The 144179-nt window shown below is 44.5% G+C and overlaps 2 protein-coding genes and 1 long non-coding RNA gene across 6 annotated transcripts in view; 1 reads left to right on the top strand and 2 right to left on the bottom strand.

Annotated features, from left to right (window-relative positions):
• Positions 1-35159: 35159 nt before the first annotated feature.
• On the bottom strand, positions 35160-45437 carry LOC307220937. Of its 2 annotated transcripts, none has more exons than XR_013841161.1 (3): positions 44973-45437; positions 44635-44887; positions 35160-35345 (listed from the first exon to the last, which is right to left on the bottom strand). It is a non-coding gene; the product is annotated as an uncharacterized lncRNA (long non-coding RNA). The 2 variants fall into 2 exon arrangements; XR_013841162.1 differs by having other exon boundaries at positions 44667-44887; positions 44973-45433.
• Positions 45438-46043: 606 nt separating this feature from the next.
• On the top strand, positions 46044-125138 carry NEDD9 (neural precursor cell expressed, developmentally down-regulated 9). 3 transcript variants are annotated; one of them, XM_079984941.1, is made up of 7 exons: positions 46044-46213; positions 89332-89778; positions 115227-115328; positions 118730-118831; positions 120680-121894; positions 123655-123744; positions 124162-125138. In XM_079984941.1, exons 2-7 carry the CDS (start codon positions 89338-89340, stop codon positions 124669-124671), a joined length of 2460 nt encoding a protein of 819 aa, XP_079841067.1. In that variant the 5' UTR covers positions 46044-46213; positions 89332-89337; the 3' UTR covers positions 124672-125138. The 3 variants fall into 3 exon arrangements, with proteins under 3 accessions (XP_079841067.1, XP_079841066.1, XP_079841068.1); XM_079984940.1 differs by lacking the exon at positions 46044-46213 and adding an exon at positions 64312-64501; XM_079984942.1 differs by lacking the exon at positions 46044-46213 and adding an exon at positions 65080-65097.
• Positions 125139-142850: 17712 nt separating this feature from the next.
• The window catches only part of SMIM13 (small integral membrane protein 13), an 11076-nt gene continuing 9747 nt past the window's right edge, over positions 142851-144179 (bottom strand). The window contains exon 2 of the mRNA XM_079985128.1: positions 142851-144179. This exon is cut by the window's right edge and continues 3593 nt beyond it. The gene's annotated coding sequence lies outside the window, so the exon portion shown is untranslated.

Below are 144179 nucleotides of genomic sequence, written 5' to 3'. Positions count from 1 at the left end.
AGTATGTCTCTGACTGGATTTGGTAGGGCTAAGTCCCATGGGTAGAATGATCCATGTGCTGTCATTTCAGTAGGAATACATAGGATGCTGCAGAAATCATATTTAGGTGTTTAGAATACTTATATCCCTCTTCATAGCCCCAAGAAACTCTCAAAGTGGCTTACGAAAGACAGTTATAATAAATATATTCAAGTCTGGTATCCAGAACAGAAATAACAAGGTGTCCCTAGGGTGCCAGGATTATCCGAGTTGACTGGCATCTCCTGTCTTCATCTTTGGTCTTCCATGTCATTGCCCTCTGGGTACTACTGCTGAGTGGGAGGAACTCTGGGGCCAGAGAGTGGGTCTGAATAGCTGGAACTCCCTCAGCCCATGATGGAGGTGAATCTTCCATAGCTGGCAGCTGCCAAGCAACAGCTCTCACTGAGAAACAAATCAGAATACTTCAGAAGTGCTGCTCAAGCAATGCAAAGCAAAATAGCTGGAGATGTTAAGATTAGGCCAGTGGCACAGCTGGTGCAACAACATCTTCTCACAGTGGTCAACCAGATGCCTGTTTTGTTTTGTTTTGTACATGGCTCAGTTTTTTGTGATATATAGTTGTGTTTTGGTTTTATCTGTTTTTTATCCATGTTTTGTAAAATTTTATTGAATGTTGCTGTGTTTTCTCATTTTCGTGTAAGCTGCTTGGATATTTTTATTTTCTCAAGCAGTACATTTAAGAAAGAAAGAAAGAAAGAAAGAAAGAAAGAAAGAAAGAAAGAAAGAAAAGACCAGCCCGTTGTCACCTTCTCCCAGCTCTTTGCAAAGATCTGTGGGACTGGACCCTGGTCAGAAGATTCCCTACCCAAAACATCCAATCAGCGGTTGAGGTGGAACACAAGTTCTGGAATGAACTCTTGGAGGAAGATCAGAAATGTCCCTCTTTCTCTTTCTTAATCTTTTGATAGCTATGGAAAAAGTCTCCCGTTTAGGAATGCCTTGGGAAGCAAATGCTGGCTTGCTATGTGGGTTCCCTTTTTGCAGCTGTCTTGCAATTCTTTTCTAAGTGGATTGGTTTTTATTAGGGTTCGAATGTGAGGAACTACAGATTCCATTATAATCTGCCAGCTCCCTTAAGTGGTGGAGAAGCAGACTAAAAAAAAACTTATAATGCAAGTAAATAAACAAGTGCTGAATAGCCTGTTCCAGTTATATTAAAAAACAGCATTTGGGAGACAAGGTTTCAATGTGCTTGTTAATTCCACCTGCATTTAAGGTTTGGTGCTGTTTTACAAACACAGGGTTTGGGGTTCATTTAGCTAACCTAGGAATCCTTGGGTCTGTAAAAAGCACATAGATACAGTACAAACTGTATGGAGGCACACTCATTTCACCCCTCTAGCTCAGTATTGCCTATACTGGTTTCTGACAAGGAGCATTTCCAGCTCCACTGAGAAATGCCGAGGATTGAAGTTCGGACCTTCTGCCAGTGCGCTTTGTCCATTCCCCATAGATTTTCTCCATTCTGCAGTTCTGCATTCCCGTGTATAAAAAATAGCAGAGCAAAGCAAGAGCTCCTGCTCCAGCTGTGCATTACAACCAGGTTGTCTACAGGAAGTGGCAACTTCTCCAGCTAAGAAGGATGTTGGCAGCTGCTTCCTGTTTTCAGACACATGTTTAATAACTTGACAAAGTCATCCATAAACAAGGCGAAATGATCAGGGATGATCTGATGCAAAATACTTTCTCCTCCTTCTCTGGTCTTCTGGACCCTCCCTCTTTCTCAGCTCCTATAATTTATTTACTATTATGTAGTGCACATGGGACGCGGATGGTGCTGTGTTTCCGTGCGCTGCTCTGGTTCGCCAGAAGCGGCTTAGTCATGCTGGCCACATGACCTGCAAGCTGTACGCCGGCTCCCTCGGCCAATAAAACAAGATGAGCGCCGCAACCCCAGAGTCAGCCATGACTGGACCTAATGGTCAGGGGTCCCTTTACCTTTACCTTTATGTAGTTCACACTGGAGACTTAATGGAAAGCACAGAGTCTATGTTGATCTTCAAAGGAGGCTTCAGAGAGATGTTGCCTTGATGGGAGAACCTTTTTGTCAATAAATGCCTTTGAGGAAGGTTGTCTTCAGGTGAAACACATGGCGCTGCTTTAGATGTTCACAAGAACTACCATATATTTGGTGAAGACTGATTTCGTAGCACCATTCTGAGTTCCCATCTCTCCCTTCCTGTCCTTCTAACCCATTTGTAGCACATTTGTGGTTTTTCTCAGTCTGGAATTGCTCATCCTAAGCATTCTAGATCAGGGGTCAGCAACCTTTTTCAGCTGTGGGCCAGTCCACCATTCCTCAAACCTTGTGGGGGGGGGGACTATATTTTTTTTTGGGGGGGGGAGGGAATGAATGAATTCCTATGCCCCACAAATAACCCAGAGACGCACTTTAAATAAAAGCACACATTCTACTCATGTAAAAACACCAGACAGGCCCCACAAATAACCCAGAGATGCATTTTAAATAAAAGCACACATTCTGCTCGTGTAAAAACACCAGGCAAACCCCACAAATAACCCAGAGATGCATTTTAAATAAAAGCACACATTCTGCTCATGTAAAAACACCAGGCAGGCCCCACAAATAACCCAGAGATGCATTTTAAATAAAAAGCACATTCTACCCATGTAAAAACACGCTTGCTGGATTGAGAAGGCAACTGGGGTGCATCCTTAGGTTGCCTACCCCTGTTCTAGATCCAGCCATCCACAAGGTTATGGTGTGGTTATTTGGCATGCATTTGAAAACCAACCTCTTGGTTAGGTTATCCATGCCTTTTCCTCCCTGTACAGGTGAATGAAGAAGGAAGTGGTGACTGATCTTGGTATACACCCACCCATATCACTGGGCAGGTGTGAATATAGCCCTCATTGCCAGGACCAACTACATGTGTTTTCAAATGGACATCCTGCAGGGTAATGCAGAATCGACCTGCATTGATTATTTCTGGAATGAAACCAGTTTCTCAAAAAGTTTTTTTTAGGAGCAAAAAATATGCAGAAATATTGTGCGTGGACTACGTAGAAAAAACAAGTATTTCTAGAAGTAATGTATGCAGCCCAAATCCCCATTTTGTTGGGATAACTAGGTGAGAATTTCTTTTCTTTCTTTTTTGGATGAGGGAGAAAATAAAGATGGGTATTCAATACCAGCCAAACAGGATGTTGTAGATTACTATGCTATGAACTTGGATCCTTTCTAGTACAGAGAGGGATTTTTTTAAAGCTATGGTCTGTTTGGAATGTTGAAATTCAGGCAAATGCTAAGGATGCCAGATAGATTCCTGAACTCCCTGAGCACTAAGGCTAGCTTAATTGTTTATGAATGTGTGTGCCCCTCAAGATGCTTGATGGTGGATTTGCTCAGCGCTAGTTTATTCTATATTCTGGCAGATGTCTTTTTTTGGTGGAGGTAGGAATCACTGAAGATGAAATATAATTCTATAATCTTGGATTAAGAATTAGCATTGCAGCAGAAAGCATTTTTTAAAAATGGAAAGAACACAACACAGTATATTGCATGTTGACTACAGCCTGGAAACAAAGAAGCAATATGCAAAAACCACATTCATGTATAAATGTGCATATGCACACACATGTTCATTACAGGACTGCCCTGAAACAGTTGCAGCAACAGAAATGTTTTGCGGGTGGCACCTAAGGTGCAAGGTGGATTTCTAGTGAATTGTGCCCCACATGTTAAAATATCTGAAAAAATATAGTATATAATAATGACAGGGGTCCAGCAATTGGGGGGGGGGGCAGAGAGGGGATCCTTGTTTGCCCCCTGCCCTTCCCTCTGGTGCCACCCATTTCCTGAAATCTAAAAACAGAAATAAGGCTTTTGACTTCAAATCTATATTTAAACATTTGCCGCAACAGCGTCAAACAGACAGAACAGAAACACCCAAACATATTGAGAAGATGGCTCAATTGGTAGAGCATGAGATTCTTAATCCCAGGGCCATGAGTTCGAGCCCCATGTTGGGCAAAAAGATTCCTGCATTGCAGGGCATTGGACTAGATGACCCTCATGGTCTCTTCCAACTTTACAAGTCTATGATCCTTCCATCTGTGCAAGCATTTCTGCATGCCAGATGGGAAGATCCCCACTCCTCGCCTTGTGTGATGTTCTGGGGGTGCTCCTGAACTTGGGCCTTTCCCACCAATATTCTCCACTCCTGTTTCACGTTAGCCAGGATAACAAAATAGAACCTCCATCAACACTCCAATGCACTTCTGAATATCAGGTGCTGGGGAGAGACGAAAGGGCAACATGTTCAGGACCTGCTTGTGCAGGTCTTCATGATCTGCTTGCAAGCATCTAGCTTAGATCTCAGGTGAGCTGGTGAAAAAGAGGGCAGGGCTTCAAGAACTGTGTAGAAGAGGGGACTTCAGTAGGTTTGTACCTTCTCATGCAAGCCAAACCTTCTGAAATCCCCTTTTGCACATGACTGTTAAAGCTGTTACAGCCATCCTTTTTACCTGCCCACTCTAGGTGGGACTTTTGGAAGCAGTCCAGCCTGCAACAAAAGTGAAATGTTCCTGTTCAGGGTTCCAGCTAGCTAACCACACACTTTTCCAGGATACTCCATGACATTCTCCCTTTCTGCTCAGGCTTCTGCTCCCTTTTCCCTGCAACACTCTGTGGTCTGTGGCCACTTGCTTGCTTGCTTTAGCGATCACTTGTAGCTGAGTAAGATTGTCTTCCATGAATATGTTCTTAAAAGAGGCCACTAAGGTTGCTATGGGTCCACCCCACCCACTTTTAGGGTGTTTTACCCCTTAATTGTGCTTCCACAAACTCAAGCTTTGAGTTTACCCTAAACTTGGTAATGTGGCTCCCTGCTTGGGCACAAATGCTGCTGCTTTGGCTAAGAAACATGATGGACTGATTTAGCAACCAGGGTTTGGAATGAGTGAACAAATGTCAAAGCACAAGATCCTGCTGAGGACTTTGGCGCCATCCGGCTTCCCCTTTGACTGTCCTGGTTTTTTTCCTTTTCTTCCCACGGGGAGACAACGGAGGGGCATTGATACTGTTGGGCAATCATACAACGTTAGTGTAGTTCCCCTATGATGGAAGGTGAAAGTTCTAAGAAGGAGACCCTGGCAGATTTCCGACAAGCCACTCATTGTGGGAACTGGGATCTGATCTGGAAATAATTAGATGCCCTAGTCAAAGGTTAAACTGTGGAGGTTAAGTTGCTGTACTGCTGAAACAGAGTGCCATTTGCAGATACATTTGGAAGATAGTTGGGATAGTAAATAGTGATTCCAAGCAGGTAGGTTGTCCATGGTTTAAAACCAGCTTCCTGAATTTTAAATAGCACATTCTCATTTATTTTTTAATTCATTTTATTGCAGATATCACTGGGTACCAGCAGCATCCCTAGGGAGGGGTTAGAGTGCTGGACTTTGGTACCGGGTGAGCCATTTGGGGGCACAGCTGAGGAAGGCAGCATTAACCCTTCTCCACAACACACCCACAATGCAATTAGGCTTGGGTGGGGAAATCCCTATTAGATCCAATAGTATTTTCTAAAAGCTTAGACGCAGCATAGGAGGCTGTCTTTCAGAGGCTGTTACAGACCCTGGGGCTGGGAAGAAACCCCATTTGGCCATGCCTACTTTTGTTATGGCCAATCAGTTTGGGGCCCCTAGAAGATTTGTGGGAATGTAGCCCTTGGCTTGAACAAGGTTCCCCAACCTCAGCCATAGAGAATCTACTGGAAGTGTTGCGCTGGAGGCTGATTTGTCTGCATGGGAAAGAATAGAGACAGGTACCTTCAGGTTTCCTAGACTCTCTTTCTGACCTAAAATGTGCTAACTCACCTTTCCTCAGTTGCTACATACACTTAGGGCTGCTGACCTCATTTCCTATTTCCTCCTTCATCCACACCTCAAGAGAGGAGACGTCTTTGGGTCTCACCTACTAAGATGCTTCAAGACATCCCTGCCGTTTGAAAGAACTGGGGATCTTTCCTATCCAACTTGCATTTCCTGTATTAATCATAATTTTCTCTCTCTCCCCCCCCCACTAAATTCAGTCTCTCTGTGATTATATCCAGGGTGAGATGTGCTCCTCCAACATGAATTCAATACAGTGGTACCTCGGGTTAAGAACTTAATTCGTTCTGGAGGTCCGTTCTTAACCTGAAACTGTTTTTAACCTGAGGTACCACTTTAGCTAATGGGGCTTCCCACTGCCGCCACGCTGTCATCATATGATTTCTGTTCTCATCCTGAAGCAAAGTTCTTAACCCAAGGTACTACTTCTGGGTTAGCGGAGTCTGTAACTGAAGTGTCTGTAACCTGAAGCGTCTGTAACCCGAGGTACCACTGCTGAGGTACATCTGCTGAGTGTTTTAACACCAACAGGTTGGGCATCCATTTTATTTTATTAGCCTCAAAGACCTTCATTACACTATTTTCTTTATGTCTTTACCTCTTCAGAATCTTTTAAAACTGCTGGAACAGTTTGGCCTCCTGTCACTCCAAATGCAGACAAATGGGACTTTGAGGAGGGTGGGGAATTACTCAAGCAGAGGAAAACTTAACTTGTTCAGTTTTATTATTGTTGATTGTCAAAGTATGTTTAGGGGCATTGCAGCCCATTGCCAGCGATCCCAGATATACCACACTGCCACATGACTGAGGATCTATCATTATCCTGGAATCTTGAATAATGACAAATCCTCAGTCATGTGGCAGTGTGGTATATGTGGCATTGCTGGCAGTGGACTGCACTGTTCCTAAACATACTTGGACCTAGAAGACAGTAATTGTTCAGTAGCTACCCTCTTGTAAGCTAATGACAAATTATCCCCCTACATGTTCACCAAGGTATCCATCTTCTGGTTTTGTTTTATTTCAAATCTCAACATGGTAGCGGTTATATTTTTAGGATTTGTTTTTATGCTTGGTGGTTTGATTTAGGATCACATACCCATGACATTTGAATTGGCGGTATTAAATGTACAAATTGCTTCCCCAAATCTACATGCTTCAGAGGGGTGGTTGGCTGTTGTTTCTAAAAAAATGACAAGCATAGGAGTCCTAAATTGTTTGTGACGACTAATCCTGCATATTGAATGCTTTGAATTAAAATATGGGCTCTCTAGCAGTTTATCACTTTTGTGATTGAAGAGTGCCATTTAGGTTAAATGTTTGCATGAAGCAACCTTATTAAGCAATCCAGTGTGGTGTAGTGGTTAGATGTTGGCGTTTGACATAGGAGGCCACGGTTCAAATCCACACTCAGCCATGAAGCTCACTGGTGACCCTGGGCCAGTCACTGCCTTTATGCCTAATCTAATTTACAGGCATAGCTGTCAACCTTCCCTTTTTTGCAGGAAATTCCCTTATTCCAGTGCCATCTCCCGCTGATTCCCGCTGCTATCCCGGATTGTTAGATATCCCGTAGACTGTCTCCGGGACAGGTGAGACTGCTGATCCCTTATTTTCAAATCTGAAAGTTAACAGCTATGCTTACAGGATTGTTGTGTAGATTAAATGAGGAGAGGAAGACCCATGTATGCCACGGTGAGCTCCTTAGAGCAAAAAGTGGGATAAAAATTCAAATAATAATAATATTTCCCAGAAGGGGTGACAGAGGCATGGTTAGCATCTTGCAACAAAGGAGTCTTGTGGTGTCATAAAGCTTGCAACATTAATTTATCATCTATAAAACCAGTGCATGTAGCTTATGCACATATAAAATGCACTAGCATCTTATAAGAAGACTATAGTAATAATATTTATTTTTTATTGAATTCCTCCCCATGGAGCCTGGGGCAGCAGAAAAATAGACACTTTAAAAACAGAAACATTCTAAAACAGATTAAAAATTTCTAAAAACAATGACAATTAAAAATATTTTAAAGCAGTTAGTTACCATTAGAAACATACTTCCACCCAACTATCTGGAGGTTGCCAGGAACAGTATTCTTCAGCCAATAAATGCCTGGGTAAACAGAAATGAATAAATAATAAATACAATAGAAATTATAGTAGTAGTAGTAGTACTTCTTCATTATTTGTTTATTGCATTCATATACCACCCTTTTTTCCAAGAAGCTCAAAGTAGTGACTGTGGTTCTCCCCGCTCTTCATTTAATCCCTACAACAACTCTGTGAGGTAGGTTAGGATGAGAGTGAGTGACTGGTCCAGTAAACTTAATGGCTGATTGGGGATTTCAACTCTGGTCTCCCGGGTCCTAGTGCAACACTCTGACCACACTGACTATCTGTTTACCTACTTACCTGCCTATCTTATTTTTTAGGTTTTTCAATATAGCAGCATTCATGGCATAATAAGCCTTTTCTATTCACTAGACAGCTTCAGAAGGTTCTTTCTTAAAATCATTCCATAAAAAGCATCACATTTTTTCCTAAACAAAGACCCCCCTGTCCAGTAATTGTTAGTCAATTCTCTTACATAATCTTGCTTGATGTTGCAAGCTCCTTTGAGTACAGTTCACCAAGGGCAAACAGCATACAAATAGATTTTAACACCCGCCCACACACTTCTCCGTCTTCCATCTAAGAAAGCAGGAGGCTCACAGCTCAAGGACACTTTCCTGTTAGGCAAAATGTCTTGAGGAGGGTGCAGAGCAGAGCTGGTCAAGGATGAGGCTTGGGGAGAGTCCTAAGGGCCAGATAGAAATCCCTTGAGGGCTGAGGGCTGCATCTGGCCACTGAGATACTCCACCTCAGTTTAGAGGTAGGATCTGAGAGATAGTCATCAGTGGTGTACTTATGTGTCCGCATTTGATGGTTTTACTGCAGGCTCTCTCTCTAGATACCACGTGCATTATTTCACCTGCTTCAAAATGCAGCAAGTCATCCCTGCTGTGCCCTGCTGCCCCTGCCCCAGCTTGTTGCTCATTCTGATGACCCAAAGCCCTGAGAGCACCACCATAATCCATTGATATACAGTGGTACCTCGGTTTTCAAATGTCTCCATTGACAAATATTCCAGAATTCAAACGCTATAAACCCAGAAGTAAATTCTTCAGTTTTCAAATGCGCCTCTGAAGTCGAACTGGAAACGTGGCTTCCATATTGAGTTTTCCATATTGATATTTCTGTTTTGATATTTCTGTTTTGAGTTTTGAGTTTTTGAACATTTCGGAACTCGAAAGAGTCTTCTGGAACTGATTACGTTCGAAAACCGAGGTACCACTGTAGATGCTCCTAAAACATAATTCTATGTGGTCTCAAACTCAATGTGTGGGTCAATCCATCTCCCCTTCCAGCTCTCCTAGGTGGTCAGCTAGCAACTATGGCCTCACCCAGAAGTCTAGTCTGACTAGAAGTAACTGTTGATTTGGCCTCCCTGGGTAGAAACATCTCCTTAAACTTTAGTTGTCCATGGTAGAAGATCTCTCTCCATCACCCCTGCCCACCAGCCACATTTAAGTCCATTGATGGTAGAGCCCTAGTAGAGCCATCAGAGGACTTGTGTTCTATCTGGTAGTTTCTGGGCAGTAATAATAATTTATTACAGTTAAGGTGTTTGCCACTGGTTGCTAGGATCAAATGACAGTAGGGTCAGTAACTGATCTCCAGGCAGATTTGTGGGGCGGATTTGGCCTTTGAAAGAATGGCTTCAGCGTACAACAGAAGAAATTACGGGCTTCCCAGCTTTACAGTGAATATAATACTTTATCTATGGATGCAGTTGCACATGGGTTAATCCCTCTGGGCTATTAAAGGCTAAGCGGTCGTTTGAAGGCAATCAGGTCTCAAGCACACGATGAATTCATGGAAAGCTGCTAGATTCCAGGTGGCTGGTTATTTGATGGGGGAGGGGTGCATTTAAAGGATTACCAAGGGTTGCTAGTGGAAAATGTACACTCAGTGGAGTTTTGGAGTTAACAGGGATGTTTATATACACATACCTTCAACTGTTAAGACCCTTCCTATTTGCTTTGAAGAGTTCCTCTCTTGCTGTTTAGAACAGGGGTCTCCAACATGGTGCATGTGGGCACACAGGTACTCACAGAAGCCTTCCTTGGAACCCACAGGGCCCCCTTTACCACCACCAAAACATTCTGTTGTAGGAATAGGCTGTGGCATGTGCTTGGCTGCAGGGTGTCTGTGTGCTGCCCCTTTTTCAAGTATGCTCACTGGCCCCCAAAAGGTTGGCAATGTCCCTGGTTTAGAAGCAAAGCAATTTTGTGGAATATGGCACAGAAATGTTTGGGTGAAACCATGGCATTGTAGGCTGGATACTGGGAATCATTAAGTCACATACACAAAGAAGGGGGGGGGGAGGGAGGGAGTTCTAACAGAATCACCTTCATAGGATGGGTAATAAATACTATAAATCAATATAATAAATAAAATACTCCACTTCTTCAAAAAAGCGGAAGTGTAGCACTAAGGACAGCTACACCTGTGGTGACTGCACCACTTTGCTTTTTCAAACAAACAAAACCAGATTTTCTACAGGCTGAGAAAATATGGAGGAAACACAGGGAAAGCCCAGGAAGGTGGCAGTCGATTGACAGGGCACCCCCTCCTCAGGGTATTGCTATTTTCTGGATGGATTAATTCCCATAGCAGCAAATTCTGGTGGCACAAGTAAAGTTGATTTGATGCTCTGGGGCAGTAAATCTGCTTTCCTCGAAAGGGTGCTTTTTTGCTATAATGGAAAAATTATGGGGAAATGCAACGGAAAGTATGGGATAACAATTGCACCATATAAAACGTCCCTACAAACAAATCAGAATGAATGCCCACTGAATAGACGAGGCCATCTAAGCCCCCTGAAAACTTTGTGCAAACAAATCGGGGGAATGGTCAATAAACTGGCCCTCTGCAAGTGACCTATGTAGGTGCCCCATAAGAAGTGAATGAATGAAGCATAGCAAATCCAAACTAGATGCTTAATGTGCAAGCACAGTCAGTGAAATTAGCCACTGTTTCCCCCCCCCACCTACCCGCTGACAATCAACACAACTACCTGCAACTTTCATGCCGGTGACAGGAAATGCAAGTAGCAGAACATCATCTCAACATCTAAAAGCAGGAGGAAATAAAACGTCTGTGGTTTCCCTTTTACATTTTTTAAAAAATAAATGCAAGAATCCATTGGCCTCTGAAAATGAAGTGTAAACATTGGTAGATTGAAAGGCTAGATCCCGCTCTGCTTCCACTACTACCCTTATAGTCTCTGTGCAATCCCTGAGGATCAGTTGTTGGTTGGGGCTTATAAAGAACTGCTCACTGAACAAAGGATGAACAAGTTAAATCTGTTATGATTGATTGGGCAAGAGATGTGGGTCACAATATAATGGTGGAAGATTGGGAGAGGTTATGGAAGAAAGGGGTTAAGTTCATGGCATGTACTGTATTAAAAGAAAATATTATGAAGATGATGTATAGATGGTACTTAACCCCGGTGAAACTAGCAAAAATCTACCACATCTATGCTGGAAATGTAAAGAGAAAAAAGGCACTTTTTATCATATGTGGTGGACGTGTCCCAAGGTGAAAGACTTCTGGGAAAAGATTTATAACAAATTAATAAATGTATTTTTCAACATTCTTTTTAAGAAACCAGAAGCCTTTCTACTTGGAATAACAGGACTGGAATTCCCCAAGAAGGATGTCAGAATGTTTTTGTATGCCACTACAGCAGCAAGACTTTTATTAGCCAAAAATTGGAAATTGCAAGAAATACTGACAATAGAAGAATGGCAGATGAAGATGATGGACTTTTCAGAGCTGGCTGACCTGACTGGAAGAATCCACGACCAGAAAGAGGAGGAAACACAAGAAGATTGGAAGAAATTTAAAGAATATTTAGTGAGATATTGTAATATAAGATAATTAAGAAATTCCTAGAAGTAACAGATTAGGCTAAGGGATAGAAAAAGATAAATAATAATGATTATTATGGATTACAATTGGAAGTAAGGAGAAGAAGTCTGTAATGAAAGAGAATATTGACGCTATAAATATGAAATTGGGAACTGCTAAATATGTGTTATGATGAAATTCAGATTGGAAGGTGTCGAGGAAGTCTTTTAGCAATGTAAATATACCAGGGAATAAGAAGAAAAAATTCTCCTTTTATTTTTTGTGTTTTTATTGTTGTTAAGTTTGTATGTTGTGTCAAATGTAATGTTTGTGTGTGTGTGTTTATGTCTGTGTGCTATAAGAGAAAACCAATAATTTTTTTTTTTTGGGGGGGGAGTAAAGGACTGTTCACTGTGCTATGCTAACCGAAATAACCATTTGATTGTCACTTGCAAAAAGTCTTTGCAGTGCTTTTAAGCCCCCTTTGGCTCAACTGTAGCTCCCCCACACCTGACATCACATATGGCTTGGCCAAGATGGCCTAGCAGGCCAGATGGGGAGGGTTGGCAAGTCTAATATCAGGAACTGGAGTCAGGTGTAGGTCAGCAATAAACAAACGTGATATCAGTGAAGTTAACTCTTCATAGAAACCCAAACAGTGCAGGCCAAGTGATCCCAGCAACACTTCCCAGTAGGACTTGCCCCACGAAGGCAGTTGTGACGACTGAAGGTCCCCGCCTTCCCACAGCTGCCTAAGTCCCCTCCTCTTCATGGTTCCCCCCCAAGCATTCAGAGACTGTGTCTGCATGCAGCCAATCTCTTCTCTGCTCTTTTCATTTATTTGCATGTTCTGGGAGTCTGATTGTGACATGAAGGGGAGATTCCCTTCAGCAGCCTGCCTCCACTTAGCCTCTTGCCCCCCCCCCCCCGCTTCGGCCTCTGAATCAGAACTGCGCTCTGCTACAGCCTCTTTCTGCTCATTAAACCCTGTTGCCTCTGCAGCTTGCGACACCTCCTTCTCTCAGTCCTCTCCTTCTTCTCCCTCTGACCACTCATCGTCATCCCACCACCAGTTCCCTGGCTCTGAGGCTTTTTCCCTTGGGGGGTTCCCCAGCTGATGCATCCCACCACTCCTCTCCATCCAGCCAGTCTATGACATCTAATCAGGTTAGCAGGCAAAGGTTCTCCACCGCTGTAGAGTTTGTGAACTGATGACTTAAAGCAGCCAAAGTGAGCACATGGCTAGGAAGGAAAGAAATTAATTGGTGAACAATTAACCCCAGCATAAGGGGAGTCTTATCTGTTTTGTTGGTTAATGGTGCAATAGTGAGGTTTGTGAGAGCTTTCGTTTCCTCTCCTTGCAGATCTGCATGTGCAATGACATTGGGAGCAATCTCTCTTCCCCCCTCCCCTCTCTCACACACCGGCTATTGCCCTGATCCTGCAACCAAGATCAGTGCATATGAGCCGAATGTAATGGTCACTGGCAATGTGAATACAGTACACACACCTATCTCCATAGGGATGCTGATTTTTGTTTAACTGTCTGGATACATCTGTTGATTGATAACAATTTGGATGTGCCTCTACATTCAGGGCCAAGAGTTATTACATGTGACTAGTTGCTCATGGTTATAGCTAGATCAGGGCCCCAGGAATTTTAAAAAAATAATTACGTTGTTATGAAAATGCATAGATAGACTGTTTAGTGGAAGAAAATCTGAAAAAGTAAAGCAAGCCAGGGTTAAGTTTAAGACTCTGTAATTATTTTCTCCAGGCTGGTAAAATGTCATCCACTTCTTCCACAACCAAATGCCCTCCAGATGTTTTGCACTCCAGCTCCCATCAGTCTCAGCCAACAGAGCCAATGCTCAGGGGTGATGAAATTGTAGCCCAAAACATCTGCATGAGCACCAGGTTAGGAAAGGCTGCATTTGACCTTTGGGGCGCACCACCAACCCCTTCCCCTTCTTCATGTCACAACAGTACATAAATTACTTGTATTTCTGCTGTCCTTTGTAAGATTGGGGTGCAGGGCAGCAGGGTGCAGGAAGAGACAGAGATTAAACCACATAATAACATTTGCAGGCACATTGTCCACGGCTGCCAACATCTGAACTGTTGCCTTGATGTGGGATGATCACAATGGAAGGGAATGCAAATCATAACAGTTAATAAGGTGGGGGGTTGGACTTCTTTAGTCCACAAAACTAAATCAATGTTACGTTTTGTTCCCTGCAACTAAACATATATGATAAATGTGCAGCTCACATAAATGGAATGCATGGAATCATTGACAGCAGGAAGAGTATAAATCGTTTATACAATATTCCCCGTGATTCATTGTTCTAACAATATACATTCAGCGAGCATTATGAAGAAAACTCAGAAGTCTCAAAGATGTATTTACAATTCCAATGATTTTTCAAAATATGATTTGTTTTGTATTTGCTGTTACCTAAGAAAAACTCATTAATGGTGAATTGTTGTTTTTCTTTTTGATAGCAGTACATAGAAAGTGTGGCTAGTTTTTTAAAAACTAGAACATGTGGCTAGATTGTCACCCCCCCCCCCCCAAATCACACTTTATTTTTGGTGGTTATTGGTTTCTATCCCCCAGTGAATTGTGCAACTCTCTAGATCAAATTGAAATGAAACATTACTGTGGCATAAGTTGAGGGTTATTCACTTTCAGTTATTTTTATTACGAAATGTCATTGCTATTTTTAATTATATATGTTGTTGTTCTCATTGCTAGTGACTTTCAGCAATTTCTCATGGCATGGTAACATACAAATAAACCTGATGATGATTGTGATGACTAGGGAGTTTCATGATGTCAGAGACACCATCGCATCCTGACTTCCCCTTCAATGCATATTGAAGTTAGAAACAAGTTTCTAACTTATTTCTCCAGTAACTGTTTAAAAAGAAAACCGAGAAGAAAAGTGTAATGGTTCTAGGGGTTGCTCGTGCGTAAGCCGGTAAGCTTTTCTGTCCGGACAGCCACTCACTCGTGGCTGTCTCAATCGCTGGCAGAATCTGTCAGTGGGTGTTTCTTAAACTTCTTCCAGCAAAGAAGCTCTTTGACGCCTAGTCTCCTCCTACTCTCTCTGCACGAAAGCCTTCTGCGCAAGGAGGGCGTAGGCAGTGGAGGACCCCTACTCTCCCCGCTGGTCCCCGACAAGGAGTCATGGGACCGCCTCGCCGCTTCCCCCATCTGTCCCCCTTCTCCACTGGTGCTACGCTGATTCTCTTCCCCAGAAGAGGGGCTGCCTCTCCCAATCCCGGGACGCTCTCTGGAATCCCTCTTGATTTTGCTCTCTCCCTCCGGCACTGATGGCAGTTCCCTGACAAAGAGCCTTGGGCCACTCAAAAGTGTCTTAGGAACTGAAGCAATCCTTGGCCCGCTCTTGTAGCATTATTCACAGAAGGTGGTTATAGTGGTTGAAGTTAAGCTATGCAGTACTTGAGTTACAAGACAGCTAGAGAGGCCCTGTCCCCATTCCTTTCGTGAAACTTTCATTAGCTACTGCTTTTAGAAGGCATGAATTTGCTAAAATTGTGGGGAGTTTGAGATGGGGTTTGTGGCTACCATTAAAAGTTCTCCTCTGCCCCCCCCAAAAAAATAACTCAAAGCACTGGCATCACGTGAGAAAATGCCTTCTCTCGGACTCTGCACTTTGTGGTGAAAGCTTCCTGTTGACTTCTCCTAAACAGGCTGTTCTAAAAGCCCACCCACCCATTTTCTCTTATACATTCTGGGCAAAGACTAACATACATTTCTGAGTAGCATGTGTAGCTTTGGGAAAGATTATAGTTTTGGACCCAGCCTTTCTCTCACACAAAAACCAGAGACTGTAAAAAATAAAAAAATAAAAAGGGCTATTATTAAGCTTCTGAAGAGGGTAGTTTCAATATATTCAAGCAGCTGGCAGGACATTCTGAGGCAAAGTCCGAAGGAGCCAGCCTTACTGTGGTTATATGGCTTTCTAACTGTTACATAACAATTTAAGTACCTATTTCTTAAACAGATCTCATGGCTGAGTGACCACATTCGAACCAGTGTATTGTTGACGGAGAGAAAGCCAGTAAGCTGCAGTTCTGAGAGAATAATACAGGACGATTTTACTTAGAATGCTGATGTATGCTGCTAATATTTATATCAAGTCATTAATCATATAGGCCTATAATTGTGTGTGTGTGTGTGTGTGTGTGTGTGTGTGTGTGTGTGTCTTTGTGGAAATTGCATCTGCTGAGAATACACTCAGCAGATTCTTCCTTGGAAAATGAAAGAGCCATTATGAATATAAGGGGAGGGAAACATGTTGAGAGATTTTTTAGAAAGGCTAATTTCCTATGCCAAACCAGAGGCTCTGTTAAAATATACCCCAGGCTGCTTCCATATGAGGTGGCCACAAGTGGTCTATTTCTGCATGTGGCAACCACAGATCCATTTCCTACGTTGGTAGATTTTTTGATTTCCTAGCCTGTGCTTCCTACTCATCACTGTTATGTACTGAAGTTCTCACCCTGGGCCAGCAGGGGGATACTGTAGATAGTTCAGGTCCACATATGCAAATAAGGGATCAAAAGTGACATTCAGTGATTGGATAGTTACAGAAAGTTGTTACAGTTACGTTGTACTGGAGCTCTGTATGAGCAGGCTGGCTGAACCCTTCAGTTCAGTTCTGTTCTGACCTGTGAATAAACAAGAGCTCTTTGGAGAATTGCTGTGTCGTCTGATATGTTCACCCACAACTTAACAATCACAACTGGTATACTTGCTATATCAGAGCAGCAGTTACATAGGAGAAACACAAGTTGATGCCTGAATAGGAAAGCTGATCAATGTACAGTGGTACCTCAGGTTAAGAACTTAATTCGTTCCCGAGGTCCGTTCTTAACCTGAAACTGTTCTTAACCTGAGGTACCACTTTAGCTAGTGGGACCTCCTGCTGCCGCTGTGCTATTTCTGTTCTCATCCTGAAGCAAAGTTCTTAACCCAAGGTACTATTTCTGGGTTAGCGGAGTCTGTAACCTGAAGCGTCTGTAACTCGAGGTACCACTGTACTTGGTAAAGCTTTTGTTATTTTAAGGTAGGCAGGGAGTCTATCTGAAATATGGAGGTTAAGGCGAGACAAATGGCTAAACCAGCATATGATTCACTGGTAGTATCTAACCTGCCATTCAAATTTTGCACCACGGAGGAAGCCGGAGGAACTCACTGTAGGTCTTCTTCTTTATGTCTGTTTTCACCCTGACTTCTACAAGGGGAACAAATGCACTCTATGTGAGGATGGCCAAACCAAGGTCACCGAGAATCATACTTCTAAATCCCTAAATACTCCTAAATTGCCTTAACTACTCTCCCAGTTACTCACATCTCTTTCATAAGGCAGGTTTGGGAGGAGACACTCATTTCTACACACAGTAGCCATTGCTATTATTTAACTGGGGAAACATCCAAGGGGAGATTTGGAACGAAAACGTGGCCATGAAAGGCAATAGTGAGGGAAAGCTGAGTGCTCTTTTGGCAAGAAAGTCAGATTTGTACAAGGGTTTTTGCTTTGCTTTGTTGAGCAACACTCGTTTCAGTACATTTAAACCCTCTATTTTGAGAATGGTGGAAAGGCAGTGACTCAACAATGGCATCTCCAATTGGTTCTGCGAAAATCATGCTCAAACGAGTTATGGTATTCCCTCTTTAATCTACTTATTTGATGGCTTCCCTTCTCTGTACCGAGTGCCTGTATTAGACTAATTCCTTGCTAAATGGAAGCAAAATGAACTCAAGTGACCCCTTTAAATCCAGACGGAGTATTTTAAGAAACTGAATTATTGCTCCTGTGCCACGGGAAGGTAACTGATACATCGTTCAAGCATCCTGAATGTAATGTATTTTGTCTAACCTTTTGTCTGGCCCAAAGTGGATCCAATTCATCATTTTGGATATAACTCATTTGGAGAGAAGGAATAAACTCTCAGGAGATAGGTGAAACGAGATCGCAAGCAAGCCAAGATTTACCAAAAGGATGTTAAAAATAACTCTCATACTGTGTTATGAGCACCTGCATTTAGCACCCCTCCCATATTAGGTTTAAATTATACTAAGTTAAAACCAGATCACAAAGAAATGATAGCCAAAAAAAATCTGCCTACTGATTTAATGGGAAATGCTGAAGGCCTCTGTGCTTAATATGGTTTTGTTGTTAAGTTAAATTGGCACAAGGCCAACAGACAGTACTGTATAGTGTGTAAGGAATAACTTCCTGGAAAGGAAAATGTAGATACAGTTTATCTGAGCACCAGCCCTGCCGTTAGGTAGACTTAGGTGGCTGCCGCAAGCAGCTGATTTTGAGAGTTATTAATGGATAGCAAATAGTTAAGTTACTTGATTGATTTACTTAGGCTGCAATCCAAACTCCCCTTGTGCCAGGCTGAAGGGGCTTTGGACTGGGTGGAGATGCCAGTATATGTGACAGTATTGTTGTTATTGATTTTATTCTTACACACCACCCCAATCTCTTAGTGGTGTGAGATTACAGAGGACCAGGCGTTTACCCAGGGTTTATGTTACCTTTGGAAATGAGACACAGCAGAAACTGTGCTGTCTTGATTATATATTGTTTATTTGCACAGTTTGGACTGTCCTGTTATTTTATTAATAACAGACAGTGAGGAGGAGAGAAGCATGTGGGCTTTTCTGCTTGGGTGCCAAAATAACTTGGCCAGCCTTGGGTGCTATGCAACTTGATTTGGGGTTTGTATGTGTGTGGCATTCACCATTCTGTCTCAGGAAACAAAATGTCCTGGGAACCTCTGAGCAGTGCCAGGAAAATGTAAAGAGCAAGGATGGTCCATCATACAGTTTGTACTATTCACAGGGAAAAGGACAAGGAGGCTGGGTGGCCGGCCGCGCTGGTGCGGCTTCAGATTGGCCTCAGGAAGCTCCTGCAGCCAATCTGAAGCCGCGGGTGCCTATGGGCGACACCCCTTCCTTCCTGCTGAGGCGGCCACGTATGGCCAAGAGCTGAGTGGGAGGAAGCGGCAGCAGCGGGGAGGCTGCCTCCGCCGCCCAGGCCAGCGGCATGTGCTCTGTGCCCTGTGGACCCCTGGCTGAGGCAGAGGACAGCGACAATGCTGCCGAAGACGAGGTGGCGGGGGGGTCCTTTCGGGAGAGGGTGGATCCAACCCCCCACATGGTCTGAAGGACAGTGGACTGGCCCCCTACTGAAAAAGTTTGCTGACCCCTTCTTTAGGCTTCTGAATACCTCTGACACTCTGGCCAACATCAAGGACCTTGCTCCTCGTTTGAATAATGGGAGGTCAGGATTTGTGGTGGTAGTGATAGCATCACTGTCAACATAAAATCAGGTGGTCTCATTTGGTTAGGAGGCATCTAACATTGGCAGGTTGCTAGCTTTCTTTCTAACATATCCTACATGGTTTCTAGGAAGATAAAATGAAGAAAATCCCATGGGTTTGTTTGTTTGAAATCCTTAGTGCAGGGGTGTGGAACATAATATCCAGGAGCCAAATGCATTTTCTCCCCCAAGCCTCACTATCTGGCCCTTGGGACTGTCCCTAAGCCACACTCCCTCCACCACCATATTCTCAACTGGCTTGGTTCAAACCTCCATTTAAGTATTTTTGCCTGACTGGAATGTATTACTGAACTCTGATGATGCCTCTTGCTTGCATGTATGATGGCCAGAGAGGGGAGAATGAGTGATCACCATATAAATTCATTACACCAGTTATTCTCCCTTTGTCATTACAATAGACGTAATGGAAAAATTGCTAATCCATTCCCTTGTATTGTGGGCACACGTTCATGAATGAGTCTGCTTACATAGCTCAGGAAATCAAGCAAGCGGTTTTCACTACTTTGCCATTTCCGAACACATTCATCTTTCTGAACTTCCTTTCAAGTGAATTTGAGCAAACTTGCTTGCAGCTAACCTTAGCCTACAGTGCACACAAAGCTTTTGCCTCAGCTCACCACCTCCTGTTGCAGAGACTTTTATTGATCACAGAGTTTTCTCCCCTGATCTAGTTCCTTCAGTGGAGACAGGACATTTTAGAGAGGACAGAAAAAGACCTCCCAAGTCAGATAGGTGCCGTGGCAGAGTGGTATAATGGTTAGGTTGATTGAATCTGCATTCTCCAATGAAGTTTACTGGGAAAGATTGTACCTCAGCCTACTATACATCAGTGGCTTGGATCCTGCAAACAGAAGGTGTCCTTTAATTTACAGGGGAAACACAATGGAGGCTTATCCATTAGAGCAAATGGGGCAGTGCCCCACCAACCTCAGTCTTCCTTCAGCTAACCTTCTCCTGCCTGTATGATATCATGGACTGGCTGGATGCAGAGAAGTGGTGGAAGGTACCATCTGGGGAACCCCCCAAGGGAAGAAGGCTCAGAGCCAGGGGATTGGTGGTAGAACGAAGATGAATGGTCAGAGGGAGAAGAGGGAGCAGACTGGGAGGAGGAGATGACAGAAGCTGAAGAGGTAACAGGGTTTAGGGAGCAGGAAGAGTATGTGGCAGATAGCAGTCCAGAATCAGAGGCAGAAGTGGAGGCTGGAGAGAAGGGGGTCCAAGAGGAAAGATGAGTCCAGCTAGTAAAGAAACCAGGGTATCTCCCCCCTCTGTTGTGACTAGCTCCCTTTCCCCCTGGTCTCCCAGGACCCGAAAAGGTATGAAGAGGGCAGAACAGAGACAGATAAGGCAACAGAGTCTCAGATTGCTTGGGAAGGACCCGGATAGTGGAGGAAGAGACTTAGGGAACTGTGGGAAGGTGGGGACCTTCAGTCCCCACAACTTCCTTATAGGGGCAAGAGCTACTGGGACAAGTTGCAGTGCTTTCTAGGCCTAGCCTCCTGTCTTGTTCGTTTGAATCGAGTTAATTTCATAGATGTCATTTGAGTTATTGCTGGCCTGCCCCTGACACCCATGCCTGACATCTTCCTGCTAACAACCAGTCCAGGGGTGGGCGTGGCTTGTCAGCTTCATCTTCCTTAGTCTTAGCATTGCCTCTGTTTAACTCAGAAGGGAGGAGGATGAGCATTAGTTGGCCCTATCTCTTACTGGCTCCAGCTCCACCTTTCCCATTGGAGAGGGGAAGTGTGCATTCACTTTAAACCAGAGTTTAGTTCAGACATCCCAAATAGGCTTAAATCCAGATCCAGTGCCATGAGCTGTGATTCTGCAACAGCCTTTGAAAAGACTGATCCCTGCATTTGCAGAGAGAGGCATTATGTGGATTTGAATGGTTTCTTGAGTGGGGGTGGGGGGAGAATCTAGGTTTCAGCCAAAACAGACAGATGTTCCTTTACCTTCAGTAGGATAATTTCCAAGTTTCAAAAACAGTGATTCCCAGTAATCTACAAATTTGTGGATGCATGTGTGTGTGTGTAGTAGTCGTAGTAAATGGCATTTAAATGTGTAAATATTTAAGTCTGGAAAGGAGATAGGAAATTTTGTTCAAGCAGCTACATTTCCCCCCTCAGTTTTTGGAAGTCAGATGAAAAGAAAGGAGGTAGTTGGCTCCTTCCTCCAAATACCAGTCCATTTATCTCTCATGGGAAGTGCAGATTTAGTCTTTTGCATCCAAACAGATGGGCAAAACCTTTGCCAAGCAAACAGTTTTCCTCATTTGCTGGGAACAAGAAAATCAGACACTTTTGTGTGTGTCTGTATGAGTTTTACTATCTATAAAAGAATCTACAAATGTCCCAATGCATTTAACGGCATCAACTATAGATGCAAAGAAATGGACAAACTTGGAAATGATTCATGTTTATATGTAGGCTGACAAAAAACAACAACCCTGAATTTCATTTGCTTCAAATGTAGCAATTCTAGAACAATTGTTTTCATGTTCTCTATGTCTCGGGTTTTAATTCATCATTGTTAGGTCTGCAATGTTTAATTCATTAATTGGTTAGATTAATGCACTGAGCATTTTATGTAGGTAGAATTATGTGTTGAATCAAAAGGCAACCAACAACATCTTCCTTTGATGGGGGGACGGGGACGACTTCTGCAGGCTATCAACATAAGGACATAAGAAGAGCCTGCTGCATCCGCCCAATGTCTCATCAGTGGCAAATCAGATGTCTGTGGGAAACCCACAAACAACATTCGAGCACAAGAGCACTCTCCCTTCCTGTGTTTTCCAGGAACTGATATTCAAAAGAATTACTGGCTCCAAATGTGAAAGCGTAGCATGGCAATAATGGCTAGTAGCCATTGATAGCCAAATTCCTTCATGAATTTGTTGGATCCTCTTTTAAAGTCATCTAGGCTGGTGGCCATCACTGCCTCCTGTGGAAATGAGTTCCATAGTTTAACTCTGCACTGCATGAAGAAGTGCTCTCTTTTATCTACCCTGAATCTTCCAACATTCAGCTTCATTGGAGGTCCACGAGGTCTTGTGTTACGAAAGAGGGAAGAAAACTTTTCTCTATCCACATTCTCCATGCCATGCATAATTTTATAAACTATCATATCCAAGAATAACAGTAGTATTTGGGGGGCGGGGGAAGGGAAAGGTAGACCTAACTTCTAAAAGCTAAGCTGTTTTATAGACATCTACTGTGTTCTTCTATTAGTCATTCCCATTGAGGAAAAAATGGAAATTACTGGACAAACTAATAATGAGCAGTAGTGACCACTGGTGAGCTTTTCTCCAGTTCCATACATAATAAATAAACTTATGTAACTATATTACTGCTTGCAATCTGGGCACTGTAGATTCCACCTAAACATTAGGAAGAACTTCCTGACAGTAAGAGCTGTTCGACAGTGGAATTTGCTGCCAAGGAGTGTGGTGGAGTCTCCTTCTTTGGAGGTCTTTAAGCAGAGGCTTGACAACCATATGTCAGGAGTGCTCTGGTGGTGTTTCCTGCTTGGCAGGGGGTTGGACTCGATGGCCCTTGTGGTCTCTTCCAACTCTATGATTCTATGATTCTATGATTCTACTGTTGATGCAAATTAGAATTGCATTGACTTTTTAATCTGCTGGTTTATGTTTATTTTATGGCCTGATTCTTCCTACCTAAATACAGAACTTGACATTATCAACTTTGAATCCCCCCCCCCCCCCAGTTTGGGTTCAATTCTCCATCCTATCAGGGAGCTGTAGTAGTGAGTTTCCTGCATTGTCAGGGTTAGATTAGATGACTCTGAAGTTTCCTTCCAGCTCTATAATTCTTTATAAACATGATTATTCTGTGGTCATTATAAACTGCTTGATGTGCTGCTCAGCTTCCCCATTGATACATTAAATGGCTATTTGGCTCATAATTTGGCAGGCTTTAAGATGTTAGCGAAGTTTGAGCTAGGATATCATCTGAAGGTGGGAATAAGGAAGCCCCCTCTATAGATTCAACACAAGTTGGTGACTGAGATGACTTGCAACTGGCAGAGAAGTTCAGCAGTGAAGTTGGCCGTTGGCTGTGGCAAGAGCAACAGAGCAACAAAGGCAGAGCAAAAGATGTCCATCAGCCATCCCAAGGTCTCAGGCTACAAGAAGATGAAAAGACATAAAGAATTCTGTTTCTGTGATATCTGAGCCAAGGAACCCACCCGTGGGAAATCATATTGGACTGACCAGCAAGAAGAGCTAGCATGATCCCATGCAGAAATGAGACAGCTGTCTGAGGATTCTGTATCCAGAAATATTAGGTACTGGGAAAGTTTAAGCCTCTCTTTCAAAAGCTACTGAATGATTTCAGGTCTCTGCAAACCAATTTATGTGGTTTTACTTTCTTCTTCTTAAAGAAAGTTTTTTTTAAAAATTTTTTATTGAGTTTTACATAACCAGTTTGAATTCAAACATTGTACATCAACATCATCATTCAGGATTCCCTGAATCCCTTGACTCTCCTCCGCTCTTCCATGGTTACCATTATCAATCTTTTTTTCCCAACTGCCTCCCTTATTTTCTCTATTTTTAAAAACAAATAATCTATTTTACCGTAGTTCTTCATATATTACAAGCATTACTCAAATCCTGCCATCTTAAAGAAAGTTTAATTAGGCTAACTGACAATAATACACAGCATAGGCACCAACTCCAGGGGGCTGAGGACACCTCAGCGCCCCCAAGTTTGTGGGGACGGGGCTGAGCCTCCCCAATATTGAGGGGCCAGGTCTCACCAGGCCACCCCACTGCAGGCCTCCTCCCGAATTGCATGATGAGCCCCCTCAATTTCAGGCAGAACTCAGCACCTCTGATACACAGCTTTAGATCAAGTCCCGCCCCCCCAAAAAAAACTCCAAGGCTGGCTTCAGGTGCATTCACACAGGTGTTTTGTTTGATTCAGGGAGATTTCAACATGTGGGTAGGATTTGGGCTAGTTTTGAAATGAAAGAAACAGCAACATTTCCCAGCTTTACACCTACAGAAGACCGGACAGAGCCTCCCAGACAAAATTAGGACCCTGCCAGGTCAAGTAGGGCCATAAGCCAGAGGTTGTCCATCATTTTTATAAATTATAAGATTTCAAGAACTAGCAAAGTTGTTTGCCATTTCAGTCTTTGAGCTCATAGAGCAGAGTGCTGTCTTCTTTTCAACATTCTCATTCCTGTACTGACGGATGGCAAACAAAAAATGAGTGCGATAATGGTTTGTTTCTAGGCTCAGCGTAAGTCACACATTGTCACAATATGTAGGGGTAACATTCCCTTGAATTGGCAGCCACACTAGCTGAAGGGAGAAGCCCTTCTTTTAAGATCTTCCCTGCATCTCTGCAAGAATGTTCAGAGAATTTAATCTGAGTTTTGAATGCTTAATTGGCCATAAGAAGCTTTTCCTTCTCTGAGTTAACAACTGTGTTCCTCTGAACCTTTTGTTTCAGAGGCCAAAGGAACATTCAGAACAAGGAAATCCTGAATAGGAAACTAAATGTCACCATAGGAAAGAGCAGAAAAATCTGCCAAGAAGTCTAAACTGGATTTACTATCATGACTGATAATCGTCAAGAAGATACAACACTGCAATGCTTACTGCATATTGACGAATTGTAAGTAGGACACCTCGCTTTCAGAGAGCTGGATAAACTATATTTTGTTTAATTTTAATTAATCCCATCAAGGAAATATTCTGTCCCCAAATTACATGCAAAACAAGTTGAAATGCCAGTTAACCTAATCAGGGATTCTGCTTATGGTACTGAATAAAGTAGTGAAACAGCAATGAAGCAGGCAAAGGCGCCAATACTGAGCCATTTCTAACTCATAGTTTGGCCACTGCAGGAACACATGATTTGTATTGTACATTCATAATTATTTGGTCTCCGTTGCCATTATAAGAGAACAAGGGAGGCGTTCATAGCACCTCGTTTTCTAGAAAAATAGCCCTGGTTGGACCCACTATTGGTCTCATCTGCTCAATCTGCTGGAGCCTGTCTTCACATGCAGGGGAAGTCCCAAACTCACTGAGCATTTGAGACCCATCGGCTACTGTAATGAATGTATGGGGGTTGCTCGTGTGTAAGTTGCCACCACGCCTGGATAGGTAGCCTGGTTAAACCTTTCCTGACTAGACAGCCCTTCACTTCGTGGCTGTTCAGTCGCTAGCAGAATCCGTCAGTGGGCGTTTCTTAAACTTCTTCCAGCACAAAAGCTCTTTGACGCCAAGTCTACGCCTACTTTCCCTGCGTGGAAGTCTTCTGCGCAGGGTGGGTGTGGGCAGAGGAGGATCTGTGCTCTCCCTGCTGGTCTCCAGCGAAGAGTCCTGGAGACCCCTCTCCGATTCCCCCAACCGCCCCCCTTTATCCCTGGTGTTACGCTGATTTCCTTCCCCAGCCGATGAGTTCCCTCTCTCCCTGCTTGGCCCTTCTCCGGCATCGCTTGGGAGCCCTGCCTCCACTTCTGGCTCCGATGTCAGTTCCCTGACAGCTACCCTCACCTGGTTTAGCCAGCCAGTCAAATTCATTCCTGGGGTATGACCGCTGTCACATGCTGACAGCTTCTAGGAGCCACAGATAAGAGCTAGGTGCAAGGTGGGGACCAAAGGTGAACAAACTACCCCAAAAGGAGCACAATGTGTCCCCCCACTCAAGGTACTACCCCTCCCCTAACACCCCATACACCCCAGAAGAAACAATATTGTCTGTTTTAAAGACTGATCACCTTTTTCATCTCCTTTTCTCAAAATCCAGCCCAATAGCTAACTGGTTAGGTTGCTTGAAAGTGGGCCAAAGAATAATACTATTATAATTGCCTGGGCCTTCTCCATAGAAGGGTTTCTAGCAGTAATTATCCTGAGGCCTCCTTGTTTTTATTTAAGCATTGCTGCTGTTTCAATGCTTGGAAATAGTTACTGACCAAAAAACATTGACAGAGCTGCATTCCTGGCTCCAGCACAAACCCCCTTGACTTAGCTGTGGGATTTTGTGTGAATACGACTGGCGTACGTGAGCATTTCTAAGCCTCATAATTATATGTCATCAGTATTGCATAACATTTGCCCAAATGAGATCATTTCACCAATTAGGACATCACTGGGGAATGTCTCAGCTAAACTTTTTTGCTCAGCCAACCTTCAGATGAGAGTCAGGTACAACTGGTCCCTTTCAAAGATGTTTGGGAGGGAAAGAGACAGAAATAAAATGCAGTGGCATAGATAGATAGATAGATAGATAGATAGATAGATAGACAGACAGACAGACAGACAGATAGATAGATAGATAGATAGATAGATAGATGATAGATGATAGATGATAGATGATAGATGATAGATAGATAGATATGTTGCATTGATGCATCCCTAAGATTTTTCGTGATGTGGACAAAGTTAGCAAATACTAACCATATATCTGTCTTCTTATGGAAGCAATTCAGAGTGCATGTCTGACCTACAAGATTCATAGAATCATAGAACTGTAGAGTTGGAAGGGATCCTCAGGGTCATCTAGTCCAACCCCCTGAAATGCAGGAATCTCTTGCCCAACGTAGGCCTCATATCCACGACCCTGAGATTAAGAGTCTCATGCTGTACTGACTGAGCTATCATGATTTGGAACAAACATTTTAAGAGACTGTCTATATAAAAAAGCTGAGGTGTGAATTATATAATCTGTGGCTTTTTTCCAACTTGAGAAACATTTATGCTGCTGCTGCTATTATTATTTTATAATAACAAATTACACAGCACAATAAAGATAAAATCAATGGTTATGAGAGGGAGAGTTTTAAAAACCAAATGGGAGTCTGCCCAAAAATAAAATAAAAGCAAAAGCAAAATAAATTGCATTCAGTATAATTTGAATAATCAAAAAATAATTTAACTAATCTGACCAATTTGTAATCTTGAACACTTGGATGTGGCCATTGACAACCTCTTCATTATGCTGGAACAGGAATGGATAGACAAGGCTTTGTTATACTTCATAACATTCATAGAATCAAAATTGTAGAGCTGAAAGGGATCAGAAATTGTTTTTTGGACGTGGACTCATGATAGGATTCCACTGCAGTTCTAGGAAATGAGAAAGTTGTAGATTCCTCATACAATATTTGGTTCAACTAGTGAATTTGGAACCACATGCTGGAGAAGCAGTGGAGCTAGAAGAAAGCAGCAGAGTCCAACTCTTACCTTGTGAGTGAAATGATCTGGTTTCTGGATCACCTTACATGATAAGGGAGTATAGTATTGGATACTATCCAAGAGATTTTGTCGTCTCTTTCCAAAGAAAAAAAGAGAGGCCTCTGCGCACACTTTTTGAGCCTGAAAACCTGATCTGAAAAGCTGAAAGATGTGATATAAAGTATAGCTTAAACACGGCTTGCCTTAAGTTATGTCATTTACATGATGAAAACATACTCTTCTGATGTTATTGGTTTTTGTGTTTTTTAAAAGAAAATATCTTTTATTGATGTAAAGCAAAAACAAAAAAAAATGCAGCAAGAGGCAATTTAATGGAGCCAGGAATTTTATTGAAAGATGCAGATCCCCTGGGCTTGTCTGGAAAATAAGAAACATGTTCAGAGATGATGCGTCCTGCAGGCCTTTGAGGTTCACAAGAGAAGGTCTACCAGGAGGTTTGTCTAGACTGAGAGTTAACCTTCTCGTTTGAAAGGAGGAAAATAGCACCAACATTTTGCTTATGAAAGCATAAAGTGTTCTGTGTTTGATTAAGGATGTTGGGCGGGTGGGTGTTTTTAGCTCAGCGACACCACAGAGTGTTGTACTGTCAAAGAGGAGTACTGTCAAATATGTACAGAAAATAAACAGGAGATGTAATGCAGCAAATGACCTCTAAACATATGAGAGGGTTTAACAACCCTTGGCGTCTTCTTTCCAGGATCCAAGAAACTTTGATTTTTTTAAAATAAAAAATACAGTTACAAAGGTTGCACGCCACCCCCGATCTCCGCCGAGTGGTAGCAACCTTCCAGGAGGTTCCAGATACTTACTCGGGGTCTTGTTTCCATTGGGAATCAAGGTGTGGCGAAGACTGTTAGGTCTTTAAGAAATATCATTTATTAACACATATTTACACTGGAAGTTTTCAGTGGAGGGAGTGCAGAGTTTACTGCATTTACATTCACATCTCAAGAGGGGCTTGGTCTCCACAGCTGTGCAGCATCAGATTCCAACACTGGGACTCTGTACCTCTGTCCCAGGCTGACTTCAGGCTGACTTCTGACCCTCAGTCCCTGCATGGAGCCTTGGCTCCACCCTTCTCCATCCCAAGAACCTTTGCAGAAAACAACTTTCCCCCCTCTGTCTGCTGGCACCCCTTATCAAGACCACTGTTTTTTCAAAAGGGCCCATTTTTTCCTGTGTGACATCACACCTCTTGTATCCTCCCTCTCAGTGGCAGAGAATCTCTTGCCCTGATGATGGCTTTCACTGATGTGTTAATGCAGTGGTTCTCAATAAACTTTCTCTGGGGCACACGTTTCAGAGTAAAAATTTGCTCACACCTAATTTAAATTGATAAGAAATACGTTGGAAAACAAAAAGAAACAGCTCCTAGCAGTGCTTGATTTATGACACATAACACAACTACTTTGTAATAAAATCATGGGACATCTAGAAAGTATCAAACAATGCAGCTACATAGGAACATGAGTCATTCCCAAAATATAATATTGATTGTCCTTGAATCTTCCTGGCACACTTGCCATCCTCTCCTGCCACAGCCTCTGAGAACCACTGTGCTAATGACTTGCTTCCAGCACCTTTTGTCATTTTTAGTACCGCTGCAGCAGGAAGGTAAATGGTGTGCTGTTGCACCAGAAGCGGTTTCGTCATGCTGGTCACATGAACTGGAAAGCTGTCTGTGGACAAACGCCGGCTCCCTCAGCCTGAAAGCGACATGAGCACTGCACCACATAGTTGCCTTTGACTGGACTTAAGCATCCAGGGGTCCTTTATCTTTACCTTTACCTATCCCAGCTGAGGCCCTGGCCTGGCATCTTCCCTTCAATACTCCAAATACCAGCTAAATTCTACCCCTTTACTAATTTCTAATATTCACTATGTCCAGCAGTTATGGGTGCTCTTGCACCCCTAAACTCTGTTACTCTAGATCTGTAACAATATTATTGGAAGATTTTTTTCCTCTCCCTTGGTTCCCAGATATACTCACTGATCTGGCTTGCATGACTTAGTAAGCCAAACTATGGTTTCCTGGGATTTGGCTTAGCACAGGGAAGAGGTGGGAATAAGATTTCCTAGTTCAGTATATATTTAGGCTTAGTTTCAGTAGCAGCTGAGGGCTAGAGGGTTTTCAGAGCAACTGCCCTCCATTACTGTACAATCTCTTGAATAATAAGCATTCCATCTGAATCCAACTTTAGGCAAAGTTTCACCAGCTTTTGGTTTCATTGTTTGCAATATGAACCTCTTTTGCACAGATCACATACCCTCCAGCATTTCTCCAATGAAAATAGGGACGTCCTATTTAATGCTGATGGTGGGGGTGGTAATTTTATTATTTATTCCACTTACCTTATACCCTTTATAGCCTTACTAAAATCAAGATACACTATGTCCACAGCATTTCCCTGATCCACCAAGTTTGCAATTCCATTAAAAAAACAACCAGATTGGTCTGGCATGACTTATTTTTGAGAAACCCATGCTGGGTCTTAGTAATCACAGCATCCTTTTCTAAATGCTCACAGACTGACTGTTAAATACCAGGACTTTCCCTGGTATTGATGTCAAGTTCATTGGTTGGTAGTTACCTGAGTCTCTCCCCCCCCCTCCTTTTGAAGATGGGGCCAACATTTGCCCTCCTCCAGTCAGTAGTGATCTCAGCTGTTCTTTAAAATAATGCATTTAAAGAAAACAAGAGAGGGTCAGCCAAACAATTTTATTTTTGTGCTCCTTTGTTCAGCACTTCTTTGTTTACATGGCTCTGTATGTAATTGTGTGAGTCTTGATAAACTCATACAAACATTTAGCAGGACCACACCTTGCTCGCCTGGTCCCGGAGTCGTTGCTAGCAGCTCCCCCAAACTCTTTCTTCTGCACTTTGGCCTAAATGCCAGGAAACAAACCCAATAGGCAATAAAACACAATGGCAATTATCATTTTTGCAACCTGTTTCTCCCCAAACAAATGCTCTGTAGAAGAAAAGAACCGCTGAAGCCTTTTAATGAACTGTTTGAACAAACAATGGCTGGGGCCCAGGTGCTTGATCTAACGGGGATGCAAACTCACCAGGCAGCCTTTGCTGGGTGTTTGTTTCCTCTTGCAATTTGTACAGCTGCACAGGGAGCAAGGGAGAAAAACAGGCTCCATCAGGAAGCCCTGGCTGTGGGGTGGAGGAATGCTACTGTATGTAGCATCTGGGCCAGAGGTACGGCATCCAAAGCAGCTGCTCAAAAATCCAAATGGTCCCACAAACTTTAAAAGGTTGGTGACCCTCACCCTGTTCATTTCAATGGGATTTCTACTGACCAGGTGCATTGCTAGGTTCTTAAAGGACACAGGGCACAGTTCACACACATTTGTGTAAAATCTCTGTGTGCTATTATCTATGTATCGATGACTTTGGGAAATTTTGCCGGCGGATGCTGAGGTCTCACCGTGCCCATCTGTCCAATAAGCAAGTCCAGAAGAATTAAATGGAGGAAGGAGCATGTCTGCTTCAGAAGACCAAGGGCTCAGGCCCCATAAGCCAACACCTAACAATTCCAGCTATCAGTGCAGAAAGAATGGGGCTGGTTTGCTCTGTTTCATATCATGAGCATTGTTTTTATTTTGTAAAGTGTTGGAACAAGTTTATAAGTTGAAATAAAATATAAGTGTTAGCAACAGGCCTCTTCATTTTTCTTTTCTCCCTCCCTCTTTTCTCTTCTTGTCAGTAGTACTTCAAAAGAATGTAAGATCTGGTGCTCTGAAACATTCTCTTGTATGTGTGTTTTATGGATTTTCCACTCTCTGATACTTCTCAGCTGAGATCAGGCCACCTAATAGGTTTTGGGAATTGACAGCATTTTGAGGCAAGAAACAGACAGAATAAAGTTCAAAGGAGAAATATGCTTCTTTGCTGCTTATTCATGTGTTTTTAAAAATAGGATGTCTGCATTGTATAGCATCAGCATGAATAGGATGACCCCGCCTGCTTAATGAATCAGAATGGTGCAAGGTCTTTTTGGATGAAGTAGGGGGAAAAAGGCTACTTTTTTGCATTAAAAATATCCATTAGAATACCAGGACCACACACACTCTCTTCAAAATATCTCAACTTCAAATCAATCAGTAATCAGAACATGGAAACCTCCTGCTTGCATCCCATTCTGGTACTCAGAAGCAAGGCATGCCTTTCTCTATATATGTAACTATATGATTAAGAGAGTCATGGAATCGTGATCTGGCTTTAGGTGATACTTGGTTTTCAGGCAGTAGTGGCTACTCCACTGCAGATGTGCCTGGAGGAAGCAGATTATCTAGATCCTGTTTCTGGTTTCAGGCCCTGGAACAGTTTTAACCCTAGAACAGCCTTGGTCGCCCTGATTGGTCACCTTTATGGGGAGAGAAACAGGAGGAATGTCACGCCAGAATGTCTCAGCAGCTTTTGATACCATTTACCATGGCATCTTTCTGGAACAACTGGGAGTTGGAGGAACTGTATTGCAGTGGCTCCACTTCTACCTGCAGGATGGCTATCACAAAGTAGCACTAGGGAATGGTTGCTAAGCCCCATGGCTTTGGGGCTGTGAAGTCCTACAGGGGACTGTTCTGTCTCCCAAGCTATTCAACTTCTATATGAAACTATTGGGAGCTGTCATCCGGGGATGTAGAGCACAATGCCATCAGTGTATTGATGATGCACAGCTCTGTCTCTCCATTCCTTCTGAATCATGAGAGGCCGTGAAGATGTTGGACTGGATGGAAGCAGTCAACAAACTGACGCCAAAAAGATGGAGGAGGCATTGTAAGTGTGTGGTGTTGTATCTGGAAAGTAGGTGGATTACCTGCTCTGGGAGAAGTTGTGCTACCCCTGCCGCTGGAGTCCCAAGTGGCTTCTGTGGCTAGAAGTGTTTATGCCCAGCTTAGGCTGTTTTGCCAGCCATGACCACCCCTGGAATGGGGTAGCCCATACTCCAGTGAATCTGGTGAGAGGGTCTGCCCAATGGGCCATGTAGGTTTCCCTTATGTCCTTACATTCTAGATTGGGGCAACAGTGCAGAAGTTGGGCATACTGTAGATATTGGAATAGTTAGCAGCACCAGCCTACACAAGTGTATACCTTCTTCCCCTGATGTTGGCTGGATACAAAGGGCACAATTGTGCACTGAGCCTCTGTATGGGAATGTGCAGATTCTGTTCAGCCCTTCAAGTTTGTTTTGAGTGGCTAAGTTAAGCATCCATTCATGGGTGGGTAGGAAAAGCCTGAGGCTACAGATTATCCTGATGTTTTCTAATTGGGACCAAGTTAAAATAGATCTAAATCCCTAGCGCAGACAAAATATGCTCTCATACTTAGTGTTGGATAATAATTATGGTTTCTCATAAAAGCTGCTAATGACAGCTTGCTGTTTTGTGACCCAAGGGAGCATCTACTTTGAGTTGTTTCATGCACACTGCCTAAACAGCTCCAAAGAGACCACCACAATGTTGGGCTGTCTCCTGGCACAGGGAAGTTCTTTTGCTCCATCTGCCTACTAGCATTAAAAAAGAAAGAGGAAAGCATGCAATACGAATGGACAGCCTCCCACCTGCTTTCGGCCAGCCTTCCTCCCTCTCCCTCAACCTCTTCCTCTAGTAATGTTTCTCACTTCCTTCAAATCCTTCTTTGGGACAAGTTGTGTGTTACTGGGATAATGTAGCACCCATTTCTGCCCTGGCATGGCTGGATGGCACTCAGTTCAGTTTGGTAATGTCTTTAGGAATGAATGGTGTCAATTAGCAACTGATCTGAATGCTGCTCAATCCAAACATGTCATTCCACTTAAGGCTTGGCAACAGTGAGATCAAAGCATGCCATCACTTATTTAAGGGAGTGGGTGGTGCTGTGGTCTAAACCACTGAGCCTCTTGGGCTTTCTGATTGGAAGGTTGGCGGTTCGAATCTGCACGACGGGGTGAGCTCCCGTTGCTCTGTTCCAGCTTCTGTCAACCTAGCAGTTCGAAAGCACACCAGTGCAAGTAGATAAATAGATACCACTGTGGCAGGAAGGTAAACGGCGTTTCCATGCACTCTGGCTTCTGTCACGGTGTTCCGTTGCACCAGGAGCGATTTAGTCATGCTGGTCACATGACCCGGAAAGCGAACAAACGCTGGCTTCCTCAACCTTAAAGGCAAGATGAGCTCCACACCCCATAGTCACCTTTGACCTGACTTAACCATCCAGAGTTCTTTTACCTTTACCTTTTACTTATTTAATAGTATATGCTGCCATCTGATAAAATATCAGGGTGTGATCGATGATAAAACAGCATTAAAAACAATACAAATAATAATTTTAGTGATTATTTCACCCAGTCTTTGTGGCTCCTTTCTCCAAATTCTACGGGAGCCCCTAAAAGGTGGTTTCCATGTGTTTCTGGTATCATATTGCTCAGCTTTCTCCACTTCCCCAAGAAATCAAATGTCTAGGGGCATTGCTACAGTTTTTCACTTCCTTAGGTTGGGAGTGCAATGGAGATGTCATATCTTTTAAATATCTGTTTTATGAGCATATAAGCAGAACAAAGTGATCTTTTGCAGCAGGCAGCAAAAAACACTGAGCCTGAGTCAGATCCCCGAAGCAATGGTGTGGACTTCCACAAATCTCTGGCTTCCAGGCCAGTTAAACTCCTTTCTTTATCTCTCTCTTTCTCTTTCCCTCCCTCCCTCCCTCCCTCCCTCCCTCTCCCCTCCCTCCCTTTCTCTCTTTGCCCAGGCGGGGGCGTGGCTGGCGCACATCCCGGGGGCATGGCACGCCGCCCACGGGGGCGTGGTGTGCACCCAGGGGGCATGGCATGCCACCCGCAGGGGTGTGGTGCACAGGGGGGGTGCGTGGCGCGTGGCCAGGGGCAGCCGCAATGCTACCCCCCTCTCTGATGGTGCCAGGGGTGGTGCGCTCCCCCCGCCCCTCTGTTCCTCCGCCAGTGCTGACATGAAATAGCATTTCATATTTGGCTGTTGACAGCCTCTGTGAATTTTTGTTTATTACCACCTGTCAAAATTTGCTAATAAACCTAAAGTGTTTGAATTCCTAATTTCCAACTACTTGTAGCAGCTGAATTCACAATGCTGAGCCAGTATATTTCACATTCCACCATTTTACAAAATGTGATTTCAGCTCTGTCCTGGTGGAAGTGGCCCATCCCTGGAGTACAGGTGTGTGAAAGCTTTGGCCCATCAAGTGTTACTGAACTACAACTCCCACCAGCCCCAGCCAGCATGACCAATGGCTAGGGATGACAGAAGTTGTAGTTCAGCAGTGTCTGGAAGTCCCAAGGTTGCCCATACCTGCTGTAGTATTTATTAACAAATGTGAATGTGTTGCAGATTTCCAATGCTTCTCCAGTGCCTGATTCAAGTGTTCATGAAACACATGGCCTCTGCCCCAGAAGCCATTTCCCCATGTTAGAGATGCATAGGGTTGCCAACAGTAATTATTATTATTATTATTATTATTATTATTATTATTATTATTATTTCTATATCCCGCCCATGTGTTTTAGGACCAGCTTTTTCTGGGTGTAGTCATATGGTACAATCACTGTACATAAAAAAAAGGTTGTAGGAACTAAATTTATGACTGCAATATCACATGCTTTCCTTGCCTTTCTGTTGATTTATTTTCAACTCTATCATTCCAGGAAGCTGTGTGGTGCAATAACCCCTATGTCTGTTGGTGGGGAACCCATAAAATAATTCACCACTACCGTATTTCCATTCTCGAATGGGTGGAGGGTGTTACTATAAATAGGTGGGGGAAAGCAACTTCTCTTATTTCTTACGTCCGTAGGTTTTATTGTCAAGCGATGAGGGGAAAACAGTGATGGATGTGGAGGACTTTCCTGTGAATAAAATGGAGAGAAAGATGGGGAGAAAGACAAATATAGAGAGAGATTGAACTCTTGAATTAAAACCATGTGATTTCGGCCTTACTTGAATCCACCATTATGAGAAAGCGTTCCAGGCCTATGTGACAGCAAATATATTCAAGAGGGAGCCTTTTAATCCCCTGAAAATATTTGCTCCAACTGCTATGATGGCCTTGGAAAGGCTGCAGTGGAAGCATCTCCTATGGCATGGGAGACTGATGGGGAATGAATAGAGTGTGCATGTATGCATGTATGCCCCACCCACTGCTGGCTCTAGCCACGCCCACTGGCATGTGACTCCTGCCTGCCCTTCCATCACTGCATGTGACCCTCGGGGGGGGGGGATTGTTGCTCACCCCCTCCTATGCAATTCTTCTGATCCCCTGTGGTTTCTCCCACAAATAAACCCTATAGAGTGGGTGGTGACTGTAGTTCAGACTTCGCCACAAGCATCATCAACATTACAAAGAGATAAAAGAACTTTATTATTACTATTACTATTATTTATTAAATTTGTATACCACCCTTCATCCACAGATCTTAGGGTGGTTCACAACATAAAATTACTATATAAAACCCACAAAATGCATAGTACCATTAAGAACAACAAACCAATAACCCCCCCTCCCACAACACATTTAAAAGGGTATCAGATGATAACCAGCCAAAGGTCTAGCTGAAGAGGAACATTTTTGTCTGGCACCTAAAGGCGCCAGGTGAACCTCCCTGGGGAAAGCATTCCACAAATGGGGGGCCACTGCAGAAAAGGCCTGCTCTCATGCCCTCCAACATTTCACCGATGAAAATAGAGACGTCCCATTCTATAATGATAATTTTACTATTTATACCCCACACATCTTATTAGGTTGCCCCAGTATTCTGGGCAGCTTCCAAAGTATATAAAAACATAATAAAACATTAAACATTTAAAAAACTGGTTTGCCTTCAGACTGCTCAGGGTTTGGATAACTCCATACCCTCCAACATTTCTCCAATGAAAATAGGGACATTCTAAGGAAATGCATCTTAAGACAGCATCTTAAAAAGCAGAGACATCACCTTGCCAACAAAGGTCCATATAGTGAAAGCTATGGTTTTCCCAGTAGTGATATATGGAAGTGAGATCTGGACCATAAAGAAGGCTGATCGCCAAAGAATTGATGCTTTTGAATTATGGTGCTGGAGGAGACTCTTGAGAGTCCCATGGACTGCAAGAAGATCAAACCTATCCATTCTTAAGGAAATCAGCCCTGAATGCTCACTGGAAGGACAGATCTTGAAGCTGAGGCTCCAATACTTTGGCCACGTCATGAGAAAAGATGACTCCCTGGAAAAGACCCTGATGTTGGGAAAGATTGAGGGCACAAGGAGAAGGGGACAACAGAGGATGAGATGGTTGGATAGTGTTCTTGAAGCTACCAGCATGAGTTTGAGCAAACTGTGGGAGGCAGTGTAAGACAGGAGTGCCTGGCGTGTTCTGGTCTATGGGGTCATGAAGAGTCGGACATGACTAAACAACAACAACAAGGAAATGCGGGACATTCTGGGATCAAATCAGAAACTGGGATGGCTTCTGTAAATTAGGGATGTCCCTGAAAAATAGGGATGCTTGGAGGGTCTGTATTCTTTGTTGCCACCCTCCAGACCTCTCAATGAGGAGGCACACGAGAAAGGGCTTCAGAGAATGATCTCAGGGTCTGCGTAGGTTCACTTTTCTGCTCTGTAATATAAGGAGGGGCATTCTAAAATCCCTAGCAGGTTTCCTATATTCTTTTGCAAAATCCTAGATCAATATTCTTTTCTATGGTGTTTGAAACAAGAATATCAGAACTAAGCAGCCAAGCCTCAGCAGAGAGTCAGAATGGTGTGACCGTGTTTGAGCACCAGAAAGGTCATGCTTTCATAGCATCGGTCACTTCCTTTCACAGTACAATATGATTGTGAATGTGGAGGAAAATGTTTATTATCCTGTTGTATATTCCCACCTCTTCCTCCCTCTTTTTCTCTTTGTGTGCTTTTTGAATATAGCATAAAGTAGCAAGGTAGAAAAGCCATAAATTAAAAAAAAGAGAGAGGAAGGGATCTGTTTCCTGCATTGTTAACTTTGAACTATGTGTCTGCTTCATAAAATGAATGTGCATTTCAGAAGCCCTGGGAAAAGGTCAGCAGATACTTCAGGGGTTGAAATGCTTATTTGCACTGAATCACTTTTTGCCGTATGTCGCTGCCTTTCGCTGAAGGGAGAGACAGGAAACTGTCTATATGGAAGATAAGAAAGTGGGAATAGGATGGAGCAGGTTACAGAGATTTTAGGGTGCAGAGATTCTGGAGCTTAAATATTACAGAACGTATTGAGGAAATATTTATAAGCAGGCTTGGAAGGTCAGAAGGTTTAGACTGAAGCTGCAATTTTATACACTCAATGGGGAGCAAGTTCCATTGCATTCTGTGCGACTACCTTTTGAAGTGAACAGGGATAGGATTGCACTGTTTATTTAGAACTTAAAACAATCCACTAAAGCACACTAAGCACTATTTAAAAAAAAGTTACCACCTACCACATCTAATGAGGCTAAGGAAGGCCTGAGTAGAAATTTACAACATACATAGAAAAGAACTATACACAAATAAAGACACTCGTGAGACTGAAATAGACCTCATAATCATTCGTTTTGGATTTAAGAATATTGAACAAATATATTACAACAATTGAAGGATGTATATTTAATGAAATTTTGAATAGTATTATTTCATAGTATTAGGTACACATAGAATGCAAACATGACAAATGCGTAAATATAAAGAAAATATAGAGAAACCAGAAGGAGGAGGGAGGGAAGTACAAACTTGTTTAGAATTAAAGTATTAAGGTTAAAAGGAATAAGGTATGTATTATGTATTATGATGGTGAGATTTGTAAAATCTGTAAAAACCAATAAAGATGACGCGGCAGCTAAAAAAGCCAATGCAATTCTGGGCTGCATCAATAGGAGTATAGCATCTAGATCAAGGGAAGTAATAGTGCCACTGTATTCTGCTCTGGTCAGACCTCACCTGGAGTACTGTGTCCAGTTCTGGGCACCACAGTTCAAGAAGGACACTGACAAACTGGAACGTGTCCAGAGGAGGGCAACCAAAATGGTCAAAGGCCTGGAAACGATGCCTTATGAGGAACGGCTAAGGGAGCTGGGCATGTTTAGCCTGGAGAAGAGGAGGTTAAGGGGTGATATGATAGCCATGTTCAAATATATAAAAGGATGTTACATAGAGGAGGGAGAAAGGTTGTTTTCTGCTGCTCCAGAGAAGCGGACACGGAGCAATGGCTCCAAACTACAAGAAAGAAGATTCCACCGAAACATTAGGAAGAACTTCCTGACAGTAAGAGCTGTTTGACAGTGGAATTTGCTGCCAAGGAGTGTGGTGGAGTCTCCTTCTTTGGAGGTCTTTAAGCAGAGGCTTGACAACCATATGTCAGGAGTGCTCTGATGGTGTTTCCTGCTTGGCAGGGGGTTGGACTCGATGGCCCTTGTGGTCTCTTCCAACTCTATGATTCTATGATTCTATTAATAATAATAAAAAGGAAGGCCTGAGTAAGCAGGTACGTTTTTAAAAATTGATGACATATCAGTTCTGTCAGCACCTACTGGATTTCCAGGAGGGGACTGTACCACAAGGTAGGTGCTGCCACATAGAGAGTAAGATCTGTGCTTTTACTATGTATGCTTTTATATAAGAATTTGTGGAATTTGGAAGTACAAGATGCTGGTCAGCAACATATTTTGTTTTATATTATGGCTTACTATATATTCATAATATTGTTCTTTATATTTTCTTATTGATGTTGATTTATCATAGATTAATTTGGTGTGGTAATAAATGCTGTCATGTAAATATTAATAACTCCACAATTTGTTGAACATAAGTATGCACTTTATCATTACCTATTAATGTAATTTTGAAAAAAATGATTATTATTATTTTTAAAAGAATCATAGAAAGGCAGCCTGGATAGTTATCATGACAATTTTATCTTCCTACCTTAATGTTGCGGCCATTTTTGAGAATACTGTATAAGATAACCTATTTAACAAACAAAAGTTGCCATATATTTGGAGGGGGGGGAGGTGATCCATAATAGTATTTTTTTCTCCATTACAGTAACACAGTAGAGAAAAGGTGGGATATAAATGTAATAAAAATAATATGTAATTAAACAACCTGCAGCTAACACTACTATTACTCCTATTATAACTTTCTTCTCATACTGATCAACTTTTTTTTTACTTAAATGGGAGTAAGAGAATTTCATTCTAATAATGACAGTCTCTCTCTCTCTCCCTCTCCACACACACACACACACTTCATGCAAAAAATTGCAGAATAAGAATTTTTTTAAAGTCCAAAAGTTGCTAGGAAAATAATTGCCTCGATGCCGTGAGTCGTGTTCTTGTGCCATGAAAAGAGCTGCAAGGTTCAGCCATTTCGATCCCCTTCTTATTTACTGCAGTTGTTTTCAACCAGTGTGCCGTGGCACCCTGGGGTGCCTTGAGTGATGGTCAGGGGTGCCACACTGGCCTCTGTCCCTCTTTCCTTCCCTCCCTCCTCTGATGCCCTCTTGCATCTCTGCCTCCCAAAGGCTTGCACAGCTGTTTGTTGCAACAGCCCTGGCTACAAGCTCCCCAGGCAAATGCTGCCTCTGGGGCTGGATAGGGGGTGCTTGCCAGGCCCCTGTGGGGCAATGTGAGGAGGCACCTCTCTTTGGGGCAAGGGGGGGGCAGCTCAGAGACCAGGGTGTTCAAAAAAGGGTGAGAGGCTGCCAGCTCTGTAGGCAAGGGGTGACATAACTAGGCTCCTGAGTGCCACAGAAAGAATGCAGTTGGTCAAGGGAGCCATGGACTCAAAAAGGTTGAAAACCTCTGATTTACTGAAACACTTCGGTGAAGCTGTTATTATGATAAATAGTACCACTAGATTGCACGATTGCCTTCTATTGGGGCAGTTCCCAAGGGGCTCTGCCATTAGAGAATGAGAATGAAAAGTCTGCAATGGTGGCATTGTCAAGCATGAAAGCTAAATGAGGTCAGCCAATGAAGCAGCAACAGGGATCTTTGGGAGGATGAGTGATCATCACTAACCATATGAATGGGAAGCAGATAGAAAACGACAAGCCTGACCTTTCTGTCATACCCCGAAACAGCCATACACATAGAAAAGCATGGTCACCAGAGGAGAAAAAAGTTATACACCATTGTAACTCCAAGGTCATTAAACACAGACAAACACAAAACAAAAGTGCTTATAAGTATCTCTTCTCTACCAAATGGAGAGTAAAGCAAAGATTTACTCAGGGCTGGTCCAAGACATTTTGCTGCCTGAAGTGAAGAAAAAGATAGAAGATGGTGCCTCCCCCCCCCCCCCCCGCAGTTCTCATGTACAAAAGCCTGCCAGGCTACAGTTGAATTTTGCTTTGACACTGACAATGAGATTATATCCTCCGCCCAGCTTAGGAGGCACAGGCCAGGTGCATGGCACACACAACTCGGTCAGCTCCTTGCACCTCAGTATCTGCTGCCTGAGACAGCTGCTTCACCCTGACTCATGATAGGACTGGCCAGATGCACCTTCCCCTTCAGGGAGTTTTGGAATCTGAAAGATGTCCTAAATGACATTGCTGTTGCTGTGAAAATGGACCGATACTCGTGGCCACCTATCACATGGAAATAATAGGAGGTGACATCCCTGAGTGGTCTCTATCTGCTAGCACAGAGCTGTGTTATTGTCATACCATATTAAGTTAAATTTGCAACTCTTGAACCTTCACATATGACACACCATTATCTGCCTTCCATTGGGCAAAATACTCCTGCAACTCTACAAATCTATGATTCTAACAAAAATAAATGTTTATAACATTTCTGTGATTCTGACCCAAAGTCACAAGTAGCAATCAAATACTCATATCAGAGTTAACTGCACTTTTTCAACCTTTGTGACTTCTTTCCTTTTCTCTCTCCTTATTTACTAAATCTTCAGCTTGCATGTATTCTTGGTTGAAGAAATTTGGGATACAGTTTTCAAGTGGTATTCTCAGGTACAGTGATACCTCGGGTTAAGTACTTAATTATTCCAGAGGTCCGTTCTTAACCTGAAACTGTACTTAACCTGAAGCACCACTTTAGCTAATGGGGTCTCCTGCTGCTGCCGGAGCACGATTTCTGTTCTCATCCTGAAGCAAAGTTCTTAACCTGAGGTACTATTTCTGGGTTAGCGGAGTCTGTAACCTGAAGCATCTGTAACCTGAAGCGTACGTAACCCAAGGTACCACTGTATAGTAATCCCTCATTTTACTGGGGGTGGTAGCTCCAAGGGTTATGCATATACATGGAAATTGTGTATAGTCAGACCCTTGGAGTCGTCCCACAGGTAGCAGGTGAGTGCCAAAAGCTTAAAACAGGTATAGGCAAACTCGGCCCTCCAGATGTTTTGAGACAACAATTCCCATCATCCTTGACCACTGGCCCTGTTAGCTAGGGATGATAGGAGTTGTAGTCCCATAACATCTAGAAGGCCAAGTTTGCCCATGCCTGGCTTAAAAGCTCTTTTCATGCTACGTCCACTTGGCTTGCCTTCTGGGCAAGGCTTCCTCACTGCATCGGCTCTGGAAGGCTAGGGGTGATTGCACAGGGTCTCAAAGGAACTTGGATTGTTCCATTATGAGATCTCACAAGAGTATCCCAGAGCCTTCCAGAGCTGGTGCTTGCCCGGCAAGCAAGTGGGAGATCTTGAAAGTTCTTTTCACACTGAGTAACCCCAAGAGGACTCTGCACAAAAACAGCTTTTAAGCTCTTCTCTCCACCTTGCTTGGGATTTGACTTGAGCCATTTCAGCTCACCTTAAACTGCATATGGTTGGAATCATGCAAGTCAAATGTGCTTAAGATGAGGGATTACTGTACAGTGAATATTTACGGTGGATATTTTCTCAGTCAATCTCCTTACAGTGTAAGGCTTACATTAGGCGTAATAACCTAATCTGGATCAGGAGAACAGTGCTAGGTCAGGGCCTTGTGGCTGCTTTTTCTTCCAAATAATAGTGATAGTGTTAGTTACCACTCTTTTAAAAGTGTGATTAACGTAACATGTAGTTTGGACCTGAGGATTCTCTGTTCAAACCAGAGCCGGGCCTTCCAGAGAGATGACCACTTCAGGTAGCAGATACTGAGGGATGTGGAGTGGACAAGGCTCTGTGTGCTATATGACCAGCCCATCTCTGCACTCCCTAAGCTAGCCTGCTGCCCTCAGGTGCAGTGGAGGACACAACTCCATTGTCAGTGTTGAAATAAGACTCAGTTGCTAGTCTGGTCAGCATTTGTGTGTGGAATGTGAAGAAGTGCCACCTTGTCCTTTGCCTCAGGCAACAAAATGTCTTGAACTGGCCCAGTGGTGGCTGGAGTCCAATGAGACTGGTAGGGTGGCATGCAGGGAGCTGAAACAGTAGATGGAACCAGAGCCAATAACAGGCAGAACCAACTAATTCTGGTTTTGTCACCATCCTCCTGCCTGCTGAGTTCTACAAGGGCAACATCAAGACTAAGGAGGAGGACACTAGCAGACGGTGTTGCCCCTTGTCTGGTTGTAAGAAAGATAGTGGGCAGGTGGGGGCTGGCTGAGGGCAGACCAAGGTTGGTGGGGCAGTGCCCTGTTTGCTCTAATGGACCACCCTCCAAGAAGAGTTCCCCAGCCCCTCTTGAAGAACTACAGTTCCCAGGGCTCCCTGTGGCCGAAGTGAACCTGTTTTCAGTGATTTTATTCTAAAGAAAATATGCAGAAAGTAGACAGAGCTCCAAGGACAATTAGCTCCCATAGTAGCAGGGGCAGATGGGAGTTGGAGTCCAACAACACTTGGAGGGGCCCCAGCTTGGGGAAAGCATGGAATTAAAAAAAAAATAACATTTGTCTGTGACTTTTAGAAAGCGAGATGTGACTGAGTGAGAGACAGATGGTGACATCTTTAAGAGTAAGCTACGTTTCTGCTGTTGCCAATGCAGGAATGGGGGGCCTTTTTATGCACCATCTCCAGTGAATCTAGATGGTTGAAAATGTTTCAGTGATACTGAAGCTGCAACTTTGACCTGAGGCATTAAAAAAACAAACAAACAGCAGATGGAAACAACCCACAATCTTCTCAGAAAGGCATATTCCAATTAATCCACAGTCATCACACATACAAATGTTTCTCAGAAAACTCCCCCCCCCCCCAGTTTCTGATTCTATTTTGGGTTTCAGAAACTCTTTTGGGTTTCTTTTGTGCCTTTTCCCCAAAGTCTGAACTCCTCCACTTTTTCATGCTGTCATTTTACAAAATGCTTAAATCCTTTCTGGGATGGAAAGCTAGAGTCTGGCTCCAGCAGATGTTTTGTTTCCAGATCCATTTAAAACACACACACACACACACACACACACACACACCCCTACCTCTTTGGGATTCTGATTTTAGCGACTTTTAATGGAATTGTTTCTGTGCTTCTTCCCCTTTGTGATGTCGGATTTTCAGTGTGTGTGTGTGTGTGTGTGTGTGTGTTTCTCTGTGTTACAATCAGTGATACATAATAGCAAGGCTGCCCCTTAAATATTTGCCTGCAAAAATGTGGCCTGTGCTTGAAAAAGTGGTTTGGCACCAAGCAGACATTTCTCAATATCCATTTACCAGATGGATCAACTTGTTCAATGCAACAGAAAAAGTTAGTAAACTGTGTGGAATGCTCTTAAAATACATTGCATTGTTTACTAGATTCCTCGTTAACCGTATGTCTTATGGCATTTTATAATAAAGTATTCTTTAAAATATTTTTGTTTTAGTCTGTAATATTTCCTAACAATAACAAAAAGAGCTGCAAATGCATTTCTACAATATCACTATGGAAAAATGTGCTCAAGTGTTTCCATAAATCAAATGTAGCACTTTGGCATTAGCTCTGAGGCAGTAAATTTAGAAAATTAGGACCAGATGAGTTTAAAATAGAAACTTACATAACTTTTCACCGAGATACATTTTTATATATTTGTGTGTGTGTGTGTGTGTGTGAGAGAGAGAGAGAGAGAGAGAGAGAATGTGTGTGCTTAGAATTAATCATATTTTACTTTCACTAAAATATTTTGGAAACTATCTGAATCCTATTTGATCATTAAGGAGAATCTTCTAGGATTTCTTTGGCCCACCAGGTAACGGGCACCAACACAAAGATCAAATTGTTCAAACTTACATTAAATCGTTTTATAAGCAAATAATGCATACATTGCCCATCTTTTTCTCGAAGAAAACAAAACAAAGTTCCAGTTGAAAAATAGACTGGTGTTTTGTGGTTTGCAACAGTGGGAGATGGATCTCTGCTACTGACGTACAGTCCATCTGGAAGTTTGAATCTGAAGCTTTTGAACTTGACTCTGTGGAGTTACACTGCTGTCTCCCTTTCACCTCCATTTTCCTGGAAGCAGCAGCAGAAAGTGCAGACCTAACTGGTTCCCAGAAGAAACAAAACAATCATCCATTTCCTTTCCAGCACACCAGAGCCCACCTATGAAGCAAGGTGAGGTGACCAACCTCAGGCAGCAGAATCCACAAGGACAGCAGATCCCAAACTAGATCTTTATTCCTCCCTTGTTCTTGATGTTCCTCCCAACATTCCTCTGTTTCCAACTAGTCTCTGACACCAACTGCCTCTCTCTTCTGGAATCCTTCCCACAGTTCTATCTAGAGATCTCAGGAATTGAAACTAGGACCTTTGGCACGCAAGGCCTTGTCCTCTGCTACTGAGCTATTGTCCTTCTCGGTGAGCTACGGTGAGCATTGAAGGACAATTCTATCAAATGGTATTAGCCATGAGACTTCCTTGTTCCCAGGTAGAGCTCCTCTGAGTACCAGGTGCTGGAGGCAACCACAGGGATGGCCATCACCATTATCCTCTCCCCATAAACTTCCAGAGGGACTTGGCTGGCAGATATTGGAAGCTTGAATGTGGACTTTGACTGTCTCCCACAAGGCAGGTCTTCTATTCCCATTCTAATTCATTCCTGGTTGTGGGCGTTCACCATTTCTACTTCTTTTTTAACCGTGGGTGTTTCAAAAAAAAACGCCTCCACCCAAAAGTAGTCAAACAGAGCATGAATCGAGTCTTTTCATGCATTGTTCCACAAGGACTGTATCACAGTAGCCCCATTGTTCTGCCCTTTTAGAAGTCAGATTTCCCAATGATTTGGATGGTGATGGAGGAAATTAGGATGCTCTCCCCAGGGTGGACAAGGGGGAGAGAGGGAAGCCTGGGGAAGGGGCAAGGAAAATAATACATTGGGGGCTGCATCAAAGGTACACGCGACTAAAGAGACACTAAAAAATGCTACATGTTTTTGAGACTATTGCTCCGCTTCTGTTGTGGGCACAAATATCACTCTTTCTTTTCCTCTGGCACAAGTGGGAGGTTTGGCATTCTCAGTTTGACTGCTGGAGCACATCTACAAGGAAGAAGCATTCAGCACAGAAGTCGACAGCAAGTTGGCTTTGTTTCAGAAATGAAAGAATCTTTTAAAGTGTCATTAGAAGCAATAAGCTCCAGCACACCACATCCTCCCATTCCATTCCTCCTGCTCTCTTCCCCACATAGCTCAGATTCCTCCTTGACTCCCAACAACAACGGCTTGTGCCCAAGTGGGCCCAGCAGAGACACTGGACCCTGCAGTTTAGGAGACATCTATCTTCTTGGTTCTGACTGTTCAACTCATACAATAATCTGGAAGAAAGAGGTGCAGGAGAGAATGTACTTTCCACAATGTTGACTGGAAACCACTGTATGTAACATGATCACCCATCTTTCTTATTGTTGTTGAATGTTAGGAATTTGCTTATTTATCCATCTAGAATTAGAGCAGGGAACTATGTGTCACACAACAGCACAAAATAGGAAATTGGGTTTCTTCCACTAGAGCTGATGGTCATTTGGGACATCTATTTAAATTGTTCTGAGTGGGGAGGGTCACACTCTCTCCTCTGCTTCTCTCTCCCACTGCCACTTTCTCTTGGCACAGAGTCAATGGGGGGGGGGGGAGTGTGTATGATCATAGCATTTAAACAGATATGGGACTCAGCTAAAGGTAAAGGGACCCCTGACCATTAGGTCCAGTCATGACCGACTCTGGGGTTGCAGCGCTCATCTCACTTTATTGGCCGAGGGAGCCAGCGTACAGCTTCCGGGTCATGTGGCCAGCATGACTAAGCCGCTTCTGGCGAACCAGAGCAGCGCACGGAAACGCCGTATACCTTCCCGCCACAACGGTACCTGTTTATCTACTTGCACTTTGACGTGCTTTCGAACTGCTAGGTTGGCAGGAGCAGGGGGAAAAGCTACGGGAGCTCACCCCGTTGCGGGGATTCAAACTGCCGACCTTCTGATTGGCAAGTCCTAGGCTCTGTGGTTTAACCCACAGCGCCACCCACGTCCTGAGACTCAGCTACACAGCTGCAAATAAAGTGTTTTAAATGTGTTGTAAAGTGCAATATACAAATATGACTCTAGATGGTAAAGTGAGCTATGCAAAATTCAATGTATTTTTCAAAACAGTTTTTTAAAAAGTATTTTTGCAGCGTTTTTTTATATGTGTGTAGATTCCACCATGAACTGTCATATTCAAAAGGTTTGTTTTCTGGATCTTAAAACCCTATGGTGTTTAATGAGGCTTATTCCCTAGTAAATGACTTTAGGATTGCAGTGTCAACACACTTTTACCACTTCAGAAGAAAGCCAATATGGCCCCCATCTTGGTTAAAGATTGACCTTAAAATCATGTTTATTGCCATCTACATTCTATGAAGAATATGGTGAGCTGGGTTTTAAATTGCTGCTTTTATGTTTCTGTAATTGTTCTATTTGTTTCTTACCTAATTGTTTCTGCTATATTTGTTTTTTAAAGATATCTCTGTGGCTTTAATTATATTTTGTAAGTCACCTTGGGATAGAAGTCAGCATGTAAGAACTCTGAATAAATAAATAAAGGACTGGAAAAATCTCAGATCTCACTATTTGTTAAAGCAGAGATTAGTGGGCATTTCACTTCATTGACCTGACCTCTGAAAACTGTAATCAGTATGCTTAAGCTCTCCCCCTTAAAAATACCCCAACACAAACCAGGCCTGCTAGCTACACACTTTCCAGTACTTTCCCCTTCCATATATCCTTTTCTATATATAGTTTTACTAAATCAGAGAGTCTAAATTTTCCAAAAGGGACCTGTAACATAATATTGGGCTGTAAACCCATTAACATCTACAAGATTGTTAAGAAAACCTAAGTAGTTGTATTAGCCACAAATATGCCCTTTATAGAGGTTTGTTTTATTTTGTCATTAATGTGCAAGGATAGTAGTTTCACATTCTCTAATGTCCCTTTCAAACTGTATCCAGTTTCTGACATTTTTAAAGTCTCAGGAAACACTGTAGATCAAAATGACTGTGTTAAGCTGGAGTCCTTTAGCCCAGAGGAAAACAAAAATAATTCCAAAGCAACCCCTGAGAGCAATTTGATATTTTCAGCATTGTTGTATTTGACATTGTTGTATGTTGAGCTTTAAATACCGTGAAGTCCCACATTTTAAACACTCTACTTATTATTCAAATTACTTATGTGTTTTGTTGCTAAATGCATAGCTGCAGGTCTGCTGTGACAGCCTTAGAAAAGCTTGGAATAATATAGGATATGAATCCAAATACATAAATGGCAGAGCATTCCAAACCCCCTGATCTATTGTGCTGGAGGGGGCTTGGATGGAATAAATATGTCCCCCTGCCCAGTCTTGCCCAGCTCTGCTGGTCTCTGTAAGTGAGAATTTTCCTCTCTTCCTTAAACAAGGACAGAGTAGTATACCCTCCAAGTGTCCCAATTTTCCTGGGACAGTCCTGGAATTACAGAAACCATCCTGGTTTCTGATTTGATCCTGAAATATCCTGGTTTTCCTTTTCCTCCCCTCCTCATTTTTGAAACAAGTGTTTGCTCTATCTGTGTGTGTGAAGGTGCAAAAACGGATTCCTGTTTATACTGAATATAATGCACCAAATGAAGGAAACTGAAGCTGGCATACGAAGCCTGAAATATACTCAGAGTCGCAAAGTGATTTCATGCTCTTTATTCAGCTCATAGTGGTGAGGAGGAATGAATGAAAGTCCCCTCAAGGTATCTGCTTTATATACATTATTTACACAATGGGCTGCACATGATTGGCTAATTCCGGAATTCTACTGTAAGCCAATCAGGTTGTGGATTCACTTCTATCTGGAGCATGATTGGGTAGTTCCTGCCAACCAATCATACTGCTGCATTGTTCTAGGACCAATCAGACTGCTGCATTCTGAATCCTATTGTTCTAGGACCAATCAGGCTGCTGCCTTTTGGATCCTATTGTTCTAGGGCCAATCAGACTGCTGCAGTTTGGATCCTATTCAACCCAGTACATAACACCCCTCCCCTCTAAGTTCCAGTCCTGCCCGGGAGGTCGCATTCATAGTCCTCGAGGTACGCCGGCGGCCTACGTGTGCGTTGCGGCCTGGGGTGTTCCCTGGTCCGGGGTTCAGGTTCTGGCTCGTGTTCCAAGGATGCTGGCTGTGATGGGGCTGTTTGGTCTGGCGCAACCGGCTCACTCAGTCGTGGTTCTGGTTCCAGTGTCCTTTTGGCCTCGCAGGTCCTCTCTGTATTTAATGATTCTGCCTCTCCTGCTGGCCCCTCGTGCTCTATGGGCCTCACTGCCCCTCTGTTTCCTTGGGACTCCTCTGCCCTTTCCTCTTCCTGGTTTTCTCCTGGGAATCGTCGCCGTATCTGGTCGCAGTGGCGGCGCCAGCATTGCCCCCCATCCGTTAGTACCTCATACGACACGGGGCCAGTGACCCTGGTGACTGTGGCGGGTACCCATGCTGGGCCTGCCCCAAAATTCTTTGCGTACACTGGGTCCTGAGCCTCGAAGGTCCGGGGGTTCTTGCCTTCCCCCACCACTGCCTCATCCTGAGCTCTATCGGGGTGAAGGCGGTCCAATCTGATTGCAAGGCGCCGACCCATTAGTAGTTCAGCGGGGCTCCGGCCAGTCGTTGAGCTGGGGGTGCTGTGCTGTGCTAGAAGGAATGTGGCAAGGCGGTACTCCCAATCCCCTTGTGTCATACGGCGAAGGGTGTCCTTGGTGGTCCGCACCATGCGTTCTGCTTGGCCGTTGGTGGCAGGGTGGAATGGCGCCGAACGGATGTGGCGGATGGCGTTCTGCGTTGTGAAGGTTTGGAATTCTCCTGACGTAAATGCAGTCCCGTTGTCTGAGACAAGAGTGTCAGGGAGCCCGTGGGTTGCAAACAGCCTGCGTAGTACCCGGATGGCTGCGGACGTAGAAGTGGACGGTACCAGTGCGACTTCCAGCCATTTGGTGTAGGAGTCCACCACTATGAAGAATGTTTTCCCCTGAAAGGGGCCAGCGAAGTCCACATGCAGGCGTGACCATGGTGCTCGGGCGGACTCCCAGGACTGGACTGGGGCCCTTGGGGGATCTGGGCGGGATTCTTGGCAGGCCTGGCAGTGTTTGACCCAGGCCTCTATCTCTCCATCGATCCCTGGCCACCACACATAACTCCTGGCAAGGGCCTTCATTCTTACTACCCCTGGGTGTGTCTCGTGTAGGGCTGTGAGGACCCTTTTGCGGAGGGGCTGGGGAACAACGACCCTGCTTCCCCATAACAGGCACCCCTTGTGGGCCGACAGTTCATGTTTGCGGGTTGTGTAGCCGGCGAATTCTGGCCCGGGGCTGCTGCTGGGCCATCCCCTCCACACCCAGTCCAGGACCCGGGAGATGACCCTATCTTTCTTGGAATGGTGTGCAACTTCTTGTGCCTGAATGGGGCGGTCAGGAAGCAGCTCCAGGCTCATAACCTCTTGTGCAGGTGCTGGGTCGGGGCCTGTTTCCGGTAGTGGTAGCCTGCTGAGGGCGTCCGCATGGCCCATCGCCTTCCCCGGACGGTGAATCAGTGCATACTGGTAGCTGGCAAGGAAAATTGACCACCTGAGGACACGAGGAGACAGCACTTGGGGGGTCTGCTTTTCAGGGGCAAACAAGCCAAGCAACGGCTTGTGGTCAGTCACCACGGTGAAGGGCCGCCCGTACAAGAAATCATGGAATTTTTTTACTCCCTTCACGATTGCCAGACCCTCCTTGTCGATTTGCGAGTAGTTCCGCTCGGTTGCGTTGAGTGTCTGGGAAAAGTATGCCACTGGTACCTCTCTTCCATCCGGGAGTTGGTGTCCCAGGACAGCGCCAATTCCATAGGGCGAGGCGTCGCATGCTAGCACCACCGGCAGCCTCTCGTCGAAGTGTGCCAAGACCGAGTTTGAGACAAGCAAGTCCTTGACTGCCTGGAATGCGGCCTCCTGGCGCTGGCCCCACACCCAAGGGGCCCGCTTGTCCAGGAGTCTGTGTAGGGGCTCCGCTACCGCCGCCTTGTGGGGAAGGAAGGAATGGTAAAAGTTCAATAGTCCCAAGAAGGCCTGAAGTTCAGTCTTGTTCTTGGGTGCTGGGGCATCACAAATGGCCCGTACCTTGTCCCCAGTCGGGTGGACCCCTTCTGCGTCCACCATAAATCCCAGAAAGTCCACCTGAGGCACTCCTAGTAGACATTTTTCCCGCTTCACCTTGAGACCCGCCGTCTGGAAACGGTGCAGAACGGTGCGGAGGCGGTCCTCAAACTCCTCTGGTGTGGGCCCGGCAATCAACACATCATCGAAGAAGGGGGTGACGCCAGGAATCCCTTTAAGTAGAGAGTCCATTAGATTCTGGAATATGCCTGGTGCCACGCTGATACCGAATTGCAGCCGCTTTACCCTGAATGCTCCTCTGTGCGTCACAATCGTCTGTGCCTCTGCTGTGGCCTCATCTACTGGCAGCTGTTGATATGCTTGGGCCAAATCCAGCTTGCCAAAAATTTTCGACCCAGCCAGGGTGGCAAGAACATGGCTGACCACTGGCACTGGGTATGCATGGGCCGTAAGGGCCTTGTTTATGGTACATTTGTAGTCTGCGCAGATGCGGACCGAACCATTAGGCTTGACGGGTGTGACAATTGGGGTTTCCCAGGGGGCATTAGGCACCGGCTCCAGCACTCCTTGCTCCACAAGCCGGTCCAATTCCTCGTCTATACGGGGTTTCAGGGCGAACGGGACCCGGCGGGCCTTGAGCCTGACCGGTCGTACTGTGGGGTCAAGCTGTAGAGCAATGGGGGGCCCCGTATACTGTCCCAATTTCCCATCAAAAACCCCCGGAAATTCCTTGCATATGGCGTCCACGTCCACTTGTAAGCTAGTGTGGTTCACCCCGGTGACGGCTAGCCCCAGTGGTCCAAACCATGCCAATCCCAGTAAGCTAATGTAGGGGCCCTTGACCACCAGCAATTCCAGTTGCCGCGTCCGCCCTCGGTATTGCACCCTGAAGGTCCCCACCCCCATTGTGGGGACCTTACGTTTCTGGAAGTCCCGGAGGGTGAATGGGGCCGGCCTGAGTTTGGGACCCCCAGTAGGACAGAGTTTCCTTAAGGTCCTTGCCGAGATTATGGATAGAGTTGAACCCGTGTCAAGCTCCATGCGGCATGGGGCCCCCTCTATCTGTACGTCAACATAAATTTTCTCTACGTTGGGGTGGGGCAACTGGTATACCTGGAAGTCCGTGAGCTCAGTCGAGTTGCCTTGGTGCATTGGGCCCCGGGACCTGGGGCTCTTGGATTGGTCATCTGATGCCTGGCGTCGGGTGAGCCGAGCCCGACACACCCGGGCGATGTGTCCCGATTTTCTGCACTGCCTGCACTCTGCGTTGCGGAAACGGCAGGTCCTCCTCTCGTGACTTTCTCCGCAGCTTGCGCAGTTCCCTCCTTCTCGTCGAGGCAGCTGTGGTATGTGGGCTGCTTGAGTGCGCTGCTGTACTCGGTGCACCTCCTCCCTGTTGGATCCTGAGTCGTCGGTGAGGTCTTCATGGTGGACCCTCGGTTGGGATGGCTGGCTCGGCCGTGCCTCTTGCGTCGACCTCTCGGCAGCTTCCGTTGCCAGGGCCTCCTCCAGAGCGACCTGGAACGTTAGGTCCTTCTTAGCGTAGAGGCGTCGTTGCAGCTTCTCATCCCTCAGGCCACCGACGAGGCGGTCACGAAGCATGTTCTCCAGTTCTGAGAAGTTGCAGAACCGGGCGGCTTGGCGGAGAGAGGTCACAAACCCAGTTATGGTTTCCCCAGGGGCTTGCCGCTTTGCGTAGAAGGCATTTCGACGAGCCACCACTGAGGGCTGCGGCGAAAAGTGCCCCTTCAGCTGTTCCATTATTGTTTTGTATGGAACAGTAGCGACGTCTTCAGGTGCAAGGAGAGCCCGGGCGATTTCAAACGTCTCCTCTCCGCAGACGCTGAAGAATATTGCCCTCTTCTTGGCGTCTTCTTCATCGGTGACCCCTTTGGCTTCTAGGAGGAAGGTGAAACGGGAGGCGTATGCTTCCCAGTCTCCAGATGCTGGGTTGAACGGCGAAAAGCTGCTGTTGGTTGCCATTCTGAGTTCCTTGTGTCCCGGAGCTGAAGCCTGGATACACGGTGCGAGGCAGCGATGCGGCAGGTGGCGGTGCTGCGGTGCTATGTGTGGCAGTCAGCTCAGCGGCATCCCACCTTCGTCGCCAGTGAAATATACTCAGAGTCGCAAAGTGATTTCATGCTCTTTATTCAGCTCATAGTGGTGAGGAGGAATGAATGAAAGTCCCCTCAAGGTATCTGCTTTATATACATTATTTACACAATGGGCTGCACATGATTGGCTAATTCCGGAATTCTACTGTAAGCCAATCAGGTTGTGGATTCACTTCTATCTGGAGCATGATTGGGTAGTTCCTGCCAACCAATCATACTGCTGCATTGTTCTAGGACCAATCAGACTGCTGCATTCTGAATCCTATTGTTCTAGGACCAATCAGGCTGCTGCCTTTTGGATCCTATTGTTCTAGGGCCAATCAGACTGCTGCAGTTTGGATCCTATTCAACCCAGTACATAACAAAGCCCTTCCTAAAATTTTGAAGGAAAATGTAACCAATCCACTTTAAATTCTTTAATTGCAATGCTTCAGCAGCCAGCCTTTTTTTTAAAGGAAATGCCTGGAGTGTTTATTCCTTTTTTGTAAATGGAGACTTACACTGTCTACTCATAAGTAAGCCCCACTGCATTCATTGGAGCTTACTCCCAGGTGACTGGGTAAGGACTGTGCAGTCTTACACTGCAATCCTCAGCATTTTTTTTTACTCAGAAGTAAATCCCACTGAATTCAATAGTATTTATTATCAGGTATGTTCCTGATCATTCTCACAGTTTCTGTTGTTGTTGTTTCCTGCCTTTCTCCTTGACAGAGACACAAGGCAGTTTACAACTAAAATTTTATTTCATTCCATTTATCTGTGGACGTTGTTCTACATTATCCTTTCATTCCCAATTTTTTTATTTACAACAGTCTTGTGAGGTGGGTTCAGCAGAGAGGTTGTAATTGTCTCAAGTAACATTATATCTATCTATCTATCTATCTATCTATCTATCTATCTATCTATCTATCTATGATGATGCATATGTGTGCAGCAAGATCAAGCATGGGAGTATTTTCCTGATGCAGAATAGAATGTTCCTATTTTCATCTGAGAAATGTTGGAGGGTATGAGAGCAGTCATAGGAAACTCCCATAATAGCCTAAGTCCATTGCCAACTAGTCACTGAACCATATAAGGACAGTATCCACACAACCACATCACACAGTCTACTTTCTGTAACTTGGAAAGGCTGTCTATTCCAGATTTATCCTAGACCAAGAGAAGTATATGAAGGAGATTTGAACACGAATGGTAAATCTCCCTTGAAGAAAAGCTCTGGAAGGAAGTAGGAATCAGAGTGTAGTGTCCAAAGTGCAGAATGGTTTAATTCTGGTTTGTGAATACATTGATATGGTACCTATTTATCTGATATCTCCACATAAAATGCTTGGCCAAACAAGTCTGTAATATGGTGTCCAAAGGAAAGCAGACCCTCCAAGTTTCCCTATGTTCCAGTGACAGTCCCAGATTTACATAAGCCGTCCTGGTTTCTGATTTGATCCTAGAATGCCCTGCTTTTCCTTAGGTCGTCCCTATTTTCATCAGAGAAATGTTGGAGGGCATGGAAAAGGACAGAGCATGCCTAGATCAAGATAAATAGCTGGTCTTCTCTAGAGCCTCTGGAGCTGCCTTTGCCAACCTGATGCCCTCCCAAAGTTTTGGACTACAATTCCTTTCAGCCGCAGCACCCAGCTGTGGTGCGAAGCATTTGGCGGTCACGAGGTTAGCAAAGCCTGCTCTGAAGGCCCAGCCATGTCTGCTGAAATACTTGTACAGCAGGGATGGAGAAACTGTGTCCATGCTGGCTGAATAGCCACTGAAGGGCCACTGGCCCCCCATCCCTGGTGCATAGTAATCGGGTAACACAATACAGCTTACTGTTCGTTTTTATATCACTGGAAGCAATCCCAGTCCATCTGCAGCACTTAGAAATACTGGTGCAGGTCCAAGTTGGTCAGAATAAAAGAAATAAACGTGGAGCTCTCTCACCAGAGGAATGCTTTGAGACTCAGACTGGAGGCTTTTCAGTCCAAATCATTTTGTCTGGCTGGAGTTCCTCCAGTCAAGATAGTGAATGTCTGGCCAGGAATCATCTAAACCTAATAAAGAGGCCCAGTTAAAAAGAACGGCAACAGCGTTTCACTTTTGACTCATCTCTCTCCTGCCCCCACGTGAACCCAGCGGGCTTTTCCGATTTGGCCATGGTTTTATACCACCAGGCATTGGGGTCACTTTAAACCAGTTTGCCTTCCAACACCTAAGCAGCATGTAAATAAGACGTTTTCCCCACGCAAAACAAACCTTTGGCCTTTTTATTTTTGGACTGAGGAGACAATGAGTGGGTGTTATGGGAGCATCTTATAAGGATAAAAGGGGAACAATTAAGGTGTTAAAGGGAGAAGAGATCTCGCAACTGAACAGGAAGACTTGCAAGATGCACTTCTGTCCCTCAAAATTATAGTCAAAGTTTGTCTGATTTTTAAAACAAATACTCCATCTTTATTTCAGGCTCTCACCAGTAGACGCAATGTAATGGGCGATACTTTCCGTGTATTTAAATGGTACAGGGTTCTAATGAATATTCCTATATCTCTGCAGCGCCCTCTGCTTTTGCTGTCTCAGTGAAACACTTTAGATATATTGTCTTTAACGTTAATAGGATACACCCATAGCTGAAAGCCTTCCATGAAGAGAATGTGCATTCTATACACCATATAGTAGCACCATGTTGGTGCAAAATAAAAAAAAGCTTTTGGGGGGGGGAACACAGAAGGCTACTTCATACGGGGTTAGCCTGTTTGTCCAACGAACCCAGCCTTGTCTACTCTGAGTGGAAGCAGCACTTCAGGGAAAGGGTCTTTCACATCATCTGCCACTGGATCCTGGAATAGCATGAGACTTTTAATCTCAGGCTCATGGGTTCAAGCCCCATATTGGGCAAAATATTTCTGCATTGCAGGGGGTTAGACTTGATGACCCTTTGTGGACCCTTTCAACTCTACATACTAAGTACATAAAAAGCAAAATTATATGGAATGGGATGTTCCCATTTTAATCGGAGAAATGTTGGAGGGTATGGTACAGCATGGGTGGTGGTGGGGGCAGTGTGGCAAAGCACAGTGGCAACTTCCCTAACACCTAGTAGATTGTCAGAAATGTATACATAAATCAAAAATATGTGTTGGAAATGTAGAAATAAAGAAGACACCTTTTTCCATATGGGACCGCCTCTCCTGGTATGCCCCACAGAGGAACTTACGGTCTTCAAATAAAAACATCTTGAAGGTCCCAGGCTACAGAGAGGTTAGGCTGGCCTCAACTAGAGCCAGGGCTTTTTTGGCTGCGGCTCCAACCTGGTGGAACGCTCTGTCACAAGAGACTAGGGCCCTGCAGGACTTGACATCTTTCTGCAGGGCCTGCAAGACAGAGCTGTTCCACCAGGCCTTTGGTCAGGGCGCAGCCTGACTCCTTCCTTTGGCAATCTTTACAAAACTTTAGTTTATGGTTGCCATCAATTTTGATTTTAATTAATTTTTATAATGTTTTTATAATGTTGCACTGTTTTAGTGCTGTTAGCCGCCCTGAGCCCGGCTTCGGCTGGGGAGGGCGGGATATAAATAAAATTTATTATTATTTATTATTCCATATGTGGTGGCCTTGTAACAAGGTTACAGCTGACTGGGAAATGATATATAATGAACTGAAAAAGATATTTAAGTTAACATTTGTAAGTGAGTGTCCCATGGGTGGTGGTGGTATGGTAGTGTGGCTGAGCACGGTGGCACTTCCTGTTTTACCTCAAGTGGTGAAATGAGACGTACCACCGCTGACCTCATGATCCGAGAACTTAAACCTGTCAGTTCTGATGAAAGGCAGGCAAGGACCTACAGCCCAGGTGGAGCTCACTAGCTTGGGGAGGAGTTGTCTGATTTCTCAGCTGGAGTAGACTCAAGACAGGTGGAGGTCGCATGCTTCGTCAGTCTCAGAAGGTATAGCAGGAAAGCTGTCCTGGCCGACGAAAGACGAACAAGTGAAATCTTCCATGATATGTTGGGCAATAGATATTGGCCACAATATAGAAATGGAGGCATTGGGACAATTGTGGAATAGGGATGTAAGATTTACAGCATGCTATGAAAGAAGAGAAAATCATATGAAAATGTTGTATAGATGGTGCCTAATACCAGCAGATTGGCAAAAATGTATAAATCAAAATCAATTAAATGTTGGAAATGTAAAGAGAAAGAAGGTGCCTTTTACAGTAACCTTGCAATAAGGTTAAAGCTTACTGGGGAAAAGATGTGCCGGAAATCACCACAAACACCTCCCTGGTTCTCTTAGTATGGCAATGGTGCCCACCTGAGATGTGCCGGAACTGAGTTTCTGTGGGGGGGGGGGGAGCCCTGCTTGTGGCATTGTTTTGCTGGGTGATGCCTCCCTCCATGATCCCTCGTTCCATTTTGTTTCTGCCAGACCAAAGGAAAGGTTGTAGTCTGCCTTTTCCCACCACCAGCTGCTGAAGGCACATTTATGGTATTTTTATTTTTACGATTAAAACATCTGTTTTGCATAGAAATGAATTCGCACAAAAGAGCAGTATTAAAAAGAAAAAGTTTCCCTTGCAGGTACAAGCATGGGCGTAGCCAGGATTTTGGTTATTGGGGGGGGGGGGACAGCCAAAGTTGTTGAGGTTTTCTTGGGAAATCATGGGTAAAAATATCCTGTAAATGGGATATTGTAGGGGGCAGGCTTCTGCTGCGGGTGAATGACAGAACCTCATATAAATGAGTATTTCCAATGCTTTTCTATAATTTTTGTGGATTGGGGGGGGCTGCCCCCCCTGCCCCCCTTGGCTATCCTCATGGATGGCAACACTTTCTGAATGCTCAAAGCCCTTCACGTCCATTATCTCCACAATCCCTGCAACAGTAATGTGCTGAAGGAGACTAATGCCGCAAGAGACCTGCTAGTCTGCAGTGAGAAGTGAATTCATTAAAAAGATGTATGGCAGCTCTGGGCCCCTGTGAGTCCAGCACATCCCATCTGTAGAGGTGCTGCCCGCTGTGTGATTTACCGTCTGGCCTTGCAGTCTTCTGATCAGCCTCCACTGGGAGAGGCAGTTCTGCTGTTTACACAAATGATAATTCCTGAGCCAGAAACATAGAGGTATTCAACACAGTGCCCCCATTCCAAAGTTGCTGAACCCCAGTTCCCACCAGCCTCAGCCACCAAGGCCAATGATCAGGGATGATGGGAGCTGTCATCTACAGCAACATCCGGAGGGCCACAGGTTCCAGAGAAGACGATGTCCTGCCTATTAGAATGACTCCACCAACCCAGGCAGGCCTGGTCTGCAGATATGAAGGGCAACATGCATCACCCAGGGACCCAAGGGTGAGATGGAGGTCACACGCCCTGCCTTCAAGGAAGAATTGTGTGGCAAAGGCAGAGCAACCCACCCCCTTCTACTGACCATAGTAGAAGCAAAAATAGGAAACTGGGCAGAGGGAACCAGGCAGAGGGCCTTCTCGGTAGTGGCACCCGCCCTGTGGAAAGCCCTCCCACCAGATGTCAAAGAGAACAACAACTACCAGCCTTTTAGAAGACATCTGAAGGCAGCCCTGTTTAGGGAAGCTGTTAATGTTTGATGCGTTACTGTGTTTTGATATTTTGTTGGGGGCCGCCCAGAGTGGCTGGGGAGGCCCAACCAGATGTGCGGGGTATATATAATAAATTATTATTATTATATTAAAATAACTTGGTGTCATGGACTGGTTGGATGCAGAGGAATGGTGGGAGGCACCAGCTGGGGAACCACCAAGGGATTTACCACTGGCTGGTTTACTGCTGACACTTAGTGGCAAAGAACTACTGTAGTTTCCTAGGTTTCCTTCCCCCGCCCCCTCTTCTTCCCAATCCCAGTTCCTTTTGTGTCATAACTTTTAGATTGTAAGCTTGAGGGCAGAGACCATTGTATAATAATGTATTGCTAATTGAAAGCTACCCCGGAAGCTTCACATCCGAAGAGCAGGGTATTTTTATTTTTTTAATAAACAGATAAAGAAGGCTTCCTGGTCAGGCTGGAATTTTTATGTGGGCAAAGAGGATAGATAGTCTTTCATGCCATGGGACCTGTCTTAGTGACCGCAGAGCTGAGCTCTGTCACTCCTGCAAGAGGCTGGCCTTTTTCTTTCTTCCAATCAGGAGGCAGGGTCAGGAGGGCATGTAAAAAGGTAAAAGGGTATTGGGAAATGATTTATAATAAATGGAAAAAAATGTTTAATATTACACCCCCCAAAAATACCCCCCAGAGTTCTTTTGTTGGGGATAACCCAGACTAAAATTCCCAGGTGTCAGAAAAGGTTATTTATGTATGCAACAACTGCGGCCCATGTTTTGTTAGCCCCAAAATGGAAAGTGAGGGAGGTCCCAACTAAAGAGGATTGGCAAATTAAGTTGACAGAATATGCACAACTTGCAGATTTAACAGATAGAATAAGAGAGCAAGAAGATTGGAAAGCATTTATTGAATATCTGGAAAATAACTGTATACAGTTGAAAACACTGGCAGTATTAAGATAAATGCAGCAGAGTAAATAATTTTTGATGGATGTAAAAGTGGAAAATGGATTTAAATGGTTATAGTAAAATATGCAGGGATGCACATGATATGTAAAATGAACCATGGTAAGAGGAGAAGGGAAGTCACTGGTTATTTTAAGGTTTGTAAAATGTTTATTTGAAATTGTAAAACAGAAAATTTAATAAAAATTATTACATAATGAAGAAAGAAAAAAAGGATGCAGGGTCAGGAGAGAGATTTACACAGGGAACATTGGATGGGCTTCTCAGAAGAATGTCAAAGCTATCTTGTATTTTAAATTTCAGAGGTTCAGTGGGAGCACTCCCTTTGCACCAACCCTGGCTGGCAGACCAGACTACTTAGCCCAGTTTGTGGTGGTGGACTCCACCGAAGCAGAGAAAGTGTGCAAGAGAGGGAGTCTGACTTGAAGAATCCATATGTTGCTGGACTTCAACTCCCATCACCCACAGCCAGGGATGATGGGAATTGTAGTCCAACAAGACAGCTATGATTCTTCAATTTACATGTTTTACTTGGTTGTAGATACAGGAAGAAGGGATGCGGCTGGCGCTGTGTGTTAAACCACAGAGCCTTGGACTTGCCGATCAGAAGGTCGGCGGTTCGAATACCTGTGACGGGGTGAGCTCCTGTTGCTCGATCCCTGCTCCTGCCAACCTAGCAGTTTGAAAGCATGTCAAAGTGCAAGTAGATAAATAGGTACTGCTCAGGCGGGAAGGTAAACGGCGTTTCCGTGCGCTGCTCTGGTTCACCAGAAGCGGCTTAGTCATGCTGGCCACATGACCCGGAAGTTGTACGCAGTGAGATGAGCGCCGCAACCCCAGAGTCGGTCACGACTGGACCTAATGGTCAGGGGTCCCTTTACCTTTAGCTACATTCAGAGAAACACCACAAAAGTTGCAAATAAAGAGACAAAATCTCATAGGGAACAACAGAAGCAGCAAATAACAGAAGAACCCCTTTTCGTCCTAAATGCCGATTTCACGCAGGGCCTATGGGGGGTCGTGAGAAGTTTTTAGTGAATCCGGTGTCGGACCTCACTTGGGCTCCAATCTCTTATATTTGAGACATTGGTGTAGCCAGGACTTTGGGGGGGGCAGGACTTTGGGGGGGCAGAACCGACGTGATTGGTCAGTTAAGTATGTGTATTGTTTCACTCCCCTTCATGGATCACTGCCTTGCCGTGGCGAAGGGGCTTGAAGAACTCAGAGAAGCTATGATCTATGCCGAGCAGGGCACCCAAGATGAACAGGACATAGTGGAGAATTTTGACCAAACGTGATCCACCTGGAGGAGGAACCGGCAAGCCACTCCAGTATCCCTGCCAAGAAAACTCCATGGACAAAGACAACAGGCATATAAAAGTTATGACGCTGGAAGATGAGCCCCTCAGGTCGGAAGGCGTCCAACATGCTACTGGGGAAGAGCGGAGGGCAAGTACAAGTAGATCCAGAGCTGATGAAGCGGCTGGGCCAAAGCCGAAAGGACGCTCAGTTGCGGATATGCCTGGAAGCGAAAGGAAAGTCCAATGCTGTAAAGAAAAATATTGCATAGGAACCTGGAATGTAAGAACCATGAACATGGGTAAGTTGGAGGTGGTCAAAAATGAGATGGCAAGAATAAATATTGACATCCTGGGCATCAGTGAACTAAAATGGACGGGAATGGGTGAATTCAGTTCGGATGACCATCATATCTACTACTGTGGGCAAGAAACCCGTAAAAGAAATGGAGTGGCCCTCATAGTCAACAAAAGAGTGGCAAAAGCTGTACTGGGATGCAATCTCAAAAATGATAGAATGATCTCAATACGAATCCAAGGCAGACCTTTTAACATCACAGTAATCCAAGTTTATGCACCAACTACTGGTGCTGAAGAAACTGAAATTGACCAATTCTATGAAGACTTACAACACCTTATAGAAATGACACCAAAGAAGGATGTTCTTCTCATTATAGGGGATTGGAATGCTAAAGTAGGGAGTCAAGAGATAAAAGGAACAACTGGCAAGTTTGGCCTTGGAGATCAAAACGAAGCAGGGCAAAGGCTAATAGAGTTCTGTCAAGAGAACAAGCTGGTCATCACAAACACGCTTTTCCAACAACACAAGAGACGACTCTACACATGGACATCACCAGATGGGCAGCATCGAAATCAGATTGATTATATTCTCTGCAGCCAAAGATGGAGAAGCTCTATACAGTCAGCAAAAACAAGACCTGGAGCTGACTGTGGCTCAGATCATCAGCTTCTTATAGCAAAATTCAAGCTTAAACTGAAGAAAGTAGGAAAAACCACTGGGCCGGTAAGATACAATCTAAGTCAAATCCCTTATGAATACACAGTGGAAGTGAGGAACAGGTTTAAGGATTTAGATTTGGTGGACAGAGTGCCTGAAGAACTATGGATGGAGGCTCGTAACATTATACAGGAGGCAGTAACGAAAACCATCCCAATGAAAAAGAAATGCAAGAAAGCAAAGTGGCTGTCCAATGAGGCCTTACAAATAGCGGGGGAGAGAAGGCAAGCAAAATGCAAGGGAGATCGTGAAACATACAGGAAATTGAATGCAGATTTCCAAAGAATAGCAAGGAGAGACAAGAAGACCTTCTTAAACAAGCAATGCAAAGAAATAGAGGAAAGCAATAGAATGGGAAGAACCAGAGATCTGTTCAAGAAAATTGGAGATATGAAAGGAACATTTCATACAAAGATTTCCATAATAAAGGACAAAAGTGGAAAGGACCTAACAGAAGCAGAAGACATCAAGAAGAGGTGGCAAGAATACACAGAGGAATTATACCAGAAAGAAACGGATGTCTCATATACCCCAGGTAGTGTGGTTGCTGACCTTGAGCCAGACATCCTGGAGAGTGAAGTCAAATGGGCCTTAGAAAGCACTGCAAATAACAAGGCCAGTGGAAGTGATGGTATTCCAGCTGAACTATTTAAAATTTTAAAAGATGATGCTGTTAAGGTGCTACACTCAATATGCCAGCAGGTTTGGAAAACTCAGCAGTGGCCAGAAGATTGGAGAAGATCAGTCTACATCCCAATCCCAAAGAAGGGCAGTGCCAAAGAATGCTCCAACTATCGCACAATTGCACTAATTTCTCACGCTAGCAAGGTTATGCTTAAAATTCTACAAGGAAGGCTCAAGCAGTATGTGGACCGAGAACTCCCAGAAGTGCAAGCTGGATTTAGAAGAGGCAGAGGAACCAGAGACCAAATTGCAAACATGCGCTGGATTATGGAGAAAGCTAGAGAGTTCCAGAAAGACATTTACTTCTGCTTCATTGACTATGCAAAAGCCTTTGACTGTGTCGACCATGGCAAACTATGGCAAGTTCTTAAAGAAATGGGAGTGCCTGATCACCTCATCTATCTCCTGAGAAATCTCTATGTGGGACAAGAAGCTACAGTTAGAACTGGATATGGAACAACTGACTGGTTCAAAATTGGGAAAGGAGTACGACAAGGCTGCATTTTGTCTCCCTGTTTATTTAACTTATATGCAGAATTCATCATGCGAAAGGCTGGGCTGGATGAATCCCTAGCCGGAATTAAGATTGCCGGAAGAAATATCAACAACCTCAGATATGCAGATGACACAACCTTGATGGCAGAAAGTGAGGAGGAATTAAAGAACCTTTTATTGAGGGTGAAAGAGGAGAGTGCAAAATATGGTCTGAAGCTCAACATCAAAAAAACGAAGATCATGGCCACTGGGCCCATCACCTCCTGGCAAATAGAAGGGGAAGAAAAGGAGGCAGTGAGAGATTTTACTTTCTTGGGCTCCATGATCACTGCAGATGTTGACAGCAGTCACAAAATTAGAAGACACCTGCTTCTTGGAAGGAAAGTAATGACGAACCTAGACAGCATCTTAAAAAGCAGAGACATCACCTTGCCAACAAAGGTACGTATAGTTAAAGCTATGGTTTTCCCAGTAGTGTTGTATGGAAATGAGAGCTGGACCATAAAGAAGGTTGATCGCCAAAGAATTGATGCTTTTGAATTATGGTGCTGGAGGAGACTCTTGAGAGTCCCATGGACTGCAAGAAGATCAAACCTCTCCATTCTGAAGGAAATCAGCCCTGAGTGCTCACTGGAAGGACAGATTGTGAAGCTGAGGCTCCAGTACTTTGGCCACCTCATGAGAAGAGAAGACTCCCTGGAGAAGACCCTGATGTTGGGAAAGATGGAGGGCACAAGGAGAAGGGGGCGACAGAGGACGAGATGGTTGGATAGTGTTTTCGAGGTTACCAGCATGAGTCTGACCAAGCTGTGGGGGGCAGTGGAGGACAGGAGTGCCTGGCATTCTCTGGTCCATGGGGTCACGAAGAGTTGGACACGACTAAACGACTAAACAACAACAACAACAACAATTGTTTCACTTGATTAAGGGGAGAGGGAACAGCTGTCGCAGCTGCTCCCCCCCTCTTAGCTACGCCCAGGATGCGAGACTAGTTTACAAGAAGAACGTTCAGCGCCTTCCCCACGTTTTACTCCAGGCGGGAGCAACGCGTGTTAATTGAAGATTTCATTCAGAAGGCGGCGCGTAGGGGGCGTTGCCCTCCTCCGCAGCGCGTCTGGCTCTCTAGCCTATAGCGGGACGCTATGCAAATGAGCGCCGCGGTTAGCCTGCGAGCGAGCAAAGCAGCGAGCTCAGAGTCGCTGGCGAAACGCAGCTCAGCAGCAGCGTCGCCGCGGCCGGAGCTTGCAGGCGGCCGTTTTCGTTTTCGATTGCAAGCGGCGGTCAATGGAGTATAAAACCCGCCCGGGCTCGAGGTGGTGGGACTGACTTGTCCAAAAGGGAGCGCCTCTTCCACTCCCTGCCCCAGGCCTGCGAGAATGAAGTACAAGGTAAGAAGATGGGTTGCTTTGAAAAACTTTGCTCGCCCCCTTTTTTTCGTGCGTGGGGCAGGAAACGCGCGTGGGACGGGCAAAAGTTGTGCATGTACTTTTCCTGCTCCGGAAGATGTATTGGCAGAGCGGAGAATGGCGCGAGCCTGAGCCGCCTCGGTGCCTGGATTCAGGGTCTAGCCAAAGTTAAGGATCTGTCGGGAAACTTTTCCAAACTTCTCCAGCGGTGTCTCAGTTGTGTTCAGTAGGTCTCTTGAATTTAAAAGCAAAAACAAAAAGTCGAGTCGAATGAGTGACTGCGTTCAGTCCTTGCTAGCAGCCAGTTTTTATTTTGTATTTTGGAGGGGAGAGTTTTGTTGCGGGTTGAAAACTTCTAACCAGCCTCTCTGACAAGCTCGATATTTTCTCATCCGCTGTTGATCTGCAAGACAGTTAACGCTGTCTCTTCCTCTAGCTCCTTACTTGTAGAGCAGCCTCGCTCGCTTACTCCAGAGTAAGGCCGCCCTTCCAGGGAGAAAGACCGAAGCAGCAGCGCAGCCCTATACATATGTCTACTCGGAAGTAAGACCCATTGAGTTCAGTGGGCCTTCTCCCAGGTGAGTATAGGACTGCAGCCTCAAAGTTACCTTAATATTTCAAAGTAAATGAGACACTTGAGATTTTATTACCTCGTTTTGAAGCTCTTCGAATCCTTTTTGGGATAAAAATATGTGTGGGTACCTTTTTTGGGGGGGTGAAACAATGGGTTAAAAGAAAACTGTTGTGGAGCAATTTAAACCTTTGCTAGCAGAGATATCATTGAATAATAGATAACTGAGAAGAGGATGTCGTTTACAGTCAGTGATAAAAATAATTTGCAGAAAAGGTGTATCAGAGAGTTTCTCTGAGTAACCAAATCAAGATAGCCTGTTCTTCTTTCCTTCAGAAATCAGGATGAGATCGGGATTATGTTGGCTGCATAGAAAATATTTAGATGTCAGCATAAGGCTTAGCTGTTGACTTGGGCTTGGATTTCTCTCCATTTTGCATGCAAATCTATGCAGAAGATCTGAAAAGATTTCCTTCCATCACGTAATGGAATTGCTTTGATAAAGTATAAAACATCTCAGTTTCTGTTAAAGGACCAGTTTTAAAAACTTAGTGCAGTGGACCAATGAGATCTGGGTTCAAGTTCCTGCTACTCAACCAATCACCACACTGGCTGCCTGTGGGCCAGTCCCTGTTATGTCTGCCTAGTTGTGAGGATAAGAAGGGACCGTCCCCATGTTGTTCACCAGCTTGGGCACTTTGAAGGATGAGTGCTTTACAAAATGGGGCAGAGTTTGATGAAATATAAAATTCTAGACCTGTACTTTTAGCAAGAGGGCTCATATGTTGATTTAATGTGATTCCTGCTGCAGAGATGTTACCCATTAATACAAAAAAGTGTAGCCAGAATCCTGCACATTTCAGTCACTTGGAATGCATTGTTGTCTTGCATTTTCCCCCTCTTTCCAGTTTGCTTAGTTTCTAGAGTTCATTCTAGTCGTCTTAAAAACCCACATTCGGGCTGTGATCCTGTGTGCATGCTTGCAAGGGAGTAAAGACAACTGAAATCAGTAGGACTTTACTTGGGAATGTGTGCATTGTACACAATTCTTTAGGTAGCTCTGAGCAACAATCTGGACAAGTATTTGGTAGCAGTGACCCCTGTATTCCTTCGTCTCCCAGGGGTCCAGGAAAACTCTTTCAAGTTAAACTAGGAAAGAGATTGAACTTTGCAGAGCTCTTTCTAAAGGAATTCTGTTTCAGAGCTTTTGTGATTGGCTCCTTGCAGTCAGTCACAGCTCTATACTGATTAAAAATATGTGTGCTTGGTACAAGAATACCCTGGGGCATCAGATCAGCAAATAGCATCTACTGCAATCTTGTTTTGTTGGACTCAGAGGGGAGGGGGAGGGAAGGGAAGGTTGTTCCTCTGCCAAGAAAAAGGAAACCTGTCAAGGTCAACATGAAACCGAAAGAGTGAAGGAAGTTCTTTACCTTCCAAGTCGAAGTTTGTAACTATTTATAATGTTGTGAGTTAATTTGGCCACAAGTGGTGGTCTTACTATGTGGCTGTACAATGCATAGCTCCATGCTAGTCCCAGCCTATGATTATAGCCTCTAGAATGCAAAAATAAATAGAGTAGCAAATAGTCATAATGATAATTCATGCCTGGAGGTACACTAATTCTTAACTGTAATAGTATACATGAACCTCAGAATTTCCCGCATGCCGCAGGGGAATTAAGAACCAGATCTCATGAATGATGGGCCCAAGCTTAGGATTGCTATAGAAGATTCGGGTTAAACAGTGATAGGCTGTGACAGAAGATCTTGAAAGGCAACTAAAAGCTTTCTTGAATTTAGGGCTGTGCTGACAGTTCTTTTCCTGAGAGATGTCTCACAGTGCTAGCCCCAGGATTTGCTCATTCTCTTTCTTTGCAACCAGATCCATGGCTGGTGGCAGCACCTGGCATAGGTGGGCAGAGCGTCTATCTTGGCTCCCTACACTATTATTATTATTATTTTTAAAACGGCCCACCACTCTGAGCAGTGTCACATGGTTGAATCTGGCCACCATTTTCATTTCCCACAATGCCCCTGACCTAGGATGATAAATTTAAAGGGTGTTTATGCCTAGCTCTGCTTGAAGCGCTGCCTGGCACTGCTAGGAAAGCTTTCCAAGGTTCACAAATGGAGGAGTGGGTCTGCCAGAGGCCCCTGAAACCTAGATCAGGCCTGGATCAACACCCAGGCAAGTGAGCAGGTGGAATTGTGAACTTGGAGTCTTGGAGAGGGCAAATGAGTAGGTAGCAGGTTCTGGTGGTCAGCAGTAGAACCTCTGTTGAGGTGTGAACCTGGGCAGGTAGTTTCTCCTAACTCTGGGAGAAAAGGAAGGGGCTTACAAATATTGGCTTCCTAGTAATTTTGGAAGAAATATATTGGCTATTCTTCGTGGCTGCCAACAATCCTGCCGTTTCCTCAGTTCCCATTGCACAGATGGAAGATACAGGGAGCAAGGAGGAAGCATCTCTGACTTAGTGCTACTCTTTGAAAGCTGTCAGGATCTCAACCAGCCTCAGTTCAGAAATACACCCACTTATAATCAGTGTTTTGAAAGGAAATGTGAGGCCTATGTACCTGCCCAGCTATTGAGATCAAGGAACATTTTGCTGTTGGCTTCAACTGGGTATGGGATACTCTGCCTTAATTGCACCGTAATCCCTTTGGGGTTATAAAATCACCTTGACATTTCTGGTTATCCCTTTTTTATCCTTCCCGCACTGCCAAAAGCGACGATCCTGTTTCATATATAGATGCAGTCTCCTTCAAAACACTGAGTGCATGTGAAATGAGTAATTTAATTCAGATGACTGACTGACTGACTGAATACTATGTAATGCTCTTAGATGGAGCACGGCAGACTTCTTTTGTGCCAGTGAGCAGGCAAACCATAAAATCAGAAGATTTTTGCCTCTATAAAACCTTCCTGGTAAACTAGTTTGTTTACATTTCTTAGGGAGTCTGAAGTATTTATTTAATCAGTTTACCCAAGGCTAACATTCTTAAGCTGAAGTCCACAAATCATTCACCCTAGAGTAATTCTATAGATTTCACTAATACTACTACAAACTTAAAACCGTTTATCAAAGTTGATGTAACTTGAAAAACTACTTCTGTTGCCTTTCTTAAAAGCAAGGCAAACAGTATATTGCTTATTTTACGTCCTGTCATTTATTATTATTATTTTTGCTTTTGTTTGCATAATAAAATGAATACCCCTTGTGGTTTAATGGATAGAGAATTGGTTTGGCTGCAAGACTTCAAAGTCTTGCTCAGGTATAGAGCTCATTAGGTTGGTCTGGATCAAATCGCTGGTCATCAAAGTCATGCAACCAATCACTTTCCTCAAATTCATTCTGAATGGCAAAATCTGGACACTTCTCTGAAGCATACATTTTACAGCTTGCAAGAATACACATGTTCCAACAATTTCCCTACATCTTTTTTGATGTCCTGGAGTTGTAATCCTAGAGTTTCCACTGTTGTGTGACATAAATGCCTACTATTTTAATAAACAACTGTTGTTTTCCTAATAACAAAGCTTTGATTTGGCCACTACTTAAAAATAGAAATTTGATAAGATGGATAGTTGGCCTGAGCATGTTACAAAGATTCACCTGCTGGGCAATAAGCTGAGTATATTATGCTTTCCAACAAAATCTTGAAACATCATTGATACACTGCAGTATTAATCTCCCCACTCCCATACATTGCACTTCGTGTATAATCTAGTAGACGTTTGAATACTTGTAATGTGGGGGTAGGGAACCCTTTTCAGCCAAAGGGCCACATTCTCTTCTGGACAGCTTTCCAGGGGCCGCATGCCGATGGTGGGTGTTGCCAGAGGCAAAAGTGGATGGAAGAGCAAGCGTAAATTTTACCTCTGTGCAGTAGGGTAGTTTCAATCAATCAATCAATCAATCAATCAATCAATTTTACATCCTGCCCTTCTTCCCAAAGGAGCCCAGTATGTACCCACACCCACCTCTGTATTCTCCATCCAGACAAGGAGGAGGCATGATCAGAGTTCTAGGACACAATCCAACCAAATTTGGAGAGTATTCTAGGGCCAGGTAGAGAGGCCTGGAAGGATGCAGTTCACCTTCAGCCTGAGAGTCTCCACCCATCCTGTAAGGCAGGGGTGGCCAACTCACAAGAGACTGATCTTCTCACAGTTAAAAACTGGCAGTGATCTACCCCATTTTTGGGGGTTCAGGTTAAAGTTGTTGGGAGCCAAAGTTGTTTGGCTTCTTTGGGGGGAGCCAGTGATCTACCACAGACGTCCAGTGATCTACTGATAGATCATGATCTACATGTTGGACGTGCCTGCTGTGAGGCATAATAAGAGTTGGGTACCACAGCTGAGGTTCCCTGGGGGGAAATTTTCCTAGTCGCACCATCGGAGAATGAACTTCCAGGTTTGCACTGTTGAGAACCACCTGCCATGTTTGAGCTTGATTCCAAAGAGAATTCCATCCCATCAAAATAACGAGAGCTAGCTGTCTTCCTTCTGTCACGGCAACAAAGGGTCTTTGCTGTAGCACCTCAGAGGCCATCACATTGGTTAAGGCCCAAGTTGTCAGAAGCATTGGGAATATATCTGTGCATTTCTCCAAGCCTTTCCCCCATGCCCCTTTGTGTGCCAAAGTCTGATGTGCATAAAGGTAAAGGTAAAGGTACCCCTGCCCGTACGGGCCAGTCTTGACAGACTCTGGGGTTGTGCGCCCATCTCACTTAAGAGGCCAGGGGCCAGCGCTGTCCGGAGACACTTCCGGGTCACGTGGCCAGCGTGACATCGCTGCTCTGGCGAGCCAGAGCCGCACACGGAAACGCCGTTTACCTTCCCGCTGGTAAGCGGTCCCTATTTATCTACTTGCACCTGGAGGTGCTTTCGAACTGCTAGGTTGGCAGGCGCTGGGACCGAGCAGCGGGAGCGCACCCCGCCGCAGGGATTCGAACCGCCGACCTTTCGATCGGCAAGTCCTAGGCGCTGAGGCTTTAACCCACAGCGCCACCTGCGTCCCCTGATGTGCATAGACCTTGGCAAATAAGTCCTCTCTGCCCTATAATTTTTTTGGCAAATAAGTCCTCTCTGCCCTATAATTTTTTCTGATGGGAGTGACTTGTGGGCGGAGGCCCAAGGTAGAAAATTGTAACTTGGGAAGCGGCTCTGAGCTCTGCATTCCGAGAAACAGAGGCAGCCACCAGGACGGGCAGTTGCCAGAAAGTGTCTGGCCAGAGGAGGAAACAAATGAAAGGCAGCAGAGCCTGAGCTTCAATGGCCTGCCTGCACACAAATTCCTTTAAATGGCAAACTGGCTGAGGAGAAATGCCTCAGAGGGCCAGTTTATGGGTGTGGCCCCCCACATCCCTGACCACAGCTGCTTCTCAGCTTAAACAAAATGGCCTGAATGACAAATTTCCCACGGGTGTCTATATGCCATTTTAGAAGGATGCCACAATAGAACAACTCTTCTGTTGCCTTAGAGATGCTGGCACAGCTCTACTGGCAATGGTGCGTAACCCATGGGTGTAGCCAGGATTTTTGTTGGGGGGGGGAAGAACCTCAGTTAGCCATGTCTTTTTATTGACTTGGGGGGACAGCTGCCCTTCCCTTCTCCCTCCCCCCCCCCTTGGCCATGCTCATGGCATAGCCTATGGCAAAGTAATCAGAGAGCACATATAATCTTGCATCCAGAGAGGCTGGAGGGATGTGGTCCATCTTGTGAGGAAGGGTTGGAGAAGCGGGGTAGATTACAATCTGGAGAAGAGAAGGTTAAGGAGAGACATGATGGCCATCTAATATCTGAAGGGCTATCATGCAGAAGATGAAGCATGCTTGCTTTCCCTTGTGGCAGAGGGCAGGACTGAAACCAGCGGGTGGGCGATGGCAAGGAAGCGGATTTCAGCCAAATATTAGGAGAAACCGACAGTAAGAGTTGCTCAGAAGTGGGACAAATGACCTTGCAAGGTGGTGAGCTCTCCTTCACTAGAGGATGGCTGTCTCTCAGGGATGCTCTAATTCAGGGGTGGGAAGCCTCATGCCAGGGAGGCAAATGTGGCCCCTGAGACATCTCTTTCTGGCCCTTGGAATGTTTTCCAGAGCATCCCCCCCTCCTCAGGCTACTCCCCTCACTGGCACTGCTTCAAACCCCAAGGTTTTTTTGTCTACCTGGAACACATCCTTGAACTCTGATAAGGTCTCTTAGAGACTAGCCTACTGATCAAAGGTAAAATTTACATGTGTTGCTCCACCTACCTTTGCCTCTGGCTCCGCCCACCACTAGCACATGGTTCAACTGGTTTCCCGGAACAGAATGAGGACGTTGCACTGGAAATGATTTCTTCTCCCTTGTTGTGGTTGCAGATTCTTGTATGGAGCAGGGGGACTGGGCTAGATGGCCTGTACGGTTCTTTCCAGCTCTAAAATTCCATGATCGTATTGAAACAGATTTCAGTCAACCAAGCTGTAGGCATGAAATTAGAAAGAAATGACTAATAGCAGCCAGTAATTGCAGGTATATTTTTTAAAAATGAAATAATATATCACTACACATCTTTCAGTTAAGAAATAGGTGGATGAGTCTCTCTTTTTAAAAATGCCCTATTAGAGAAAGGGGAGGGTTTAGCCTTTGTTTAAAAGGTGATTTGTAGATAACAAATTGGGATTTTGAAAAGACTTCAAATCATCAGTGTTTTAAATAGCCCTGTTGCTGTAATTAACACCCGCCTGTTACAAGCCCTCTCCCCACCCCTGTTCATTGCCAGTGTACTGTGAACAGACCTTAAGGTCAAAGCAGAAGAGGACTTTATAGAATGAAGCCTTTTCAACCAAGGACCTGACCGCTGTGATTTTTAGGAAGCGCAGGGTATTTGTTTCAAGGGGGAGTTCTGAAACTGTGCCCTACCAAGCCTCTCTAAGGTCTGGTCCATGTGTTATGCCGAGCCAGGGTGTGGTCCACAGTGATCTTGCAAACATGGTTCTCCCAAGGAGGACGTGGCACTCACTGTTCCCTGCTGGAGCTTTTTAGGTTCATGTAGGGCCAATGGCTAATCCATGGTTTGGCTTAGCATGCCATCCAAACCCAGGATAGTGCTGAAGGTGCTTCCTGCTTGACCATGATGGGCAGCCAAAGGACAAACTGTGGACCTGCAGCATCTTCCAAGAGAGAAAGGGACAACTTTTTTTCGCAGTCGCTGGCATCGCTAGGAAATCCTGCTCTGTGAAGCCCTGGAGAGTCAGTGCTGGTCAGTGTAGACCAAAAGTGAGGAGCCGAATGCCTGGGGGCCAAACGCTACCATCCAGGCCTCTCTGCTGGTCTTCAAAACTCTACCAGCCCTAATTTGTATTCTTCTCCAGTATCCCTGGATTCTGATAACACCTCCTGCTGGCTTGAATGGAGAACAGAGAGGGGTGTGTGAATGTGTGTAGAAACCAGCCTACTGTTTAAGAAGCCTTTTCCTAGCCCTCCCATCCCTACTTAGCTGGAGGTGTCAAGGAGTGAACCTGGGGATCTATACTTTTTGCGTGTGCGGTACAAGCTCTGTTGCAATATTCCAACCTTTCAACCTAAAAACCCTCAATTTTCAGCAGTCCTCCTAACAACAACAACAACGATGATGATGTCACTTGAGCTATCTCCTCTTGATTCACCAGTTGCAGGGCAGAAGTAGCTTAGTGTCACTCTATCCTCCAGTTTTTACATGGACAGGAACATATGGAAGATGAAATGTGCATGGATCCAAGATGATCCTGCATACCTTTTTACAGCCCTGCAAGTGAACTTGCCCTGCCTACCTAGAGTTCACTGGGGTTTGCTAGCTATCTGATCATCTGAAGCAAACCTAGGGAAATGGCGGGTAGTTCACAATATGCGAGGCAGGGGTTGGGCATGTGTTGCTGCTGCAGAAGGCTTGAGGTATTGATCATCTATTTTTAGGTACTTGGTAGGAAAGGGAGAAAGCTGAGCAAATTGGTCTGTGAGGCCTTCGATTTGGGCTGCAGCAGAGTCATAAATACAATGTCGGCATGCCAAGGCAAACACAACAGTATCTCTGGGAAGGATTACTGTATTTCTAACCATAAGTGCTTGCTGTCTGTAACCAAGGCAATGAAAGACCTGGAGCATTAAGCTATGTAAAAAAAGGGGTGGTGGCATGTACTTTGCTGACCCTGTGGTTGTGTTTATTCCTGACATTCCCCTCTGAATGTCACGGCACAAAGTGTGGTAAATGAGATCAGTAAAATCTTAATACTAATAAAAGAGATTCGTCTGACTTCACAAGGCATGGATAACTAGCAGCCTTTGGGCAGCTATAGTCACCCGATACTTTAAAGGCTCTACATATTATTTTGCATCAGCATTGACTCAAAGAGAGGAAAGATAATTAATGACACTCTTGGTCACTGTTTGTAGTCTGTTGTAAATACAGCACGCTATCCGTCTCCTGTTACAGTCTTGCATCCTGATGAAGTGGATGCAAGATGAATGCACTGCATGTTATGGGAAGTCTATTTTAGCATGAGTGAAGAGAACAAATGCAGATGAAAGAGATTCTGTGGGACATTTTAAATTAGAATTTCAGGACATCCTCATTTATCTGGATGCCCTGGAGAACAATGAAAGGAGCTTTGTCTAAAAAAAGGAGCTATTATTTTCATGAAGGTTACATGAGGAACTGTCTGCACTTTCAACTACACTATTAATGAATTGTTTTTGTTTGAGACATTCATTTATTATTTTACATTAAGGCTGCAGTTGTGTACATACTTACTTAGGAGTAAGTCTCACTGAACTCAGTAGGACTTCTTTCTGCGTAGGCATGTCTAGAAGTGTACTGCCTGAACCAGAAATTACCACTCCATAGCAACTATAGTTCTGTGGATTTTGGCTGCACGTTTTGAAAATGTTTGTTGCTTCCTTCCTTTTGGAAGCTGGCATTATAGTGGAAACTGCCTTTTCTAGTGAGAGTTTTGCTATTTAAACAGATCTGTTTGATTCATTTCAGTCCCAAGGATCTCAGAGAGCAGCTGTACTTTAGCCTCTCAATAAAGCAATCACATGAGGCAAATTGGGTAAGAAAGTGATAGGGATTTGCCTTGTCTTCCGAGAGCCTCATTTCAGAGCAAAGATCTGAACTTCGTTCTCTCACACCCAAGCTGGACACTCTAAAGGTATGTGCGTTAATGAGTGTTTCAGGCAGAAGGCAACAGTTGGCATCATCTATATAGCCCTTGAGATGTTTCTTGGCTAGAATTCTCACCATCCCTGACCATTGACCATCTGGTTGGGGCTGATGGGGGTTGGAGTCTGGAGGTTCACACAGGTTCTCCTCCCCCTATCTAGCATGACTTTCTGCATGATTCAGGCTTTGCAAACCCACACCACCTTGTGTAATCTTGTAATAAGTGTTGGCTGTTACATTTTCAGAATTGTGCTAAGAAAGGACATATAAACTGACCTAGAACTGGGTAGAATTTGCTACCCAGAAGGACAGTGTTGGTGGCAACAGAGCCAGTGGTGTTTTGCAGAGAATTGTGTTGGTTGCCATCTTAAGACAGTGATGCTAACTAAGCTGCCCAGTGACCATGTTTATCTGTCCATGAAAGTGGAGACGCTGTATGCACTGTATGTGTGGGAACTTTTAAGAACTAAGCAGAACCAGAGTCTCATAATTCTTTGTTCTGAGTCATTGTTGAATCCAGCTAAGTGGGAGTGGGAATCTGCTGCTGAATCACAGATTAGCTAGAATTCAGAAATATATATCGCTCCTTCTGTTAGTCCACTAGATGTCCCATGTACAGCTAAACACACTCAGTGAAAGAATTGGAGTGAGCTTCTGCATACCTAGGAGACCCCTGAGATATGCAAGAAAATCTTGGCTTCTTGGGGAGGAAAATACCCCAAGTTCTTGAAAAACTGGTAAGGACCAAGAGCTGTACTTGTGTGCAGAATTGCTGCTGTCGCTGAATGTTGGCAGGAGAGAGCCCTACATAGTCACTTGGGTTTCCTCATAAAGGGAGGGATGGTTAGGTATTTGCACCTCTGAGCCCAATTCTTTTACGGGATTCAAACAAGATATTTCATGGCTCAAAGAGGGAGGCTTCAATGGCTGTCGGTGGAGCTGACTCCACGCAGCCAGGTTCCCTGACCCAAGTAAGGAGACCACTGTTCAAAAATATGTGTTTGCATCACTTGCTGGTTCAGTTGTGCAGATGCTCATTCATATACGCATCCATGTTCAGGGGACACATATGTGTTTTGCATTGCTTTCAACAAGATGCATGTGGATCTCCTTAGTTGGATCAGAGCAAGACAGCAGGAATGGGAGGATATAGATATTAAAGTTTTGGTAAGCCCCACAGCATAAAGAAGATCAGACTTACAAAGTGAAGTATTTACCGGTAAATGCATCAATGAATTGTTCTGGTAATAAGGAGAGGCTTATGTTACAGCACAGGTAATCTACCAATCAGCAGTGAGAACATTATGTGTATCATACAGAACAATTTCTGCCAGTTACAAAAATCTAGATTTATGCATTCTCTAAGCCAAAATGTGATGTCATTTACCTTGGGGCAGTTTGTCTCTGACAGCTCATACTGTTCTTTTAAAATGACTATTTTCTTTCCGCTTCTTTATTCTGAATTTCTAGTGGAAATTCTTGTCCATTTTTAAGTGTTTATTCTTTGCCCTAAAGAAAATAATTAAAAATGAGAAGAAACATTTCAGTTGAGAAACATAGTTTCTGTACGGTTGGTGAAAATGACCCAACTTTTTAGTCTCAAAGGGGACAAGGCCAGCTCCTGCTGTTTGAAGTTTGTGTTTTTACACCCATTCATTCATCCATACATTCATTCATACAACCAGGCTGGATTAGTATGCTCCAAAAGAAGGGGAGAACTAAGAATGGATTCAGTCTGCATGAATGTAGTTGGCATATTAAGAGGCCCTTCTTAAGATGTGCCCCATTGACTAGGAAGTTGAAATTTCAGCGGGAAACCCTGTGACATGTACAGAGACAATAGCCTTTGAGGAATGCTTAAAAATCGTGGGAATAAAGTCTTGTTTCCCACTGAATGCCATCTAGCTCACTTCATTATTATTTTTTTAAGAACCATGGAGAATTGATGTTTAATCTATAGGTTCAAACAAACTGTGTACGTAGAAAAGTCTTTGGCATTGTAATTTGTAATAGTAGAGTCTGGGTTTGTGCCTTCATTCTTTTCACCAGCTAATTCTTTATAGAGTTAAAATGACTCTGGAAATCAGCTGATGTGGAGTTTTCACATATTGCTCCTCTTAACAAGACTATACTGAAGGGATCCTACTTTCAACCCAGCTCTAGTAGGTGGAGGTTTTCCATTCTAGTTTAAAAGTTGTGTGGAAGCTCCTTACATTTAAAGTAGTCCGATCTTAAGTAATTATGTTTCACAGGCATAATGGGGATGAGAATGGGCTTCCCTTTGGTTTGTTCGGCTTTCTGATCAGAGTTTTTTATAGCATTGAGTACTACGATGCCGGATAACATATTTACATGTCAAAAGTTCAGGTCCAAATTATGCCTCCCATCTCTATTGCACTGTCCAAAGTCCATTTGGGGGGCCTAATCCAGTCCACCGGTTGGTTTAATCTGGCCCCTGTGGCAGTTTATTTTCTGGGGTAAAATCCTAAAAAAACCCAATAACTTCAATCCTTACAAAAGGTCAATAACTCTGGTCGACCCTCAAGGCCCTTCACTTCATGAAATCTGGCCTCTTTGAAAAAAGTTTGGACACCACTGTTTTAAAGCAATGTGTTGGATCCATCGTTAGTCATACTTGGAGTAGATCCATTGAAATTAATGGATATGACTCCTGGTAGATAGAAGTCATGCATCTGAGCCCAGGTAACCACTAACAGTAGCTCTCCTGAAGATTTCATTGATCAGGCAGGGATATAAGAGATCAAGCAGCCCCTGAGATATCACGGTCCCAAGTTGGAATTAATACAAAAACCTTGACCCTGCCAACCTGAGTCAAGCTATTGAGTACTGTTATGGAGTAGCTGTTGGTTCTCCCACCCCCAATATGTTATGGGAATTTTATTCTAGATTGCTTATATGGGAAATATACAGAGTGTGGGCAGTTTCAACCACAGCAGATTTCAGTGGGTTCTTACCTCTTTTGTTTCTCTCATGCCCACATTCCCCCCCCCCTCAGCTTTTTGCCTCCTAGCACCCAACAGCCAGTCTCCTTTCACAAGGAATTTCCTGGTTTGCCCAAGGGAATGAAGTTAGCTTTTCCACCACACACTTCTGGGTTTTTGGCATGGTAGTATTTAAATCCTAGTGAGATAATTCTTGCTTTGCTTGGTTCTCTGCCTTCTGCTACCATCCCTTTGGTTTCGTAGTTTTCCTTCATGCACAGAAATGATGGTGTGGTCTTTAAAAGGAAGCCCCCTTCCAGTTTAAGAATTATTTTAAAATAGATAGCTCTATAGGAAAAGGGTGAAGGAGGGGGGTTAAATATATATATGACCAAAATCCTCTGACTTTGTAGAGTTTCCAAATACTTGGCTAGTCTGAGCTGGGAGGCAGAGGGTGGGGTCTGTCTCTTTCAAAGGATATGTAAGGGCACGTCACTGCTAATGTTCCACTGGAAAAGAAATGAGCGCCCCATGGAGTTCTGGAAATGTGATATGGTAGCTTGGTTGCCTCTATCCTGCTTGCGATAACTGCTTCATCTGGAGTTGTACTAATGTGTGTTGCTCCCTGGTCGCTGTCCGTCATGTGCCTTTATGAGCTGACACCTCCTTCACAGCAAGGCTGCATAGAATCAGTCAGCTGGTGATCTCATAAATTCCTCAAGTCTGCAGCAGGATCATCGGCCCTTTCGCACACTAACCTACCTAAGCCAGAGGATAGTGTGCCAAAAGCAAAGCAATGGAGCAGACATCTCCTATCAGCACTTGGTAGCCCCAGGTAAAAGCATACTGTTTTAGATATTACAACACTGTTTCTCTTGTGCCACAACCTTTGGGCATATTCTGATAGAGACTGGGGATTTCTGAGTATGTGTACATTCAGATGTGCGTGAGGATCAGGGTAGAATGTGCTGGTGTGTGTGGGTGTGTGTGTGTGTGTGAGAGAGAGAGAGAGAGAGAGAGAGAGCAGTGTGAGAACGCAAGTAACAAAAATGAAATCCAACTCCACCCTGAAATCTGTTTTGGGTTTTGTAGAGCTTGTTCACAGGCCTTTTAAATGAATAACAATCCTGTAGGCAAACAAACAAGCCAAGAGCCCAACCTTCACCCAGACTAGCACCACTTAGCATGTGTTGTTAATTAATGGACATTGTTCAGAACGAAGATCCTTGGTGAGTGTTCATATGGTCTGCTGGAAGGGACAGCCATAAAATTCCAAGGGAGGAATTCAACAATGCACTCTTCCACCCTTCCCATCAGGGCAAACATTTCTGCTTGCTAGGTGGAATGAAGCCCCTCTCCTCTTGCCGTGTGCTGTTCTGGGGGTTCTCTTCGCCCTCCAGGGGCAATCTGAGCGAGTTGGCACAAGGGGGCAAACAAGGGGAGGAGAGGAGGGGAAGCTCCATTGCACTAGTAGAACCCCTTGTGTTGACATCCACCAACATGCTGGCTTAGTTAAATCTGGCCCTGAGTGTTTGCACACGATTCTTGCAGGGTGGTGGCACTTCTTTGTGTGGGCTCCATGTGACAAGCTGCTTCTATGCAGTGCTTCACTTGTGCTGCTGTGGCACGGTCAACCTTCCCAGTGTGGCCCCACTTTGGGGGAGCAGAGAAGGAGGGATATTCCACAGGTGCATCCATGAAATTGCATTTCCAAGTGTGGTAAGCTCCATATTTGAAAGAGGCCAAGGCAGTTTTGCATGGTTTCTTCATGTGATGGAATAAATGTGCTGTTACGGGGATTGCCACATTTTGAAGCAAGTGAAGTAATGACATCTAATGTAAATGAATCTCTTAATATCAGGGTCATGCGTTCGAGCCCTGCATTCGGCAAAAGATTCCTGCATTGTAGGGCGTTGGGTTAGATGACCGCCATGGTACCTTCCAAGTCTAAAATTCTGTGATTCTGTAAGAATATTAAGTCTGGAGTCTTACAGGATCTTCAGCAGCAGGGTCTTGTCACAATTACTTCTGCAGTAAAGATACAGAATATCTGAAACCAGAATACCTGTTTGTTTCTTTACTGATTCCCATCTTTTTGCTGCAAAGAGAGTATAAATTAGAGTAAGAGAAAAGGCTTGGCGTGCTTTCGCAGGATCATTCATGAAGCCTCAGTCATCCCTGGACTGCATCACAGTCTTGAAGACTGAGTGAAACATCTGGAACCTAATAAACCTATTGGCTATATGCCTGCCACACCTTTAAAATTAGACTGGCATTGCCTGGTTCATCTTGGAAGTGAATCTGAGTTGTCGTGCCAAAAGAGAAAATGCAACTGGCATGATTTTCCCGCCTAAAGCAAAAGACCTTAATAATCTTTTTTTTTAAAAAAAGGGGGGGGGAGCATTATGGTTGAGGGGGCATTTTTAAAAACTTCTATTGTTTGAGGCTGATAAACTTCACCACTGCATATTCAGATCCTCCCGCTTTGTAATGTAGAGTGAAACAAAGGCAGGCAGCTCGCTGGAAGAGTGAATTGAGAGACTTGCTTTTCTCCTGCCCAGGCCAACATTTTTCCACACTCTGCTGCTTCCAGACAACTTGGCAGGGCTAGTGGGCTCGGTGACTGGCAGCCTCTGGCCTGGAGATGCACAGGAATGAAGTGGCCGGGCATTCAGAACTCAGCACCTTCTCATGGCTCCTGCCAAGGCTGGGAAGCCATCACTCTTTATTTGCATTAAAAACACATCATCCAGTTTTTGGGTGGGGGGGTGGAATATCTGACTGCCAAATAAAGCACACGGGTGGAATTATTGTTGGCCAAAGTGTTCTGCAAAGAGATCCCTCCGATCTCCCCTCACGAAACTCTTTGAGAACCGTTTGTACTTGATATGAAAGTTTGGCCTTCTGTGATAATGGTTGTGTTTTGCCTGAGGGTTACAAGAGTAACGACGAACACACTGGCTTCTTAGGTTTGTACTTTGCAAGTGTCTCATAGCTCTAAGTAAAGACACATCAGCAAAGCAGTTTATTGATGATCTTGGTGCAGCGCCTGCAGGCAATTTTAGCTCAGCATTTGCATGATCAAAATGCCATCCTGCAACAACATTGAGATGTAGGGCACTGCTCAAACAAGGTGTTTGTTTTGTGCTGTCCGCAAATACTGTCTTCATCAAAATGCCATCCCAATCCGCAAATTCAATCTGGATTTACCATTTCCATGGAAAATCCACTGAAGTAAAATTAAAAATGTGGAACTGGGAAATTTGGCTTAAGGGGAGGGAGCGGGAAATCGAGGGACATTTTGATGTGTGCGATATTGTGCGAACAATGTGAAAAACTTTCATGTTTGAGTAGCACTAAATTCACAGTAAACTCTGATGTGGAAGTGAGCTTAATCTCAATACTGTTGTGGCAAACCACTTTCTAGAAGCTGTTTCATTTTCTTTAAATATATATATATAAATGATCAGGTTGGAAGCCCATCCCATAACCCTCTTGTATAATAACCACCCTATTTAATATTTCTGTGACAAATGGCAGCTGAAGGGGGGTCATAGGATCCTGTGGACTTCCTCTCTGTCGACAGAAGGGGAGGTAGGTTAGGTTAAGAGACAGTGACTGGCCTAAGGTTCACCCAGTGAGCTTTGTGGTTCAGCAGGGATTTGAACCCTGATCTCCCAGTCCGGTGCTCTTAAGCTGCTGCCATGATGCACCAGAGAGCACCAGAACAGAACAATCGTCTGCATCCTGTAAGCAAACAAACAAAAATCAAAAGAAACTAAAGCCATAGTGTTTCTATCTGTGGCGGGATCTGCACAGCTCTGGTTCTCACAGAATCTCCTGCTTACCACAGATTTGTGACACACAATGCTTCAGTAGTTTCCTCCTTGACAGTACCATACAATAGGCACTTTATTCCAGGGATGGGGGATGAGGGAAGCGGAAGATAAAAAAGAACCGACACAGAACTGTCTGCCAGATTCCCGACTAGAGATGTCCATTGTCAGCCTCCACAACACAGCATGTGCTTCTCTCTGTTGATACCCTGGCCCTGCTTTATGGCTTGGGGCGTTTTCGCCTCCTCCTGTCTGCGTCAAGTCCACGCAAGTTAATAGCTCACAAGGTTTAATGGGCTGGTGGTGCACTGGTGGGAGGAACTCTCTTAACTTATTAAAGCTTCCTTGCTGGTTCACCAAGAGGTTGTTCTTATTTGCCATGTTGAGAATCAGACCTCAATTCTTCAAGTTCATTAGGGGATACTATGCCACTCATTCTCTCTGTGCCTAGCCTACCTCACAGGGTGGTTGTGAGGATGAAATGAGGAGGAGAGAAAACTACATACAGTGGTACCTCGGGTTAAGAACTTAATTCGTTCTGGAGGTCCGTTCTTAACCTGAAATTGTTCTTAACCTGAAGCACCACTTTAGCTAATAGGGCCTCCTGCTGCCGTCGGGCCACCGGAGCACGATTTCTGTTCTCATCCTGAAGCAAAGTTCTTAACCTGAGGTACTGTTTCTGGGTTAGCGGAGTCTGTAACCTGAAGCATATGTGACCTGAGGTACCACTGTGCAGCACTCTGAGGAACTTGGGCAGTGTGTGTGTGTTTAGAAAACAACTGGGTTTTGTGTGGCTGGAATGTCACCATTTTACAAAGCAAAGAGTCGTATCTGCTGCTGTCATCACTGGCCCCTAGCAGGTTACTCATGAAAGGACTGCGGCCCTCAGACTGCCAATTCCTTTGGACTTAAAGCCATGCATATGGAGAAAGGGAGGCAAACGGTATTAGAGGCAGACCATTCTTTCTGCCTTTAAATTTTTATTATTAATAATAATCTTGGGAAATTAGTCACTTGCTTAAGCTTCTGCTTGAGAGGCTTACATCATCCTTTTTTTGTTTGAGCTCTTACTTCTCCTCCCTCCTTTTTCCTGTTACTGTCTAAACATGAGTGAGATAATTGGATGACCTGTTTAGGGTAGTTTTTGAAACGGCTCCTAATAGAAACGAGCAGGCATTTCTCCTTTACTCAGAGGTGATAGTTTCCTTGGTAGCTATAATAATAAACTCTCTGTGTATGTAGGTGGCAGTAGTTGGGGAGGCAGGGGCAGAGAAAGAAAAGTTAATCATTCTGGTATATGATAGCTCAATGTACACAAGTGTACGTGCCTGGGAGCATTTCCCCCGCCTCCTGCTATGACAAAAAGATTCTGGTGAAAGAATGGATGCTTAAGTTGTTTTCTGATGAATAATTGTTGTCTGGGGGAGAGGCGGACTAAGGGTGCTAGGGTTTTTTGGTTTTTTTGTGGCCACTTTTGTTAGCCTTTAAAGAAGCCATTGTACACAATCTCATGGTGCTGCATTAGTTATCATCTCTCTGTTTGCTCCATGGCTGCGCACCCACCCACCTACCACTGTCTTGCAATGGACGTCATTCGCCCTGTTTACTTTATGAGGCCGGATGGAATACTCCCTGCGTTCCCACCCCTGCCTCTGCCTGGCCTCTTTCCCTTTGGCATTTTAAAGCTGTCACTTCATATCCTTCTTGAATGTTTCTTTCATCTCCTTGCCCTGATTTTTATTTTACTGAGTAATTAAAAAAAATAGCAGGCTCCTGTTTTTATATAGCTACTTTTGTGGCCTAACAACCCACATCATGGTGTCGTTTCATGGAGGAGTATGCTGGAAGAGAGCTGCAGCTCAGTGGTTAGAGCATCTGCTTTGTGGTCCCCGATTCAATCCTTGGCCTCGCCAGGTAAGGCTGGGAGGAGCTGCTGCTGGCCAGTGTCAACAGCACTGATCTAGCTTGAACAGTGCCCTGACTCAGTACACTGGTACCTCGGGTTACAGATGCTTCAGGTTACAGACGCTTCAGGTTACAGACTCTGCTAACCCAGAAATAGTACCTCGGGTTAAGAACTTTGCTTCAGGATGAGAACAGAAATCGTGCTCTGGCGGCGTGGCAGCAGCGGGAGGCCCCGTTAGCTAAAGTGGTGCTTCAGGTTAAGAACAGTTTCAGGTTAAGAACGGACCTCCGGAACGAATTAAGTTCTTAACCCGAGGTACCACTGTATAAGGGACGCAGGTGGCGCTGTGGGTTAAAACCTCAGTGCCTAGGGCTTGCCGATCGAAAGGTCGGCGGTTCGAATCCCTGCGGCGGGGTGCGCTCCCGCTGCTCGGTCCCAGCGCCTGCCAACCTAGCAGTTCGAAAGCACCTCCGGGTGCAAGTAGATAAATAGGGACCGCTTACCGGCGGGAAGGTAAACGGCGTTTCCGTGTGCGGCTCTGGCTCTGGCTCTGGCTCTGGCCAGAGCAGCGATGTCACGCTGGCCACGTGACCTGGAAGTGTCTCCGGACAGCGCTGGCCCCTGGCCTCTTAAGTGAGATGGGCGCACAACCCCAGAGTCTGTCAAGACTGGCCCGTACGGGCAGGGGTACCTTTACTTTTACCTTTACCACTGTATAAGGCATCTTCCTGTATTGTATATTGTAGCAACCTAAACATCAAAAGAAACAGAGGCTTCAAAGGATGGGAGCCCCACACAAAAAGATGCAAAATAACTTGCCATGTGACTGATCAGTGCTAACAGTTCTGAGGAAATGGAGGGAAAGTGTTTTTTTCCAATAACTGTTACTCTTGTATTTAAGTAGCTTGCTTGCCACAGGTATCCAGGAATTCCATGCAGGTGAGTGAGCAGGCAGGATCCCCCATCCCTGACTAGTTGTCTTAGTTTCTATGCGAGCTGCAGATACAGTAAAGTCTTTCTTTATTCATAGCTAGTGAGAAGCTGCAGCAAGGTGGCAGCAAGGGAGCACCCATACCTCTTCCCATCTCCATCGGTCCACTTTGTAGCCTATTAAAAGGACTAGCAATCCTGCATTTCCATTCTGGCTGCAGAGGAGGGGGCTCTCCCCTACACACTCCATGCCCAACACAGAACTGTACAGCACAGGTGACTCGCCTCCTAGCAAGCTAATAACATTTGCAGCCCAGTAACTTGTGGGCTTACTTAAAAAAAACTGTTGTAACTTTCTTTATTTACCCCGTTCTTTAGCAGGATAAAAGGCTCCTGGAGCTGTGTACAAGTACAGACAGTCCCTGCCCTCAGGCTTATAATCTAAAATGTATGACAGGCAAGGAAAAAGCAGTGGGGAGGGAGGAGGAAAAGGTAAGCTCAGGTTCCAGTATACGGTATATGTTTGCATTAATTTTGAGCATCTTTAACATTTCATGGGCACAGTGGCTCCCAGCTTGTGATGCCGGGTAAACCAGTCCAGCAAAGTGAGGCCATTTTAGCTCACTGGCCAAGTCCTGGTCAAAGGAAAAGAGGGAAGACTCTTATTGATTCCTGTTTATTGGCATTCGTGGTTCTTTTTTCCTGGCACCCAAAATTATTACTGACATTTTGTCTTATCCCCCCCCCCCTTCTGTCTTCTTTGTTCTAATTAAAAGCTGGAAACCTGAATGGTTCTGCTTGACTACTCAAACTAAATGTTTGCTTCCTGTTCACCCAGCTGTAAATCAGAGACCTGGCATGTTAGGTTTTGGAGAAGTCAAAAGTAGTTAGGCTTGGTGCTTTAACTAGTTGTAGCACCTCCCCATAAAATGCAGGTAGGAGAAAGTGGTGTACTATATATACATCTGGCCAAGGGTAAAACTTTGAAAAAGAGAAAGATTTCAACAGTTGGGTAAGTTTTCAAGTGACAGTTATCATAGAGCAGATCTATGCTTCGGGTGTGAATTTGGTTGCTACACAGGAGTAAATAGATACCCCTAGCACAGGGGTGGGGAAGCAGTTGCCTTCCAAATGATGTTGGACTGAAATTCCCATCTGTTCTAGCCAGCATGGCAGATTGTCAGGGGTCACTCATCTGTGATATCTAGCCCTCCTAGAGAAACAGATTTCCCAGGCTCTGCTCTCACCTGATACCTTCTATGCAATTGGGTGTTCCTTTATCACATATTAATCGTGGCTCATATCTTCCTAGTCCGCCAGTCTTTTTGGAAAGACATATTTGGCTAAATACATTTTTATCTGCTTATACAGTCCTGTTTAACTCACATGATAGCAATCTTTATTTGTTCATATGTGTTTGTCTCAAAGCTGGATATGATCTTTGTTAATTTGTGTTGATTCATTCTTCTGTATTCAGTTTGCCTTGTATCCTGTTGATAAACCCAATAACAAAGAATTAGGATTTTTTGGCTGGCAAGCTTCAATTGACCATATTAGTTGAGCTTTTGTTGAGTAGTCCAAGGCGGCCAGTTTTCATTTGTTGAGAGAACATATTTTAATCAGTAGTAGTATGAGTGTAAAGATAAACCAACTTAGTTGTTCTATACTTTCTTTGGTTCTGGTTCTTGCAATAGTGAATAAAGCATTTAATCTTGAACATAGCTTCTTAACCTTCTCAAGAAGACACCTGTGTTGATATTTTGATAATATGCAAATTTATTTAAATGTAGCTATGTTATCAGTGAAAAGTCTCATTAAAATCTCTCTTGATTAGCTGACAGCCCTACTTAGAATGTATTTTGTTATTTGTGGTGCTCTCTCAAGCTTTCTCTCCCCTTCCCCATCAAATCAGCATAATTTCACCTTCAAATAAGAATACTTATTAATTAAAAGCAACAGAAATGCAGGTTGTTGGGTTTTAAAAAAAAATTAAATAAATCTATATTTGAGGCTCATACAGTCATTCCAGATTGACTTGACTTTATTCAGCATGCTAATCAACCATGTAGTACCTTAATTTAAGATACATTAAACTGAAAAAAAAAATTACTTCGCAAATCCACTCCCTGCTCTTTTCTGAACGAGTAAATAATAAATCCTTCTAGTACTGTTAGAAACTAGTACTGATTTGTGTTTGAGGCAGGGAGAGACTGGAGCTTCATCCTCTGCTGTCAAAGTTTGGCTTTTTTCGAAAAGTAAAACTGATTTCTCCTTCGTATAAACTGTCTGCTGTTAAAAGGACTTTCCAGAAGCCACCAACCATCACAGAATCATAGAATCATACAGTTGGAAGAGACCACAAGGGCCATCGAGTCCAACCCCCTTGTTTAGGATGAGCTGTAACAATTCATTGCTATGTCTGTGTGTTTTTTGCACTACATATACATTTTCCTCTGAGAGAAGAGAACTCTTGCAATTCATCTACAGCTATCTGGCTCCTCTGGAGTACAGGACTGGGCAGTCTAATGGCTGCCAGCGTGCTTTGCTTAGGACCACGTGAGCCAAGAAGTAAAGCGTTCTGGGCCTTTGTGAAGGCGTCCAAGAATGACAGCCTATACAGCTTGTCTGCTTCCCACTGACTGCCTAGTTTGGCTGACAGCTTCAGTACCGAATGTGCCAGACAGCCATGTATACAGAAAGAAAGAGAGCGAGAGACAGGCAAAGCATGTTTTGTCTGTGAATGGAAACGGCATATTTTTAAAAAGAGGTATGGGTTGGCTCATGTTATGAAGTTGCAGAGCCATATGCAGAGCCGGGGTGCTGCTCTGTAGTGGTGGATGCAGAGTTAGGCCCAGTGCTCGCATTACTCTGGTGGGATGGGAACCTTCAGTGGTGCACAGCTTCTTCCTGAGAAGCCCGACCATGCAGGGAGAAACTGGTCCAAAGCTCCTCCCCATGGCAGGGTTAACCCATGCTCCTGAAACATGAGGCTGGCATGGACAAGCCACATTGCGGCCCTTTCTGTAGGATCTAGGGGTGTCTCTTAATCCCATGCTCAGCAACTCTGCAGCCAATCTGGTGCCAGACGTCTTGCTCTGCTTTACTTCGAACCACATCATCAAGGCCAGGAGGGGCATCTTGTCTAGCCAGACCAGGACCTCCATGCACCCTGCCCAGGCTTGTGCCTCAGGGAAGTCACTTTGGGGCTGCTAATGCAGTGGTTTGACTTCATCCCCAGAGGCACACTCCATTGTCTTTCGAGATACAGTGGTACCTTGGGTTATAGACGCTTCAGGTTACAGACTCCGCTAACCTAGAAATAGTACCTCGGGTTAAGAACTTTGCTTCAGGATGAGAACAGAAATCGCATGGTGGTGGTGTGGCAGCGGCAGCGGGAGGCCCCATTAGCTAAAGTGGTACCTCAGGTTAAGAACAGTTTCAGGTTAAGAATGGACCTCCAGAACGAATTAAGTTCTTAACCCGAGGTACCACTGTAGATGGATGCCAGCAATAACAAGGACCTTAGTTTTGGTTTTGACAGATGAAGCTTTAAATCTCAGCGTGAACAAAGGCTTTCTGGGTAGCCAAGAGAGTGTTGTGCCTCTGCTTCTCTATTCTGCATCTTTACAATTAGGGGGTGGGTGGGTCTACAGAACCATGGACATACCTTTTCAGTGGCATGTTTTCAAATCTTTAAAACGAACAGAACAAAACTTTTTAAAAAAGAGAGCAGAATTAGTTACATTTTAAAATCATCCCAAAGCCATGTGGAAAGAAAAAGGTTTTATCAGCCCACCTAAAATGAAGCAAAGTGGAAACCAGTCCCTAAGGAGAGTGCTTCATTTTGCTTCATTCCTAAGGAAATAGTTCCATAGTTGGAGAAATCACCACAGAAAAGGCCCTGTCCCATCTTCCTTGGCAATTTAGTCTCTCTTGGCAATGAGGCATCAGCAGGTTGTCCAAAGCAGGTCTTAAGCTGCCAGATTTGCCTTTTCCAGGATATTTGCATGCTAACCCTTGCAACAGTCCAGTGAAGTAGATTTTTAATAGTTCCCATTTTCTAGAAGGCAAACTGAGGTTGAGACACAACTGACTGAGCAAAACATTTGACCCTGGGTTTCATTCCAGCATGCTTATCCCTTTTATTGCTATTAAATAAGTTAGCAGTTTTATGCAATATTTACAGCATGCCACATGAAGTAGTAGAGATTTACCTTCCATTTATTCCTTTCAACACATGACTTAACACTTCTCATACTTGAGTTTAAAAGCAGCAGACCTCATTGTTCCCTAGGAAAATTTTCACAAAAGAGGCATACTTTCTCAAGGTTTTTCAAGACCAGACTGAGGTTGCAGTTTAGCAAATTCAGATTCCTGGTCTCCTATACACATGATGAATAGGCGCCATGGCTTAGCTGGTTAAAGTGCCTGTCTAGTAAACAGGAGGTCCTGGGTTCGAACCAGCGGTGTCTTTAGAGTACCTTTTATTACTGGGACATGGGTGGCACTGTGGGTTAAACCACAGAGCCTAGGGCTTGCTGATCAGAAGGTCGGCGGTTCGAATCCCTGCGACGGGATGAGCTCCTGTTGCTCAGTCCCAGCTCCTGCCCACCTAGCAGTTTGAAAGCATGTCAAAGTGCAAGTAGATAAATAGGCACTGCTCCGGATGGAAGGTAAACAGTGTTTCCATGCACTGCTCTGGTTCTCCAGAAGTGGCTTAGTCATGCTGGCCACATGACCCGGAAGCTGTATGCCGGCTCCCTCTGCCAATAAAGCGAGATGAGCACTGCAACTCCAGAGTCATCTGCGACTGGACCTAACAGTCAGGGGTCCCTTTACCTTTACCTATACGCATGTTGAGATCCTTGGTTATAAATGTAGAACAGAGATTTTTTGGCCTGCATTTGAACTGGTATTTCAGGACCGGAATCCTAACTCCCAACTTCCAGGGCCCCATCACACCCCCACAGAGGATATAAAAGATTATGTATGTATATTTAGACAAATTGACTCCTACCATAAAGCAGGGATCTTACACTCTAAATCCATGTCTCTCCAGATATTGTTGGACTCCAATTTCCATCAGCCCCAGCCATCATAATCAGGAATGATAGGAGTTGTAGTCTAATGAGGTCTGGAAGCCCAAAGGTTCCCCAGCCCTGCCATAAAGAAGCCTATACTCTTATTGTACCCCAACCTCTTTCTCTCTGTTTTTTAAGGATATGGGGCAATTAAAAGTGATGGGGGAGTGAAGGCTGCCATTTTGACTTTTGGCTTCAGGTGTGTCAGTGTCCATGGCTGCTGTCATTGTGTTTTTAATGTCACATTTGTGCAATGATCCCCCCCTTACTCGCACTGAGCATTCTTACTTCTTTAAAGAACCTGAGTGCGTCTGAGATGGAATATTTTGTGCTGAAGTTCTCTCCTCCGTTTTTTCCTCAGAATCTTATGGCAAGAGCTCTCTACGATAATGTTCCAGAATGTGCAGAGGAGCTGGCTTTCCGCAAAGGAGACATTTTGACCGTGATAGAACAGAACACGGAAGGGCTGGAAGGATGGTGGCTTTGCTCCTTACACGGGCGGCAAGGCATTGTCCCGGGCAACCGTGTGAAACTTCTCATCGGCCCTGTGCAGGAGAGTCCCTCTAACCAAGACATGGCCAATTCGGGATCTGTACACCAACCTTTTAACCAGCCAAAGATCTACCAAGTACCTAGTGCTCATGCTTCTCCTCGGGATCCGGTCTACCAAGTGCCTCCTTCTTACCACAGCCAGGGGATCTACCAGGTACCCACCGGCCATGGTTTTCAGGGCCAAGATGTCTACCAAGTGCCTCCATCTGGGCAAAGGAGTTTTGGCAGAATGGATACCTCCCCTATAAGCAACAAGGTGGGTCCAAATTATCTTGAGGCATCTGTTTCAAAACCGTTTCCTTTGACTGTTTAGTTTTGGGGTAGGGAAAGTAGCTGAACGTGGTGGACTTCAACCCTCAAAAAATAGATAAAGCCTCAGTTAGTCTGGTATTTTTTTCTACCACCAGTGATAATGAGATTATTTTTTATTTATACATTTTCCAACATTATATATATATACATCTTACAATTGCCTTTGATCAGCTCATATCTCAAGACTTCCCAGTCCACCCCTCCATGGCATCTTATTTGATCCTACTAGTTGTGCTACATATCCTTTTGTTCCGTCCAGTTTCATTCTATACTATTCCTAGTTGTTATTAACTGCTGTTCACAAATCAAACCCTACTTGGAGGTTTATTTGACTATCATACCTCTTTAGATACCCTTCAAAATGTTCCCACTCCTCCCTTATCAGTGTCTCATCTCGATTTCTTATGTTTGCTGACATAGTAACTAACCCCACATACTCTATTATCTGATCTTGCCACTGTTCTTTTGTTGGGATTTCTTTGTCCTTCCATTGTTGTGCATAGATTATTCTAGCCGCTGTGGTCGCATAGAAATAGGCAGAGTACCTTCTTGGGGATGTCACCCTTTGTTATACCTAATAAAAAGTTCTCCTTTTTTGGAAATGTAAACCTAAACATCTATTTAAATTCTGTATAGATTGTCTATTATCTCCAGGGGATAATAGAACGAGTTGAGTCTGTAGGACTCAATCTTCTGTCTTGCTTAGGACCAGTAGCTGAGCCAACATTTGGTCAACTTGGATATTTGTCCCTCATTGAAGTGGTCCCATATAGTCCCTGACACCGCATACTAGGAGAAGTTCCTTCTCTTCCATACTGTGATACAAGAAGAATCAAGCACTGATGGATTCTGAGAAAATGGTAAATGAAGAATCCCTAACTGGTTGCTAGTAAGCTTGCAAGCTTTATTTGGCTTATTTATTTGGCTAATCAACTAAAGTTAGAGCTAATTAACTGGTTGTCTCTGGTGAAAGTGTAAAAGCTTTAGCAGCCTAAACTCTTGTGCACAGGGGCTACAAAATATGGTACTCAGTATTTCTCATGCGGTCACCAATAGACCTCTATTCTGTTAGGCAGCTTTGTCTATTATTAAAACCATGCAAATGCCAACATTATGTAAAGGCAGCTTTTTGTTTAATGAGTTTACAGGATGTATTTTAAGAAATGGCGCCAGATGTGACAACAGTGCCCGACAAGGAGAAACAGGAAATCTAGGTAATCTTTGATTTGAAAGGGTGACTCAAATATTAAACCTGGAGCAAATAAAAGTGACACTTGACATCTCTCTGCAGGGTTACGTGCCCATTGCATGAGTCAAGGCAATTGCTTCTTGGAAGTTAGTGGAAGGCCTGCTCTATAAAAAAAATCCTTTGCATTTCATCTGATATGAAGCAGCTGGAAGGCAGGGCTATCAGTAAATCCTCTGTAATATTTAGAGCTCGTTGCTGAGCCCTTATAAATGTGTCTCGGTGATGTACAGCAGACAGGGATACTCGAGCAGGAAGTGCATGTCTGGAAGGTGCCACGGTTTAATCTTTCATTGCAGTTGATGTTGGCAGGAATTCTGGCTCTTTCCTTTTAAAACTAAAGCTGCAATCCTTCTAGCTTGTCCTCGATTCACGCCCCATTCACTTTAAGGTAATGACAGGCAGAGAAGTCTATTTCCAGCCTGTGTCAGTTTTGCATGAGTTCATTCATAAAACTGCTCTCTTATTTTTGCATCCATCTACAATTTTCTTTTAAAAAACATGGGGATCTGCATTATCTTTGAATGCATTTTCCACAAAAGACATATTTTCATATATGTTTTCTCCAAAAATATGCATTTGTGTATGCATTTTAACCTGCTTTATGCATTAAAACACACATTTCTATATATGCATTTTGGTGCTTTTTTAAAAAACCCAAGACTGCAAATTCAGAGCAGTGTAAAAACTGAACGCTAACTGCTTTCTGATCGATGCATTAGTTTGGGAAGTGTGAATCAGGTCAGTTGACTTTTTTAAAAAGCCAAACAAAATTGTTCAGCATCCTCACTTTTAGGTTGCTCTAACTAGCAGGAGCTGGTGTGGACTCTTATTTTCCATTGGGACTCTTTAGGAACATTTTCCTGGTATTCTGATTACTAGTTTTGGTGTGTTCCCCATCCCTTGGTAAAGATCAGGTTTTCTAATGGCAGAGAAGGAGTTCCAAATGAATTCATTCCCATATTACTCGAAAGCAGAATTGCAAAAGCTATTAGTCCAGCTGCCCACCAAGATTTGTAACTGTCTTATATACAGCATTAGCTTTTGGAAAGCTTCCCTGCCCAGTTAGTTGGAGACTAGATATGTGACTGTTTACAAGCTTAGTCTAAAGGGATGTGCTTTGTTACTGGTTTGAATCCTCCTTGAAAGAAAAGTAGTTTTGGATGGGTGGGATTATGCAAGCAGATGAGATACCACTGAACGTGCTACTGAGATTAGTTCCATCAGACCTGCACAATGTGTAAGCTCTCTGTCAGGTGCTTGATCGGATCCTGAAGCAAATGTCATCGTCATGTCTCACTTCACTCTGGACGCCACTCCACAACAAAATGCCTTCATCTGCCCCAGCTGCAACAAAACATGTCTCTTGCATATTGGTCTCTACAGCCACAGCAGGCGCTGTAACGTTCCAGCAGTTTTTCACCTCCAGAGGTGCACTGCTCCATCATCTCCCAAGGCAGACAGATGCCAACAGTTCCACTCTGCCATTCAGCTTTCTTAACTCAGCTGCGGCCTGTAGCACCTGTATGCCACAGTCAGCAGCAGAGCATAGTTGCTGTTGCCCAGCCAGGGAAAGTGGCACATATCAGATAGGTCAAAGGGAGAGAAATAGATAGTCTGCACAGAGAAGACTAGTGCCTCCAGATGTCTCTTCTTCCGTCTCACAGGAGGTACTCAACAGTGAACTTGGAGCTTGCTTGCTTGCTTCCTTGATGGGACTCAAAAGCAGAGATAGACTCAAAGAAGGCCAAAAGATGGACCAAGAGACAACCGTTGCAGACTTTGTGGAGCAAGATCCCCTGAATGAAGGGATACTGTTTGATATGCAAGGATGGCTGCCATGTGACAGCAATACTGGATCCTTGTAGGCTGAAATGAAGAGCCTGTGGGCTTCCAGATGTTGCTGGACTCCAACTTCCACCAGTCCCAGTCCAGATGGCCAATGGTCATTGGTGGTGGGAGCTGTGGTCTAACAATGCCTGGAGGACGCAGGCAAGATGAGTCTAAGCACTGATCCCACTGTGAATGGTTCAAAGCCAGGTGGCTTATGAAGTCCTTTGTGCGCTGCTATATGTGGCTGCTGAAATGTGTCCAGTTTAATGAGTTGCAGATTGCTTGTTTAGAAATGGTGTAGATAAATTAGGATCTTTATCACAGCGGTTATCTTGGGTGTTGTTCTGATGCCTATACCACCATTTTCCATGCCTGGAGAACTGGAAATATCCACTCTAGGGCTTTTGGCATTGAGACAAACTTGGATGGCTCACTAGCAACATCCTTCGACCTCATGCTTTTGCATTGTGTATCTTTGTCTTTGCTTCATGAGCAATCGCAAAAGGTTATTGCTGTTACGTTTGTTTATTTTAATGTATTTATGTACCTTCAGTGGTAATACGTTACAATGCTGATAAAATAAACACATCAAAATACATCACGGTCCACAGTAGACTAGCTCAGCTCTGTATTAACAGCCCTCAAATGCCTGAGTGAACATATGGGTCTTTAGCAAACATTGAAAGCCTGGGTTGAATAATTCTCTGCAGCAACATAGGAGGTGCTGTAGGGAAACTAGCACTGAGTGGTTTAAACAATCAATCACAGGGAATGCTGGGGCTTGCAGCTCTGTGGGAACAGGGGGTCTCCCAGCAGCTCTCAACACTTTAAACCAACTACAGTTCCCAGGGTTCTTTGGGGTAACCCATGACTGTTTAACACGGTATGATATGGCTTTAAATGTACAGTTTTCATCACGTAGATATGTTAGGAGGGGATTACAGGTACAAAGGAAACCAAAGGGGTTGTTGTTGTTGTTGTTTTGCTGCCCAGGCCTCATTGAGGTAGAGTTTACAGCTGCCATGGAACAACGCCAAACCTTGAAGTTTCTTTTAACAGGCTATTAGCAAGGCCAATATGATTACACTTAAGGGAAAAGTTTGCTGTAACTCTAGAGTAGTTAGGGAAAGCTCTGAAAACAAGAAAGGAAGGGAAACCATCTTCAAACCCATTATGTTGGGCAGTTTTTTTAAAAGGATAATCTTCAATGCTTTCATGTTTTTCTTAAAAAAATACCTAATTAAAAAAGGATTTTTAAAAAATCTGTTGTGCCTTCCCTCCTCATCTAAACAAGGCAGCCTCTCATCTTAGATCCTCATCCTCAGGAGATCAGTAAAACAATCTTTTAAGTATTTAAGGGAGCTTGGCCTAGTGAACAGTTGAGCTCTAGGTTTCCTTGACGTCTAATGTGATGAATATCTTTCCTTCAACTGGCGGCACCTGTCCCCAGCAGATTAAGTGAACCGCTGTGCCTTCTCTCCCTAATACAGCCCATGCTTACAAGTGTTCTGTGTGTCTTGGCAAGGCTTGGGAGTTAAAAATATTCCATCTAGCATGATCTCAAAGACCCGTATTAATAGCAGAGGGCCAAAATATCTACAAGGCTTGTGGCTGCCCTGCAAATGGGCAAGTCCAGCCTTCTCGCAGGATTTTTCCATACAATCAGCCCGTAGCAAAAGTGAGTGCTTGTTTATTGATCTGTTGCACGCACTACAGATAGTTTTCTTCAAGAGCGTGGCGCTTGTCTCATTTCCCCAGCACTGGGTGTGTTATAATTTGTACATAAGAAAGCACAGTCCTTGTCCTATGTAGCATTGCCATGTGGAAATGTAGATGCCTAAATGTCACAGGCCCCTCCAGGACAGTGTTCGAAATTAGCCAGGCGCCAGGTGCGCTTTGCACCACTTTTGACCAAGCGAAGATGCCTGGGCGCCTGACATCTCCACCATCTGGAGGTGCATGCCTGGGGATCATTGGATCTGGACTGCTTTCACACACTAATACCACATCCTGTAGAATTCCATCAGTTATATTTTATCTGCACAATCAGAATGAATTTCAGGAACCAAAATGCTTTTTCTGTGCAGCCTGAACAGGAGCAGTCAACCTTAAGAAGGAGAGGTTGGAAGAGGCCAATAGATAGACTGGATCAAGTGACTTTTCTTCTCCAAGTTCTCAAGCTAGCTCAAGGTTGTCATTTGAACTAGCCAGACGCTTAACTGAGAATCAATCCCAGTCAGTACGTTGTTTGAAAAATAAGACTTTAGAGTTGTCTTTCCCCAAAATGGCAACTAGACATTCCATTTTGGTGACTGTAACCTTGGTTTAAGGAGTCCTTTGCTGCCTAGCTTATATATCTGAGTTTCTATCACTGTTCCAGGGTGGTGGTGATATAGCCTCTCTTAGGATTTAGGAACATAAGGACTCTGCTGGATCAGGTACACCTACTCTAGCATTCTGTTCTCACAGGGGCAAGCCAGATGTCCATAGGAAACGTGGTAGGAGGAAGGCACGCTTGGCAAATCCACACCGCGATCAACTGCCGCCCGGTAACCAATGTCCCCACTGTGGAAGGATGTGTGGATCCAGAACTGGCCTCCACAGTCACTTACGGACTCATTGTTAAAACCGTGCTTATGGAAGACAATCTTACTCGGCTATGAGTGATCGCCAAAGAAGAAGTCGTCCATAAGCTGTACCTTAGCACAACACCACTTTCCCTGGAGGCCAGGTGCTTCTGAATGCCTGTTGCTGGAAACTGCAGGAGGGCAGAGTGCTGTTGCACTTCAATCCTGCGTATAGGCTTCCTACAGGCATCTTGTTGGGCCGCTGTGAGAACAGGATGCTGGACTAGTTGGGCCATTGGGCTGATCCAGCAGGCTCCTCTTACATTCCCTGCTTGTTATTCCTGCAACTGGTATACAGAGGCATATGCTGCCTTTGGCTCAGGTAGAACACAACCATAATCACTAGTAGCCATCAATGGACTTCCCCCTCCATGAATTTGTCTCTAACCCTCTTTTAGAACCACCCAAATCGGTGGCCATCTCTTTTCTGGATTGCCCACAAAGCAAATGAAATAAAAGCACAACTTTAAAGAAATGTCAATTTAGCTGTTAACAAATTCTTCATTCAACTGAAACACAATTTATAACTCTGTTATTAAGGGTCCTGTATACAGCGCCATCGATGTACGTGGTACTTTTTAATAAAAGTAACAAAAAAAGACAAGCCATTGCCATGAAGAGCTGGTACTCTTAAGTTTTGATGGGGAAGGAAACAGTGGGAGGCAACGAGAGGAGGAGGGCAAGGTTAAAAAAAGGATGCATAGGTGTGAGTAAGGTAAAGGTAAAGGTACCCCTGCCCATACAGGCCAGTCTTGACAGACTCTGGGGTTGTGCGCCCATCTCACTTAAGAGGCCAGGGGCCAGCGCTGTCCGGAGACACTTCCGGGTCACGTGGCCAGCGTGACAAAGCTGCATCTGGCGAGCCAGAGCCGCACACGGAAACGCCGTTTACCTTCCCGCTGGTAAGCGGTCCCTATTTATCTACTTGCACCCGGAGGTGCTTTCGAACTGCTAGGTTGGCAGGCGCTGGGACCGAGCAGCGGGAGCGCACCCCGCCGCAGGGATTCGAACCGCCGACCTTTCGATCGGCAAGTCCTAGGCGCTGAGGCTTTAACCCACAGCGCCACCTGCGTCCCTATAGGTGTGAGTACTGATGTGCAAATGAAACAGTAGAATTCTGAGGTGGTAGAATGGATTGTACCAGTTCAGGATGCGGGTGGGGTTCACAATTCTTAAAAAGTTGGCGGAAGGACACAATTAGCACTACAGGGTGTCAGAACCAGACTAGAACCTTTCTTTCAGCTATGTGGTTTTTTGTTTTTTTAACTAGAAGGGAATAATTTTATATGTGGGGTGGCATTCAGACTGGTGACCCTTCCAGTAGTCAGAAATAATACAGTCCACTTCAAGATCACGATGACGTCATTCTGGTTTCATTTTGATTGGGGAAAAGAAGTGCAACTCTGCAATACAAGCGCCTTGGACTGTTGAAAATCTTCTCTTTCATACACACTTCCCTCTCTTTCCCTCCTCTCTTGCATCCCAGTTCCTGCCAGGACATTTCCAGTTGACAAATCATCTCCTATTTTTCCGAAGGCAGGAGGGAACCTGGTTACTTGTTCACTGTTTTGAACTTGATTCTAAAATGTTCTCATTTGCTAAGTGACTTCTACAACCCTCTCTCCAGTTTAGCTGACTTCCAACTACCGGTATGTCGCTTAATCTGCAGAGAGAGGAACATGGGAGTTGTTTCACAAAATCAGTTTGTGCCTTCTCCCCAAAGCAGCAGATATCTATGTGGGGGTTTGTGGTTCCAAGAAGCTTTTGAAAGAGGTGCCCACAAAGTGAGCGCTCATCAAGCTGTTTGCAAGCAGCTAATTCCCTCTGTGCAAATACGGTGTGTTTTGCTGCCGCGCAGTTTCCATTAAATAAGCACTGAGCACCATAAACCCCATGCTAACGCAGCAGTTGCTGCTGGCAGACATGGTAAGGCAGGTCAAAGAGACGTCTCAAGGCAGGTGATTAGAGTGATGTCATGACTGGGGAATGCTAAGGCCATTGCTGTATCCACTTCTCTTCAGGAACTGAAACACCACTCTGGAAAGAAATGGTCTCAAATTGACTGACAAAAAAATAATGGATGGCTTGAATAAGCCTTTGTTTGAATCCCTCGCTGGAAATGATCCTTTGACTGAATCTCTCATTAGAAACGAGGTTTTCAGTCAGGGTTGTTCGCAGTGCAAAAATTACCTAAGGGGCTGATTCAAACAGTCAGTTTTTCATAGATCTAATCTGCTCTAGACATTCAAAGCAACTGTAGTTTTTGAAGGGTGCTGGGAGTTGTTGCGAGAACCTTATTCACCTCACAGAACTACAATTCCTTGGGAAGAGGGATTGACGGTTAAACCGCTCTCTGAATTGAAGTCCTTTGAGGGTAATAGGGGGTCTCTCAGCACCCTTAACAGACTACAGTACCCAAGATTCTTTGGGAGAAGCCATGAATGTTTAAAAACGTTCAGTCATGATCTATAAATTATAGAATAAATAATATCACCAGGGGCAGAAAAAGCACTTCTGCAAATCAGCACCAGAGATGTTGTGTTTCTCAAATCAGTCTTGGCCTGAACCACAACAACTTTAATCTTTAGTGAATGTGACGTAGGAAATGCAATGTTGTTGACTCTTTGGCATAGATATATATCACTGTTTTATACGGCATTGTTTGGTACTTGGTAATGGTTGCTCTAGAATGAAGTGTAAAGTAACATTGCTGACTTTCTGACATAGTCTTCCAGGCATGGCTTGGCTTGGCAGGAGGCACAGAGCCACGCCAATAGCCTCCTGGCAGCTGCTGCTGTGTGGAGTGGCACCACACCCACTCTGCACAGCCCTAACCACTCTGCAGTCTGCCCTTCCTGGTAAGTGGCACTGCTGCCTGGAGGCTGTTGCTGTGGCTCCATCCCCCTGGATGAGCTGCCCCTGTAGTCTTCCACTATTGCTTCATATACCATTGATGCTAACTGCTAGAAACAAAAGATTATCCTAACAGCTGTTTCTAGACAAACAGCTGTTAGGATAGTTCTTTGTTCCTAGGCTCTGCAGGATGAAATAGCAAGTTTACAGGCATGTGCGTGCATGCACACACATTTTTAAAAGGGTACTAACTTAGAATCCCTGCTATGCCAAGTCAATGGGTGGATTTAGCTGACATAATTCAGTGGAGGAGGTAAATTCTCCCCAGAGGCACTGTCTTCTTCTTGATGATGATGATGATGATGATGCAGATGACGATGCACACTGAAAACAGATTCTAAGACTAAGCCAGCCTTGTATTTAAGCACTCAGCTTGTCACCAGTGGTAATGAATTGCATTCAGACCCGTGCACTGTAATCCATGCCAGTGAGTTAATGGACTGGTGGGAGGGAAATGAGGCACTCCATCCCTTCTCTGTACCCAGCATAGAAACCAAGTAGGTGCCAGTGGAATGTGGCGTTCTCTGTCCCTCCCTTACTAGCACATTAGTGTTGTTGTTTTTAATTCCACACGGAGGGACTTTTGTTTAACTTATAATATTGCAAGCTTAGTAACTTTTGTGGGCTCATTAAGGTGTGGCTCATAGTTAAGTCCTGGTCAAACCTAGTACAAATTGATTGTGCAGTCTCCTAAATCCAACACTTCTTATTTTATTATTTGAAATGTCTTTTTGCAAAATACTGCCCTACCAAGTACTCAAAGCGTACCCCAGCAATCTGAAAAGCAAACTGAACCATGGTGCCATAAAATGCTCAGATCACATAAACACAGAGAACATGGAAAAAATTCAGGCAAGCAATTAACAGTTGTCGTTTACACAAAACCTCCATCATAGTCCATGCCTTTCAGCCTTTGGTAAGCAGAAACAACCCCCCTCCCCTTCTTCATCCAGAGTTGGCAAATAACTCTCACAGTAATGAGTCTATTCACCAGGTCGTTCGTGTTCACATGTCCTTCCTTCCAATTAAGCTGCAGTCCCAGTCTCCATTGAGAAGGAAAACAATAATAGCAAGCAAGATGTATTCCAGAAATATTCTCCCTCTGGCTCATTATTGTTTTTATGCTGTGGTTCACATGCTGCTGAAAAAGTCAAAGGCTTTGGTTATGGTGAAAGCAGCTTAGGCTTGTTTGTTCTATATGCACAAGGCATGTTAACATCAAAGGGAGAAAAACATCTGCACTATTTGAAGTTTGGTTGTGAACCATATTTCCCCCCCCCCCCCCATTTGAACACCACTTTAAAAAAAGCACCCTCATTTCACCCTTGGTCACATAATGCCCCAGTTTCTTGCAGCATGCTTTTCAAACCAAAGTTTATTTTAGAAAAGCAGGCCTCTGAAGAACAACTTGCAGTTTCATTTTAACTATACAGAGGATGCAAAACTGGCTGTGTCTCTAGTGTGGAGGGTACTCTGGTTCAGTCTTCACATTTGAAATTTCTCTTACCTCTTTTAACAGAAGGTGAATACACCCTCAGTTGTGGGATATGCTCTTATTTTATGTGCTTGCTTTTTTAATGGTTCAGGGGTGCAGATGCATCAAAGAATACCCTGGTCCACATATCCATATTTTCAAAATTTTCCAGATTACCAAATCAACAAAGTTCTACTCAAAATAGACCCATTTAAATTAGAAGACCAAAGTTAGTCTATTTCCATGGGCCTATTCTGAGTGTGACTTAACATTGGATATAACTCAGCGTAATTAGATTTGGCTCAATCTTATCCACATCTACTTGGAAGTAAGTCCTAATGAGCTTGCTAGGGCTTTCTACATTTAGGACTGCAGCCAGTAGCTACAAGAAAGTAAGATAAATCATTACAAATAGATGTTTCAATTTAGGACAAAATCAAGAGGTAAGGCCTTTTTCTCAGTGTCCCAGAGGTTCCAGCTGCCACTGCTGGTGGTCTTCCTGCTCTCTGGCGCTAGCCTTAGTCTTTACTATGGAGGGGGTAAATGTTTCACTTTGCTACTGAGAGTGACACTAAGCAGCCTCTGGACTTTAATGACCATGTGAGGCCTGGAAGGTGAGTGGATGCAGAGATGTAGCTAGGGGGCAGGGTGTGTGTGCACTGGGCACCACTCACCCAGGGGGTGGCATTTACTGTGGGGCTTGCAGTGTGCCCGAGCCACGCATCTCTCCTGGGCGTGAGACAGTGGCTTGGGCGCCTGCATGCTCCACGCTGTCAGAAATGGCAGCGTGGGGCTTGTGTCTGCCTGCTGCCTCCCCCTCAGCTGCCCTACAGTTACCTGAACTTCTATTTGTTGTAGTTACGGGTAGGTAGCCATGTTGGTCTGCCGTAGTCGAAACAAAATAATAATAAAAAAATTCCTTCCAGTAGCACCTTATAGACCAACTAAGTTTGTTACTGTATTGGTATGAGCTTTCGTGTGCATGCACACTGTTTCAGTGTATCTGAAGAAGTTTGCATGCACATGAAAGCTAATACCAATAACAAACTTAGCTGGTCTCTAAGGTGCTACTGGAAGGAATTTTGTTTTGTTTTGTTTCTATTTGTTGTGTTTGAGGTGTTTCATTCACACATCCAAGTCATCACTTGATAACTACAATGTATGTGTGAGTGTTAAATTATCCATTTTATTACCTGGCCAAAGGATTTCTCCTGGACAGAAAGCGTAAGAGGAGCGAACCGTTGTTTTTGCAGTCCTGGTTCTATTGCAGCAGAAAAGTCGTCATCTGTTACTGACCACACATAATGGTTGAGAACAGTCATGTATCTCAGCCATTTGCATTTATATCTGTGGTTATTCATCAGCTTTCAGGCTTTCTCAGAAAACCACTAATTGAAGAGTCCTTCTACCTTGAATATGCAGTACAGTAGTAAGAAATGATTCACTGATGTGTGACTGATGATTATTCTAAGGAAAATCCCAGAGTTTTTATAAGATGTCTCTGTGGGAGTAACTGAATGTTTTCATTTTTACACCCAAGCTCTCAGCTGAGCATTAATTGGTTTTTGATCTCGATGGCAGTAGGGATCCATTTTAAAGGAGAATTAAATGGTGACACTGTTTAAAAAAACTTACCTCCCACAGCAGCAAAGACTCTCTGCGGCAAAGGAAAGCATTTGGAATTCAGGAGTTAACATGATTATACATCAGCAATCAAAATGGGGGGCGGGGCGGTTTACTGTGCTGGCCCCACAAGAAAATTTCCAAAATAAGGAGATACTTAACTTAAAAGCAATCCGTACTATTTCTTTTTCTTTTTTTAACCGAGGGGCAAATAGCACACAATTGATTGGTGGAATGCCTATATTGCAACTATAAAACAAGTTTGAAATAGGTTGTTTAGCTGGTTGGGAAGTCATTCTGAAATGTACTTCGACACATGGTTGGACTTCACCCTTGTGGCATCCGTGTGCTCTGGACTGCAACAACCATCATCCTTGGGCATTGGTCATGCAGGCTGGGACTGATGGGAGTTGTAGTCCATCTGGATAGCACCAGCTTAGAGAAGGGTGCTACACACTGTGAGCTCTCTCTCCCCCCTTCTGCCCACAGCACGGTAATCTGCATCCACCCATAGTTTTGACCAATTTTTGACAAGGTTCATGATGTGTGAAAAACAAGTTGTGGTGAGTTTCTATCTCGCCTAGTCTTACTTGGGGGTTCATTACGCTCATAGGTGATAATTTATGGAAACAATAGTTTTTATTTTGCTTTCAAAGTGTATCAACTTACAATGAAATAAATGCCGGATGAGCTGAGAAAGTGTTTATCGGAAGAGGTAATTCAGCAAGCTGCATAGGAAGGGCTTCCCCCGCCCACATCACCTCTTTCCCTGAAAGTGACTCACTGCAAAGAGCACAGGCCTATTAGAGGCAGGTTTCTAATCCAGCTCTGCAAAGATCAGGACCCTGGGCAGGCAGGCAGCATTGGGAAGAGCTGCCTGCCTGCCCACTCACCCTGGGAGAGGGGCCATCCTGAGGGGCCACAACAAAGGGAGCCATCCCTTTGGGGGTTGGCATTTCAGGGGTGGGGCAAGGGCATGGACCAGCCCCCCGTGCCAAGTTATTAATTTAATGGGGATGGGGTTTAAACTTGGGGGTGTTTTAAAGTGTTATAACTTGTATTTGTATTTTTAGTTTACCCTTTTACATTAGTTAAGTGTTTAAGTTACAGTGGTACCTCTGGTTACGTACTTAATTCATCCCAGAGGTCCTTTCTTAACCTGAAACTGTTCTTAACCTGAGGTACCACTTTAGCTAATGGGGCCTCCTGCTGCCGCCGCACCCCCGGCGCGCGATTTCTGTTCTCATCCTGAAGCAAAGTACTTAACCTGAAGTACCATTTTTGAGTTAGTGGAGTCTGTAACCTGAAGCGTCTGTAACCCAAGGTACCACTGTATTTTGTTTTAAGTGGGGTGGGACAGGGCTCCCTGGAAGTCCAAGTATTGCTCTGCCTTCCTTTGGACCACATCAGCAAGGCCGAGGGAGGGGTCTTGTCATCTGGGCAGCCCAGGACTGCCATACACACTGCCCAGGCTTGCGCCCCAGGGAAGTCACTGTGGTGCTGCTAACGCAGCGGTTTGATTTCACCCCTGGAGCTGCACTTCAAGGGAGAGAGCCAGTGTGGTGTAGTGGTTAAGAGCGGTAGACTCGTAATCTGGTGAACCGGGTTCGCGTCTCCGCTCCTCCACATGCAGCTGCTGGGTGACCTTGGGCCAGTCACACTTCTCTGAAGTCTCTCAGCCCCACTCACCTCACAGCGTGTTTGTTGTGGGGGAGGAAGGGAAAGGAGATTGCTGGCCGCTTTGAGACTCCTGAAGGGGAGTGATAAAGTGGGATATCAAATCCAAACTCCTCTTCTTCTCCTTCTCCATTGTCTCTTGAGACAAAGGCCAGCAACAAGGTCTCGAAAGGCAGAGATTCTTCTATGTTCCTCCCCAAGATCTTTTTAACTGAAGATTTGGTGGGAATTGCACCATCTACCTCCGAAGCAACATACAGTATTCTCTTTCTCTCTGAGCTTTGGATTCTTTCATTAAAACAAGCGACTTGCAGGTCATTCTGGTTCCCCATCTGTGCTCATGTTACTCTGCTCAAAGAACAGCACTGATATCTGTATCTAACTAGCTAACAGGGAGGGGATACTTTGATTCACTATCAACCCAGTTTATATCTTTATTCCCATTTAGAACACTTGATTTTATAGTGCCGGTCATAAAATGGCTTCATATTTTTATACTAGCGACAATGCAAATGCAGAGCAGGGGAAATGCATATAACTTCAGGCATGTTACTAATGCGTTGATTCAAAGAATGCATAGAGTCGGGGAAAGCTAACAGGGGTATTGTTTGTTCACAGATACACAGTGAATCAACCTTTGTTTGTGTCTGATGTTGAAATATAGCACCACAGGCTGGTTGAGACTGGTTAAGGCAATTGCCTTTTTAACACCAAAGTGAGAGGCAGAGTATCATGGATTGAAAAAGATAATTACTGTGTCTTATCTAGCCTAGTGACTTACAGCTGTCTTTTGTCAACATTATTTCTGGCTTTTAATGCAAGATAGAGCATTGTTTCTCTGCAATGTTATTACCTTTATTTAAAACGTGTTCCTATTTTTCAGTCTGAAATATATAGTAGACAAGCCCAGATGGTGCTGATTAGTTATAAAACAATAGAGGGCTCCCCAAATCAAAAGTAGGACTGCTTCACACTTTTATCTATCCATGTCTGTTTGTTTTTTAAATTAGGCGTACATCTTAAAAAAAAAGTTGTATGTGAGAAAGTTACACAGCTGTTTGAAAACATAGTGGCTTGGTTGGGAGCCTCTGTTAAGGTAGCAGCAAGCCTCTTTGGTTTGTTCTGTGTAATGTGTGAAACAGTCCTTGGTGTTCTGTGCAATGAAATTGCTGGGTTGAGGCCCCATCTCGATGGAGGACTTTGAACCTGGGACCTTCTTCAAGGAAAGCACAATCTGTGACATGCCCTGCTGAAACATGAATGGCTAATCCACTGTTGCTGATCTACAGTTCCCATAAGCCCTGGCCAGCATGCCCAATGGTCAGGGAAAGCAGGAATTGTAGTTCAGGAACATCTGGAGGGCTGTAGATTAGTCTCCCCTGTGCAAAAAGAGATATTGGGAAGCAGTGCTAGAAAATGCCTGAGACATTAGAGAGCAACTGCTGGTCAGTTTAGAGCAGTGTTTCTCAAACCTGTGTCTCCAGCTGTTATTGGACTACAAAGCCCATCATCCCTGACCACTGGTCCTGCTAGCTAGGGATGACGGGAGTTGTAGTCCAACAAAAGCTAGAGACACAAGTACTAGATTAGACAGTGCAAGACCAATTGTCTGACTCAGTACAGCATAAGGTCACATCTACACCATCCATTTATAGCACATGGCTTCCCCCAGAGGATCCTGGGAACTGTAGTTTGTTAAGGGTGCTGGGGGTTGTAGTGCTGTGAGGGTTAAACCACAGTTTCCAGGACTCTTGGAGGGAAGTCGTGTGCTTTAATGGTGTGGATGTGACCTAAGGATGCTTCATAACTTTTCAGTTTTAACAGGCATGCTTGCATATGAAAATCTAAACGCTTGATTTTTGTATGCACTGGCATTGCACATTCACTGAACAGTGTGTATAAGTTCTTTAGGGCTTGGCCTATCTAGCACCAACTACCAAGAAAGCAAAGGGAAGGTAATAAAGGCTACCAAACCAAACCAGAATCTAGGTTTCTGCACTTTTAGCATCCGTAGATTCCTTGCTGAGATTTCGTAAGCAGCTTCACTTGCAACATGTTTCCATGTGGGAGCATTCCTGAAAAGCTGGAGAGAACAGTGGGTTCTTTTGTTAAGGACAATCAGTTTTAATTAGATCCCGTTTGCGAGTTTATTCTCTTCGGAAACTGCTACTCAACAGGAGCAGACTTTGGTAAAGGCTGGAAATATAAGAGGCAAAGCTCTCGTCGCAAAGTCTTTAATCCGATGCACCTGCCTCTGCCGATCTGACTCGAAGGATATGGTGGCAGGGGTCGAGGGCACCCTTGTTTGTTCTCTGATCTGACCCCTCTTGTTAAGTCATTGCACACCCACACACCTTTGATCTTTAGATGGCCATAAGGAAATGTAGGGAAAGTCAATATTTCAAAAGAATCACTTTATCAAGTTGCTTAACAAAAACTCCTGGAGTAAATGGATCCAAGTAGCTGTTGAACCATTTTTGGAAAGGGTAAGGCAGTGTGGTGCAGTGGTTGGAGTCTTGGGCAGGGACCTGAGAGGTCAGGGTTCAAATCACTACTCAGCCATCAAGCTCACAGCCTCTCTAGCCTAACCTACCTCACTGGGTTGTTGTTGTTGTAACAATAAAATAGGGGGAACAGCATGTATGCCCCCTTGAACTGCCCGGAGGGCTGTAATGTAACCATAAATAAATAAAATACCTCTGCAGGATCAGAAATCAATGTGATGTGATAAATGAAGTTGTTTTGGGGCAATGAAGAGAGACAGGTCTATGAACCTAGTTGCCTCTGATGGTCACTGGCATGTTGCCATCTCTCAACCCAAGCGACTTATAATAGTGTCAAACTGAGGACAAGAATGAGAATAAGAACATGCAGCGAACCCTTCTTGCATCTTTACACATAATTCAGCGCCAATCAGTTCAGTGAGGATTACTCCAGGTAAGTGCCCTTTCTCCAAACCCTGGTAGGAAAAGGTACCAAACATGCCAATACTCTCACATTTCTGGCTTGGTGATGAGATTGAAGAGGGAAGAGAGAAGCAAAAGAGCAAAGAAGTAGTGCTCAGCCAGGAGAGAAGATTATATATGGCTCTTTTCTGCCCCTGTCAGAGCACAGTGAGTGGGAGTGGCTCTCATTGAGTTCTCTCTAGCAAACTTAACAGGAAAACTCTGTGAGCTTCAGCTCCTATCATGTCCTATCTAGCAAACATGCATTGTCGGTTTGACTAAGATCAGAGAACAAGACCCTGTCAGTAGTCACAGCTCTGTCCTGCCCCCACTCCCCAAAAGTCCTTTGCGTAGCACATCTGTGCTCCGGGAGAGTAGGAGTAAGCCGGTGCAACTGTGCCATAGGACTCTCTTCCAAACTGCTCTCTTAATTGTGTCTACTGTTTCTATGTCATGCTCTACATGTTCAGGTATGTACTGAACATTGGCGTAATGTCAAGTAGCAATGCTTCCTCACTATGTTAAACATTATGGGGTCCTTGGCAGTTCTGCCGCTTTACGACAGTGCACAGATATGTCAGATTCTGGTCTGGTGTGCTGCTGGTGGTGGTATGAGATCCACAGCCATGATTCCACACTGGGAGTCCATTGTGGGTGGAGGGGGACAACCTAATATACTTGACATAACAGTGGGGCCAGACGTTTCTTCAGATTTCATTTCCAGCTACAGTAACGATGAAAACGGCTTGTCAGTTATTGCTGAAAGACTGCTAGTCTAGATGGATTGTTGGTCTGATCCAGGAACGCAGTTCTTCATATGTTCTTAAATGCTCTCCTGGTTGTTGTTTCCTCCCCTCTCTCTGTTAGGTAATGAATAGGAAGGATTTCTCTCTACCCCCCTGCCCCTTTTGTGTAAGGAAAAGGGATTTAATGAACCGCAGAGCTGGCTGCTTGACAGGGGACATGCACACTCAGCGTTTTTCTTGGTAAAAGAACACAGAGCTGGCATAGAAAAGACCCAAGTTACCACTATTGCAGGACTAAGGACTCTGACAGACTTTCTGCTTTGTTCTTTTGATAATGGTTGTTGTTGTTGTTGTTGTTGTTATTATTATTATTATTATTATTATTATTATTATTATTATTAAATGCATCTCTTTCATAGTGCAGGTTTAACGTACGTTCTTTACTTTTTTTTAGCCACTTACCCATGCTTAGTTGTTCTGCGTAGTTGAAATGGGCAGTTATCGGCGAGTGTGTCAGGGAAGGAGGGAGAGACTGTGGGTACACCATCTGGTTCTGTTAATGCGTAAACAAGTAAAAAATTCTGATTTGAGATGTAGGGTTTTCAAGAACCAGATGACCACAGGCATTCTTCTAAGTAAGAGAAAGGATGGGGTATGTGTGGAAATGACAGCCTGCAGTTCATTGACATTTCTCAGGAAGCACATTCCTGCATACCAGAAACTCGAAGGAAGTGAGGGCAAAGAAGGGGCTGTGAAGGGGGAAAGCATCTCCCCCCCCCCCCCCGCCTACGGTCCCCTTCCTTTGGAGGCTCATTATACTCAACTGCAAGAAAATGTGCTTTGGGGGTTTGTTTTATTTAAATGTATAGATGCTCTGAAGGTGTAGGGAGGGCAAAGTAATTGCTTGAAACTAGACCATAATGGAACAGATATGAAAACCCCATATTGGCTATCCAGCTCAGTTTATCCCAGCCACCAGACAAATCCAAAGCGAACTTGAAGTGCTTCTGAACCTTCAGCTTTTAACTCCATGTCAATTTCATATGTTCACCAGAGCTGCTTCCACGTGGCTGGAAGCCGCACTGTTCTGGCCATGTCTGGTAGGAAGGAATTGTGTGGGTTGGGTGAATAATGTGACTCTTTCCCACACCAAGCCCCAGGGAGGAGTAACATTGGCATGGGAAGGAACCAGGACACTTGCCCAACCCACACAACTTCTTCCTATAAGGCTTTTAAAAACAACTCTTTTAACCACTTGGATGAAGTTGTCCTGCTGCTGCATTTACATTTGCCTTACGTTGCATGATTTCTTCTTGTTGCAGCATTTTATTCAATAGAATATATTGTGCACTGCCCTGGAATCAGTTAGAAGGATTTTTACAGAAACAAACAAACATACTGGTATTATTCCTGGAGTACTGTGATCCAGTCCCTGTAAATCATGGACCTGACATGGTTAATCTCCACAAAGCAAGCAGGCTTTTTTAGCTGAGGTAACACCCCCAAAAGCTGCCTGAATGTGATCTTATTGTATGAAATAGTTGCATGGATGGTACAACCATTAAGGTGCTTTATCTTAATGCAGGGCTGCTGAACCTGCTCCTCTCGAAATGCTATTGGACTCCAACACCCATCAGCCCTTGCCAGCATTGGTCAGGGATGATGATGGGAGTTGTAGTCCAACAACATATGGATATGAAAAACCCAGGTTTTCCATCCTTGCTTTAGGAGATGTGTGAGAGTTGTATGCATATAAATGTCAAGCCTATATCCAAATCTAGACCTGGGGTAGATCCAGACACAGGAAAACCCCCTCTATTAATAAGTCAGAAATTAGATCATTATAACAAAAGAAGAAAAACTGTGTGGAAAACCACATTTTAAAATGTCCTGCTCTCTGGCGCCATCTGGTGTTGCATGTTCATAGCACATTCAAATTGCTGTTCCTTTACTAATGTAGCTGAGTCCCTGGAGGGTGTGTTCTTTAGCTCCAGGTCCCTGAAATAAACATCTGGAGTTGGGGCTGAAGCTGACATACAGGCTGGAATCTGCTGAACCTCAGGGTCCCTTCCAATTCTATGAAGTACAGTAGTCCTGGAAAGGGCACAAGTGCAGGCTCCTAGCACCTGTACCAAGTTCATCACTCCAGAGTCTTCACACTGACTGCCAATCCCAGGTATTAATGGTGCACTTCCTGGTTCCCTTTTCCCTCTAAAGAGAGCTCAGTACACACCTTCCAGGGTAAGTTGACTAGGCTAAGTCTCAGCCTTAGGACCCTGAAGTTAATGGCTCACACCACCCCAGATTCTCTGTCAATTTGTACTAGGAGATAGTAAGTTGCCTTATACTGGGTCAAACCAGTAGTCCATTTTAGCTCAGGAGAAGATGTGTCCATAGGGAGGACGACAAGTTAGTTCTGTCAGGTCCTTGTTCTTCCTAATAAACAAGTGCCAATGTTTTTAACAGGGCGAGGGCTGTAAGATTTCTTTAGATGTGTACGATTCTTCTCTCTCATATGGAGTGTGGCTTTGGAGGCACCCGGACAAAAGTCAGTCTGTTTCTTAATCCGTACATTGCAGGACAAAGAGTCATTAGAGTGATTCTTCATCATTAGAAGTAATTTCAGAAATATGAGATGAGAAAATGTGGTGGGAAAACAAACCGATTCCCCAAACATAGGGATTAGAAACAAACTGCATGCCCTTGAGGGATGAAAATTGTACGAGTGTCTGTGCATCCCGCATTGTGGGTATGGGAAGCAACCACTATCAAATTTAATTTGGCTTTCATACTCTTGATTTACAACAATACTCTGTGCTTGCAACTCCTGTTGATTTCAAGAAAATTCCTTGCACCTCTCAAAATAAAAAAATACAGTACAGTGGTACCTCGGGTTAAGAACTTAATTCGTTCTGGAGGTCTGTTTTTAACCTGAAACTGTTCTTAACCTGAGGAACCACTTTAGCTAATGGGGCCTCCTGCTGCCACTGCGCCGCCGCTGCAAGATTTCTGTTCTCATCCTGAAGCAAAGTTCTTAACCCGAGGTAATATTTCTGGGTTAGTGGAGTCTGTAACCTAAAGTGTATGTAACCTGAAGCATATGTAACCTGAGGTCCCACTGTAAAGGAAAAAGTCCTGGGCTGGGATGCAAAATTGTGTCCTTGAGTGGCCCAGGAGCCTGGGTAGCAATGGGGATTTCCTTGTGTCCAAAAGCATCTCTGCACCATCTATCTGATCTGTCAAGGAAATTGCATGAGGAAGCAAGTTTCCACTTAGGTAGCTCCCTTGTTGGGTTGGGGCAATATGAACAAGTTTCAATTTCTTTATTTTTTTGCATTTCTATCCCGCCTTTTTCTCTACGGAACTCAAGGTAGCGTACATGGTTTCCCCCTCCCCATTTTATCCTCACAACACCCCTGCAGGGTAGGTGAGGCTGAGAGACAGTGACTGGCCCAGGGTCACCCAGTGAACTTCATGGTCGAGTGAGGATTAGAACCCTGGTCTCCCAGGTTCTAGTCCAACACTCTAACCGCTACACCACGCTGGCTCAAAAGTCTCCATAGGGCTACAGCTCTGCATGCAGTCAACCAGTTGGCAAGTTGCCACAGATTTTTATGCAGCTATCTTTGGGCAAATGGAACTATCCCCAGGTGGACAGGCCCATGTGAATGGCAAGCCTTACAGACTTGCTGCAGAAGTCATCTGTAAATACAAGGGTCCACACAGGCAGTTGGGGGGGGGCACCCATGTAAAATAGGGGCTGCATTGTTGCCTTCCTCCTCCCATGTTGCAGTACACAAACCATCAGTTGCAGAGGGAAAAACCCAAAACTAGATTTCCAGGAATTTAACATGAAGCCCTGTGTATGTATGTGATTACTTGCGTATGTATGTATGTATGTGATCATTTGGCCAGGTTCCAAGAGCAGCACATTTCTGCATTGCTAAATTTGAGCATTTTCTCCATAGCTCGTATAAGCAGCCTGACGCCAAAGTTTTTGCATTAAAAGAAAGGATTAAAATTTAAGGCTGCCTGGGGAAGAGACTTTTGTTTCTCATTTGCCGTATCTGTTTTCCTAAAGGAAAGGTTTGCAACACCGCGGGGACTTGTTATTTATGTTAAACAGAATCTCTGCAACTTAAAGAGCCCCTGGAGGACAAGTCATAAAATGAGCTCCCCCCCCCCCCCCCGCCTTTTATTTTCTTTGAAAAAAGTCATTTTGTTGCAAAGCATTTCTGCCGCAAGTATGCTTAAAAGGTAAAGGTAAAGGTACCCCTGCCCGTACGGGCCAGTCTTGACAGACTCTGGGGTTGTGCGCCCATCTCACTCAAGAGGCCGGGGGCCAGCGCTGTCCGGAGACACTTCCGGGTCACGTGGCCAGCGTGACATCGCTGCTCTGGCCAGAGCCAGAGCCAGAGCCGCACACGGAAACGCCGTTTACCTTCCCGCTGGTAAGCGGTCCCTATTTATCTACTTGCACCCGGAGGTGCTTTCGAACTGCTAGGTTGGCAGGCGCTGGGACCGAGCAGCGGGAGCACACCCCGCCGCAGGGATTCGAACCGCCGACCTTTCGATCGGCAAGCCCTAGGCGCTGAGGCTTTAACCCACAGCGCCACCTGCGTGGGTTATGTATGCTTAGCATTCAGAATTAGTAGGCAGTCTAATAATAAACTTGTCACTGAGAGATCTGGAGTAGATATTTTGCACATTTGTCAATCCTAGGGAAAACATTGCTTTTAAAGCTGTTTGTTCCTCCTTAAGGGAGGAAAGAAGGCTGAAACTGCTTTTGGCACTCCTTGGCTGTGTGTGTGAACATTTGCAATTGCGATGGCAATTCTAATACATTCTCCGGCAATTCTCCATTCCGGAGCCGTGTTCGCATTCCGAACAGAGCGCAAGACACGACGGTGCGTGCGCGGATCGCATTTTGCCACTTCCGCGCATGCGCAGGACGTCATTTTGAGTGCCTGCGCATGCGTGAGTGGCAAAACCCGGAAGTAACGTGCTCCGCTACTTCCGGGTTGCCGCGGAGCGCAACTCGAACGCGCTCAACCCGAAGCACATTCAACTCGAGGTATGACTGTGATGGTGATGATGTTGATGATAATAATAATAATAATAATACTATATTTATACCCCACCCATCTGGCTGGGTTTCCCCAACCAATCTGGGCAGCTCCCAACAGATTAAAAACAGGAAAAAAACCACACACACACACACGGTACACAAATGCATGATATACCGATTTGGGGAGGTCTGCCTTGCTGTTTTCACTTCTGAAGTTGGACCATAGACATACCTGATGAGCCTGCATAAGTGACAAGTGAAGGTAGCTCTCATCTGGTATGAAGGGCGGTGTAGGAATTTATTAAATAAATAAATCTTACAGCCATGTTAGCTACACTACTTGTGACATCCTTTGCACCTAGCAAAAGGCCAGAGAGAAAATGGTGATGGTGCTTAACAGATTTAAATGAAACACAATTCATTGGTGGATAATTTTTTTTGCATGCACAAGGTCTGATCCCTGTCATCACCAGCTAGAAGGATCAGATAACATGAAATAAGTTTTCCTGAGATCCTGGAGAGCCAGAGTCAGTGCAGATGATGCTGGACAAATAGCCTGGCCTAGTATAAGGCATCTTCTTGTGTCCCAATTTTTTCTTTGTTAAACCCTTCTTTAGTACATCAGTATACAGCGAAACCATTCTACATAATTGAATTAGATTTCTTGTGAGGGTAGCCATGAGATTTCAGTCATGACAACAAGAAGAGATTTGGAAAAGTTGCCACGTAATGTGACCATGCATAAAAACAATGCTGTTTGCAAATAAATGCCTTGCCCAGAACTGTAGCTACATACTGGGGTTTGCTGGCATTTTACCAGGGAAATTAAAAGTAAATTTCATCTCCATTTGCCTTCTTTTAAATTAAGCAGCACTGCTTCCTAACAACACATTCTCAGGCATCTTTTTTGGTTCTGTGTCTGGGCGTTAATAAAAAAAAATGTGCAGCTAAATAACATTTATTATTTTGGCAGTATCAGTTTCCTCTATAAAGTTTGTTGATGGCTTTAATGTTAGTTTTTAAAAGTTGCACTTAACTGCATATTTGCCGGGGAGAGTCAGATGTTCATTCCAGATGTAAAGCATTTATTTGTTAACCCAGTTTAATCTGAAGCTGGTTTGTAAATTCAGATGAGGAGCTCCTTTATAGCAGGTGAAGAAAAATTAGTGATGTGATCAGAACACCTGGAATTATTATTTTAAAAATAAATATAGATTTCCAATATACAACAGCAATTACCAAAAAAGAAAGAAAGAGGGGAAATGCAAAAACAAAACTCCAACTTACCCCCTTCAGGATGGATCAGTCTATTTAAGAACACCTGGAATTCTTAAAGATCAGCAGCTGGGTGCAGAATAAGCTTAACAGGTGTAGAGTTTAGTTCATGTTCCTTGCTGGCATATAGCCATACAACAAGACTCTTCCTTCTTGAGCTCCCCTTGACTCCCCAAGTCCTGAAATGGATTAGCCTGTGATAGACCCAGGACATTCTAAATATTGTCTTGGATTGAGGAAAGCTTCTGTCACAAGCACCACAGATTCCCACAGACTGTAGCTTGCATAGGAAGCTACAACCAACCATGGCTGTCTGCTGAGTGTACCTATATGACACGCTCTGAAATCCATCACCCATGTTTCTCATTTATGCATTGTTTTTGTGTGTGTGTACTTGAAATATATGGACGCAGGTGGCGCTGTGGGTTAAAGCCTCAGCACCTAGGGCTTGCCGATCGAAAGGTCGGCGGTTCGAATCCCTGCGGCGGGGTGCGCTCCCACTGCTCGGTCCCAGCGCCTGCCAACCTAGCAGTTCGAAAGCACCTCCGGGTGCAAGTAGATAAATAGGGACCGCTTACCAGCGGGAAGGTAAACGGCGTTTCCGTGTGCAGCTCTGGCTCACCAGAGCAGCGATGTCACACTGGCCACGTGACCCGGAAGTGTCTCCGGACAGCGCTGGCCCCTGGCCTCTTAAGTGAGATGGGCGCACAACCCCAGAGTCTGTCAAGACTGGCCCGTACGGGCAGGGGTACCTTTACCTTTACCTTTACTTGAAATATGTAATACATGAAGCATCTCATAATCATAGGTATAAAGTCATTGGACACCCTCTCTCCAAACACTAACTCTGAGTTTAAATGCAGTCCCCAGTCTCATCAGTGTCACTTCAAGCTATCATTGCAGAGTGGTCTATGTGGCAGATATGCTGGTTGGGTACATCTGATCCACAGCTAATCTCCATGTGGGCATACAGATCGACCATATTGCTGGCACCCGCCTGTCACAAGAAACAACGGAGTGCTCCTCCAAGGCTTTGTGAAGTCAAATCATGGCATCAGCAGCACCAAAGTGACCTCCCTGGGGCATAAGCCTGGGCAGTGTGTGTGGTCGTCCTGGGCTTCCCGGACGACAAGACTCTGCTATCGGCCTCACTGACGTGGTCCAAAGGAAACCTGAGCTGTGTGTTTGGCACCAGCTCGGCTGCAGGAGGTGCCAGAAGGAGGCGTACAAGGCACCATCCAACCATCTTAGGGACTTCACTTCGGATTTGTGCAGGGTTTACTCCTTAGCCCTGTATTCTCCCAAAGATGTCCCACAAGGCTGTGGAGGTTTAGAATAAGAGTTTTCATTCTCCCAGATGGGCTTCCTTCCCAGATTGACTAGTAGCAGTTAAATAAAGCATCTCTCTCTCTCTCTCTCTCTCTCTCTCTCTCTCTCTCTCTCTCACACACACACACACACACAGAGAGAGAGAGAGAGAGAGAGAGAGAGAGAGAGAGAGAGAGAGAGAGAGCGATATCTCACACATTAGGCTGCTAGCTAGCTAGCTAGACAGACAGAGAGAGTGCTTTTTTCTGGGGGGATGCCTACCCCTAAACATTTTGTGAATCCAAGTTTGGCCTCATTGAGGGGCAGTATTTCCATATGAGTAGGAAAATGAGAGTACCCCTAAACATTTTTTAGAAAAAAAGCACTGCATGATAGATAGATTAGATAGATAGATAGATAGATAGATAGATAGATAGATAGATAGATACACACACACAAAATTAAACTTGTTATGAGCTATCTTAGGTATACTTTTTTTTTACTCTCAAAATAACGATGGTTTGGGTTTTCCCCCTGGTAAAACTGCCATCAACCAGTGAAATGAATGTTTGTATAGAGACTCTTAACATGGTTGACCTGTGTCTGGCCAAGTGCCTCAGTATTTATGTTTTCCTGTCTTTCTCTTTGAACCCATAGGTAGTAACTCCAGTCAGGTCAGGACAAGGTTATGTTTATGAGTTCCCTACCAAATACCAGAAGGATACCTATGACATCCCACCGATTCGTCCTCTCCAAGGGGTAAGTACCAATAAAGCTGTCAATGGCTGTTGAAATTAATCTGCATCTGAGGTCTTGGCATTTTATCTATTTCCTAAGTGTGGATCAGGTTTACTCATTCCAGATTTTTTTTTTTTTTAATAATCTCTGACCAGATTGCCTTTCCCACTCTCTAGATGGCCACAGAGTTTAATGAATGCACTGCATGTGGCTCAGAATTAGAAAATATGCATCTGTTTTCTAAGGGAATAATCTATTCAAGTGGTCACACAGAATACCTGAAAGCAAAAAGCAGTCCGTTGTATGTTTTTCCCCAAATGCTGTTTCTCAATTCAGATGTTTTCTTTCCTCCATATAAGAAATATTGGTCCCTTGAATACAAGTACAACTAGCTTAGCTGGACTTGCATACTATAAGAAAATAGAGCATACTTGCCTGTGTAGGTTCAGGGTTTGTCAGCTTGTTTTTACTCTGAGGTTATCCTGGCACAAAGACTGTGTCTCCCAGCATGCCCTGGGGCATCTCAGCGGGTTCTGAATAGCTCAGTAGGTTAGAACGTGGTGCTGATGATGCCAAGGTCGCAGGTTCGATCCCCACATGGGACAGCCGCATATTTCGGCATTGCAAGGGGTTGGCTGAGATAATCCTCAGGGTCCCCTCCCATTTTGCACAGGGACTTGTGTATAGGTAACAAGTACCCCTTGAAATTGATTTGTGCTCCAGGCAGCAGCCTACTTGTTGTATGATGGAGCCCTTCCTTTATACTGCATGTTTGGCTGGTGTCCTGCTTAGACATTTCAGAAAGTCTTGCTGATCTCCTTTGCTTCGTGCCACGTTATATTGGGACTGGCAAAGAATGAAAGCATGGCTGCCATGTGTTAGGGTGACCCGCACGAGTGCAAAATATCTGGGCGAGGAATTTCTCATTTCTGTCATGCATGTAAAGTTCCTCACTGGCTAGGAGTTCAGCGACATGGGCCTTCCCCATGACGTTGGTGGAGCAATCTTTGCAAAGAGCAAGCACCCAAGAGAGAGGGGGAAATACCCAACCCAGCCCTTCCTGCTCCACATCTTAAGGTCCAGGGGGACTGTAAATGGCACACATATGTGCTGATCTCAGTGGAACAGAGCAGGGAGGGATAGTGGGGCGGGAGAGTTAATTCACACCTCATGAAAATTGTTAGGGATTAGGCATCAATTACCATCAGCAGCTGCATTCATACTTCAGTGGAGAAGGAGCAGGGCGGCCGCTCTGAGATAAATCACAAGTGTCAAAGCTGCAGGAGGATCGAGCCCCGTGTCAGAAGCCTTTTCCTGTAGATCTCTTTCCTATGGTCATAGTCAATTTATTGCTACAGCACATTTTCCACAAATGCACATATGCTTAAAGCAAAAAGTAAGCAGACTACAGTAATAATAGTACACAAGCACTGTGTTGAAATATTATTATTATTAATTATTATCAGTGCTATTTTTGTAGAAAAAGAGGTGCCGGAACTCACCATGAACTCCCATGTTCTCTTAGAATGGCAATGGTGCCTACCTAAGAGCTGCCAGAACTGAGTTCCGGCAAGTTCTGGCTGAAAAAAGCCCTGATGATTATTAGCACAGTTATATCCCATCTTTCTTCCAAGGTGATCAAGGTGGCATATGTGGTTCCTCCCCACTCCCCATTTGACCCTTACTACAACCTTGTGAGGTAGGCCAGGCTGAGAAGCAGTGACTGGCCCAAGGTCTCCCAGTGAGCTTCAAAGACAACTGGTTGATTGGAACCTTGGTCTTCCAGGTTATTGTCAGACATTTTCACCGCTGTGCTACAGAGGATGGAAGTTGATGTTGGAATTTGGACACAAGGTGTTTCCCAGGAGGGGGTAGATATCACAGGGTATGGGTATATAGTCTGAGGCTGCTCCTCAATGCCAGGTTGTCAGCTGAATCCCAGGTGGCCTCAGCAGTGCAGGGTACCTATGCCTCATTCATCAGCTACTGCTGTTTCTGGACTTAGATAAGCTGGCTGCAGTGATTTATGCTCTTAATAACCTGCAATTGGACGGCTGGAATGTTCCCTACATGGGGCTACTCCATCTTCTTAGCCACCCAAATCAAGCTGCATAGTACCAAGGTGGGTCAAGTTATTTGGGGGCCAGAAAAAAGGAGATATATATATATATATCCCAAGTGTCTCTCCCTGGCAGTAAACTATATACTAATAAATTAAATCGCTAACCATTTATGGCCCTTTCATCACCACCCAAAATCAGCTGCCCAAGGCGACCCGCCTAACAGTTAAGGCCAGCCCTGCTAATGTACAAATTAAAATTTAACAAGCCACTGGAGCTCAAATGTTAAATTGCGGGACTTCTAACAAAATACACAGCTTGTCCTGAAAGTGGGCCTCCTTCCTGAAGGACTGGAAAGTAGCCAAGGTAACCTCAATTAAAAAGGGGGGAGGGGGATCCAAAAGGAAGCAGAACAATTAACGACTCGTTATGTAAGCTTTTGCTGGCTTTACAAGGGGCGTAGGGAAAGTCATGGAGGGTAGTTTTAATGGCCATTGATAGACCCAACAATGTAATCCTGTACACATCTACTCAGAAGTAAGGCCCATTGGTTCAGTGTAAGTTGACACAGGATATCAGCCTAAATGGAACTTCGTGTTCAGGAGCTGTATGCCACTGAATAGCAGTAGATGGGCAGCGAGCCCAGGGCAATTGCCACCATGTCTTGTTTGGGAGGCCTCTCCGATGGGCAACTAATCCCAAGTTTCCAAATCCTTTTGAAAGCAGGATCCTAGCCTAGACAGTGAGGGTTGATCAGTGGGGGCTCATCTTATGTCCATGTTCTGAAATTTCTCTCATACACATTTCTCTTCTACTGATCTGGAATCTGTCAAAACAATTCCAAATTCTACTAAAACCACATTTGATAGTGATCGTGATAAGTTAGTTGGACTCAATGGTCTGACTTGGGAGTTAATCCAGCCACTCAATGGGTAACCTTGGACCACTTGTTACTTATTAACCTGATCCTACCTCACAAGATTGTTGTGAAGAGTGAAGAGACCACATAAGCCGCCATGAGCTCCTGGAGAAAAGTTGGGATACAGATGTCATGAATAAATAAATATGACCCCAGTCCTTCAGAAATATATTTCCAAAATACATTTGTTCTTTTCCAAAACTGGAAAACCGGTCCTTTAGAAAAGCATGAAAGTGGTCTGGAGATGTCTTTGCATGTCGCCGTTGTTGTTTGTTGTTCTTTAAACCCGAAGCAACAGCAAGTAAAACCCCAAACCTCATCCTGTTTGTTACAGAAGTAATTCCCAAGCAAAGGGGCAGAGTGGGGTTGGATGGATTTGAAATGGCTATGGGTCCCTATGGTGCTTTCCTCCATTTGTGTTAATGCGACTCTTCTCTCCTAAGATTTACGACGTCCCCCCTGCATCATTTAAAGGTCCCGCACACACCGCCCAGATGGGGAACGTGGAACCTCAAGGGGTCTACGATGTGCCTCCTGCAAAAGGCGTAAGTCTATTCCTCCTCCATTGAAAGCAAACGTGTAATTTCATGCCGTGTCGAAGGCATGTTTGAACAAAAAAAGTACATTTTGCATTTTACAGAAGAAGCAGGGAGCGCTTTGAACTCTCTAGCCCTTTCAACATTCCCCTCAAGCTTGCAGCTCGCTTATTTATTTAAAACTGTGATAAAGATAAACTTCAGAGTGTAATTACTAGCTTTACGTAAGGCATTCTTGTAATTAGAGTTTTGAAAAATCAACACTTGTGCAGCGGGCTGATTTGGATCTTTCTGCTTCACCTGAGAGGAGTTCATCCGTGTTGATTCATTGGCTTCCCAGTTGCTTTGTTGGTTTCTCTGTGACTCCGACTGCCTGGTGCGCCCGTCCCTGTGGAAGTTTCCCATCAGGGCACACATTCACACACAACCTGCTTATGCGGTATTCCCTTCTGCAAGACGCTGCATAACAGGCTTTGCCACAGAGCCCCACAGTCATCCCAAGCTACATTTTTTTTTTTTTGGAGACATGGTGGGTCTCTTGGCCATTCCCGAACTTCCTTCCTGTTGGTGCTGCAGCTTTGGGGAGTGCAAACATCGGCTAAAAACAGAATATAGTGCTTACCAATACAGATAGGTAGCCGTGTTGGTCTGCCATAGTCAAAACAAAAAAAATTCCTTCCAGTAGCACCTTAAAGACCAACTAAGTTAGTTCTTGGTATGAGCTTTCGTGTGCATGCACACTTCTTCAGATACACTGAAACAGAAGTTTCCAGACCCTTCTATATAGTGAGAAGGTGGGGAGGGGTATTACTCAGAAGGGTGGTGGGAATGGGTGATTGGCAGATAGCTGTGATGAGCCTGTCAACAGGCTCATCACAGGCTCATCAACAGTCAACAGTCAACAGGCTCATCACAGCTATCTGCCAATCACCCATTCCCACCACCCTTCTGAGTAATACCCCTCCCCACCTTCTCACTATATAGAAGGGTCTGGAAACTTCTGTTTCAGTGTATCTGAAGAAGTGTGCATGCACACGAAAGCTCATACCAAGAACTAACTTAGTTGGTCTTTAAGGTGCTACTGGAAGGAATTTTTTTTGTTTTGCTTACCAATAGCTACTGATAAACCATCTGGATAAGGTGGGCTACTTTCCATGGAGGCCACCAACCTTCCCTGAGCACTGAGGAGCAATTACATGATGTGTCTGGCCCAACCTGGTGTTACTGAGCTGTGACCATGCTGATCCAGAGATCACAACACCATAGCTGAGCATGCATCCGCCTTCTCTGGAAGCCAGCACAAGCATTTATGTTGACCTGCCTCAATGTCTTAGATGTCTTCACAAATAGCCGTATTTTTCGCTCCATAAGACGCACCTAGTTTTTAAAGGAGGAAAACAAGAAAAAAAATATTCTGTGCAGAGCATGTAAGCGGCTCTCCCTTTTCTTGCTTCACAGTGAGCTGGGAGGAGGGGTGGAAGGGGTTTCCGTCCATCCCTCCCCCGCCTCGCTGTAAAGCCAGCAGAGCAAGAGCCGCTGACATGCTCTCCGCAAGAAAAGCGAGAGCTGTGCAGAGCATGTCAGTGGCTCTTGCTCTGCTTGCTTCACAGCGAGCGACGGATGGGAGCTATGGCTCCGGCGGCGGAGTCATCCCTCAGCTCGCGACAGCAGCGGCAACCGAGGGATCCCTCTGCCGTCCAGTGCATTCGCTCCATAAGATGCACAGACATTTCCCCTTACTTTTTAGGAGGAAAAAAGTGTGTCTTATGGAGCGAAAAATACGGTAATTGCAGGCCTCATGGTATGGAGGTGATGCCTTTTTGCAGCTCATGGCTTTTTTCCACTTTCGTGTTCCAGATCTACTCAGTCCCACCTTTGGGGTGCAGAGATGCCGCAGATCCCAGGGAGTGCTCCCCCGACTCAGCCACTTGCGTGAAGCACGAGGCGAAGCCAGAAGGTGTGTACGACGTCCCGCCTCCCATGGCCAAAGGAGCTGCAAAGGAAACCGGGCAGAAATGCGTTTGCACCCCGCCTGCCCATTCTGACCTCCCTCCATGCCAGCAAGGCCTCTACGATGTCCCAGTGAGCCACCAAACCCCCTTTGCTGGGCAGCAGATAGCTCCCCAGATGGACGTCTATGACACCCCCAGAGGAGTCCCATTCCCCGGACAGCTCTTGGGATTTGGGGATGGTGAAACCAAAGAGGGTGTGTACGATGTGCCTCCACAGGTGACACAGGACACTAAAAGGCTGCAGGACGTGACGGATGGGATGAACAGGCTGTCCTTTTCTAGTACAGGGAGTACCAGGAGCAACATGTCCACATCTTCCACAACGTCAAAAGAATCGTCCTTTTCAGCCACCCCAGAGAAGGACAAGAGATTAGCGCTGGATCCCGACGCAGCCATAGAGAGACTCTACAGGCATCAGAGCACGGTAGAGACCACTGTCTCCAGCTTAATGGCCTTTGTCAACTCCGACTGGCGGTCTTACGAGTACATGGAGAAGCACATCAACAAGATCCACGCGGCTGTCGAGAAGGTGGAGCAGTCCCTGGTTGACTACCTTCATTTTGCCAAAGGAGCTGTGGCCAACGCGTCCTTCCTCTCTGAGTTCAGCCTCTACAACAAGCTGAGGAGGGAGCTGCAGAGGCTGGAAGATTCGCACCAGATTTTAACCCAGACTAGCCACGACCTCAGCAGCTGCAGCTGGTCCTTGAACGTCCTGGCTGTCAACAAGGTCCAGAACAAATGCGACGATCTGGACCGCTTTGTGATGGTGGCAAGGACGATCCCGGACGATGCTAAGCAGCTCACCACCAGCATCAGCCTCAACGCCGAGGTGCTCTTCAAGCAAGGGCAGAGCGGCTCTTATTTGAAGAACGCGTCGGAGATTGCAGATTACGTATATGACAGCCCTCAGGCCCAGACGCTGCACCCTGGAGACAAGAGCCAGGGCCATTGTGCTTCTTTGTCACCCCTCCTTTCCAAAGACCAGCATTGCCAGTGCAGCAGCAGCAGCGATGGCTCGGAGAAGAGCTGGATGGATGACTACGACTACGTGCACTTGCAGGTGAGTACTGCTTCACTGGATTAAGGCAGGTTTGGGGAAGGGCCATAGCTCAGTGGAAGAGCACCTGTTTTGCATGCCAAAGGTCCCAGGTTCCAGCATCTCCTGGTAGGGTTAGGAGAGACCCCTGCCTGAGATCCTGGTGGGCTGCTGCCAGTCAGTATACAGTGGTCTGACAGCAGGTTCCTGGGCTCAGCATCCTGCTTTCAGTAGGGGCAAATGGTTTTGGGAAGTGGCTGACAAGCAGGGCAGGAAGGCAACAGCCCACCTCTGTGCTTTGTTTCCCAGGAACTGATGTTCAGAGCTATACTGCCATGAAACAGGGATGTTCCTTTGAACTAGAATGAATATTAGCAATACAGTGGTACTTTGGGTTAAGTACTTAATTTGTTCCGGAGGTCCGTTCTTAACCTGAAACTGTTCTTAACCTGAAGCACCACTTTAGCTAAAGGGGCCTCCTGCCAGAGCACGATTTCTGTTCTCACCCTGAAGCAAAGTTCTTAACCTGAAGCACTATTTCTGGGTTAGCGGAGTCTGTAACCTGAAGCTTATGTAATCTGAAGCGTATGTAACCTGAGGTACCACTGTAATGGATATCTATTGGCCCATTTCCCATGAATCCATTTAAATTTCCCTTTAAAGCCATCAATAATAATAATAATAATAATAATAATAATAATAATAATAATATATTTATACCCCATCCATCTGGCTGGGTTTCCCCAGCCACTTTGAGCGGCTTCCAACAGACTATTAAAAATACGACAAAACATCAAACATTACAAACTTCCCTAAACAGGGCTGCCTTCAGGTGTTTTCTAAAAGTCAGATAGTTGTTCATTTCCTTGACATCTGATGGGAGGGCATTCCACAGGGCGTGCGCCACTACCAAGAAGGCCCTCTGCCTGGTTCCCTGTAACCTCACTTCTCACAGTGAGGGAACTGCCTGAAGGCCCTCAGTGCTGGACGTCAGTGTCCAGGCTGAACAATAGGGGTGGACAATAGGTTGGCAAGGTTTACTCCAGCGGAGATCCCCCCGTGGGCCAGATCGCGCAAGCATCCACGATTTCCGGCACCACGGAAGCGAGTCCCCATGTCCAGCTGTGCCGGTTTAGCGCAGCGCGTGGGGACTTGCCAAGTGGGTGGCTTATGGGCCGGTTAAACAACCCCCGTGGGCTTCTTGTGGCCCATGGGCCTTAGGTTGCCGACCCCTGCGGTAGATCTTGCCCCTATGAGGCAGTTGTGGAGCCTGAAGGTCCCCACCTTCCCACTGCCGTCTTAAATCTCCTCCTCCCCTCGGGTCCTTTCCAAGCAATCTGAGACTCCATCGCTGTGCTAGTCTTTGCTCCTCCCTCTTTGGGCCTCTTCTGGTTCTGGCTTCAAGTGCTGCAGGGGAAGGTGGAAATCCCTCACACTGGCACGCATTTTCTGGACAGCAGCTCACCCCAGGGTATGATGTCTCAGTAGTAGGCTGTTTGCCCCATCTCCTACCAATGGCTATTAGTCACAGTGGCTGTGTTCTGCCTCTGAATGCCAGCTGGTAGGAATCGCATGGGGGGAAGAGTGCTGTCGTTCTTATTGGGATCATTTCACATGGTGAGCTCTCTCTGTTCTTGTATCCCTTCCTTCTCCTCAATGATAACAACTGGAGCGAGAACATAATGAAATACCTGCTGTGCAACAGCTACGCTCCTGGCTGGTTGTCATCTCAACATGCCTGACATGGCTTTCTTTGTTTTGTTTCTTAAATGTTATCCAATCAGGGGAAGGAGGAGTTTGAAAGGCAACAGAAAGAGCTTCTAGAGAAGGAAAATATCATCAAGCAGAGCAAGATGCAGCTGGAGCATCACCAGGTAAGAGTTTGTGGAAGCGCCAAAAACAGCAAAAGAGGAAAAGTCACAAAATGCCACTGAATGGAGAATTTACTGTCTCTTTAAACCACGTGGCCAGCTGGCAGGGGGCAGGAGAAGCTGTCCTCTTTTTAGAACACACATTTCTTTATTATTTTATTAAGCATGCAAAATGTACTAAGCCCCTGAAAGCACATTAAAAGCATGGCATCTCTTCCCACAGGCTTAATAGACAAAGCACAAAACGTGTTTTTTTAAAATGTGTTTGTGCACTCCTCCGGTTTCGCCCAAGCTTGCTGCTACTCATGTTTTCCTGTTATCCTATTTTGTCCTCCATCCTGTTGGCACTTGAAGAGCTTGCTATTAGAGGGAATGGCACTTTGAAATAACGTGGCATTGACTCTGCTGTTTGCTTTTCAGCTGAATCAGTTCCAGTGGCTGGAACAAGAAATCACGAAGCCCGTGGAAAACGACATCTCGAAATGGAAGCCGCCTCAAGGCCTTCACCCTGTGAACAGCCCAATGGCCTCTCAGGAAAGGCAGCTGCTTTTGTTTTATGCGGACCAGTGTGAGACTCACTTCATCTCCCTTTTAAACGCCATCGATGCATTCTTCAGCTGCATTAGTGCTGCGCAGCCACCGAGGATCTTTGTTGCGCATAGCAAGTTCGTCATCTTAAGTGCTCACAAGCTGGTGTTCATTGGGGACACCCTCACTAGGCAGCTGACCACTCAGGAAATACGCAACAGTATAATGAACTCCAGCAACCAGCTTTGCGAATTGCTTAAAAGCATCGTCATGTCCACCAAGGTGGCTGCCCTGAATTATCCCAGCACAGCATCCTTGCAAGACATGGTGGACCGCGTGACAGAACTCTCCCATTATGCGCAGTCATTCAAACGCTCTTTGGTACACATGGCATCTTACTGAGGCACACAAAATGGACAGAATCCAATGCAGAATAATGCCTAAAAAAATAAAAGAACTGGAAACGTTTTCTATATTATGTACAAAAATGAAACTTGATCATTTAATTTTATTTTTTTCTAGAAGTTTTATACTAAATATTTTAAATTCATTTTATGGATTAGAAAGGGTTTCGGCAATCTCAGCCTGTTTCTTTTATCATTTTAAATACAGTATACATATATAAATATAAAGTGATACTCTGCATGTATGTATATGTTGCAACATTCCATAAAGTTCATTAAGTAAGCACCTTAACAAAAGCATCCGTCAGTTTTATGGTGTATATGTGGCCTGGGTTTTTCAGGATATCCATGAACCGGATACTGTTTTTGCCTCTTGGGGGCTATAGTGTATATTGCATTTTATTGTAGCCTAATTATGTCTTGGCATAGGTTGCTACTAAATAAACGATGCCCTCTTACACTGAAGTCCTGCACATTTCTTTGGAAGCAAAACTCATTTCTCTTTGCCAAGCTATGAAATTCACTCCGACCAGAGGCAGTGATGGCCACAACTTGGAATGGCATTAAAATAAGATTATTAGACTAATTCACGGAGGATAAGGCAATCTGTGGTTACTATCCATGATTGACTACATTGTGGCTTCACTGTCAGAGGGCGTGTGCCTCTGAATACAAGATACCTCTGGTTAAGAACTTAATTTGTTCCGGAGGTCCGTTCTTAACCTGAAACTGTTCTTAACCTTAGGGACCACTTCAGCTAATGGGGCCTCCCGCTGCCACTGCTGCACGATCTCTGTTCTTATCCTAAGGTAAAGTTCTTAACCCGAGGTACTGCTTCCAGGTTAGTGGAGTCTGTAACCCAAAGTGTTTGTAACCCGAGGTACCACTGTACTGCAAACCACAGAAGGGGAGAGTGCAGTTGTGCTCAAGCCCTGTCTGCTGGTTTCTCATAGGCATCTTGTTGACCTGACTAAAGGATGCTGGACTAAATGGGCCTCATTCTTTGGCCTTATTCTTTGACATGAACAGGACAACAGGACAACAGCCTTAATTGCTGTCTTGTGAGTGGTATGAATTGTTTCTCTTATAAGAAACAACCAATACAGGATGGGTGGGTGGTAAAAATATCATGTCCTCAGAGACAAGACTCTCTTGTGTCATACCTCTGTTTAATGGTAAATCTGTAGTTCCTCAAAACTGGACAAGTTTTATGTGTCTGTCATTCACTTGCATTTGCAAACTGTTAATAGTTGCTAAATTGCTGTGGTTCTTATGTAGCCTCGGGGGGTACTTGTTCAGAATGCCAATGGATACCTCTGATACATGGAGATAGGTTTTTTCAGCTGTATAACATTGCACTAAATTGCAGAGCAGTTCAAAGGTGTTCAGCAATGCAGCTGTCTCACCACATCAAAGCTTACCTGTGCTATACAGTTCCCTGGGCAATGATGACTAAACAAAACTAAATGCATGGCAATTCTTGCCCTTGCAAGATGTCTCTCCGCACGTGCATAGATTCCTCTGGATTGGAACCACAATGTAGTTCAGATAAAGAACCTCAACCTTCCATATTTACCGATAAAATACTCTTTCACAAAAATGCAGCTCTGGTGCTCCGTAAACAGCTATAGCCGCGTGATCAAATGACAGCTTTGGGTGTTGCAGGAATGCCACCAAAAAGCTATAGAAATGTCTTGTGCACATCCCTAGTGCAAGTGTTCTTCTTAGATGTAGCAAAGAAATGTGTTTGGCCACATGCACAAATCATTCAACTGGTACTAGTGTTTCCATTAACATCCAAAGACACACATTGTGGGATGGGGTTAAACAACTAGGAGCCACACAGGAAGTGCTTAAAGGAATACTAAGCAAGGCCAGAAACTGATCAGCCTGTAATATGTAGCCTCTGGCATTATATACAATGCAAACATACACCAGCCATAACCCAGTGGTATAGAATATGTTGCATACAGGAGAACCTGGATTCAGTTCCCAGTATCTACTGTTATAGGTTATCAGAGATGCTAGAATTTTGTCTGAGACTCTGGACCACTGCTTACATCGTAGTGCAAGGCTAGGTGGTCTACTGGTCATATGGTACAAGGCAAGTTCTTATATCTGGAGGAGAACACCAGACATTTTCGTAAAGTTTTTTTTTTAACTATTTCATTTTCTAATGTACAATTTATAATGAACAATTATAACGACAGAGAAAATTAAAAGATGGGGAAAAAACCATACGATGGACACTTAGAGTGAGTAGTTGCATGAGTTTAAGTAACAAAGCCCATCTTGAAAATGGTGGTTCCATTGTGTAAAGGTAAAGGGACCCCTGACCATTAGGTCCAGTCATGACCGACTCTGGGGTTGCGGTGCTCATCTTGCTTTATTGGCCGCGGGAGCCGGCGTACAGCTTCCGGGTCATGTGGCCAGCATGACTAAGCTGCTTCTGGTGAACCAGAGCAGCACACGGAAACGGTTTACCTTCCTGCCGGAGCGGTACCTATTTATCTACTTGCACTTTGATGTGCTTTTGAACTGCTAGGTTGGCAGGAGCAGGGACTAAGCAACGGGAGCTCACCCCATCATGGGGATTCAAACCGCCGACCTTCTGATCGGCAAGTCCTAGTTTCTGTGGTTTAACCCACAGCGCCACCTGCGTGTATGTCACACCAAATCACATAAAATGTATCTGGAGGTTCTAGTCCTTGTTAAAATCTCAAATTATGCATAATTTTCTCTATTAGAGCTATTTTCCAGAGTGAGTGCTACCAAGTGTCCAGTGTAATATTTTGGGCTGTTTTCCGTTGAGCTGCAGTTACTCTTTGTGCTGCCAAGGTCATATATAAGACCAATTCTTTTGAACCATGTGAGACTTTTTGAGAAGGCAATCGTGTAGCATGTCCTGACTGAGATCTCTTGTTAATGAAAAGGGGGAGAGAGAGGGAGATGGTTGCTGTAACTATCTTGTTTCACACAAACTCACCTCTTGCAATCGCAGATGCCATATAACTGTGGAGTCAGTAGCAGTGAGGATTAAAGGACAGGTGTACAGGCCATGGCCCATCATGATTGAAAGCTGCCTGGCTTTCTGTGTCTGTTGCTCTATGATCACTTCAGCTAAGCTATCCCGCAAGTCTGCAATATTCTTGCACCGCCTGCCTAGCCAGCAGGTTGCCGTTGGCTAAACGTTATTTACAATCCAGTGATAGCTAGTCTACTTAAAATAAGGTCTTTCCTGCAGACAGCACGCTTGGTATTATCACAGTCTGTGTTTTTACATGCTTCTCTTAAATGCCCAAGAAACGACTGCTCTTCTTTATCATGCTTCAACAATTAACACCAACAGAGAGCATTTATTTGACTACCTTCCTTGAACTAAGAATGACTGATGGGGACCATGAAAGCATTTTTTGCTGCTGCTCTGCACTTCTGTAACTTCTCTCCTTTCCCAGAAGATTACAGGGTTGGCAGAAAATGCTACCTGACAATCCTAGGATATCTCTCTCTCTTTTGTTTCAGGAAAAGCAAGCTGCTAGCCCTTATGTTAGGGAACCCAGGCTTGAAAGTACTTGTACAATTGCTAATGAAATCTCCAAAGCCCCAACAGAGTCCTTTTCTGTTTTTCCCCCTAGTAGTCAGATGGCAGGAGTTGCCCTTCTCCAATGACTAGGAACAGTATGATAAGCAGTTCTTTCTTTCTAGAAAAATAGGTGCCAGTACTCACCATGAAGTTGTTACAGTAAATGCCACACTTTTTAACAACAAAAAGAGGTGCCAGTACTGCATATCCTTGAATACCCCCTGAACACCCCCCCCCCCGCTGATGATAAGGATGTAATCCTATATCCTATATCCAGCTACCTGGAAGAAAATCCTGCTGAAGTTAATGGAATTTTCTTCTGAGTAGGCATGTAAAAGAATGCCCTGCAAATAATGCAAAAGGAGCAAAGGATTAACACAGGTCCCAGCTCTGTTTTCAGGTGACAGACAAGCTGGTATTAGTTGCTTTTTACCAAATCTTCGTTCATTTTATGTGGCATAGTTTTTACCTGAACTTAACGGGGGCGAAATTACTTTGGGGACCTTGAGATACAGGCTTTAAATACCAAATATGTTAATAGAACAGCATGCCCTCTTTGGAAGTATCTTGGAGAGCAGGAAGCAATTGAACATGGAGGGACATGATGTATTTTGAGCGGTCGTAGATATTGCTTTCCTAGGACCTTGATCTCGCGCATTAATGCTGAGAGAGCTTGAGATCCCCAAAAACAGCACCAGGCCTTAACACTGCATCTGGCATAAGTATTTAGAACTGCTCAGCTAAAGGAGATGGGCTCATCTCCTGTTACCAGTAGAAACATTTTAAAAAGAAAAAGAAAAAAAGCTAAATTCAAGTTGGAGGCACTTCTGGGTTTTTTTTTCTTCATGACTTTTTTTTCTTTCAGGACTTTGTGGTTCATGATTTGTTCTTTGTGCATGGTGTATGTCTTACATAACAATGTTGTAAATTGCAATATATGAAGGGCATGATCCAGCAAACACTACCTGCAAAGTAAGCGCCTTTGAAATTTTAATGGGGTTTTAAGCATTCAGCTGCATGCCAGTTTCATCAGTTTCAAGGTTGTGCTTTATTGTCTCATTTGAAGGACATATGAAGCCCAAGTCCTGTGGGAGTGCACTGCTTCCCATTGTCTTCTGTGCGGAGGAGAACTTTCCATATGCATATGAACTTTCCATATTCCCCTTTGTACATGTCAAATTTTCCTTGTTCAGAGAAGCTTCTTACATTGGCCTCTGGACTTGCAGCCTACACTTGCTTCAGAGCAGCACCACCAGTCATGGTCTCTCTTGTGCAGATGTGGAGGTATAGGTAGTCTCTGGCCATGATCTACAGTTGCACATGTGCAAAACTCCCAGTCAGAGCACTAGAAATGTTCAGAGCCTCTTTCACCCTCCATAAATTGCGGTGGGAAAGCCCTCTTCCATGGCCCACATTGCTCACTGCTGGATTTCTCAAGCGATGCCTATATAAGGCAAATAAATTTCCTTTTGCACATTTGTTACCGTGTAGAATAAAAATCACCATGTATACAAAGAATGCTTTTAAAACAAAACTCTTTTGTGTTGACCAGTCTTATTGTTGTCTCCCATTTTGTACAATATGTTTTCTCCAGATGGGGATCAGTCGTCCAAAAGAATAGCTACGTAGTGTTTTGTTTTCCTTTAGCTGCTATTATCAATAGATGCAGTGCTTTTAAAATAATGTAAGCTAAAAAAGCAGATCCCTGGCCCAAGGAGCACCGAAATGTAAAAGCCCTGCTAAATCAGACCAAAGTTCCATCTAGTTCTCCCCAGATTCCTATGGGAAGCCTGCAAGGAGGACAGAAGCAGCACTTTCCTCTTTCCATCTGTGATTCCCAGCAGATGATACCCAGAGGCATGTTACCTCTGACACCGAATGTCATGCATGCCCATCATGGCTAAGCAGCCACCAGTAGTGCAACAACTATTGGTCACCAGGTGGAGGTTAAAATCCCTCTGCATTGAAAGGTGCATCCAGTTAGCACAATACAGTGGTACCTCGGGTTACATACGCTTCAGGTTACATACTCTTCAGGTTACAGACTCCGCTAACCCAGAAATAGTACCTCGGGTTAAGAACTTTGCTTCAGGATGAGAACAGAAATTGTGCGGCGCTGGCACAGTGGCAGCAGGAGGCCCCATTAGCTAAAGTGGTTCCTCAGGTTAAGAACAGTTTCAGGTTAAGAACAGACCTCCGGAACGAATTAAGTTCTTAACCTGAGGTACCACTGTACTCCGTACTTCTGCTTTTGGCTCTCCTTTGCTAGATGAGAATAACCCAAATTTCAATAGAGTGTGAGGCACCAAAGGGAGAGGGGGAAGTTAGAGGAAGCAGTAATGGGGGATATGGAAATAAGTTTAGCTATACAAATTTCCAGGGATCCTTTAAATGATTATCCAGTTTCCTGAGGATAGATAAATGGGAAAATTACATTAACATAGAGGTTAGTACTTAGGGTTGCCCAACAAATTTGGGCAAAACTGAGAAAAGCTCAACAACTTTGGCCAAAAGAGGTAAAAGCTCAACAACTTTTGTGTCTGGATTTTCACTTTTTGAAATATGGCAACCCTATCAGTACTAAAAGTTTCCTATTAATCAGAGTCTCCCAAGATTGAGCATATTCATGCAAGCACAGAATATGGAACTTGGTGCAGAAGTAATCCTTTCGAAAGTCTGAGCTTTCCTCTCTTTGTTAAAGACAAAAAGAACTTCAAGGACTTAAGGCTGCAGAAGCAGACATGAATGTTTGGCTCATGCCAGGTGAAATTACAGACACCAACGAAAAGGTGACTTGAGCAGGCTTCAAAGCTCAGGGTTCAAGTGACCTGCAGTTGTGCCTTACCCTGCACCATATAAATGATGCAAAATCTATGAAAACTTGCTTAGTTTAATCAGGACTCTGACTCCAACTCTTCATACTCACAGCCCGGCGTAATACGAAAAGCTGCACTGAAGCCTTGTGGAGCTTGGAAGCAAATTTTGCAAGGAAGCAAATTGCCTATCTTCTGCCGCCCTTAACTTTCCTGAGCTTTTAAAGGTCCAGAATCTGGACTGCAGCATCTTTACTTGCTGAGAAAGTTTCCTAGACAGTAACTTTCCCCCATTGTTCTTCTGTAGCAAAGCTTCCTTGCAAATATTCTTCTACACGGTCAGCTTTATTTATACTTAACCTGCAGTCTGAAGCAGATTTGTTTATGTCACAGTCATTTTTAGCAATGTGTCGTAAGCCAGGCACATCCTTTGTTAGAAAACTACAGCTGATACATTGCCATGGGGACAATATAGTTAGCTAATTGCTTCCTAGTAGAGGATCATTTTTGGAACTCCCTGAATGGGGGGGGGGGGACAATCGGAGAACGGGGCTGACTTTCTTCCCAGTTAAGGATGATGTAATCTAGGCCTATGTGAAAAATGAACAAAAGGACAGAATTCAGTTTTGAGAGTTCCCTGTGAAGAGAGTTTGGTGATTAAACCACTCTGAGAACTGTACTAACAACTCTCAGCACCCTTAACAAGCTATAGCTCCCGGGATGACTGTGGTATCATAGCACTTCCAATGCATAGTGTGAATGCTTACCTTCCAACATTTCTCCAGTGAAAATAGGGACGTCTGTTCTATAATAATAATTTTACTATTTTTACCCCACCCATCTGACTGGGTTGTCCTAGTTACTCTGGAGGCTTCCAACATATATAAAATAATAATAAAATATTAAACATTAAAAAACTTCTCTATACGGATGGCTTGAGGGTTCGGATAACTCCTTCCGCTCCAACATTCTCCGGTGAAAATAGGGACGTCCTAAGGAAAAGTGGGTCATATAGGGATTGAATCAGAAACTGGCATGGCTTCTGTAAATCTGGGACAGTCCGTGGAAAATAGGGATACTTGGAGGGTCTGCAAATGTGGTCCAAGTCTGAGTAAGTTCTGTGCTCCTTGCAGAAGTGAGATGGGAATAAGTTCAAAGGCAACTGGCCTCCTTTAAACACTGAAGCACCTGAGATTCCTGTCTGGGCCATACAGCTCCCCAACACACAATCTGCTTGGACCCAGAGCATAATAACTCAGGGAGGGAGGAGCCCTGAAATGACTTTTCTTAGTGAAATAGAAAGGCCGCAGGGAACCAAATGAGTCAAAGGCCTGGCTCCACAGTCTGGGAGGGGCTGTGTTTTATTTCTTAGATGTAGGTCAGTGCCAACGCTTCAGGCATCAGCTTCGGGTTTTTGGAAACTGACACCAAATGCCAGATGCCACTGGTGTGCCAAACCTTGCAAAAGTTTAGAAATGCCTAGGCAGAACAGTTGTGAGCATGTGGGCAGCTATGATGGGCTTTGCACCCCCCCCAGTCCCTTCAGAACTGCCAAGTGTCCCTATTTTCCTAGGTATGTCCCTGATTTAGGAAAGCCATCCTGGTTTCTGATTTAAACTCAGAACATCTCACTTTTCCTTAAAAGGTAAAGGTAAAGGGACCCCTGACCATTAGGTCCAGTCGTGACTGACTCTGGGGTTGTGGCGCTCATCTCGCTTTGTTGGCCAAGGGAGCCGGTGTACAGCTTCCGGGTCATGTGGCCAGCATGACTAAGCCGCTTCTGGTGAACCAGAGCAGCGCACGGAAATGCCGTTTACCTTCCCGCCGGAGTGGTACCTGTTTATCTAATTGCACTTTGATGTGCTTTCGAACTGCTAGGTTGGCAGGAGCAGGGACCGAGCAATGGGAGCTCACCCTGTCGCGGGGATTCAAACCGCCGACCTTCTGATTGGCAAGTCCTAGGCTCCGTGGTTTAACCCACAGTGCCACCCGTGTTCCTTAGGATGTCCCTATTTTCAATGGAGAAATGTTGGAGGGTATGGAGTTATCCGACTCCCAAACCATCTGAAGGCAATCCTGTATAGGGAAGTTTTTTTAAAAAATGTTTAATGTTTTATTATGTTTTTATATATGTTGGAAGCTGCCCAGAGTGGTTGGGGCAACCCAGTAAGATGTGTGGCGTATAAACAGTAAAATTATCATTATGGAATGGGACGTCCCCATTTTCATCAAGGAAATGTTGGAGGGTATGGTCCCTTTAGACATAATTTTATTAACTGGACTCAACTCAAGATTGTTTACTGTGTCGGGGAATGAATGCAGTCATCAGAAGGCTCCCAGTCAGCCATTTCTGTTTCATGTTTTAGCAGCAGAGCATTAAAAACATTTTTGTCCACACCCCCACCCCAAAAAAGCAACATAGAGCAATCCCTGTGAAAAGCTTGCATTTGATGCTCTGTAAAAGGGGGTCAGGAATGATGTTGTTGCAGCTTGTGGGTTCTGGATAATCTATCCTGAGCTCTTTTCCGAGTCAAAGTTAAAAATCTCTGCCTCCAGCTCTGTCAGGGGCTCAGGAGCAGAGGCACAGGGAAGAGAGGAGATGGAGAGCGAAGGGGAAGAATCCGAGGGGAGCGTAGGAGAAGAGGACAGTGGACCGAGGGATTCCATGAGCCTCTCCAGCGAAGATTCACAGAAGGGGGTGCCAGTGGCCAGGGGTAGGGGGTTCCCAAGGGGAACGCCCCAGGAGCAAGGGGGCAGCAGGGACTCCCAGAGCAGTAGCTGGAAATCAGGACCAGCTTCCCCACCAGAGCAGAGTGGGGGGGAAGAGTCCCAAGGATCGGGGCCAGTGCATTCTCCACCAGGGAGAGAAGATAAGGCAGGGCTGACCACGCCTCCATCAGAAAGTCGGACAACGGAGGAGAGGTCAGATCCGGCCAGTGTCCCGGAAGAGGGAAGCAGTGACCGAAGTAGTGTAACGGTTAGGAGAAAGGTCACTGGGTTGGCGCGAGAGGCAAGTTCAAATGTACAGGAGCGCGGGACAGCAGAGAATGAGGATTGGGAACCGGGTCCTAAAGCCCGCAGGAGGCAGGGGGAGGAGCTAAGCGACTCAGCGTCGGAAGAGTCCAGAAAGGGCAATGCCCCAGCGGGCAGGAGGACCCAGAGGAGGAGAGAGCAGCGGAAAAGGTGGAGCAGGGCTAGAATCTTAAACTGGTGTCATAGGGGAGGAGACTCAGACGGGACTTCGCCGATCTAGGGTTTAAGATGTAGGGCTGCACGCTGTGGCTTTGAAATGGAAACTGAACTTCAATAAAGACTTTTGTACATTACTACAGCCTAGCGTTGGTCCTCTGTGAGCTGGGACCTAGAGGCAGCTCTGACAGATGCTCTGTAAAAGGGGGTCAGGAATGATGTTGTTGCAGCTTGTGGGTTCTGGATAATCTATCCTGAGCTCTTTTCCGAGTCAAAGTTAAAAATCTCTGCCTCCAGCTATGTGGAAATGGAAAAACCCAGGAGGATGAGTGGATAGGGACATGAAAGAGAGAGGTGGATTTTCACCGTCTTTTCATCCGAAGAGACATTGCTTCTTTTTTTGAAAGATGATAAAATTCCTGAGGGCAGTCTGCACACAAATGCTTTTATCTTTCAGGCAGATTTGAGCAGGCTATCAATAGCTGTAATTAATGTGCCTTCAGACAGGAATTAAAAATAACCTTTGTGCTTTGTGCTGTACTGGCTTTTAAAGGAAACAGGGCAACCTTCCTGAAAACAAATAGCCTGCTTGCACTACATTGCAGAGCAGAATTCTCAAAGTCCTTTGCTGTAATGGAGCTTACATTAGGCATTCCACTTTTCAGAACCACACGCTCTCTGTTGAACAGCTTTTTTAGCCTTTTTCCAGGCATGGCGTTGGCCGTTGGTGCCATTGTAGCAGGAAGCCAGCTGCAACCTAACAGATGCAGATGATGATGATGATGATTATTATTATTATACTGTATCTCCATTTTAAGGAGCTTGTTAGGGAGGTTTTTATTTATAACATTTACCATCTCACCTGCCTACGGTAGCACCTGTTGTCCCCCCACGTCATATTATCCTTACAACAAACCTGTAAAGTAAGCTAGGCTGAGAAAGTGAGAATGACTGTCCTAATATTGTTCAGGAAGCTTTGTGGCTGAGCAGTGATTCGAACATAGATCTCACGGGTTTCAGTCCTTGCATCTAACTGCCATTATTGGCATCTATCTGTCTTTAGAGACAGTTGAGTGTGCTTCCAGGGGTTTATGGCAACCCTAAAATATACACACTTCAAAATGTTGTGGTACATTTGGGGAGTCAAGAACCACATTGCAAAATCTGAAGATGGATGAAATGCAAAGGATAATGACATTCCAAGCTGCCCCAGAGGCACAGATCAGGTCAGTTTGCATCGGAATCCACAGAAAATAAAATTCATCTAGCATCCCTATGCCTGAATAACATTGTGCCTTTTTGAGAGGCAAACTCAAGTTACCTACATGTGGGCTATGGTAAGGAGAACATTACTGGACAGAGCTAGTGGGCCATCCCAAGAAAAACTACTGTCATTTTGAGGGTTTAAAACGATCCCTTCTAGAAGTTTCTCCACTGAAGTAATCATTAGATGCATGCTGATTTTATTACAATGTAAACCACTTCACATGGCTCAGAGCTGTGGGATGGCTCAATGTCCAGCTCAAGCTAAAAATAATATTTCCTTAGGCTAACATTTGCAACACATTTTCCCCAGTTCAGTATAATGGCGCCTTATATACTTTTAAAAAAATATTTTTAAAAATACTTGTTTTAAACTTGTGGGTGAATGGTGAAGTGATCAGGAATAGAGTACTGTGGATTTCTGTTTCTGATAGGGAACTTCACCAGTCGTACTTAAGTAGCTCAAAAAGCTTGCCTATATCCACAAAAAAGTTGGCTCAACAGAATCAAGTATTATCTGTCAGATGGGTTGTATTCTCTGGTACCAGCAGAGCAGCAAACATTTGTGCCAATGCTGTACACCCTACAGCAGTATCTCTCAACAAGCCAGAAGACAGAGACAGTGTTAGAAATTGAGATATGAAAGCTAGGAGCTAAATGGCACCTTAAACCTAGGTTATGGGCGCAACAGCAGAATGTCTCGGCACACTTTTTATGAGAAGAATACAAAGCTGAAAATGAATGAACTTGCTGTTAAAATATTATGTTCATTTTTCACACGGTCTAGTCTTAAGAGGGTTTCTTCTCCAGTCTTCAGAGAGTAGCTGGGAGTGGGAAGGCAGAAAATGGTCCTCCTTTCCTTCCACACTGCAGTTTTAATCTGAAATCTTAGGTGCAGTATTGTGCCCAGAGGTCAGAAACTGCTCGCCCTCATGAAATTCCCTGTTGCAAAATGCGCCTAGAATAATGTGAGTTTCAAACACTGGACAAAGAAGGAAGAATGGAGAAAGGTCTCCCTCCTCTGAGAATAAAGGGACAAAGGAGACGTTGAAGTAAATTAAAAGGTGAGGAAAAGCTGGTATTAATTATCAATTTTTTAAAAATTATAAGCAACCAGGAAATAGAATAGAATGAGATAAGAGGGAGTACAGTATTTTTAGGTGGGTCCCTCGTGCATCTGCTTGTGTAACTTTCTGTTAACAATGCACCACAGCAGACTGAAATATTTTGGTTATCAGCTTCATCAGTGAACTAAAAGGCATCAGAAACCTCCCTGTCCTCATGTACAGAAACAGGACAGTCTGGAATCTCTCATCCTTTATATCTGCACTACAAGCAACGATGTACACTTCAAAGCCCTTCTTCAACTTTTTCCACATTGCCTTGAAGCACAGGCTTCCCTGGAGAGTGGAATTATCCAAACTTAGCTTTCCTCCATGCTTTCTGTGCTTTAAAGCTCTGTGTCCAAGCCACCACCCATTTTTTCTTTTTGCTCAGGAGCTTTCCCCACAGAAGTCCACTCTTTAAAGCTGAATCAGAGCAAATGGAAACTGTAGACTGCTGTTTGCTCTGATTGGTTATGCCAACCCTGCTTCTGTTTACCACCATTGTGTGACTGGTGGGCCTCACTCCTTTTCAGCCACCTCCCTTGGGCCCTGAGGGTAGAAAGTTTGAGAGCCTCTCATACAGGGACAAGGAAGAGCAGGTGTGTTCTAGAACACCATACCTTCCAATATTTCTCCAATGAAAATAGGGATGTCTTATTCTATCATCATCATCATCATCATCATCATCATCATCATCTTCCTCCTCCTCCCACTCATCTGACTGGGTTGCCCCAGCCAATCTGAGTGGCTTCCAACATATGTTAAAGTATAATAAAACATTAAACATGAAAAAAACAACCTTCTCTATACAGGGCTGCTTTCAGTTGTCTTCTAAAGGTTGTACAATTGCTTATCGCCTTGGCTTGGGGGTGACATAACTCCGTATCTTTCAACATTTCTCCAATGAAAATAGGGATGTCCTAAGGAAAAGTGGAAACATCCTGGGATCAAATCAGAAACCGGGATGGCTTCTGTAAATCCAGGACTGTCCCTGGAAAATAGGGACAGTTGGAGGTCTGGAACACTCTCTTCCTGAGATTTGCATGCTGAGATTGAGGGAAAGAGACAGGAGAATGGAAGGCTGGCCCCACATTTGAAAACTAGGAGAGAGAGAGAGAGAGAGAGAGAGAGAGAGAGAGAGAGAGAGAGAGAGAAGAGAATGAGTGAGAGTGAGAAGAAGAAGAAGAGTAGAAATAGCTTCCAGGCACAGTGGATATCTGCGTGAAGAATGTGCGTCAATGGTTCGTAACTGAGAGACCCGCAAAGCAGTGATTATTTAGTTGAGGAGGACATTTGTTGAGGTTGACGTGCCTCAGGCAATTGTGCTACCCCAAATATCACATGAAAGAAGGGCACTTGTTATAAAACACCCTCCTGGATCTTTTAGTTCTCTGTGATCTATAAGCTATTCACATGTTGCATTGTTTTCGCACCAGGGAACTTTCGAATAAGAAATAAACACACTCATGATCTGAAGCGATGCAGCCATGAGGCACAAGGCCTATAAGGCACTGCAAGCAACCTGACGTAAGGCTTATGCAAGGTCCTGTCTAAAGGGGAGCGGTGGAGAGAATGGAATTTTTAAGTTGGGGTGATGACAGTTAAAACGGCTTTTCCTGAGGCAGTTTTACCAGAGTCTCCTCTGTTCAGATAACATGGTTGGGGAGAGAGTAAGGAGTCCTGTAGGCTGGATAGATACTTTATTTGGGCCATGTCTTTCCTCCTGATTTAAAAACCCCAAGGCAGTGGATAATAAATATTTGACTGAAACAACTTGAGCTTTCATTAAATGAATAAAACCATTTCATTCTAAATCCCCCCCCTTTTTTTGTATAATCTGGGGCTGGGGAACCAGTTGCTCTCTAGACCAGGGTTTCCCAAACTTGGGTCCCCAGCTGTTTTTGGACTACAACTCCCACCATCCATAGCTAGCAGAACCAGTAGTCAGGGATGATGGGAACTGTAGTCCAAAATCAGCAGCAAATCCTGCTTTAGATGTTGGCTGGGGAACCAGTAGCCCATCAGACCTAGCTGGTGATGAGAACTGTAGTCCAACCAGGACAGCCCTGGTCTAATCACTGTGACAAAGAACACAGTGACTTGGCTAACCTCTGTGAGCAAGAATGGGGCTATCTTGTTTTTCCATTCCTGGCATAGCCCCTTGCATCCTATAGGAAGCTGCTTCCGAAGGCTGGGAGACCCTGTGGGAAAGCATGGGATGTAGGCCAAAGGGTTTCAGCATAAAGAGAGAAAATCTGTAAAGTCGGCCATCTTGAATCCAAACTGAAGCAGTGGGGACTTAAGCTACATGTTCATCTTCCTTCCCCCTTCTTTTTTTTAAACCTGATCCAGTTCACTGCTGCACACCTCACAGCATCTTGGCTGCAGAAAGACTACACCACTTCTGGAAATGGGTGTTTATATCAACCTGTATATGGTGGGTGTGAAGGGAAGTGCAGCAATAATCTTGGTGTCAATACAATGCTTTTGCTTCCTACATGTTGTTCTGGAGCAATTCACTCCTCCCAGTGGCGTCCTCTTGACTACTATTATTTGGGACAGCTCTTATGGAGGTGACACTTCTTCCTATTAGTTTTTATAGGCTGCATGTGGTCAACATAAACTCAATTTTAAGTGATGGAAAGCAGAATCATAGAAGTGTAGTGTTGGAAGGGACCCTGAGGGTCATCTAGTCCAACCCCTGCAATGCAGGAACCTCAACTAAAGCATCTGTGACAGCTGGCCATCTAACCTTTGCTTAAAAACCTCCTAGGAAGTAGAATCCACCACCTCCCAAGGGAGGCCGTTCTACTGTCCAACAGCTCTTACAATCTGAAAATTCTTTCTGATGTTTAGTTGGAATCTCCTTTCTTGTAACTTGAAGCCATTGCTTCAGGTCCTGCCCTCCAGAGCAGGAGAAAACAAGATTGCAGTGTCTTCCATGTATATTTGAAGATGACTATCATATCTCCTTTCAGTCACCTCTTTACCAGGCCAAACATACCCAGCTCCCTCAACCGTTCCTCACACAACTTGGTTTCCAGACCCTTGATCATCTTAGTCGCGCTCCTCTGCACACATTCTAGCTTGTCAATATCCTTCTTAAACTGTGGTGCCCAGAACGAAACGCACGACTCCAGGTGGGGTCTGACTAAGGCAGAATAGAGTGGTGTATTATTTCCCTTGATCTTGACACAACCTGCTGAAACAGGCCAGCATCCTGTTCTTCCAGCGGCTAACCAAGTTCTTATGTGATGTTCTGAGTCCAATTACCAAGAGGTCTTCGGAAGCCTACTGCTCCCAAAATAATAACAGTGTGGCATGAGGGTGTACAACTTTCTAAGTCCTGCAACGTCCTTGGAGGTGATGTTCTCTATTGCAGGAGCAGCTGGAAAAGAGTTGCTGCTCTGACTCAAATAAATGCACTTCTTTGACCACAGCAGCCAAACAATCGCCTCCTCAGCATCCTAAGTAACCAAAGGCCTTGTGAGGAAGAGAACACGAGGCTCACATCATCATTTGTCCTGTCAGCCAAATTGAGATATGACATGCCTATTTTTAGTACAAGGCTTGTTTGTTGCTGCTGTTCCGTTTATTCATTTTCATGCTTTAAAAAACCGGGCACGTTTCAGAACTGGCTTCAGCCACCACAGTGTTGCTAAATTGGTTGAGAGGTGCCATCTTGTGGTGAACCGACACAGAAACCATGGTCTTTTAATTGTAGTAATTTTGCTAGCAGGATCCTGTCGCAGGAAGCCCCCCAGTCATGTTATACATTGTGTGGACATGCCTCTTCCCCTGGAAAATGATGTAAATCTATCAAGGGGGTTTCTGAAAAATTTTGGCTGAGTAGGACCGTCTAAACCTACCTTAAACTTTGCTTCACACAAAAGCCAGTTACTCCTTAATCCTTCTTTACTGATGTCTCAGAATAATCTCATGCCATCTACTTAGAAGTAACTCCTATTGAATACAGGACTGCATCCTAAAATACAGAACCCCCATCTGTTGAGTGTCAGGAATGGCAGTCAGGAGCAGGTTGGCAATAAATCACACAGCATCAGTGAAGTTAACTCTTTATTCAAGGAAACACGGTCGGCCCAGGGTAGGCCTAGTGAGCATAGCAACTGTGAGGCTGTTGGTAGGGACTGAAGGTCTCCACCTTCCCACTGTTGTCTAAGTGTCCTCCTCCTCCAGGTCCTTCCCAAGCAATCTGAGACTGTGTCGCCTGCCTTTGTTCCTCCCTCTTCATAACTCTTCTGGTTCTGGGAGACCAGAGGAAAGGGGAGCTTGTCGCAGCAGGAGGGGAAAGACACCTATGATTCTTCACCAGCCTGACTAATCTCTGCCTCTGCTTTTGTCTCTGATTCTGAGCTTCTCTCTACCACAGACTCTGCCCACTCACTAAACCCAGTTATTTCTTCCAACTTCCAACACCTCCTCCCCCCACTTGTGGTTGTCCACCAATCCCCTGGCTCTGAGCCTTCTTCCCTTGGGGGTTCCCTAGCTGGCGCCTCACACCACTTCTCTGAATCCAGCCAGCCCTTGAAACTGAAATAGTTCCAGACTCAATTTAAACCTAATTTGTTCCAATTTTAAGAAGGCTTCTATCAACGGATGATTTTGTTGCGGTCTGAATTTCATAGTATTTTCCCAGCTAAAGTTTGGAACATAAATTAACAGATAATCAAACGGCAGCCTTCTCCCTCCCCCTTTTTATTAAAGCAGAAGCTTCAGTATCTATGTACATCATCGAAGTAATCCCCCTGGTAAATGTCAGGGCTTGCTAATATTAAGTAATTACTGTATTTATTGCTGCCTTGATTTTTTTTTAGATAAGGCTTGAGAAGGCATGAAATTAATAACAGAAAGTTGAAAAGAGCTGTCTACAACCAGTCATCAAGTCATTTATATAATTTCCCCTTTATTGCTTCAGGCTAGCTGTGTTTGGATTGCTGGTGCTGACTGCAAGCTAGAAGGATGCTGATTATTCGAGGTGCCTTCTTCTGATTTGGCTATTATACAGTAGGAACAGACAGATTTGCCCATTTCCAACCTGTGTCAGTTTGGCAGGCCATTCTGCCAGATCTTTTCAGCAATGATTTAAAAATGTACCAACGAAACTATGTGGGGGAAGTTATTTCTTGAAATAAAAGCAGTTACTGGACAAAACACTTTCAGATATCCAGAGCTGGATCTGCACCCCTAGTGCAAATCCCTAGTAAGGTCTCTCTTAGTGGCAGCCTGGCTCATAATGAGCTATGGGAAGGAAAGGGGGGCGGGGGCAGAGCTTCTTTGAACAAACTGGTGTAATAAATTAGGGCGAATAATGCTTGTGGGGGAAAACGGCTAATAAAATAAAGTTAGCACAATGTATGAAGCGTAAAGACTCTTTTGCAACTGACTGGTGCAGGTCTATTATGACTAAAAATGAAAATAAAGGATTCCCCTCACATTCTAAAACTTTTAGGTTAGCATGAGCTGCAGGGTAGGAACTTACATTATTTTGAATGTGTTGCCTAAACTCCAACTTCTGGGTTAGAGCGGGATATTTTATGTATGATATTGTTATATGTTGCAAGAATCTATTTTTTAAAAAAACATTTATCACAAAATACGCATTTAGAATGTCATCTTGTTTAGCATTGTAGGAAAGACAATTGTTGTGGCCTTTCCTGGCCTGAAGTTGCCTGGCCAGAGTTACAATGGTACCTCAGGTTAAGTACTTAATTCGTTCCGGAGGTCGGTTCTTAACCTGAAACTGTTCTTAACCTGAAGCACCACTTTAGCTAATGGGACCTCCCGCTGCTGCCGTGCCGCCAGAGAACTATTTCTGTTCTCATCTTGAAGCAAAGTTCTTAACCCGAGGTACTATTTCTGGGTTAGTGGAGTCTGTAACCTGAAGCATCTGTAACCTGAAGTGTATGTAACCCGAGGTACCACTGTATTCATGCTCCTGGTACATGAGGGTTAGATTACTGCAATGTGTTGCTTGTGGGACTGCCATTTAGCTCCAAGACATTCCTTTGGTTGAAATAATGCCGTGCTCCCAGCCTCACTGCCACTGCCTGGCTGTCAGAAAGCCTTGCTGATCCACTTGCCAACCACCCAGAGCCCTACCAGTAAATCCCAATCTACCTTCTGCCTACCCCGGCTCCAAACCTTTGGAAGCGGGCAAGCCATAAATGAATCATGTGTACAAAAAAAATCCAGATGCAAAACGTTCGGGCACCCATATCAAGCCGGGTTGCTTACATTTTATTTGTCAAGTTACTGGTGGAGTCAGTTTTAAGTTAAGAAATAATAATTAAAAAAGAGAAAATAGTTAGCATGATGGAGTCAGAACACACAAAAACATTTGGTACAGTATACATATTTAACCAATGAGCACAGGAAACCTCATGTGTTGTAACTGCAGCCATCTACGTATAACCCTGGCCATGACTGATGTTGGAACATCTGCAGGTGTAAACTAATTCACTGCGAATGTCACCGGGAGCAGCAAAACTACTTATCAGCTGTGATACAGTGAACGGCATATCCCAGAGATGACCGCAACAGCAGTGCTGTGAATGAACGATTCAGACTATGTTATTTTACAAAGCTACCTGGTGTTTCCACAATGTGACACCTACTAGTTGCACCGCGGTAGAGACAAAGGAGCATTTTGTAAGCAAACGGATCTTAAATGCAATCTTCATTTTTTTGGGGGGGGGGGGAGGAGGAATAATATCTACTATTATTTTTGTTTATGTCTGCATGCTGAGTGTTTACCCGACTCATCTGCAGAAGTCGTAAGGATGTTGGCAGCTAGCAGGTCAAACTACTGAATGCCATATTCATTAAAATGGTTGCAATACTAACAGAGGAAGCGACAAACATAAAACTCTCAACTCCCTTGCATGTATTAAAATTCCATAATGTTTGAAGAAAAGATGAGCAACAGCTAAAATGGTAAGGGTGAGTTTTCTTAAACAGGTCCAGATGAAATAGCTTGAATTTTAGGTGAAACGGGGGACAAAGAGCAGGTTTGCTCATTTTTTAAGGCAAAATTCCCAATTGCAAAACACGTGTCACAACTGGACACTACATGCAAAGTGACATGCACAACGCCACTCTTCCAAGTGGCAATCTATATAGAGAGAGCCCCTGCCCCTATCTCCTATGAAGCACTTTCACATAGTCAAGTGCCCATGCTTGCACAGGCCAAAAGCTGCAACCCTCTGTCGTTATTATTGAGTAAGCAGCAGTGAGAACGGCGGTAAATTTCCAAGTACCTGCACAGAATTTCACTGGGTCTCACATAACTTCCACAAGCCTTGGTGGTGCAACATGCTCTAAGGTTCTGAAGAAAACCCTTTTTCTGCTAAAGGTGCAATTTATTTTAACTCAACTGCACCACTTCAATCCACTCCAGCTAGCCTTTGTGGCTAGAACCTGCCTCCACATCTTACGTGACTGAGTCAACTCATAGTCACTGATCAGTTTAAAGAGTACCTGCAGTTAGGTAAGCTTTCCATTAGTCTTTGGGCAAATCCAAACCCTGGTGCAG

This window comes from Podarcis cretensis, assembly GCF_951804945.1.
Source record: "Podarcis cretensis genome assembly, chromosome: 7".
NCBI lineage: Eukaryota > Metazoa > Chordata > Lepidosauria > Squamata > Lacertidae > Podarcis > Podarcis cretensis.
The sequence above is the reverse complement of the archived record's forward strand: the minus strand, read 5'-3'. Positions and strand labels throughout refer to the sequence as shown.

Bases quoted from the DNA above. Each gene is read 5' to 3' on its own strand.
- NEDD9 (XM_079984940.1), top strand. The intron at 115,329-118,729 runs GTAAGTACCAAT...TTCTCTCCTAAG, and splicing joins CGATTCGTCCTCTCCAAGGG to ATTTACGACGTCCCCCCTGC. The intron at 118,832-120,679 runs GTAAGTCTATTC...TTCGTGTTCCAG, and splicing joins ATGTGCCTCCTGCAAAAGGC to ATCTACTCAGTCCCACCTTT.